This window comes from Manis javanica, chromosome 15 (genome assembly GCF_040802235.1).
Source record: "Manis javanica isolate MJ-LG chromosome 15, MJ_LKY, whole genome shotgun sequence".
NCBI lineage: Eukaryota > Metazoa > Chordata > Mammalia > Pholidota > Manidae > Manis > Manis javanica.
This window is the reverse complement of record NC_133170.1, coordinates 67,962,261-68,084,156: the sequence shown is the minus strand read 5'-3', so window position 1 is coordinate 68,084,156 and position 121,896 is coordinate 67,962,261. Positions and strand designations below refer to the sequence as shown.

At 47.1% G+C, this 121,896-nt stretch overlaps 1 protein-coding gene across 12 annotated transcripts; it reads right to left on the bottom strand.

Moving 5' to 3' along the window:
* Positions 1 to 528: 528 nt before the first annotated feature.
* On the bottom strand, positions 529 to 113,647 carry KDM2B (lysine demethylase 2B). Of its 12 annotated transcripts, none has more exons than XM_037014084.2 (24): positions 113,422 to 113,647; positions 112,214 to 112,358; positions 109,182 to 109,260; positions 107,894 to 107,940; positions 86,293 to 86,471; positions 85,983 to 86,089; positions 75,916 to 76,009; positions 74,754 to 74,907; positions 68,396 to 68,511; positions 62,791 to 62,917; positions 60,319 to 60,800; positions 43,590 to 43,676; positions 17,947 to 18,171; positions 12,596 to 12,739; positions 11,707 to 11,739; positions 11,371 to 11,457; positions 10,938 to 11,207; positions 10,635 to 10,748; positions 9,970 to 10,008; positions 9,169 to 9,848; positions 8,372 to 8,535; positions 8,124 to 8,285; positions 7,241 to 7,459; positions 529 to 1,821 (listed from the first exon to the last, which is right to left on the bottom strand). In XM_037014084.2, exons 1-24 carry the CDS (start codon positions 113,452 to 113,454, stop codon positions 1,640 to 1,642), a joined length of 3,969 nt encoding a protein of 1,322 aa, XP_036869979.1. In that variant the 5' UTR covers positions 113,455 to 113,647; the 3' UTR covers positions 529 to 1,639. The 12 variants fall into 12 exon arrangements, with proteins under 12 accessions (XP_036869979.1, XP_036869980.1, XP_036869981.1 ...); XM_037014085.2 differs by having other exon boundaries at positions 10,938 to 11,198; positions 113,422 to 113,641; XM_037014086.2 differs by lacking the exon at positions 113,422 to 113,647 and adding an exon at positions 113,018 to 113,409.
* Between the last annotated feature and the right edge of the window lie 8,249 nt (positions 113,648 to 121,896).

Below are 121,896 nucleotides of genomic sequence, written 5' to 3'. Positions count from 1 at the left end.
GAGTAAGAGGTTGCAGGGTCCTGCCCTTAAAGGAACTTCGGTCATTTAAATTTACTTCATTGGTTTGTGTCTGCCACCTGGGTAAGCTACCTCATAACTGTCTCCAGCCACTCTGGCCCAAAGTTACTGAGTGCAGGATGTGGCCGCCTTTAGTGGGAGGTTGAGGAAATGGACTCCTCCTCCCCTTCGGCAGTGGAAATGCCAGGCGGCCTATTAAGTTTTTTTATATAGGTGTGGTCAGAGACACCCAGATAAGCCACCCTGTCCCGCAAGGAACTCGGTACTGAGTTCCTGCACATGACTATTGGTGTAGTATAGGTTTTTTTCCTATTACTTTTATTAGCCATAAATAGCAAGCTTTCTCTGAAGATGGAAAAACCATGTACCAGAGGCTGCTGTATTTCTCAGATGAGTAAGAAATTAGTATACATTATTTTTAAGCCAAACAAGCTATAATATTGAGACTACTGCCTCTTAGACTTCCCAAATTAGTCCACTCCCAGAACAGAAACCCTCAAAGTCCAAGACTGTTTTTTGTACAATTGTTTATACAAATTCAACAAAGGTGAAACTGCATCAGGGGAGGTCTAAGAAAACAACACCTTACAACAATGGCACTTATGAATGTATAACTTTGCAACTAGGAAATAGCCATGTTCTAAACCTCAAATGAGAACTCAACACACACTTCAAAGAGAAAAAAGGAAAAGAAAGGCTATGCTGGATCATTTATTCTACTTCTTGACTCAGTGTATAAATTAGATCTATGCAGAGTACAAGAGCTCATGCTGGAGCAAAACCCTTCTGAGTGCAAAGGCTGAAGTCTGAATTTTAAAATTCTGAGAAAGGTGAATTCTATACAGAGGAAACTTGGCAAAGTGTCTTACTTTGACTATAATTTACATATATCCACAACATGCTTATGTAACTTCTTGACATACAGACCAGGCTGTCAGCTTCTAGTTAAACATGCTTTTAACAGGAAGGTCTTAGGCCTGCTTTGCCAGATCTGGGCACATGTGTAGATGGATTTGTGTCGATGAAGTACAGGTTAAGTTCTCTCCTACTTTAAGGAAACCAGGGAAGTTGGCAATCTCAAAACAATAAAAACACTGGTATGCATTCAAACCTTGCATAAATAACTTTTAAACAATTTGTACAAAAATAGTTCTGCATAATGTAAGATGTAACAAAACCAAACAAAAAAATGTTAAGAGGGCAGCAGATGTGTGTGGTCCACTTTATGTTGACACCAAAAACCCTGGAGTTGCAAGGAATGAGGTGTCTAAAACACCACCACCAACAAAAACTCCTAAGCTCATGCTTCGCTAAGAGAATTTCTCTAAAGTCCATCCTCCTCTCTGACAGGAATGTCTTCTTGGTAAAGGCCGCCTTAGAAATGGTCCAGAAAGCAGTGCAGTTACAATTCAGAAAGACCAAAGGAAAGCGTCTGGCTCACTCATTCCCACAACAGGTGGTGGAACGGCTTCTCCCTTGGCGAGACTTGGAACATGGAATCGTTCTGTGGTCTGTTGTTCCATGTTCCAAATTGAAAATAAAACCCTAGTTTTTGTAGTCTTGCCCTCCCCTGCCACAGCCCTCCCCACACCCGGCCCATATTTACAGACTTGTCCTTGAACTAACTCAGTTTTTGCAGGAGTTTTTCTTCCACTTGCCCGAACTGGACACTCACAGACATTTCAGCTATGAACTGCTCACAGCCTTCCTTGGTAACTTGCTTGCAGTACCTCAGGTCAATGTGACAGATATTTCCACAGCGTTTGAAGAAGGACAGGCACAGGTCAGTAACCTTATTACAGTCTGCAGGGAAGAGAAAACATGAAGTGGTGGAAACTCAGAGCCTGAAAGCCCCCCAAGCACCCAGCAATGGAAAAATGGGACCAAGCCCTTGAGCCCTAGGGTTAAATGGTACCTGCCTGAAAGCTCTCTTCAAATGGGGAACAGTCTTGTCTATAAGTTATGAAGGTTAATGTATGCTTGAAAAGCATTCAGACTGTTCTAAGTGAAATCTCTTATAGAGAGGTGGCTATATGGCAAATTCTACATACATATATTCTCATATAAATAGTCTCCTATTTATGTTGTTTTACAAACGTTGATAGCTTGCTTTTCCCATGTAACACTATTGACAAATACCTCTCTGTGCCCATTACTTGGCACTCATCTGCTTATTCTCTTCAGATAAATTCCAGGGGAAAAGCACTACATGCTTACCCCTTTACTGAAGACTTACCTGAAACCTATACAGAAGACCAATGTGCTAGAAAAGGCTGGAGCAATTTTGTGCATAGAGAACAAAACCAGAATTCCAAGGCCTCCCATCATGTGCTCACCACATGATGTTTTCACCTGCACTCTTACCATGTATTTCTATCAGTTCATAATTTGCTTTTATCATAGTTTTTTTTCTTTTAGAGCTGAATCCAGTCAACTGGCTTCAATGTTAACTTCCAAATGAGGCTCAGAGTCCCCACTTTGAGCCAGATGAATGAATCTTTCATCTTGGTGGTATTAAGTTTGAGACTTTTGTTTGTCAACACTATTATCTGCACTTTCATTTTTCTATTAAATTGAGTAGGAAATAAAAACAGTACAAACTGCAGTAATGCACAAGAGGCCCACATAGTTCCATATTATCAAAGTCTAAGGTTAGGAGGTAGCATAAACAAACTCAGCAAAGTTGAAGGATTCAAAGTAAGCACAAAAGTTAAGTTACATTCCTACACACTAACAATGAACGATTGGAAGAAAATTTTAAATTCCATTTACAAAAAAAAATTAGTAAAAAATGTAACCAAAGATGTGAAACAGACTTGTATACAGAAAACTAAAAAAATTACTAGAACAGATATAAATGGAAAGATGTCCCATGTTTGTGGCAGGACTTAATATTGTTAAAATGTCAACACCACCCAAACCAATTTACAGATGCAATGAAATTGCTATAAAATAGCAAGTCTCTTTTGCAGAAATAGAAAAAAAACCATCCTGAAATTCATGCAGAAGTGAATGGAACCCTGAATTGCCAAAGCAGTCTTGAAACAGAATGAAACTGGAGGACTCACACATCCTGATTTCAAAAGTTAGTACAAAACCACAGTGTTTGTTACTGGCATAAGGAGAGACATACAGACCAATGGAGTAGAATTGAGAGCACAAGACCATTTAGTTGGAGAAAAGACAAATTTCAACAAATGGTGCTGGGAAAACTGGATATCCACATGCAAAAGAATGAAGCTGGAGCCCCTATGTCACATCACATACAAAAACTAACTCAATGGTTTAAAGACCTCAACTGTAAAACTCTTTGAGAAATGGAAATCTTCATGACCTCTGATTTATCAATGGTTTCATAAACACACACCAAAAGCAGACAACAAAAGGAAATATAGGTCAAAAAATAAAAACTACTGTGCAAAGCACACGTTATATCAAGAGAGTGAAAAGACGACACACAGAATGGGAGAAATTGTTTGCAAATCACATATCTGATAAGGGATACATATCCAGAATATATAAAGTCCTACAACTCAAGGAAAAACAACCCAATTTAAAAATGCTCTTAAGGACATGAATAGACATTTCCCCAAAGAGAACATTCTCCATACAAATGGCAAGTAAATAAAAAGACACCCAACATCACTAATCATAAGGGAAATGCAAGTCAAAAACCACACTGAAGTATCACAAGGGTTAGCTAAGCTAAGATGTGGAGAAATTGGAACCCTGTGCACTATTTATTAGTGGGAATGTAAAATTGTGTAGCCTCTATGGAGAGCAATATGGTAGTTCCTCAAAAATATTAAACACAGAATAACCATAAGATCCAGCCAGTCCATTTCTGGTATATACTTAAAGCAGGGACTTGAACAGATATTTGTACACCTTGGTCACAGCAGCATTATTCGCAATAGCCAAAAGGTGAAAGCAACACAAGTGTCCACTTATAGATGAATGGACGAATTTATTATATATATGTAACAGATACTATTCAGCTTTAAAAAGGAGATCCTGACATGCTACAACATGGATGAACCTTGAAAACATTCTGCTCAGTAAAATAGTCACAGAAAACAACTAATGAATGAATCCATTTATATGAGGTACCTAGGAGTTAAATTCATAGAAGGCAGACTGGTGGCTGCCTAGAGAATGGGGAATTATTTAGTGGATACAGAGTTTCTGATGGGGTGAAGAAGTTTAAGAGATGGTTGGTAGTGGTTACACAATGTGAATGAATTTAATGATATAACTGTACACCTAAAAATTGTTAAAATGGTAAATTTTATGTATACTTTATCCCAATTTTTGTTTTTAATTTTACAAGCTGGAGAAGAGGTAACAATTTAATAGTCTTCAGAAAACTTAGCCCTAAACTGGCTGAAGAGAAAGCAAAGAAACAGAATTATTCTACAAAACACCCCAAGGTTCAGGGACTGGAAGCAGCATTGGAAGTGAGGCTGAAGATGGGGTTAGAAACAGGACTGGTTGAAAATCTGTTAAAGAAGTCCAGACTCCCTCCCCAGCTGAAGAGTAAAGTTCTAGTCTCAGGTAAGAGAGAATGTCTCTACACGGGGAGCCACCAGGCATTACGGAAAGTAGGGGCACCCAAGCAAAAACGGGGGCTATAGGGAAATTTACCTGCTGACTGTTGAGATTCCTAGCCTTCATCCCCTGCCAACCCCTAGAATGCTGACAGCCCAGCCAGCCTCACCCTCCAGTTGGGGGGTCAAGGAGAGTGCTTTTGGCAAGACTGACCAGCTTAAGAGGCAAGACGGAAAGATTCCATATCTGGGTTTCCCCAAACAACCGACCCATGCCAACCACATGACAACTGATGTCCACAGCAGACCAGCTCCAACCACATGCCCAGAGCCTCCAGCAGCCTAGTGGACAACCACACATCAACACTAAATCTGAGGGCCCCGTATGAGGACCACTGACAACATTTGAAGGAAACAGTCTACATAGAGAGAAGAAAATACTGATATCCTCAGGATGGACAATATCTGGATCCAAAAAACAGGAACTGGTCACTCTATAAAAGTTCACAAGACAATTTACTGAAAGGGTTTATGAGTGTGGTGGTGGAGTGGTGGATGGAGACAGATTCAGAACAAGGCTAATCATCAAAAATTGCAGAAAACTAGGGACAAAATGTCCTACAAACGGAGAGAAAGTAGATTTACTCAAGGATGGAAAATCATGGTTTTAAACTTCAACTCAAATGCAAAAGAAAGAGAAGCAATGTCTCCCACTTACTAAAACAACATAGTTCCCAAACTAGGATTCTATATCCAGCTAAACTATCAATTAAATGTGTGGGTATAATAAAACCATTTTTAGACACACATGGTCTAGAAGATGTCCTCCACCAAATCAGAGAGCCAAGAAAGAAGATATGGGATCCAGGTAAAAAAGGGCCCTACACAAGACACAGACCAACAAAATTCCCAGGATGGTGGTGGGAGAAAGTCCCAAGATGGTGGCCATGCAGTAGGCAGATGTGCTAAGGTGACAACAGAAGGGGAGGAAAATAAGTCCAGGAGGGATCTTATTTTTATCCTCAGGGCCTGAGGAGTTGATGTGTGCAAAGAACAGTGTTCAAGTCTGTTGCAGAGTATGCTTACAGGCTAAGCAAATGAAAATGAAGCAATTATTAACCCTAGGGAATAAAAAATTGTGCAAAAATGAAAATGTACTCCTAATACACTATTTGGCTCAAAAGTGGACAATACTTACGTGGCCATTGTAAGGTAAGTAATAATGACAATCAGGAGTTGGAAACACGGAGGGAGAAAAGGCGGGGGGGGGGGGAATGGCGGGGGCTGTGTGTGTAAGAAGATGTAAGTAGTAATCCTAGAGTCCTGTGTAGCAAGTTAATAAACACAGAAGGCCTGCATGGGGGGAAAAAATCAAGAACTAGCAACACAGTCTTGCTGTTTGGAAACATGGAGATAAAGAGTAGAAGATGCTTGGGAGATTTATACACATGCACATACACCATGGGCTGCAGTGCAGTGGAGGGAACTTAAATACTGATATTGCCACTACACACACACAAACACAGGATAACTAATTAGAATAAAGAGTTACTATGACACCAAGTGCTCAGAACAAGATGCTGCCCAGGCCCTTCACAGGACAGCTCCAGCATCAATTCAAGACCATGAGCTGCCTTGAGCTGGGGTCCTGGTGAAACCTGACCTCAGTATGGCTCTCTGTTCTCGACCTACACAGGGTGGGAGAAACTCTGCCACTGAAACTTCGAGGAGGAGGGATGGCTTCCTCAGCACCTAGGTACAGCAGAATTAGCTCGTACCACCAGACCTCCCCACTTCCCCTTGAAAGGGTCGTGGTTGACAGGAAAGTGTTTATCTTTCAGGCATTAACATGGGATAGAAAGAGTAACAAAAAAACAGATGTAAATCCTGATGAAGCAAAACATCTGATTGGATCATGTCAAAATGTAATTTAAGTGAGGTGGAAGTGTCCTTTACAAGTTCATAATATCTAGGAAAACACTTCTGTTTTTCTGTCTTGTCCAAATTCTACATACCCAATCTGACCATTCCAAGTGATCAGACCAGAACTGGGTTAGCTGGGCTGAGAACGGGTGGCACTGCCTCTGTCCACTTCACCATCAGTCCTTAAGAACAAGTCCAGCCCAATCAGCCTGCAGAGGAAGTGAGGATTCCCTAGCCTGTGTGACACACACAGAACAGTAATGGTACCAGCTAGAGGTTTTCTCCTCTCCAACAACAGGCCCCTTGACAGCAGGGTTAGGAACAGTAGATAAAAGTGATGACAACAATGGCAGAAACCAAGCTGCTTGCTCCATTGGTTAAACCCTAACCCCACCTTACTGCCCCTCACTCTCCCACACCCTCTGCTGCCAGGCGCCAGCTCATCCACACCACCCGAGGGAAGCTTGTCTAGCCCACACTTTGGGTCAGGATCCACTATGTGCTACTACATGCTCTCACTGCTACCAGCACTACAGCACAATTTTTGGGGTCAATGATTATAAATCCAATAATAACTTCTTTGTTTAATGTATGTTTCCCCTCTAGATAAAGCCTGCTGTCTGTCTGGTTCCTTGGTATGTCCTGGCCCACCTAACCCTGGACCCTGTAATACCAGGCACACAGACGTGAAATTTCCAGCCCATCCCATGGGATCCTGGGCAGACCCTTATGGGTGTCTAGACCTGACTGACCTGACAGGTTGATTTCAGTTAAGGAGTCCCGGGTAGTGGTGCCCACAGCAGTGAGCAAGTTGATGGACTGGTCAGTAACATGGTTACAGTAACTAAGGTGGAGCTTGGAGAGCAGGGGCATGTGGCGAATGATGAGCCGCAGGGAGGCATCTGTGATGTCCAGGCCCGCTAGACGCAACTCCACAATGTTCCGGAGCTTGCTCCGATTGTCCATCTGACCTGAGGGGACAGGAAGCAGAGAGGCAACATGTCACCCTGACTAGGGAGATCTGGTCACACCGACATACCACTAAAAGGCCTACCAGTTAGATGTAACACTGGGGTTTCATTTACATAAACATTCCAGAGTGTTTCCCCCAAAAAAGATCAGTTACAACATTTAAAAATCAGAAAACTCCACATCAAGTTTTATACTTCTAGATTCTTGAAAAATAAGAGTATCTAGAAACAGCCCACATCATTCCCAGCAGTATTCAGCCCACTGGAGCAACAACATGGCATCTGTGGATCACCAAGTTTTCTTCATTTAAGCTACTGGTAGGGATCAATGAACCTGGAAACCCAACCTAGGAAGACTCCATCCTATGAGCCCATGTCCAACCACACTGACCCACACACTCATGGAGGATTGAAGCCAGTGAAGGACAAGTTAAGAGAAGTAGTTAGATGCATGCAAAGCCCGTGGAGTGAAGTCTCAGGTGTGCAGAGGCTGCTACCCTCAGGACTCCTCTCTGTGGCCTCTGGAGAAGGGCTGAGGACAAGAGAAGGCTTGAGGCTGTGCACACCAGATGGGGTCTGTGGTGAGGACCAGATCCAACAGCACCACTTGGTCACACCACCTGCATGTGACTCCCCTGGGCATGACCTGAGCCTGGCCACTCACCTGGCCTGTTATCTGTGGGTGGGGACAGGAGATCCCGCATCTGGGCATCCTTTAGCCCTTCTACCCACTGGACATCCAGGGTCCGGAGCAACGGACAACTGGAACTACAGAGGGCTGAGACTGCGATCCACGAGCAGCCCGACAGCACCAAGTCTCGGAGCGCTGGAGGGTAAGAAAGTGGGTGGCAGGTCAGATGACACACCCTACCCCTGCTACTGCCCATTTGGAGTCCCTGGCCCAGTGCTCACCAGGCAACCGGTTGATAAGCCAGCTCAGCTGTTTCTTGGAGATATTTGTCCAGCTGAGGTCCAGGGAGACAGGCTGCCGCCGGATGATGCCACTCAGCATCAGAGGTGTGATGGACTTGCAGTGGTTTAGGTCGATGCAGGTCCATAACCGCTTATCACAGCACCTGGGGGCCAGGCCCAGCAAAGGGACCAGCATCAGAGCTGGGGGCTTGCTGGGGAAGCTCACAGGAGACTCCTTAATGCCACCCTCTGTGCCCTTCTCTGTTTAGCTCCTGTCTTGCCTGCATCTGGGCTGCTCTGCTCTGACTGCCACAGGCTCCCATGGAAGGAAGAGGCTGGCACCCACTCTCCATCAAGTGTTTGCTAGGCGCTTTCCTACACCCTCTACATGCCTTATCTCAGCATTGTCACAGATGAAGGTAAGCACCTTGGCCAAGACTAGGAAGCTAGGAAATATCAAAGCTGGTATTACGATCAGTAATCAGCACCCTTATTCTTAATTTGGGCTAACTCTGTAAGGACAAGGGCTCTACCTGATCCTTAGTTCTCCTTCCAAGGAGCTAAATCAGTCAAACAAGCAGAGTTACCCTCTTCTGACAAAACCAGATTGCTGTAGCCATCTGGAACATTCTGAGGAGGATTAAGTTGGACTGGGCTTAGAAGAAAAGAGCATCATAAATGACTATGTGGGGACACATGCTATGCAAATGCCATCCCTGGTCTAGTCTAAGCCTTAGCCCTGAGAACAGGGCCAGTCCCTCTGGCCTCCCGTCCCAGATCAGCCAGCGCCTCCTCACCAGCGGTTCCAGGTCCTGCAGACCTGCATGCAGACACACAGGTCTTGGTGGCTGAGGTAGCTGAAGACGGCCATCCACACCTCCCTGTGCATGACGTGGGCTGCACCATCGTCCAGGGGCAGTGAGTCAGGCGGGGGGCTTATAGGGGGTGGCCGGATCACATGTCGCTCCATCTGGATGCACTTGGGCGGAGACACGGAGGGAGGGGGCCGGGAGATGACACGGGGTGGGCTGCGCAGGCCGGGCCCCAGCTGGTGCCGCAGCTCCCGGGGGGTGCCGGTGAGCCCCTTGCTGAAGCGGTGGGGGCGGTCACAGAGCCCCAGGGGCCGCTTGGGCTCCTCACTCTCACTCTCAGGCTCTGACTTGATGGGCTGGTGGTTCTCATTGGCCAGGCTGTTCTCCGTCTTCTGGATCTCCTGGTTCAGCTCCTTGCTCAGCTCCTTGCTCAGCTCCTTGGTGGGGAGCCTCCGTTTCCTGCGCATCTTCACCTTCTTCTTCTCCTCAGGGCCCTCTGGCCCCTCTGTGCTGGGCCCCGCTGTTGGCGAGCTGGAGCGGGAGTGGTCGCTCTCCCGGGCCTTGGGGGGCGCCTCAGGCAGATCGTCCTCTGGTTCCTGCTTGAAGCGCCTAAGAGGCTTGTTGGTGAGAGCCATCCGGTCCTCGGCGTTCTTCCAGGACCGCCGCTGAGGGAGGAAGGGCCGGGTGTAAGCCCCCAGGCTCCTGGCAGCACCCACCCAGGCCTCCCTACCCTCTGTCCCAGGAACCATCACCCAGGAGGGAACCTGGGGGGAGGGGAGATGATACCTTTTTCCTGAAAAGCTTATCTTCTTTGCCAGGTTTTAGCTGTCAAAGGAAAGAAAGGATGCAGAGCTTGTTCCCTGGGTTCATGGGATGTGGTCCCCTCTACTCCCAACCCCACAAGTCCAGTCAGTCTCTAGAGGAGGGTCTGGGGGATTGCCTTCCCACCAGGCCCTTCTCTTCCACTCTGACCGAACGGTGGGCCTTGCCTGTTGGTTTTAATAAGCCAGAACTGAGGACTGTGATTTAAGTGTTCCCACCCAACTGATCTCCCACCCCGGAAAGACCCAGAGAGACAGGCTCGCCCCTCTGGTGGGACTGGGCTGTGGGAGCCAATCCTGGGGGTGGGGTCATGGGGTCATGGGGTCCCAGGGCTGGGGCTCGGCCGGCGAAGGCACCAGGCGCCACCTTGTGGCCGATGCTGGAAGGGCCGGCAGGGGGAACAGGCCCCGGGATCCTCTGAGGTTCCCAGATCCACAGGCTTCTCTGTGGCAGTTTCAGGTTCCCTGGCCCCAGGCCAGATCCAGGAGCCAGCGACCTGGGACTGAGGCCCGGGAAGCTGCGGTGAACACGTGCCAGGAGCGCAGGCAGGAATGAGCCCAGAGGGATGGTGGGGGGAAGCCCCGGGCTCGCAAGTCCCCAGGGCCTGGGGGCGGGCAATGTGGGAGCACCTGCTGCTGGAAGTAAGTGAGACTGGATCTCCACCAAGGGCTGAGGCTGCTGCCTAGAGGGGGCCTCGGCGAGAGGTGAGAGGAGGAACCGGGGGACGTTTGAAGCGTCGAGGCCTAAAGGGGTGGGAAGAGGAGTGACTTGTGACTTGCTGTTTTCCCCCTCCTTTCCTTTGGGCGGAGCTCTCAGGACTTCTGTGACCTGCTAAAGGCAGCCAGAGGCCGGCCCGAGTTCCCCGCTGCCCGGCCCACCCACCTGCACCCAGGACCAGCCAAGCCAACCCACACACCAGCCCAACCGCGTACTCGCTTGCGGCCACTCAGCTCCTGGGGCTTCTCGTATTTCCTTTTTCTCCTCAGGTGCACGTCGTCTGACTTTCGGCGCAGGATGCCGTCAGGGGGCACCTTCTTAGGGTGCTCGTCTGACCTGCGCCGGGGCACCTCCTCACACTCGCTCCTCCGCTTAGCAGGCTCCTGCCCTTCCTTGTTGTCCCGGTTCATCTTCTGCTCCTTGAGCAGGGAGCCAGGCAGGTTGGAGGCATACTTGAAGCCAGGGCCACGCTTTTGCTTGTAGGCCAAAAAGAGAGAAGGAACAAACAAACTGTATATCTTTGGACTAGCCCCCCTCCCTGAGCCCACATCTCCCCACCAGGTGACAACACGGGGACAGGCTGGGTCTGGCAAGGCCAAGGGCCACTCCTCCTGACTTGACCCCTGGGACTTGGAGCCCAGCACTCACTTTCCCGGTCTTGCCGGCATGGTTACACTTGGGACACTCCCAGCAATTTGGAAGCTCATCGTTGACCACGCCCTCCGATTCCTTAATCTGAAAGGACACAAGCCAGTCAGCAAGCAGGGACTGGCATAGCTGCCGGGAACACCAACACCCACCTCCCAAATGCCACATCTATCCCATCTTTGGCCAATAAACAAGGGTAGTTAAGACAAGTGGCTTTGGATTCAGGCCAGGGTTCAAATTCTGATTTTGCCTCTTACTTATTAGCTCAGTGATCCTGGGCAAATCACTCCACCTCTACAGGCCAGCACCCTCGTCCATGAGATGGAGGATACCTACCTCACCAGAGCTCTGAGAATTCAGTGAGATAACCTAGGTAAAGCAATGCACTCAGGGCCCGGCACCCAGAAAGGACGCAACAAACTGTCATTTAGCAGGACTGTACTAGCTGTTTTCCCTGTCCTGAAACTTCTGAGAGAGAAGTGACAGACCATTAAAAACATGGAGGTCTGACTTCCAAAACCAGGGAAAAATCAGAGCATCCCCTTCAGGGTGGGAGGTGTGTGTATGGGGGGAAGTTATGTCAAAACAAACTCCCACAACCACCACCAAAGGGAAGAAGACACTTCAGGCCGAGGTACCATTTGGGGCAGGCCCACCCTGATCTCTCTAAACCACACAGACACACACAGGCTGACAGCTGGGCTCCCGGAGAGGTGCCAGGTATGGCATTTTGTGACAGAAGGTATGCACCAGCCCAGAGCACTCTTCTTTTCAAAGGTGCAACTGGCTGCCAAAGACAGGCAGACACAGCATGGCAGTCCCTGGAAAAAGGCAGCCCTGCCCTGGGCACACCAGAGGAACAGTTTCCCAGCACACAAGAGCAGGAATGCAGCCACCTGTGTTACATGACGCGCCCTCCCCTGGGCTAGGCTTTGAACTCCCAGAAGCTTTGAGCCAGGATTCCAGCAAGCAGCCCAACCACCCAGGCTTTCCCTCTAGTGCAGGTGCAAGACTGGGAGCAATCCTGTTCTGAGGTCCCGGGAGGAGCTGAGCTATCCCAGACACCTTCTTGCTCTCTGCTCATCATCTGACACACAGAATGCTCCAAACTTGGAAGTCCTCCAGGAAAGAAACCTAAGCTCATCCTCTACACAGCATCTGCACTACCAGAGACCCTGGGTAGGGATGTCAAGCAGTACAGCCAGATCCACCTAAGGCCACTCACCTTAAGGCATCCAGGGTGGATGATTTCATTGCAGATAGAGCACTCCATGAGCATGAGGTTAAACTTGCCGTCCTCCTCTTCCACGGTGTCTTCCTTCCCCGCCTCGCCACACACTAGGCACACGGCAGTGTGGGGCAGCACTGGCTGCAGAGCCGGGAGGGCACAAGACAAGTCAGTCAGAAGGGCACAGGTCACAGGCTGCCAGGAGATGTCAGAGAACCGGTCCAGGCACTGCCCTGCCCTCCTTCCTTCAAATACTTGGCAGGCCTCCACCTCCATGTGCCAGGTACTAGTCTATGTGCTGGGGACAGCACTGGACAGGACAGATAGAAATTGATCTCTTCCATCCTGAGCATACATTTCAGTGGAGGGAGGCAGGCAAGATGAACAACAGAGTATGTTAGATGATGACGAGGGATATGGAGACAAGTACAGCAAGGAGGGCAGGTCAGGGGAGGGTGGAAGGGGGGTCACTTTGAACACAGGGGTCAGGGACAGGCTCGCATCTGAGATAGACCCAGAGGATAAGTCGGCATGAATGGAGCCCAGATCTGTGGGGGCTGAGGCTGCATCTCACCAGCAGGTAGCAAAGCCTAATCCATGGACTCCAGAGTTCCCAGACCTTTACAGGGAGGTTGTGAGGTCTTCAGAATACTACCAAGAAGCTATCTGCCTTTTCCCTATGTTGACATTTGCACTGATGGTGCAAAAGCACTGGTGGGTGGGGTGCTGGCACCAGTCAGAACAGGGGCTCCAAACTGCACTGGCAACTACTTGGCTAGTCCTGGCCGCATTCACTAATAAGATCACCACTTTCATTTAAGAATGTCTTTGATGAAGCAGTACAAATGATTAATTTTATTGAAATTTTGACCCTTGATTATCTATCCTTTCAACATTATTCATGACAAAATAATCTGCATAAAGTACCACTGCCGCACACCAAACGACAATGGTTTATCTAAAGGAAACACACTCGTGTGACTAGGCTGTGAGCTGATCTGGCCACTCTCACCACATCATTTTACTTGAATGACTGATGAACCAACCAACCAACCACAACAAAAAAACATGGATATTGGCATTTTTTCTCAAAGACAAAACAAGTGAGCCTGTCACTTCCCGAAAAACACCTGAGGACATTTGCTGCAAATGGTAAAGAGTCAAATTTTCAGACAAAAATTAGCATTTTGGAAAACTTTCATTAGCCACCATGAGTTGAACAGCTTCCCAGTACTTAAAGGACTTTTCTGATGAAGTTGGTGGTGGTGGTAATAAACGTATTTTTTTTTTTTTACATTGTATAATGCTGTGTGCCAATATTTGGAAAATCTGTGTTAAGTCAGTGAGCCAGTATATTCTAAATGAGCTATTTGAGGGGCAAGAAGACTAATGGATTTCAATGTAACAGCATGAAAAGTTCATTGATACAGTTTAGATTCCAAATTGCAACTAACCTTTAAGAAACTGACAGTTGTTAAGTTCTGGTGGAGTATCAGAATATCCACCATTATCTGAAAAGACTTAAAATACTCCTCCCTTTTCCAACTACACATCTGTGTGAGGCCAGATTTTCTTCATATAGTTCCTCCAAAACAACATACCACAACAGAATGAATATATACAAGTATACATGAAAACCTACATCTTTTCTAATGAAGCAGATATGAAACAGATTTACAAAAACATAAACATAATGCTATTCTTCCTACTAATCATTCCTGGAAGTTGCAGTTACTTCTCATAAAAAGGTTATTTATGGGTTTCTAATTAATTTTAAATGAATCAAAAATATTTTTAAAATTTACTAGTTTTAATTTTGAATGCAGTAATATTAATAAGTGACTCAATGAAAGCTCTTTGGGGGTCCTCATAATTTTTAAGAGGGTAATAAAGGAGGTCCTGAGACCACGAGGTTTGAGAACTGATGTACTAGAACTGGTATCTCCTTGTGGATGGGGCCAGAGCCTTCCCTCTCCCTCACACATGCCCATCTCCCAGCACCCAGAATCCAGAGCAAATATAGTCCATTGTTATTAAACTGAATTAGAAGATTTTCAAATAAACTGGGATATACACTTTGCTGATAAGTGAAAATGTCTACACAAAGGCACAAACATTTGAGTTCAAATAAACAGAACACTGCAGGCAAGAGTCATCATTCATTCAACAAATACCTATTAAGCATCTGCTAAAGCTCAAAGTAAGCAACCAAAAGGGGAACAGTAACAAGACAGCTGCTCACTCGAGGTGATAAAGACAGAACACGCAGAAATCCTAAGAAAACACAGAAAGTCATGCACGAGTGTTATCGGAAGCAGCAGACGCTGGTTTCTGGAGGACCAGACAGGGAATCTGGGCTCCTACCGGCAGCAGAGAAGTGGGCAGCAGGAAAAGCCAAAGGGACTGCTGAGCAGCAGAGACCAACGTGAACAAGGACAGAGAAGCAAGACTAGATGTGCTGGGCAGCATGGAGCAGGCCAGGCCACCCAGGCAGGGGAACGCAGTGAGACCCCAGCTTGGGGAGCTTGGTGGGGACCAGGGTGGCCAGAAGCTGGTCTGTGATGGGGCAGGGTGGAGGCTACAACCTGACCCTATGGGAGATGGTGCTGGGTGGGGAGGGGACAAAGTCTGGGAGAGGCAGCAAAAGGCAGGCTGGCTGTGGGAAGTCAGAGACTGCCACACTGAGAAGGGTCTGGAAGACAGGCAGAACTGTGATTGCCTAGTGGTGGCTGAAGTGTGGCATGAGGTACCCCAGCAAAGTGGAGAGGCTGAAGAGTTAGATGGACCCTGAGGGTCAGGACAAGGTTCCATCTGCTATCAGTTCCAGAAGCCACATAAGGTTGGAGAGAAAAGACACACAAACATGGGGTTTCTTTCAGCTGACACTCCTTGTGCCAGCACCAGGCTAGGCACCAGAGCTACAAAGCACAGGTCAGACAGGATTCCTATAACTGGGCCTATGACACTGGCAGGGCTGGGACAGGTGGTGGAGAGCATGTGCACGTAAGGCTAAAGAGAAGTCCTGGGTTGCTGCCAACATACCAAGTGTTAAGTGACACTGTTCTCAAAAGCAAGAGTCCCTATACACACAACCTCTCTTAAATCCTGACAGAATGCAATGGGTCATATGGACCCTCATGCCAGAAAAACACACATACACATGTGCACACAGATAAAAATCTGTATTTAGTTTCAAGAGGGCTCTTCAAATTCTCTGAAATCCATTCAAATGGTCTGGGTACAAATAACAAAAACCCACACAGTAGAATCTAAAAACTGCACAGCGAAGGAAACCATCAACAGATTAATATTCATTAATGTCAACAGGGATTAATGTCCAGAATATATGAAGAACTCCTACAGCTCAACAACACAAACAATCCAGTTAAAAAATGGGCAAAGGACTCGAACAGACATTTCTCCAAAGAAGCTACACATGGCCAACAAACATGAAAAGATGTTAAACACCACTTATCATCACGGAAATGCAAATCAAAGCCACAATGAGATAGCCACTGTCAAGAGTGTGTTGGCAAGGATGTGGAGAAACTAGAGCCCCTGTGCCCTGTTGGTGGGCATGAAAAATGGAGCAGCCCCAGTGGAGAACAGTGTGGAGGGTCCTCAAACAATTAAAAATAGGACTACCATGTGATCCAGCAAGCCCACGTCCAGGTTATACCAAAAAGAATAAAAAACTGAATCTTGAAAAGGTATCTGCACACCCATGTTTACGGGAGCAGACTCGCAGCAGCCAAGAGGCAGAAGCAACTTAAATCTCCATTAACAGGTGAATTGATAAAGAAAATGCAGCATATACAGTTCACTCTTGAACAACACAGGGGTTAGGAGCACCGAATCCCTGCATGGTTGAAAATCTATGTAAAACTTTGACTTCCCCAAAACTTAAGTACTAATATTCTACTGTTGCCCAGAAGAAGTGTTACTGATAACATAAACAGAAATGCAACACATATTTTATATATGTATTTTGTACTGTAGTCTTACAATAAAGTTAGAAAAATGTTTTCTCAAATTGTCACCAATCTTCAAAAATTTTTCCAATATATTTGTTATAATAAAAATCCACATACAGGTGGATCCACCAAGTTCAAACCTGTGTTGTTCAACAGTCAACTGCACATATGTTAGAATATCATTCAGCCTTAAAAAGGAGGAATCCTGTCACATGCTACAATGTGGATGAACCTTGAGAACATTATGCTAAGCAAAATAAGCCAGTCACAGGAGAAATACTGTGTGATTCCACTTACAGGAGGTGTCTAAAGTAGTTACACTTGGAAAGAGAAAGCAGGAAAGTGGTTGCCATGGACTGGGGGAAGGGGAAAGAGGATTGTTCACAGATATAGGGTTTCCATTGGCAAGATAGAGTTTGGCACAACAGTGAGCGTATAGGTGATGTGATATTGTACACACACATGAAAATGGTTAAGATGGTAATCTTAGGTGTTTTTGACCACAATTTAGAAAAAAAGAAAGAAAACACAAAAACAAAAACACAAGCAATATGTGTGCAGAGAGAGAAGGGGAAAGCGCCCCAGGCTTGAAGGGCATCAGCAGCCAGGGAGAAAGGCTCACCCTGCCAGGCCCGGCTGCAGAGCCTGCCCAGAGCCGAGGAATCCCATCACTGCTGCTGAGCCTGCTTTCCCACAGGGGCAGAGAGAGACGTCACTATCCCCACAGGAAGTACCTAGGACCCTGGGAGCAGTGCCCCAGGGAAGGCAGAGTGTATAGATGTGTGCTGGGGATGCCTGGGCAGACCCCAGATGGTGCCAAATTGCCAGAGTCTAGGTCCACTGCCTCGTCCTAGGGCAAGACTGGAGGTGAGGCCAGGCTGGCCAGCCCAGGTCCCAGGGGCCATAAATCAGTCCTCTTTATCTTGGACAGCCCCCTTAGGAGAGGCATTGACCTTCCACCCAGACCTTTGACTTTGAAGGCAGGACAGGAAGGAAGGGAGGTCCTAGAACAGTCATGAACTGGACCATAAATGTTGGCAGCAGGGTCACAGACAGGACAGGCTGACATCTTTAATAGCAGAGACTTCAAAGTACTCAGTCATCTGGGGAAGGGAGTTCTAAGACCATCAGACTATGAAGAAAAGTAGCCTGAGCACATGGCAGGATGGCCCCACATCCTGCAACATGGATTTGAACGAAGCATGAGTCTGAGCCCCCTTCCTTACCACCAGGGAGCACCTGTTAGGTTCCTGTAGCTGGAGCATTCTTGTCAAGCAGAGGGACTGGACAGATGATCTGTTGTGGGGGCAGGTTGGCTCCGGACTCAGAGGAGCCCAGGGTCCCTGAGACGGGGCTGTGAGCCGACACACTCACCGCGATGCACTGCCGCATGATGCAGCTCTGCTTCATCCGCCCAGGGCCCCCAAACTTCTTCATGTCCTTGCAGAAGTGGCACTCTCCACACTCGGTCCGCAGGCAGGCCTCGCACTTGCGGCATCGCGTCCGGCGCCGGCGAGCTCCCGCCGTGGTCCGGTTGGTGGCCAACTTCACGGCGGAGGCTGGGCCCAGCTTGCCCTTGGGCCGGCCAACTGCCCGGTTCTGCAGGAGAACACAATAGCACCATGAAAGGCGGCCAAGCGGCCAGGCATGGCGCAGGCAGTGGTATGGCAAGGACCTCGCCAGTGCAGTCCTCAGACACTGATCTTACTGGATCCTTCAGAGGTGGTAAGATTAAAATGAGGTCATTAGGTGGCCCTTAGTCCACTATGACTGGTATCCCAAGAGGGGGAAATCTGCATGCAGACACCCACACAGAACACATTTGACTGGAGTGTGTACAAGCCACCCAGCATCAAGGAAGCCAACAAAAGCCAGGAGCTGGAGGGGGCAGGAGGGACCCACCCTGGAGCCTTGGGAGGGAGTACAGCCCTGCCCACAGCTTGATTTCAGGCTTCTGGCCCCGAGAACTGTGAGAATAGGCTTCTGTTGTTTTAAGCCCCCAATTTTGGGTACTTTATTATGGCAGCCCCCAGAAACAGAGAGCACCTGCTTCCTACAGCATCATGTCCTGGCTCAAGAGCCCCCAGGGTCTCTAGGCCTCAGGGGAGGCTGTCCACCTCAGACCAGACTGCAACTGAGCTTCTCCAGAAGGACCACACAGTCAGCCTCTGTTTGCTCTGCCAGGAACACAAACCCAGTCCCCAGTTCACTTGGCTAATGCCTACTTATCCCACAGGCCCTGGTTTACGTGCTGCTTTCCCCTCACCGCAGCCCTCCCCGCCACCCTGTTCCAGCTGCAGGATGCCCCTGTGGGTTCCCATCCCAGCACGCGTCATCCTGACTGTCCGCTCTCAGGGCCTTGCCTTCGAGAGAGGGCATTCAGTCAGGAAGGCAGCACCAAGGGTGCCTTGTCAACACTGTCCCTGGACAAGATGGTCTGCACACAGAAAGTGCTCAATACACCAAACCAACCAGAGGAGAATGGGACAGTAACCCTAAGGAAAACTGACTTCTGAGACCTCCTTTAAACGGGCTCCAAATGCTTCTTCGCCTACAACTCAGAAGGAAATAGTAGGATGACCAGAGAGCAGTGCTAAACATTGAGCCAGTCACAGGCCCTGCTGTGAGGTCCTTATATCCTGGCCACCAGCCCAAGCCTCTTGCAAAGCAGAGCAGGTGGTGGCACTCCTGGGCCAGCCGCTGGAAAACAGTCTGCAGGTCCCCTGTGCGCCCAGGACCAGGAGTGGGAAGGACCAGCGTGGCAGAGTGTTTGCTGTCTGAAGCACCCTTCTGCATAGTGTGAGTTTCCTCGAAGCGTCATCCCTCTGTCAGGAGACGCTCTACTCTCCCCCAACCTACCTGGCCTACCTGCAGCTGATGCTTCTTGCAGCCTCTTCTTGGCCAATCCAACAAGTTTTCAGTCCAGTTCCAGCCTTTCCATTTTACTGCTTGTCATACTTGGATCCTTAAGCAAAATCCTATCCTCTTGTTAGCTCCCAGGCCCAGAGGTGCAGTTCTTATGTACCAATACAGTGAAGAGAACCCCCTCCATCCCAGCACAGCAGGGGCTGCCTAAAAATGTACAACCCCATCAGGAAGTAAAGTAAAATCCCCTTTAGCGTGAATACAGCCTTGCCATCTGCAGGAGAGTGATCCTGAGGAAGGCCGAAAACTGCCCCCCCCCCCACACACACATACACACGCTTCCTGGTAAGGACACCTTAGTGACCCCCCTCAGACTTATTTTCGTAACGGCCTGCGGCATTCCAAAAAACCACAAAATGTCTGCCGCTGCAGCTCCCCGCTCTGGATGCCCCACTCCTCTGGACCCTTATCCGGCTCAGCCTGCTCTGAACCCAGAAAGCAAAGGGAGGCACTGGGCTCAGCTCCACTGGGTCCTCACGACCCCACCGTTCCCACAAAGCCATCCCAGACTCACTCAGCCATGCCACCCTCAGCTCTGGGGCAGCCCAGCAGTGGCCCCGTCACCAGGGAAGACCCGTGGGCAAGCTTACACACCAACCAGCTGCCTGGGGAATGCGCTGCTCCAACTAAGTTGCTCTTCCTGCCAGCAGCAAAGGGTCTTGCTGTCTGAAGCACCCTTCTGCATAGTGTGAGTTTCCTCAAAGCGTCATCCCTCTGTCAGGAGACGCTCTACTCTCCCCCAACCTACCTGGCCTACCTGCAGCTGATGCTTCTTGCAGCCTCCCACCAGTCCTTACATAACACCCCAAGAGGCCTGGTGTGCCCACTCACTGTGTACATGAAGAGCTCCACAGCAATAACACCACAAGAGGTATAAATCTGTCTCCACTGGCATCTGACAATTCAGGTCAGGTCTTGCTGCCGGAGGAGTAAAAACCAGACCTGTTTTCAGAGCCTTTGGATTTGACAGCAGTGACCAAGTGGACCACTGCCATCATCTTACATAGGACATCACCTAATTTTCCCAGTAAGAACCCTATGAGGGATGCCATTCCTCAGATGAGGAAACGAGCTAGAGGTGAAGTGATTTCCCTAACGTGACCAGCTGGCAGAGACTGCACATACCCCCAAGCTGCACTCTTGAGCACCATGAACTACAGCAGATGCGCAGGTGGCACAGCATGAGAGCCCCCAAGGCTCCTGGCCTGAGCAGGCGCCCTAGAAGGGGTTCACAGCTGGTGCCTGGACACCCATGGAAGGTTGGAAGCCAACAGGACATGCAGAGAAGAAATACATCTACTTCCAGAGAAAGAGAAACCAGGAAGACTTCTCTCTTCAAAGCATGTTAAGAATCAGATTCTACCCCATAAAGAGTACATGTCCTGCTACCAGCTCACTCTTCAAATCCCTGAAACATGGGGAATGAGGTGGGCAACTCTAAGCCAGAAAGGGCAGCACGTGTCCAACATCCAAGGTCAAAACAAGAGGGGAAAGGATCAAACTCTGACCTCTGGACAGGAGATTCTAAGGACCAGCTTCTTTAGTGAAGGACTGAAAAAAAAATTCCAGGAGTCCAAACACGGCTCTCACCTCCCACTCAGGACCGCCGGGTATAAATGGCTGCTGGGTGCCTCTGGCCTCACTGGCTACAGGGACAGCGCCTCACAGAAGCAAAAAAGTGGGGTTGATCCAGCCTGAGTCCCAGAGCCCATATGTGACTGAGACGAGCCCACCTTCTGGTGCTTTCCAAAGTACTTTTCCAACCTATGGAAAAAACAAATTCGCCTGGATCTTGATGGCAACTGAGACATCCTGGAAAATGACAAAGCAGATGACAGACAACGCCTCAAAAGGAGCTGTAAGGAGCCACTGTTTCCGAAGACCTCTCTAGCTGGTTGCCAAGTCAAGCTAGAAAAGCTGCTGCTGCCTTCAGCCTCGGGGCCCAGCTTTTGTAGGAAGTGGGTGCCAGCTGGCTTGTCAGGAGTCAACTGAGTAACACTTGAAAGGCAGGATCCTAAAAAAGGACACTGAGAAAATCAACAGGTAAGAAAGACATCGAGGGTCTCTATTAAGGTAAACAAGCCAAAGCCCTCTCTTTCTGGCATGAAACTTCTGTCCTCATCTCTCTTGGGTGATACCTGAAGATTCAAAACTCTGCACCCCACACTATCCTACCCTTGCCTCTGTGTACTCAAGAAACTCCCTAATGCTTTTTGTTAATTTCAGCATGAAATGTTCTTCTCAGCTAAAGGGAATGATGGCATCTGCTGACTTTCCTGTACAAAAGCAGCCTCCCCGACCCCAAGGCCACTGGTGGATTTTATCAGCCCAGGATCCATATCCTCAGCTCCATCTGGTTAGGAAAATCTTACATGTCCTCACACATAAACTATAGTATTCCAACACCTTTTCTCCACCAGCAACTCCCAAGCATCTTCCTTAAAGGGAGTATTGTTAGGGTAGTTAATTCATTCCACAAATATTTACTGAGTGCCTCCTATCTTATCACATCCTCTTCCCTAGGATATTCACAGACAGACCTCTTCAACTCTTCATCCCTAAAATACTGAGTTTAAAAGTACTTGGATTAACCTAAACTAATGAAATGACATCTCGTGTGCATGGACTGGAAGACTTAATACTGTTAAGATGGCAAAACTCCCCAAAGTTATCTACAGATTCAGTGCAGGCCCTATCAAAGCCCCAAGCTGGCTTTTTTGCAGAAATTGACAAGCTAATCCTAAAATTCTTGTGGATATGCTAGGGACCTGTAAAAGCCAAAACAATCTTGAAAATGAACAAAGTTGGAAGACTCACACTTCCTGACTTCAAAACTTACTACAAAGCTACAGAAAACAAGACAGTGTGGTACTAGCACAAAAACAGACATATCGATCGTACGATAGAATTTATAGAGTCCAGAAACAAACTTTCACAATATTTATGACCAGTTGATTTTCAACAAGTGTATCAAGACAATTCAGTGGAAGAAAAGAACAGTCTTTTTAACAAATGGTGCAGGGACAAATGGATAGCCACATGCAAAAGAATGAAGCTGGATCCTCTACCTCACACTATATACAAAAATTAACTCAAAAATGAATAAAAAACCTAAATATATGAGCTAAAACTATAAAACTGAAAATAAAACATAGGGGACAATTTTCATGGCCTTGGATTAGGCAATTATTTTTGGATAGGACCCCAAAAGCACAGGCAACAAAGGGAAAAAAAGAACCTGGACTTCAAAATTAAAACCTTTTGTGCTGCAAAGGGCACTGTCAAGTGAGAAAGCTCACAGAATGGGAGAAAGTATTTGCAAATCATACATCTGGTAAGGGGCTAGGATCCAGAATATGTTAAGAAGTCTAACAACTCAACAATTAATAAGCAAATATCCCAATTTTAAAAGGGTAGGTATTTCTCCAAAAAACATATACAAATGGGCAATAAGCACATGAAAAGATCCTCCACATCACTAGTCAACAAAGTATGTAATCTGCACTGGAGTCTCATTAACCTCTCACACATTCCCACCTACCCACCCACCCAAGTGTTTTCTGGTCTTTAGTTATGTACCAGATTCAATGCTGAGAGCTGGGACTACAGGTATGAGTAAGATGTATTCCCTACTCTCAGAGGCACTATAGTCTAGGAAAAAAAAGACATGTAACCATTTGAGCACAATGCAACATGATGGTGATGATGATATTAAAAGCTAACATTTGTTAATCACTCAATACTTGTATCAATAATGTATGAAATAGGAATTATCATCTCCAGTTAGAAATGAGGAAAGAGGCACAGCAGTTAAGTAACCTGCCCAGTGTCATACTGCCAGTAAATGAAAAGCTGAGATATGAAACCCTGGTGTGCTGACCCAGGAGCAATGCCTCATCACACTGGTTAAGGAGGTTGGAAAAAGTGTCAAAGACACAGGAGGTGGTGATTAAGGTGAGACTCAGAGGAAAAATAGGACTCTGCAGGCCAGGAGTAGGGGTGGAGCTAGGGAGTGAATGTTTAGGCAGAAGGAAGAGTAAGATAGAGATACACTACACGACACATTCAAGGGACAGCTGATAGGGCTGCTGGAGAACAGCCCTGAGATGGCACGAGCCTAATCCTGCAGGGCCTCGGGTGCCACCTTAGAGAAACAGTGGCCCCTGTGGAGCAGTTAAAAGACTTTACATGCAGGAGCAACATGATCGTATTCTGGCAACAGTGTGAGGAACAATTATCTTTAAAGCAGTGAGCAAGGTGAAAGGCCAGGAGATGAGCTGAGGATACTACAGGAGTCCAGGCTGAAGATCATGAAGGCTTGAAGCCACAGAAGGGATGACAAGGAATAGAGGACTCAGATGGTTCAGAAGGTGACACAGTTTTGGAAGGCATAGGAGGCTGACTGAACCTGGGAGAGGCAAAAAGGAAGAGTCCTGCAAGACTGAGGTTTCTGACTTGAACAACAGGAGAACACGGGACTTAGGACAGGGGAGAGAACAATGACTCCACCATGGAGACGTGGAATCAGTGACCCACAGGACATCCAAGGAAGGCAGGTGGCCAGCAGGCAGGAGGGACCAGAGCAAAGTTGCCCATCCAGGCATCAGCATGACAGAGTGTTAAACTAGTTCATCTGTGAGGCTGTCCGGGAAAAGGGGCAGAGTGAAAAACGGGTCCTCAACAGTACCTTCAAGACTAAAAACATTCAAAGACCAGGTGAGAAAGAGCAATCTGCTGCAGAAAGAGGGCAGAAAGGCCAGAAGAGCAGTGGGAGGTTGTGACTTCCCCAGCCAGGGAAGAGTTTCAAGAAGGGAGTAGGCCAGGGTTTCAACTCTCAAGAGTAGTCAGCGAGAAAAATAGTAAAACATGGTTGTACGTTTTTATAATTAAGACAGTTCCATGGGTTCCACCAAACTAAACCCTATTAGCAGCACAGTGACAGTGAACCCCACAAAGAGTAGCCATAGCCCAGCAAACAGCGAAGAATTCTTTGGTCATACTAGCTAGTTGCTTTCTACTGCCTAACACAGATTTATTTCAATGTTGTCTGTTCCCAAATCTTCACATATAATGGACATCCCAGGAAAAGCATTGTGGGCTCCTTAACACACACCTGTAGACTCCAGGGAGGGTTCTGGTTTGTTTATAAACTGAGGGTAAGAACCAAAACAATAAAAACACAAGAGCTGTCAGAAACCCAGGGGATGGGAGCACCTCTGGAGAATCTGAAGAAAGCTAAGAACCTTTTCCCAGGAAAATGCACACAGGCACAAAGTCAAAAAACTTTTGCATATAATTTCAGGAAGATTCAGGGACCCCCTGAATAACAGTGGTTATAACAGTGGTTAACAGCTGCATACATTTCTACGAGATTTTCTTCTTCAAAATTTCCTATTATTATTTATTATTTTAAACACAAAATAATCATTTTATAGTTTTTCTTAAAAAAGGAAAAGTTATTTTCACTTTAGAGATTTAAAAAAAAATAACCAAAATGGCACAAGAATTCTAACAGCCTTTCTTTAACGAGCATATCCTCAAACTGAAAAGCACAGCTAAAGAATTTTCCACCACATTCTGCACTGGAGAAGCAAATGAAGCCCACGAGGGAAGGTGCACTGGCAAAATGCATGCAAGGGGTCTCTTCTCATCCACCATCATCCCCTCGCTCCAACCCATAGGAGCGAGGCTGCAACATCAGGATCAGAGGAAACCCAGGGGAAGGTATGAGGTATGGGGCAGACAGGCCAGCCCAGCAGAACAGGCCTAAGGTAGCCTGATGCCACCACAACAGGTGACCAGCCTTGCGTAGGGAAGAGATTACAGCAAGACTTTTAAGGTGCAGTGGGTGAAACTCTGATGGGGTGGGAGTAAGGGGTTCAGTGCAGTCACAGGGATAGACTGGGCAACACTGACTTCCCAACAGGGCCTCCACTGAGTTCTTCCACACAGTAGGTTGGTGAGTATATCTGCATGCCCACACTCCAGACATCCACCCCTCCTTGAAGACTTCAAGAACAGTGAGGTCTAAAGCCTGCAAGCTGGAGACTCAGAAACTCTGACTCTCTTTTGGAAGACACAAATGCCTCTGTAGTCTTTCAAGGAAGCCACTCTTCTCAGGTCCAAGAAATCCCAAGGCTGAGAAAACTAGTGAGGAGAAGGTGAGGGGCTCAGGCAGCAGTGAGATGCAGTATGAGTGTTGGCAAATGCAGGGCCCTTAGTTGACAACCATCCTCTCTGTTGGGACTATTAGGAAAACCTACTTGTGCCTTGACCTGGCTTAAAGGTCCTCTCCCTCAAAACACCTGTGGGGGAAAAAAAATCATCTTAAAGAGAAAGCTGCGACCTCGAGAATTTCTGTTGCTTACAACTTTAGAAGTTCCACAACCAGGCTCACTGACTGGAGGAGGAGGAAAAACATGTAGGCACCGGGAGTACAGGAAGTCTCTTGATGGAAGTCTCTCTCAGGAGTGTCAGGTCCTGAAAATGTGTTTTTAAGCCCAGGGACATAAGAAGTTTTGTCTTACACACTGTCAACGATTATATCGACCATAGGCCATAGGTGTGGCCAAATTAAAAAACCAAAACAAAACAGGTAACAGAAACCTCAATCCTTAAACATCAAAGCACAGTCAACACTGAATACACGTGTCTTATAGATGACCAGTTGCAGAAAGGGTAACTGTGGGCTGGGGTTAGGCAGATCCAAACTGAACTGAAAATTTTAAACCAAGAGTTGAGGTGTGAATCAAGAAGCAACAACTGAGAACCATAATCCTGAGATGCTACTGATTTGATAAAAGTTCCAAGCCAAAACCACCTGGGTCGTCTCTGAGTTTATCCATTCCGTAAGACCTTATAAGACCTCACACATGTGCCTAAAAAATATCCGGCGAAAGAAGACAGTAATTTCGTCTGTTAGATAAATTGTACCACACATATTAAGCGGCTTTAAGTGCGTACAGTGCTTCCTCAATCACCCCTTACGGAAAGGAAAAGGCGTTCATACATTTCGGCCTTAACATTCCGAAACATCTTTATTACACTGATGAAATGCACCCAGGATTATGAATAAGCATCTTATCCACCTAGTCCAATGCCCACATAATTCAACCCCCCCCCCCAATGCTTAATTCCTTGGGCAAAAGTCTACCTAGCCTGCGTCCTATTTCAAATATTATACTTCGCAAAACCTCAACTTTCTGCCCCACTTCCTAAACACTAGAATCTTCCGGAGTAGATTGACGCCGTAAACACACCCTGGGCTTTGTTTTATACAGATTCCAACCCCCACCCCGGTCCCAAGAGAGGTTGCTTTTCCTTCTAAATCCAAGCGAGGCCGAGCACTGCCATCTGGGGTCACGGCTTCCTCTGCCCGCCGCTCGCGGACTCGCCGGGTTCCGGATTCCCCGCGCCGCCGGGCCGAGCTCGAGCCCTTCCTGTCTCCGGGTGCCCACGGTAGCCGGCGGGCGCACGGCGCCCAGACAAAAGCTCGGGCTGCGGGCCCACGGGCAGCGCCGCCCTCCAGCCCCGAAGCCGCGGTCCCGGTGCAACTTTGCAAACAGAAAGGAGGGAGGCGCCGGCGCCCGCAGGTCAGGGTGCGCCCGGGAGGCCGGCACGCGCGTGGGCCGCGGGCGAGGGCTCGAGGGAGGGAGAGACGCGCCCCGACCGCCTGCTCTGGCGCCCGCAACTTGCTCCAGGCTGTGGCCAGCGCCCGGCAGGGCCCTCCCGACGGCGAGGCCCACATTGTCCCCGCGCGCGGCCCGCGACCGTCGCGCACGGCCGCTCGCACACGCCCCCTGCACGGCCGGCTGAGGGCCCGCCGCCTCCCGGCGGCCGCCGGCCTGCAGCGCTCCTCCACGCCCCGCTCGGGCCCGGCCCTGGCGGCCCCACCGGCGGCGACTGCAAAACTTTCTCATCACGGCGGCAGCACCGTTGCGGCCGCCCCGGGCGCGTCAGTCTGTCGGCCGGGAGGTCGGGCTGGAGGGTCCCTCCCTCAGCCCCACCCCGGGCCACCGACCTGGTCCGGCTCCGATTCATAGTCGTCGTCCTCGGCGCTCACGGACATGGCCATGGCTCATGGTGGGCCCAGGCTCGCGCGCGCTGACATGGCTGGAGGAGCAGCAGCGCCGCCGCCGCCGCCGCCGCCGCCCGCCCGGAGCAGGCTCGGTTCTCCCTGGCTAGGGCTCGGGCCCCGCTGCCGCGAGGAGGGCGCCGCGCTGCGCGCCTTGCACACCCGCACGGGAGGGGGCGGGGAGGGGCCGACGCGGGGAAGGCCAGGGTGCTCATGCATATGCATGAGGCGAGCCAGGAAGGGGCTGGCCCCCCGGGCCGGCGGGCCAATGACGCAGCCGCGGCGCTCCGGCCGCACACAAAGGGAGCCGGGCCTGCGGTGACACGGGGGCGGGCCCGCCAAGGGCGGCCCTTCGCGGCCGGAGCGCGGGGACTGGGACTGCGTGGGGGCGTGCCCGCGCCCCGCCCGGCCCGCGCGCCGAGGGATGCACATGGGTGGCTGCACGCCGCTGCCGCTCTAACAGGAAATGCACGCCAGACCTGGGGTGGGGTCTTTTGTGTGGTCCTGCGGAGCGACTCGCGGAAGACCCGGGGCGCACGGGCCAAGAGGGGCGGTCCTGAAAGCGACGTCGGGCAGCGGTACCTGAGCCCCCGGCAGCGGGCTCACGGGCTCTCGGGTTTGCACACGTTCTAGGACCAGGACCTGATGCCCACGAACGCGGGTGTCCAGTACTCGGAGCTTGCAGGCCGGCTGCCTGGATACGTTTTGGGGGCCCAATTCCCCGGACGCGGGCATTTGGGCAGGGCTGGTCCCCTGATGATGCCCTCTTTGTCCTGCGCTTTGCCTTCCCAGGTGAAGGGAGAGTCAGGGTGAAACGTAGGCTGGTGCAAGCGGGAGTTCGGATCCAGCCGCCTGACTTGGAGGCTGCCCGAGGGCGCCCTGAATGCACTCTGCTCCGAGGCAGGCTCCCGTACCACCCTCTTGGACGGGAAGCCCTCTCTTCCTGCGGTGCCCAGGAGCCAGTCTTAGAGGGGGTGAGGGCGCTGGGGCATTTATGTCAGCAGCCCTTCCTCTGAAGGAGAAGTTCTGACCGTTAGCTAGAGTGATCAATGCTGGTATAAGCACCAAAACCATAGGTAAACTCAAGCTAATGAGATGGATGACCTTAACTGGGCAGCTGGCATACTTATCACCTGACTAGGAGTCCAAGGTGGACCTAGACATGCATACCTGTACCTGCTCAGGTTCTTCATCTGTAAAATGGAAGGTTTGCCTAATAGAGGCATGGGTAACCCCCTGTAAAGAGATCAGAGTCTTTCCCAAGAAAAAGCCCATTAATTGTGAAATCTGGTGATCAACTCTGCAATTCTCTCCAACTATTCATGTGCAGGCCACCAGCCACAAAATCTACCGTGAGAACAGAGGGGACCCACAGGCAGGTCACGGCCTCGGCTTTCAAGGAAGGCAGAATGTGTGGCAGACAGCTTGTATATAAGACTTCTAGTAGGGAGTCAGCAGGTGAGAATAAACAGGGATGTGAGTTTAACTGAGTGGATTTTAAAGTCTGTCTGAAACAAGGTACCTCGTTACCACAGTAGGTAGCACATCAGTCTCATAAAGTCTGTCTGAAACTATACACCCACTGACAACTATGGGAAAAAGTTCTAGCAGACTGGCTCTTTACTGAAACATATCTATCCTGAGTTTCCTTCTTCCCCTCTTAGGTTTTTCACAATTCACTCACAGTTAACAACCAAAACAAAAAGCAAAAAATAAATCACCACCACCACCACCACCACCACCACATCACTCCACCCCAAAGGTCTCAGCTTTTAAAGAGCTACCTTAATGGACCGAAATTTATGTCTACTGATCTCTTCTAAGGGGCTACTCCACCCAGCAGGAAGCCTTTAAAAGAAAGGAGAGGTTGATAAAATGCACATCATGCTTTCACTCATTGTAATTGGTCAAAACTGCAAGGGTACAGAGATAACCCAAACAACACAATAAACCCCTAAAGATATGGAAGCAGCACTCTTTCTCAAAGATCTCTACTGTTACATAGCAGGGGTGGGAGATTATTTAGGCTTGTCTTTGGGCTGATTTATTTTGGGAACTCTCAAAAGCTCACTTCTTTATTTAAGGAAGTAAAAAGACACAGTTCTCATTTATATGGCTTAAGAAGAGAGGGAAAGTATAGATAAAAAGAAGCTGTTGCTAACACAAACTTCCTTCCGTAACCATTTTTGAGCTCACCAGACCCCCTAACTTCACAAGTGAAGAAATGAAGGCCCCAAGAAAATTAGGAAGTAGCTCTCAGGCCCAGGGTCCCTTATGTAACATCATCCAGAGTTCCTCTCTACGGGTCCAGGCAATAAGAGCAGCTAATATTTACTAAGCATGGTTGAAGGGCTAGAAGCCCCGTGAGATACGCACTGTTGTTTACCCATTTTACAGATGAGGAGACTAAGGCACACAGCAGCTAAGAAATGAACAGAACTGGATGTGAACCCACAGACAGTTGGAGCTCAGAGCCTGGGCTATTAATCACATCACTCCAATGCCTCATGCCAGAAACAAGAGAGGAGGATGCCAATTATATGGGTATAATAATCCAAGTGATAAACTCAGATTTATGGAGAAAAAACTGTCCCTTATTAAATATTGCAAATTCTGTATTCTTGGTTCAAATCCAATTTCAAGGTAGGTTTTGGTAACCAAACTGCTTTCTGACTGATCTGCCAGGAGCCAACTGTGGACGCAGGAAACCAGGATCAAGATATGATGTGGCCACAGGTTCTCTCCAAATGCCAAGATGGCACCTGCCAGCCACTTTTCTAACACTTCTTAAAAATTCCTCTTCTGACACTTGCAAAGAACTTCTTACTGGTCCACTTCCTTAGATCAAGTTTCCTTTAGCTAACTGATACACACTATTATCCAACACTTGTTTTTATTAACAGTGTGCTGGACTGTATATAAAATACATTATGCCAGCTCTTGCTCAGTAAAACTGCCACCTTAACACTTGGTGTTTACAGTGATCCTAAGGACAGAACACTCTCTTGGTTCCACCTACCCAAGGCTTACATGCTGAGAAAGAGCTCCCCAAAGCTCATCCCCTCAGGACAGGTGGTGCTTGCCCTGAGCCAGGAGGATCCAGAACTTTCACCAAGTGGTGAAGAAATAAACAAAAACAAGTTGGAAAAAAACAAAAACAAGTGGAAGACAAGTCCACATGGGCCACAGTTGGCACCCACTCCCCTGCTTTCTGAGTGTCATTTAATTTTCTGGTTGGTCTGCCTATCACAGATCATGAGACACATCAGGAATGAACCCCTATGTGCTGAGAGATTCTGCCCAGACTTAGCCACCTTAGGGTACTGTCAATTGCGCCAGGACAAGTTAGGCAGTGAGCTAACGTATAAGGAGTGCTAAGGTTCTCTCTATTCCCACTTCCAGGAACAGGAGGGACCAACTGGGCAAGTGTCCCCTGAACTCTAGTCTTCCCTAGGGTGCAGGTCCCTCCCGCATGTGGCCCCTTTCCTTGTGCCCATATTACAAAAGGCATGGCTAAAGCTTGGAAGTGTTATTTTCCAGAGAGTCAGGGCAGAGAAAGTGAATGGATTCTGTGTCCAGACTAGTAACTGGCTGGCATGCTCTTGAGACAATGTACACCATTTGTAAACGTGCCCCTACGGAGGGAACAGAAATGACAGAGCAGGCATGCAAAGGGCCGCTTCCTAATGCAAGTAATAATTTATGCTTAATGGTACGATTCTTTTACCATTTGTCTCTCTGTTCTTCAATAGGTTTTTCCTCTTTAATGCAAAAGGAGGTCTTTGGGGCAGTTATTTTTCCAATAAAATGTAAATAAGAGGAATTTTTGCATCGCGCCACATAGCAACTTAGGACTGATTCCAGGGTTGCCTGGATAAAACTATGGTTCAAAGAGTGACTGTATGACAAGGGCTGCAATGATTTCTGTTAAGGAAATTACTGCTGTTATTTAATTGTTTTTGATTTTCTCCCTGGAGAGTCATTCCACAGGCATTTAAAACCACATATATTCATCATATGGGCCCTTTAAACAGACTGAGCTTTCTAGTAAATGGGTTCCTTGCCTTACATTGTCTCCTTACATCACCAAAATCAACCAATAAATATGTACCTTCACTGGAAGATTTGTGGCTGTGCACAGGATTTTTTTTAATTGACTAATTTAACAGGTGACTGATTGGCATTGATCTGAGAAATGTTCCCCCACCATCCACACCATTTCCAACTCATTCGCTGACCTTGGAAGTAACTTTTCCTCTCTATTCATTTCCCTACAAAAATCCAGGCTAAATCTGAGCAGCGCAGACAATTCAGAAGCAGCAAATGGGTTCTTTATCAGCCTGCACCCCAGCTCCAGGAAATATGTGGGGCTAAAAATACATAAAATGCCAGCAAAATTCCAGCCTACAATCAGGACTTTTGTCATTTAAGAAGGTTTTTCTTAACAAGACCAAATCTCCCCCTAGGTTTCCTTCCTAAGCAGAGCACCATCACATTATCTATCTGCCACCTTCCCAAGAAAGACCTCGGACATAAAGAAAGAAACAGGGCATAAACTTCTGTGGAACTCAGAATCAAAAGGAAAGACCAAATCCAAAGATTGGGGATAATAAAGCAGACAGTAAAGAGGCAAAAAATGAGCAAATTATATTTACCATTAATAGCAGCTCTGTTCATAGTAGCCAAAATGTGGAAACAACGCAAATCCCATTCATTGGTGAATGGGTAAACAGACTGTGGCATATCCAGAGAGAGAGAGAGAGAGAGAGAGAGAAAGTGTGTGTGTGTGTCCCATATCCCCACCCCCACCACCTCTGACCATTGGCCATCACTTAAAAATGATCTCATCTCAGTTACTATTCTTGAAAGGTAACCTGGTTAGGAAATGTAAACTCTGGGGCATGTTAAAACTAACCAAACTCAAGAGATAGTTGAATCACCTCTTAAAGAGCTGCTAAGTCACTGCGGAGGTCTGAGGGGTTCTGACAGTACTTTAATGCTTTTCCCTCTGGGATGCTTGACAAATGCAAATGTGCACTAGCCAGTGTGGCTGGGAGGAGGGCTGGGAAAACACACACATACACATATACATACACACTTTGACTGCTGCCATGCACCTCTCTTCATCTACCATTCTCACTTTTCTTTAAAAATGACTCCTCTCCAGCAGGCCAATTTGCCTCTAAAAAGCCCTATGGATCTATGAAAATCCATGCATTTATCATGACACTCAAAACAGAAAAGGCCTGACAAAACTCTGTCACCATCTGAAGCTGTCATTAAACCAACTCTTCATTTTGAAAATCGGTATTTAAACAGAAAGAATTGAGTGCCTATGTTGCCTTTTCAGGAGAGACTTCATTTAAGAGTAGCCCCAATGGATGAGCGAAAGTTCTGCAAAATAAAATAATACCAGCTCAGTGATGTATGTCAACTATTTCTCAACAAAAGGGCAGAGGGGTGAGGGTTGGAAATCCTAGTTAATTCACATGGGGGAGATGACATACTTCCAAATCTCATTTTCATCTCCTGATAAAATTATTGATATAGGAAAGAATGACCAACTAGTACTGAAACCATCAGTGAATGGTGGAAGGAAGCAAGGAGGCAAGGGTCCAACATATCCCCTTCCAGATTATTCTTTGGAGGAAAGAGAGATGCACATAACTGAATAATGGGGGAATCAGACCACTGTCACCTGAATCCATAACCTATAACATATAACTCTAATCTAACCAAGCCTTTAGATCAAATTTCTAATTATAGAAATTATAAGAGAGGGGGAGAAAAAGCTGAATGACACCACAAGGAAGCAATCAAATACATAAAGTGTGATATTCTGCAGGACACACAGTTCTACTTTCTCTACAAATCAATGTCCTAAGAATGCCCTGAGAAAGAGAAAATTAAGAACAGATTCAATGTGTAGTCCTGGAGGCTGGTTTGGACAAAGCAGCTATAACAGATGATTTGGAAAATCTGAACATGATCAGGCATTAGGTGGTATTAAGGAATTGTAAATTTTGTTAGGTATAAGACTTATTTTGGTTGTGTGGAAAAGAATCTTCTTTTTCAGAGATGTAAACCTAAGTATTTAGGGGTAGAATATCACAATGTCCATAATTTACTAAAGAATATTTCAGCATAAAAAATAAAGTGAATTAAAAAGGAATAGCACCCACCACTTTACACCCAAAAGGATGGCTATGATCAAAAAAAAACAAAAAACAGAAAATAACAAGTGTTGGCAAGGATGTGGAGAAACTGGAGCCCTTGTGTACTGTTGCTGGGAATGTAAAATGGTACAGCCACTATGAAAAATAGTATGGCAGTTCCTCACAAAATTAAACATATAATTACCATATGCAATTCCATTGCTCAGTATACAACTGAATAGGAAGTAAGGATTTGAAAGATGTTTGTTTATACACCCATGTTCACGGCAGCATTACTCAAAATAGTTAAAGGTGGAAGCAACCCAAGCATCCATTGACAGATGAATGGATAAACAAAATGTGGTGTACACATACAATGAATGGAATATTATTGAGCCTTAAAAAGGAAGGAAATCCTGTCACATGCTACAATGTGGATGTTATGCTAAGTGAAATAAGGACATTATGCTAAGTGAAATAAGCCCATCACAAAAAGACAAATACTGTGTGATTCCACTTATATGACATACTTAGGGTGGTCAGAATCAGAGAGACAGAAAGTAGAACAGTGGTTCCCAGGGGCTGGGTGGAGAGGGAGCAATGGAGAGTTAGTGTTCAAAGGGCACAATCTCAGTTTCAGATGATTAAAAAGTTCTGGAGATGGATGGTGATGATGTTTGCATAACAATGTCAATGTACTTAATGCCACTTAATCGTACACCTAAAAATAGTTGAAGTAGTCAATTTTATGTTATGTTTCCCACACTTTAACAAAATGTGATGAAAATAAATAAAATATAAAGAAATAAACAGTACCCTTCCCCAGAAGAATCAATCCAATAATCAGAAACATTCAAACCAAGTTTCCTCACTTCCTCACCCAGCCTCCTCCTGCCATCTTGTCGCATAAACATTAATGAAGAGAGAAATGAATCTAAATAGCCAAAAAAAAATCGTAATAATAATACTTTTCTTCATAAGTGAGATTACCTCTGAACTCCTGCCAAGTGCTTTGCTGTTTGGTCATTTACATTCACTGGTGGAGAAGGTCAGTGGTTTAGAGCAGGTTTTACTATAGTTTCACTTCCCACCTACTTTCTTGTGTATAATTAAGGTTCCCTTTGTCCCAACAAATACACTTGTCCTTCCCACCTTTATAACAAGAAGCAAAGTTAAACAATGCAAATATTTCACCTGTATGCACCTCATCATACCTCTTTTTTCTCTAGATCACCTAAATTTGAAGAACAGAATTATCTGACAACATCATTTGGTTGCACACACATCTATCTTTCTAACAAAGCCAAATTATACCGGGGCAATGTCAATGATCAAGTGTCCTTCTTTAAAATGGGAAATATATTATAACATTTGACAAAAAGAGAAGTCTGAAGGATAGGCCATTGTTCCAGAAATAAAACCATGATAATGGCAAGTAATCACTTACACTGCCTGCCTGGCTCTCCAATTACCAAAGGCAAGAGCGGGTAATATCTCAATTGCTTTCCAAGAATTTGTCTGTGGCATTATTAACACAGACAGCTGAGCAGGTTATCAGTCTAAGAAAGAAATTCTGGGTTGCAGACTTTAATTAGAGGTTATTTCAGCTGAATACTGTCTTCAAGCTCCAACAAAGTGTCTAAAATGATGCAGATGATGGCTGAAAAATTCTAGGTGAGATAAGGTCTTTCTACGTCCAGGGGGATAAAGGTGCAATGCTGAAACTGGAGGGACAAAAGAGTCTGGAGAGGGAGTATCAAGGAGCCCTTCTTAGTGCTCTTCTACTAGCCTTCTTTCAACAGTTGGCCAAAACTGGACACAAAAGTTAAAGGACAAAACCTCATTCTCACCAAAGAGGACTCAGAGTCATTTGGAGAGCAGAGACTCTCTTTGGAATACAGTGTCATCTTTTAGAAGCTCTGGGAAAATCTTGCTACTGATCATTCAACAAACATTTTCTGGGCCTTGCTCTCTGGGAGTGATCTTGCAGGACAAGAAAAAAAAAAAAACAGACAAGGAAGAAATCAGTTAAGATGAGTTCCAGTCTCAAGAAGCTAGTGGAAGCTTAGGACTGATATGCAACAAAATGCAGGATAGCCGGTGGACATCCAGTGGAAAGAGAAATCAGGGGAGAAATCAATTGGGATCTTGGCAGGAAATGAACGGTACCCTGGCACCTTCATACCAGGTCATGGAAGAGTTTAACAGAGACTAGATTTACAGAGCCTAAGTAGGGTTAGGGAAACCAACAGGCCACAGTGATACACCCCAGGCCCAGACTGGGATAACCCATCACCTCCCTCTGGCCAAATGGGCTAGGGAAGGTAATGGTTACCAAAAAGTGAGGAAAGTTGGGGAGAAGGCACAAAATAGGAGCCATGGTCTTCAAAGGAAGGAAACAGCCAACTTGCATTGATCACATGGGGTGGAAGCTGGGGCATAAATATCTCCACCTATCTCTCCTCCCAACTTCCCATCTCCAGATGGCACCTCACATTGGCTGAGCACAACAAGAAGCCAGAGAGGCAAGGAAGCCCTTTGGTGCACCCAGAGTGGCTGGGAAAGGCTGGTACAACCTCCAGAGGGCTCCAGAGGTACAACTAGAAAATAACCAGCTCAGGAAGCTTCCAGGTGAAGAAGGAGTTAGGTTGGGCCTGGAGGCAGAGAATTTGTATGGGGGAAATAAGACGGGCATTCCCAAAAGGGGAAGACTAGGAGCAAAGGCCAAGGCTGGCAAATAAATGGAAATTACGGAGTAATTCAGCTCCCCTGAAATGTAGAAAAGATGAGAAGAAGTCCTAGATTCTGCAGCACAGCTACCACCAAGGGCTTGGGCACTTAAGGTCAGGTTGAGGACTTGGGAGATGACTTAAAGAAGGTGGGATGTCACTGAAATCTTGATAAGTTTACAGATTGAATTGTATTTGCCCAAAAATGCTCTACGTGCCAGTACCTCAGAATGTGATCATATTTGGACACATTAGAGGTGGTTAAGTTAAAATAAAATAATTAGTGCCCTAATCATATGCTGGTATCCTTAGAGACAGGAAATTCGGACACAGACATGTACAGATTATGTGAAGACATGGGGGAGAACACAGCTAGAGGCTTACCTGCAAAAAGCTAGTGGAGAAAGCTACTGATTTCACTTGTGGTGTGACTCTAGAAACTTCTGCTTCCTGGCTTCAGTTCAATCCGCCAAACATCAGATGTTCTTATGGGAACCTTATCATCTGGCTCACCAGCAAGTACAGAATCAGAGGGGTTCAGCCACTAACAATTCAGAGCCCAGTTTCACATGAACAGGCTAAAGACCTGGGTCTGAGCTTCCCCTGAACCACTAACAATCTTCTTCCAACTGGATCTTTGAATATGACCCTGTTCAGAACAAACACAACAATCGCCCCTGGTATTCCTTTATTGTAGGCTTTTGTTGCACCCCCGGGGCATCTGCCGGATTCAACTCCACAAATGACTTAGTGGTCACCTAGGAAAACCCTGGGAATTCCAGACAAGGGTCCCAGATTGATTTTTCCCCTGGTTCCCTTCAGTGCGTCCTCCCTGCCATCCACCTGCTTCTCTGGCCTTTCCTTGCTCTCCTGGCCCCGGGGTTCCCACGGCCCACCCCGTTCCCTGTTTGCCAAGCATCACACATGCCTGCTCTTGGAGGCTACTCTCCCCTGATGCCCCCACCAGGCCACTTCCTGCTCTCAGGAGGCTGGAAGGACTGGACACCCTCTCCTCCTACCCTGATCCAGAGGTGGAGCTGGTGACCTCAGCGGCCTCAAAGTCGCAGGAGCACTCACTTTCTAAGATTTGCAGGGCCCAGGACTTCTCCCTTTAAGGGTCTGAGGAAGGGACAGAGGAGCACTGCCTTAAGCCAGCCCCCTTGTAGGAAATGCCAACCATTTCACCACACCTGTGACAACTTCAGGGAAATTAAACCACATGGGCCCTTTCTTGAGATTGAGTTTTTTGCACCAGCCAGCAATAATCCAAGGAGGGAGACGTCTCTGAACTGTTCACCCCTCCTGCTGCCCCTGGTCTCTGCGTGTCCTCTGTTCCTTTTGACAGCACCACCAGCCTTCTGGGAGGCAGATTCAGGGTTACCATTAACTTATAAGCCATAATTATGACCAATTACGAAAGCACCACTGATGGGTGGCCTGCCGGAGAGGTATAAGACAGCATCTCCCAGCACCCCTGCTGGAAAGGTGCTATCAGCCCTTGTTACAGATGAGCTGACTGGAACACACCCATGACCACGCACTAGTGGGTGGCAGAGCCAGGATCTGATCCGCAGGCGCATCTGACCCCAGGTTCACCCTAGTCGTGCATGAGATATACCTTCAAAGTGTTAAGAAAGTGCAGATTTTCAGGTCCTGCCCCCAAACCAACCACATCTCAGAAAGGGGGGTTGCAAGGGGGCAGGAAGCTGTATGTTTTTAGACAAATTCCCCGGGTAAAGCTGAGAACGCCAGCCTGACGACTGGTCCTCATTAGACCATGCTGCCTTTCTAGGAAAATAGCTGGCCCTGAGCAGGCAACAATAACTGGCAGCCATCGTCCTCCTCCAACTGTACATCATCAACTTAATTACCAGGGGTGACAGCCATCAGAGTAGGACAGAGCAGGAACAGGAAGTACGCAGGACCTCCTGCCGAACGGCGTGCCTCTCCTTCAGGGAGAGGTTGTGGGTCTCTCCCTGAGGATCCCAGGCTTTTCAGAACCCCCAGACTTAAAGGACCAACTACAAGGAAGGGGCAGAGAAACTAAGCCAACCCCAGGGCAACACCAACATGAGGTGTGTGCAACACTTTCCCGCGGCTCCCGTGAGGCCCCTAACAGCCCTGTGAGCGAGCTGACCCCAGCGACCCCAGGACCCTGCCGGGGTTCTTGTCCCTACCACTCCAGCCTCTCTGCTCCTGCCACTCCAGAAAACTTACCAATACTGAAATTCAAGTGGCCGCCTGCTTGACTGCTAGAGAGAATGGATTGAGAGGCAAAATGCTTTGACAGGTTCCCTTCCCAGAGGGAGCCTCAGCTCAGGCCTCCCACCTTCCTCAGTTTCCTTCTGTGGTAAGTGAGCTGCCTAGAAGAGGCTGGCTGGTGAACTTGCCAATAAGGCTGAGGTCAGAGGCCGGCCCCAAAGAAGCCCAAACCCTGTGACCTGGTCATCAAAGGAGGCAGCCAGAGTGTAGACGGATCAAAACAAATCCATCACCACCGGGGGAAACTACCAATCGGGTGAATGGTGACAGATGGTGATTCAGTAGCATCTTTGATTTGAAAGACACCACATCAGAAATGACCTCCTGTTACCTAATCATTTCCAGAAAAGGACTTTGTTCTCCAGGAGGCAAGGTGGGAGATCAAAGCATTTCTTGCTAATCATCATTTAGCATTAATTACTTGTGAAGTAACCTGGCCCAGACATGCAGCTCCCTGCCCCACACCCTGACAGCCTCAAAGAGCAGCCTTGATCTTTCAACCCAGCCTGCATCAAATTGGGAGGAAGCCGACTGCAAACCTGGGAACTGAGAGACCCCAGGCAGCCCAGGCAGTCAGTCGTTCACTTACTTCTTCTTTTCCTGTTAACTTTTTAACCCCATCAGCCAGGAAATGCATAAACATACTACTGGGCCTTCTCTCCCCCACCCTCTGCCACATTTCACTGAGTTCCTAACAGCTCAGGGATAGAACTGGGGACTCATACCTGACTATTCACAGGCTGTGTGGCCCAAGGCAGACCAGTGGACCTCTCTGAATCCCTAGTTTCAGCTGCACCACAGAGATACCATCCACCTCCTAGCCTCATTATAAGGACTAAATAAGATCTAAAATCTGCATCTAAAAACTGGTGTATACACTGAGGAGCAATAGCCAGGTGGTTTTGGCTATACTGGCAATAATTTATTTCTAGAGCTGAGTAGGGGGCCATGGCAATCATTGGCTCCAAAATAATTTATAATTAATCTCTGGGCTGAATTGTGTCCCCCAAAATTCATATGTTGAAGTCCAGACTGCCAGTACCTCAGAATGTGACTGTATCTGGAGATAAGGTCTTTCAAGAAGTAAGTTAAAATGGGAGTGTTACGGTGGGCCCTAATTCAGTGTGACTGGTGTCCTTATTAAGATGAGGAGATTAGGACACAGACATGCACAGAGGGGAGACCATGTGAGGACACAGGGAGATAAGTCATCTACAAGCTAGGGAAAGAGACCTCAGAAGAAATCCATCCTACCCAACAAGACCTTGATCTCAGACTTCTGGCCTCTGAGATTAATTTCTGTCACTGAAGCCATAGAGTTTGTGGTACCTTGTTATGGCAGCCCTTGCACACTCATACAATGAACTTCAAATAAATAATGGAAAACATAAACTAAATTGAAAAGAAAAAGACCGTGCATGCATGGCTCTTATCAAAAAGACATTATAAGTGTTGACAAAGATGTGGAGAACATGGAGCACTCGTCCACTGCTATGGGAATGGAAAATACTGCAGCTGCTTTGGCAGTCTGGCAGGTCCCCCCAAAAATTAAACATAGCAGGGTGATCTGAACAGTCAATTCCACTCCTAGGTACTACCCAAGAGAAATGAAAACATATGTCCTCCTAAGAACTTGTACACAAATGTTCAGCACTAGAAACAATAGCCAAAAGGTAGGAACAGTCCAAATGCCCATCAATAGATGAATGGATAAACAGAATGTGGTCTATTCCACAGTGGAATAGGATTCAGCCATAAAAAGGAATGCAGCACCAGAATGTGGATGAGGCTTAAAAACATGAGTGAAAGCTGCCAGACACAAAAGGCCACACATTGTATGACTCCATTTATATGAATCATCCAGAATAGGCGATCCATAGACACAGAAAGGAGATTAAGGGTGGCCAGGAGTTGCAGGGAGGATAAGACTTATTCGGGGGTGGGGGGAGCTGCCCGCTGATGGGGTTTTGTTCAGGGGGTATGAGAATGTTCTAAAATTAGATTGTTGTGAGAGTTGCACAGCTCTGAATATTCTGAATATACTCAAAATACTAAATTGTATACTTTAAGGGGGAGAAGTATATGGCATGCAAACTGTATCTGTTTTATTATAAGGTGCTTGAAAAAAAAAAAAAGACTGGTATTCCGTAAGAGTTGTTAAACAGTGAAAGTTCTTTCTCCTCTTTCCCACCCACTCTGGCCAGCCCAAGGGCTCCAATGTCTGCCAACAGTGTTACTATCAGCCACACCGAACCTGTGTACAGACCAGGGCTTATAAACTGATCTTGCACAGGAACCTTAGATAAGGGCTACTCCCCACAAGGGAGTAAAAAGAAGGAAAGGGGGCAGAGGTTTGATTACAGGACAAAAAAAAAAACAAAAACACCTATAAGCCCCTCAGGAGTGGGCTGAGGGTCTCAGGCAGGAAGACAGGACACATTTGTGGTCCTGAAGTGATTTCCTCCCAGAGGCTCATACGGATCCCATCATTAACTCTGAAATTACAGTGGGTAGTGGCAGGTTTGTTTTTCTAAAAGCCCATGTTCCCTGGGCAAACCCCAATCCCTCCCTGGAGCAATTCCTCAACAAGAAGGGAAGCGGGCAGTGAAGCAAGGCCACAGCTTCCTCTTCACCTTCAGGTTCACAGCAGCCATGGGGCCTGGCTGGGTGCTATGTCCGTGAGCACTGTTTGTGAAGTGCTAAATGGCACTTATATTTACTGCTCATGTAAAGTCAATGTTAAAACCACACACACGTGCACGGATTAGGGAACTAAAGGCAGAACATATGGAAGCAAATCCTTTCTCATTTCTGTTGCCACCTTAATTCCCCTAAGCTTCAAAGAAAGTGAGAATTCAATATCCCCAAGTAGTGAGTACCCTTTCCCCCAACAATTCCACATTTAGGAATATACCCTAAGAAGATGATCAACCCAAGGCAAAAAAAGTAACTTAGAATAGCACTATCCAATAGAAATACAATGGGAGCCACATAACATATTTTTAAATTTTTTTGTAGCCGTGTTAAAAAAGGTAAAAAGAAACAGGTAGAATTAATATTAATAATCCATTTTGTTTAACCAATATATCCAAAATATACCATTTCAACTAGAATATCCAGATTTAGCAAGTAATAATACAGTGTACCCAAATAGACTTACCATTTGACCCAGGAATTCCACTTCTAGGAATTTACCCTAAGGATGCAGCACTCCAGTTTGAAAAAGACAGATGCACCCCTATGTTTATCGCAGCACTATTTACAATAGCCAAGAAATGGAAGCAACCTAAGTGTCCATCAGTAGATGAATGGATAAAGAAGATGTGGTACACAGACACAGTGGAATATTATTCAGCCATAAGAAGAAAACAAATCCTACCATTTGCAACAACATGGCTGGAGCTAGAGGGTATTATGCTCAGTGAAATAAGCCAAGTGGAGAAAGACAAATACCAAATATTTCACTCATCTGTGAAGTATAAGAACAAAAGAAAAACTGAAGGAACAAAACAGCAGCAGAATCACAGAACCCAAGAATGGACTAACAGTTACCAAAGGGAAAGAGACTGGGGAGAATGGGAGGGTAGGGAGGGATAAGGGCGAGGAAGAAGAAAGGGGGTATTATGATTAGCGTGTATAATGTGGGGGGGTGGGGGAAAGGGGAGGGCTTTGCAACACAGAGAAGACAAGTAGTGATTCTACAACATCTTACTATGCTAATGGACAGTGACTGTAATGGGGTTTGTGGGGGGGACTTGGGGTAGGGTAGAGCCTAGTAAACATAATGTTCTTCATGCAATTGTAGATTAATGGTAACAAAATTTTAAAAAATGCTTTAGCCAAAAAAAAAAAAATACAGTGTATCCAATTACTTCAGATGAACAATGAATAATCTTTTCTAGCATAAATATATCCTATGTAATGTGTGGGATATAATTATGCTAAAAGTTTTTATTTGTTGAAATTCAAGCTTAAATAGGCATCCTTTGTAATATCTGTCAACCCTAATTTCAACATGCACTTAATATACAAAATGAGGTATTCTACATTGTTCTTTTTTGCACTGTCTCTGAAATCCATTGTATATTTTACACTTAAAGCATACCTCAAATTGGGCCATATTTCAAGAACTCAGTAGCCACCTACAGCTAGTGGCTATCATTTTGGACAGCACAGATATAGACTGTTCCTCTGAGTGTTTTTTATAATAGGAAAAAAAAATCAGAAATCATCAAAATAACAGCAATGAGGAGGCTGCTTAAATTACAACTAACATTTACGGAGTACTAACCACCAGTCAATCCTTGTCCAAAGGACTTTTGTATGCATTACTTCATTTTTTTTTATGGTTGAGCTGAAGCATGTTTATTTAAAAGATAAACTCAAGAATGTATTATCTCATTTAGTATTCCTAACAACCATTCAAGTAGGGACTGGTATAACTCCTTTTTATAAACAAGGAGAGTAAGGTTCAGGGAGCTTATAAAACTTGCTTTATAGAATTACAAAGAGAAAAAAAGGTACTTTCAGAAGGGAGTAAAACTAACCATGAAGCAGCTGAAAGAAAAAGAGAAGAAAGGAGGGAGGGAAGGCAAGAAAGAAAATTTGCCTGACAGGGAGGGAAAAAGGTGAGGCATCCTTCCTGGTAGTTTTCTGAGTGACCACCAGGGGGCACTGCCTACAGTTTCCACAGCTAGGGAAACCCACCCCTTTCATAAAATAAAAACTTGCAATGAACAAATCATAAAAACAGAGTATTTTAGCTGCGGTGCCCTCTCCCAGAAGTGCCCCCAAAAAAGCTGTCGACATTCTTACAGGAGATGAGAAGGGCTGAGGAAATGGTCTCCCAGCTACAGGCGATCTGTATCTTACCTTTGGAGTCTTCTTTGGCCAAGTGACTATGGGGACCCCAGTGATGGCCAGACTGGGGTCGTCGTCTGCGTGCTCCTTCAGCACATTCTGTGACCAAAAAAAGGAGCCATATTAGCCAGAGTAGGGGGGTGGTCTCCGAAAGGGCCAGAGGCCAAACCTAACCCAGCAGAAGAGGGGGAGCTCTTTGCAGAGTCAACACCACCACCACCCACCCCCTCAATAAAAGCCAAGTCACCAGGGTCCCCCAGGGCCCACAAAACACGAACATTTCCCTCTCCAAAAAAATGTTTGAAAATCAAATCGCATGCCTCCCTATGACCTCCACGCACGCATCGCTCACTGATCATACTTAAAGAAATCAAACATTTGTCCAGAGCGCCAAACGACCCTTATGCACACAAGCTCATTTAATCCTTACCAAGTACCCGGGAGGGGACTGGGAAGCAGCAGTACAAGTTCAACTATGCACTCAGAGAAACAAACAAACCCAACCCCAAGGTTGTGACCCCTGTGAGCCCTGTGCTTCCACCAGTCAGCAAACCATATGCCTCCTAGTCCTGCTGTGCAAAGACATGGCGTTGTTTTTTTGAAACATGGGTTTTAAACACAAGTAGGTCTGACCAAGGATGGAGTTATCTAGCCAAATGCTGGCAGAAAAATGGACTGTGATGGGCATCCTGCCAGGCTGCGTGAGGGTCTCCCACACAGCACACTGTTCAATCCTTTGTGGGTGGTTTGAAGGCCTTTCAAGGGCAATTCTGACTCTATCAGATCTTGATCTTGTGTGTGGCTGATTTTAGAACCTCATCCAGGTGTAAGATCCCATTCCCCTGAATTATCCTTAATTTATAGGTAAGGTAACCAAAGCTAGGAAAGGCTCAAAGGATTTGGGGGCTGCCCCAGACCAGGAAGCCAGAGCCCTGAGCCCCAGTCTCTGCCCCCAGACTTCCTGCAATGACCACTGCACACATGGGTTTTGGGCTGCCTCCACAGCATGCCATGAGAAAAGTGATTAGGGATGGGCACAGATCTGTCACTGGCCCATTCTGAATGCAACCATTCATTTTTGGATTGTACAAAACCATTTCCACAGGGACATTTAAGAACAGAGAAAGCTGCACAGCAGCCCTTAACATCCAGAGCAGAAGAGCTCAAGCGGTAAATTTAGATGAAGATTATTTTAACTCACTTTCCCTGGTCTCTGTCTCCAGAAATGACTGCAATTCACTTCTAATTCACTCTATTGTCCTACTTTTCAGATAATCATTTGGTTGCTGGATTTTTCCAAGCATGCCAATTATCTCAAACTGCCTTCCTCTTCGGGGGTGGCAGCGCAGTGGTTATGGGTTTAGGCTCCAGGCAGCTCAGGTTCAGCCCTTGGCCCTCCAGCTTTTTTGAACTCTCAGAGTCAATGTCACTGATCTGTAAATGCTGTTTATAAAGTGTCTTGGTTCACAGTTACATCCCTGGGCTCATACAATGATTAACCTGCAGTAGGCCTCCAGTAAACAACTTAAAAAAAAATAAAGCCACAAATCCCCAAAGAGGGACTTTCTACAAAATCCCTGACCAGTACTCAAAACTGTCAAGGTTAACAAAAACAAGCAAAGTCTGAGAAACTATCACAGCCAGGAGGAGCCTAAGGAGGGCTGACCACTGAATGTGATGTGCAGCCTGGGGACCCTGAAACAAGGGACAGCGGGTGAAATCCAAGGAAGTGTGACTATAGACTTTCACTAATAATCATATATCAATGTTGGTTAATTGTTAACAAATGTTACTACACTGATGTAAGATGTTCTAAATAGGGGAAACTGGGTATGGGTCATACATGGAAACCCCCCTGTACTATCTGCTGGATTTTTCTGTAAATCTAAAACAGCAAGTCTATTAATAAATTTTTAAATGCCACTCAGACAGTATTAACAGCTACAGTAAAGGAATACAGGATTCTTTTAGGCTGCCAATTTTTCTAACACGTGTGTAGCACATAGAAAAAGAAACCCAACCAAAAGGAACCAAGAACAGAGACATGATTCACCTCAGGGGTGGACTTCACATGGGGCATAGAAGAGGCTACCACTTCACATGGGGCAGAAGGAGCGATCCATGCCTGCGGGGAGGAGCACTCCATCGCTGATATTTACAATTATGTTTGCGATGATGATAAAAAGCAAACCAGCTTTCCATCAGTTCCATGTTAATTACTGTATTTAGATACTATGTAGACTTTGTAGGCCTTGGTACCTGACCCCGAGTGGGTCATTCCGGCTGCCCTCTCCCCCCACCTTGGTCCACTGCTCGGGAAAGATGGGACTGGCAAGATGAGGGATGAGGATATCAGCGCCAGGAGGGCAGGCCCCACACATTTTGTTGAATGAATGTATGAGGGTAAGACATTCTATGTGCTTGCTCTGTGCAGGCACCATATTAGTATTTCATAGCTACTCTCATTCAATCCTCCTGACCACTCTATGAAATGGACTACCATCATTTCCACCTTGCAGACAGGAAAGCCAGGGCTTAGGTGGTGAAAGGAGCTGTCTGAGACCACTCAGCCAGTCAGGGCAGGGACCCTCCACTCCATGAGCTATGCTCTCTACCCGAGGTCTCACTCAGGGCGCCCACGTTCCCAGCAGCATGGCTCGCAACAGCCAAAATGTGGAGACAACCCAGTGTCTGTAAACAGATGAATGGATAAATAATACGTGGTCCATCCATACAATGGAGTATCAGCCTGAAAAACAAAGGGAATTTCAACACACGCCCCATCACAGATGTTCCTGAGGAAGTTGTGCTAAGTGAAACAAGCCAGTCACAGCAGGACAAGTACTGCATGACACCAACTTGTATGAGGTGCCTAAAGCAGTCAAATTCATATACAAGCAGAAAGCAGAGTGACGGGTACCAGGGGCTGGGGAAGGAGCATGGGGAGTTAGTGTTTAATGGGTATGGAGTCTCAGTTTGGGGAGATGAAAAAGTCCTGGAGATGGATGGTGGTGATGGTTGCACAACAATGTGAATATGTCACTGAGCTTGTACACTTTAAAAATGGTAAAAATGGTAAATTTTGTTACATACACTGTACCACAATTTTTTAAAAAGGGAGGAAAGAGTGGGGCAAAGCAGCCCCTCCCTGAGGAGTGGATTCAGAGGTTCTCCAAAGTACAGGTGGGAGACTGAGTAGCTCACTAGTTAAAACTGTTATGCTATGCCTGGGACAACACTAGTTCTAGCATTAGAAGACCTGAGTTCAAGTTCTACAACTTACATACTGTGACCCTGAGAGAGCCGTAGTTTCCCATTGCCCCACCAAGGGGTAGAACAGTGCTTTCTACTTTCATTTTACACTAATCCTGGATGTCATTTTACTGCCATTCTTCGGAGCATTTGTTGAGTGCTTGCTCTGGACATTAAAATAATCCTATTGGTGGGGTAAGGCTGATTCTCCCCATTTCACAAAAGCAGAAAGTTTAGACAGGTTAAGTAACTTGTCCAAGGTCACACAACTGGAAGGTGGTGGAACCAGGCATTGAACCTGGCACTTACTACAAGCCTCAGTAGTAACACAGGGTAATAAAGCCTTAGTAAACCACTTCAGTAACCCCCAGAGCTGATCTATAGCCCATTATTGAAAAAATACTGATACCTAGGAGACATTCTGGGCTCATATTCACCTTTTGATTAACAAATACAGAAGTAAGTCATCATCACCTATTCCTTGCACATAAGAGAGAACTAATTTGACCACCAACTCCTTTATAAAGCATTTCTCAAACTTTCCCCAGTCACAGAAGAGGCACCCACACCCCAAGCAGGCCTCTGTGAGCTCGAAATTTCGTTGACGTTGGTTCTTAATAATCCATATGAATTTCACATCCTCCTCCACAATACATGAGGGTTTGTTTTTTCTAAAAATAATGTTTCCTGTTCCTCCCCAAAAAAAGTCGTTAAAAAAAAAAGGGCTTTCCAGGAAGATGCTCCAAGTTTAGTTAAAGCACTCATATATATCTCACCATGTAGTTGGGGCAGGGAGCCCAATACTTCTACAGAACTTTCTGCTCCCTTATCTCCATTTTTAACTCAAATGCCTCCAGGAACCAGGCAGGTAAAGCAAAAAGTGTAAAACACCGGGGTGTGCAGCCTATGGCAAACTAGAAGCCACATGACCCCTTTAAAGGCAAATGCTACTCAATTCCAACTTACTAACCTCCGGTGGGAACGAAAGCCCAACCAAATCTCTGATTTTTCAGACAAATCAAAGATCCAGGATTTTATCTGGAATCTCTCCAATTTTAAATGTTGACAACTGATAGAAAAAATTTGTTAAAAAAAAAACAACACTGTGAGCCAAACATATCTGTGGGCTGGTTTGGGCCACGGGCCACCAATTTATAAACACTACTCTGCATATGACTGAAAATAAAGCCCACTTGCCTTGGTTTTCTTTCAGTTTCCTTCTGAATTGTCTCAAGATTTCCTGTCCTTTTAATATCAGAGCTGGAGTCAGTAATTCACAAGCAATGACATAGGACTTCTTTAGAGAATGTCTGGTTGCAAAAAGGTATTACGGAAGGTGTAAGTATTATTAAGAATTAATACATTAACAGTGATAAATGATCATTTAAATTTAATAAAGAGACTTCCCTGAGTGCCCCTGAGTTGGGGATCTTGTCCACATACTCCCTGCAGGAAGCCAAGTCCCCCTTCACATGGTCTCAGTGGCCACCAGGGGGAGCTCTGGGTTCTGTCCCTGAAGAAAGTATTTTCTTTCATTTGTATGTGACAGGCTGCAGGAAGAGGCTATTCTAATTGGTCGTTTTCTCTCTGAGAAATAGACAGTGCTGAAGGGAATCATGTAACTGGCTTCCCCAGGCTCTGCCAGAATTTACACTCTCCCTGGGGCTCTCAGACGCAGGGACTATTCAGCTTGAGAGCCTGTACCAGCCCAGTGCCCTTCAGGTTAACACCCTGTGTCTTCGGAGTAGGGAAGCCTAGGGCAAGCTTTCTAAAAAAGACTGAGGCCACCATGCCTTTCCTACTGGAAACTGCCCTGCTTTGGACCTAAGATAACCACAGACAATGAATGTGCTCCCCCCTTCTGCCAACTTCTCTCAAATAGCTTAATTAGTTAACAGTGGATACAGGCCCTGCTCCCTGGGGTGCGGCATTAATAACTGGAAACTCCATCTGTACTGTGGCTAAAAATGCCACCACTGTGACAACAAAGCAGAGGCAAGCATCAGGGAAGAGTTACCAGCCACCAACCACACCAACTGGTATAGAGCAGCCCAGACTGCTGGCTCCAGGAAGCCCAGCAGCCTCAGCAGTGCCCCCTTGCCACAGGTAAGGGCCCCTGCAACTGGGCATCAAAACACCTTGGGTCTCCCAAGGTCCCTCCCCTCCACGCCAGCCCAACCATCTTGGGCCTGCCTGTAAAAACCCATCTGTACTTGGTTGAATTGTATCACTCAAACAGACAGGTTCAAGTCCTAACCCGGATACATGTGGAAGTGAACTCTCTGGGTCCTTTCAGATGTCACCACTTAAGGATCTTGAGATGAAATAATCATCTTAAGGATGGGCCCTAAATCCAATATTTATAGAAGGAGAGGGAGCTTTGAACAGAGACACGAGGAAGGTGTCCATGGGAAGACAGAGGCAGAGACGGGAGGGAGGCATGACAAGCCAAAGAACACCCAGAGCCACCAGAAAGTGGAGCAGCAAGGATTCTCCCCTAGGGCCTTCCCAGGAATCACAGCCTTGCCAACACCTGGGTTTCACACTTCTGGCCTCTGGGACTATAAGAGAATAAGTTTCTGTTGTTTTAAGTTTGTGGTCATTTGTTACAGAATCACAGGAAACTAACACACCACACTTGCCTTCACAGGTACATCGTAGTTAAAAGCTTATCAGCCACATGATTTGGGTGAGTCAACACATCTTCCTGTGTCTTAGTTTCCTGTTTCAGAAATGGGATAATAACAGTCTCCACCATGGCAGGTTGTGGTGACGATCAGAATGCATGGAAGATACTTGGCTCAACACGTTTTGGCTTATACCATATTTCTTCTTGGAACACATTGCCCCATCCTCTGCAGAATTCATCCTTAACAAGTTCTAGTACAAGGAAGAGTTGATTTAGCTGCATAATCAGCAGGGATAATAATGTGATTCAGGGGCCCAGAAATTAATTTTAGGCCCCAAAAAGCCCCAAATGGCATGGATCAACCTAACCATTTTTCAGGTCTAGAGTTTGTGGGATGTCCAGGACACAGATCTCTGGCCCCTTGCTGCTCTCCTTCCTGCTCCTGAGGTGGGTCAGGCAGAGAACTTGGAGTACACATGGCTCGTAGTCACACGGGTGCTCCTTAGGTGAGAGGCCTACTCAGTCATTCCTGCATCCACCTTCTATCCCCTCACTGCCCAACAGAAACACCAAACACAGGGCTCTGTTTTACACCCAGACCCGAGCAGGAGAGCCTCAGCAGCTAATGGAGGCCTGACCACTGGGCTGAATCTGGCTGTGCCCTGTTGTCCACAGGTCATCTTTGGGGTATGAGCAAGCCAGGCTGCAGCCCTCCCACTGACTTCCCACGTTGCGGCTCCTCTGAAGCAGGCAAGGGGTGTGATGGCTTAGAAAGGAGAGAGTGCTAGGGGTCTGGGCTCCGTACCTCACTGTCTCACAAAGACACCAAGAGCCAGGAGGGTCAGTGTAAGGGAGCAGGTGTGTTCCCGGTCAGGCTCTGATGACCCTGAGAGAGAAAAGATGTGCACATCTTCCACGGTCATGGGTTTCACAGACTCTCGCACTTGACCCTCAATGGGCCTACTTTCACTGGGCCTGAAATAATAATAATAATCAGCCCTAGCTTCCTGAGCACTTAAAGGCCCTGTACTAAGGCTTTGCATGGGTCACTGCGCTGAATTCAATGAGGAACAGATTCTTTGTATCCCTATTCTATCGTGTTCCCCAAGAGCACTCCACTGGTTGGCACAGGGGATTCAGCCTGACTCCAGAACCTCTGGTCTTAAAAGAGAACACCTGTTTGGGTACTGTACTCTCAATCTAGGATTATTTTCTTCCATATTACATTTGGGTTTTGATGAAAGAACAATGCAATTGATCTCTTTTTTTAGTGTTAAAAAAAAACCCTGAAAACAATGTACCCTCACTGGCTCCTTCAGCCCCTTGATTCCATGTGGCCCCACAATTCCACAGGATCCCATAATTCCATGCAATCCTACGATTCTGTGTGGCCCCATAATTCCATGCAACCCCACAATTCAATGCGGTCCCACAATTCCACATGGCTCCATAATTCCAGGCAGCCCCATAATTCCATGCACTAAGAAAGGTGGTTGGTTATCTGAAGTGAGATGGCATTTCCATCCCCAGTTGACACTCTGGCAGCCAGGGGAACATGGTATTGTGGGGAAGAGAGCCTGGAATTATCTAAACAATGACAGTTGCCAAATGATCTTGCAAAGGTATATCTGACAAAGAACCTCCCATCTCCCACCTTGGTGCTCAGTATCTACTGAGGCCCAAGCCCTTCACAACCTTGCAGTGCACCTGGTTATTTTCAAGTTATTTACAATTGATTTGAGGACTAGACCTGCCCCTAAATAGCTACATGTCCTCCTTCCCTCCCATCAGGAGCCACAGCTCTCTCCTTGAGTTCTAGTGGAAAGTATAGATCTTCTAGGAGAGACAGCACACAGAGCAACTCCCATCTGACAGTGAACTGCTCTGTCCACAGATTAACGGTTGCCAATCCAAGAGGGAAGAGGGAGAAGATGAGGTATCAGGTTGCACAGCGCGCCCCTCAAAAGTCATCTGCATCCAAAACCTCAGAATGTGACCTTGTTGGGAGATGGGGTCTCTACAGATGGTCTCATGTTAAGAGGAGATCAGACTGGATCAGGGTGGGCCCTAATGCAATGACTGATGTCCTTATCAGAGAAGGAGAGGACACAGAGACACAGAGATACAGAGATGACAGCCATGTGAAGATCGGGGCGGAATGGGAGGGATGTTGCTACAATCAAAGGAATGTCCAAGACTGCTGGCTGCCACGAGGAGCTGGAAGAGACAAGGAAGGGTCCTCTCTCCACTACAGCTGTCAGAGTGAGCAGTGCCTGGATTTCAGACTTCTGGCCCCCAGAACTGTGAGAGACTAAATGTGTTGTTTTAGGCCAGTTTGTGGTTCTTTGCTATGGCAGTGCTGGGAGCTAATCCAGATGGCACTCATTAACCTGAAGAGGGATGGTCAGCCAGCCAAAGCCAGTCACACTTTCCTTGGATTGTTACCTAGAATACCTAATTTTTCTCCATGGGCTCACTAGGAGCATTAGGTGTTCATTACTTCATGTGCCTCAAAGTAATTCAGTGACATTGGTCCCTGTTGTTACCCTTATTTCACAGGGAGGACACTAGGTTTCAATCCGTTAAACACTTGAGAGTGGCCAAGGAACTAAAGGATCTGGTCCTCAGCAGGACAAAGCACGTCTTGTCCAATATCCTTGTTTTACATACAGGTAAACAGAAAGGGGGAGAGACTTGCCCAACGCGACACGGCAAGCAGCTTAACTCAAGGGTCTCTGTCCTAGTATGTTGTTCTTTCCATTGCATACAAACCAGTGTCCTGCACTTCCAGCAGAATTAATGTCCTCAAAGACAGGAGTCACTGAAAGCACCTCAATGCCAAATTACAAAGGATTTCACAAAGGTGGGGAAGGAAATAGCTTTCTCAGATTTTTACAGGGTGCTGGTATCTCCTTTCGTGTCACAGAACAAATTAAGTAGGATGGTCATTTTGGTTTGACTTTAAATCCACACTCCTCAAAGCAAGTTTTCAGGTGCAAATGGGCTCTCAGACCTGCTGAAACTTTAGAATTACAGAGGCACTCTTGTCAGCAAGGCTAGAAGGACAAACTCAACTTTCACAATTTCTCCCCACAAAAAAAGTAAGTTTTTTTTGAAGTAATCTTTAAAGGACAAAAGAAAGCTATAAGGACTGTTCCTTGCAGAACAGTGTGATCCAATTTTTTTTTTAGTGATGTATAGTATACATTGCTGAGGGGAAAATTCCAGAAGTATACTCACCAGATGATTAAAAGGCGTTACCTCCAGATTGTGAGAATTGAGAAGGGGATGTTATTCTCTACTTTAACCTATAAATGCTTAATTTCTTTTACATTGTTTATGTAACACTATTACACTTAAAACTTGGTAAATCCAGCATAGGTAAATCCACAAACACAGAAAGCAGGTTGGGTACAGGGTTCTGTTTGGTGTGATGAAAAACTTCTAAACTAGACAGAAGGGGGTGGTTGCACAACACTGTAAATGTACTTCATGCCAATGAACTCTATACACTTTTAAATAGTTAAAAAATGTTTCTCTCAAGCTGAAAGCATTTCCACTGAGATCGGGAACCAGACAGGGATGCCCACTCTCCCCACTGTTATTTAACATAGTACTGGAGGTCCTAGCCACGGCAATCAGACAAAACAAAGAAATACAAGGAATCCAGATTGGTAAAGAAGAAGTTAAACTGTCACTATTTGCAGATGATATGATACTGTACATAAAAAACCCTAAAGACTCCACTCCAAAACTACTAGAACTGATATCGGAATACAGCAAAGTTGCAGGATACAAAATTAACACACAGAAATCTGTAGCTTTCCTATACACTAACAACGAATCAATAGAAAGAGAAATCAGGAAAACAATTCCATTCACCATTGCATCAAAAAGAATAAAATACCTAGGAATAAACCTAACCAAAGAAGTGAAAGACTTATACTCTGAAAACTACAAGTCACTCTTGAGAGAAATTAAAGGGGACACTAATAAATGGAAACTCATCCCATGCTCATGGCTAGGAAGAATTAATATCGTCAAAATGGCCATCCTGCCCAAAGCAATATACAGATTTGATGCAATCCCTCTCAAATTACCAGCAACATTCTTCAATGAATTGGAACAAATAATTCAAAAATTCATATGGAAACACCAAAGACCCCGAATAGCCAAAGCAATCCTGAAAAAGAAGAATAAAGTAGGGGGGATCTCACTCCCCAACTTCAAGCTCTACTACAAAGCCATAGTAATCAAGACAATTTGGTACTGGCACAAGAACAGAGCCACAGACCAGTGGAACAGATTAGAGACCCCAGAAATTAACCCAAACATATATGGTCAATTAATATTTGATAAAGGAGCCATGGACATACAATGGCAAAATGACAGTCTCTTCAACAGATGGTGCTGGCAAAACTGGACAGCTACATGTAGGAGAATGAAACTGGACCATTGTCTAACCCCATATACAAAGGTAAACTCAAAATGGATCAAAGACCTGAATGTAAGTCATGAAACCATTAAACTCTTGGAAAAAAACATAGGCAAAAACCTCTTAGACATAAACATGAGTGACCTCTTCTTGAACATATCTCCCCGGGCAAGGAAAACAACAGCAAAAATGAGCAAGTGGGACTACATTAAGCTGAAAAGCTTCTGTACAGCGAAAGACACCATCAATAGAACAAAAAGGAACCCTACAGTATGGGAGAATATATTTGAAAATGACAGATCCGATAAAGGCTTGACGTCCAGAATATATAAAGAGCTCACACGCCTCAACAAACAAAAAACAAATAACCCAATTAAAAAATGGGCAGAGGAACTGAACAGACAGTTCTCCAAAAAAGAAATACAGATGGCCAAGAGACACATGAAAAGATGCTCCACATCGCTAATTATCAGAGAAATGCAAATTAAAACTACAATGAGGTATCACCTCACACCAGTAAGGATAGCTGCCATCCAAAAGACAAACAACAACAAATGTTGGCGAGGCTGTGGAGAAAGGGGAAACCTCCTACACTGCTGGTGGGAATGTAAATTAGTTCAACCATTGTGGAAAGCAGTATGGAGGTGCATCAAAATGCTCAAAACAGACCTACCATTTGACCCAGGAATTCCACTCCTAGGAATTTACCCTAAGAACGCAGCAATCAAGTTTGAGAAAGACAGATGCACTCCTATGTTTATCGCAGCACTATTTACAATAGCCAAGAATTGGAAGCAACCTAAATGTCCATCGGTAGATGAATGGATAAAGAAGATGTGGTACATATACACAATGGATTACTACTCAGCCATAAGAAGTGGAAAAATCCAACCATTTGCAGCAACATGGATGGAGCTGGAGAGTATTATGCTCAGTGAAATAAGCCAAGCGGAGAAAGAGAAATACCAAATGATTTCACTCATCTGAGGAGTATAGGAACAAAGGAAAAACTGAAGGAACAAAACAGCAGCAGAATTACAGAACCCAAAAATGGACTAACAGGTACCAAAGGGAAAGGAACTGGGGAGGATGGGTGGGCAGGAAGGGATAAGGGGGGGGTTAGAAGAAGGGGGGTATTAAGATTAGCATGCATGGGGGGGAGGGAGCAAGGGGAGGGTGGGCTGCACAACACAGAGAGGACAAGTAGTGACTCTACAACATTTTGCTAAGCTGATGGACAGTAACCGTAATGTGGTTGTTAGGGGGGACCTGATATAGGGGAGAGCATAGTAAACATAGTATTCTTCATGTAAGTGTAGATTAAAAATTTTAAAAAAAAGAAAGAAAGAAAGAAAAGGGGGATTACTCCTTAACAGGATAAAACTATTGGTAAATCAAAGATCAACGCATGCTTTAAATATCCTTAATGTTGATCACTTAAAGGGTGTCAGATGATCAGCTATGGAGGTACTCTTTTCTGATAATATTCCTTTCTCTTAATTAAAAAAAAAAAAAAAAGCAGTTACTGTGTGCTGACCTCCAATGAGTTCTGCACAGTGGTATAGAGGGCATGTCAAAGTGTGGGCAAAGGGTCTGTTTGTTTCTACGCAGAAGATCAAGGCCTAGCTTGGATACCCAGAAAATGAACTAAGATACGATATGAGGAGGAGCTTCCGGCATCAGCACTCTCTGGAGGACTTGTGCCAGGGGATGATCATCAAAAAGCCTCCACAGGGATCCGGACGATGCTGCGGTTGTGGCTGCATCCAGCCCACCGTCTCCTGGACTTGCCATAAGAATGAGGAGGGAGATGTCTAGGCTGGCATGTGCATACAGTGAGACAACGAATTTGACCGGATCTGTACTGTTGGAACTCAACCAGGAGTTGGGAGGGGTGCAAGTTGTAGCACTCCAAAATCTCATGACTATAGACTATCTATGGTTAAAAGAACATATGGGATGTGAACAGATCCCAGAAATGGGCTGCTTTAATTTGTCTGATGGTTCAAGTACAGTTGGACAATATCCATCATATCATAGATAAATTTTCACAAATGCCTAGGGTGCCTAAATGGTTTTCTTGGCTTCACTGGAGATGGATGGTAATTATAGATTTGCTTTGTTTGTGTCACCGTATTCCTATTATGTTAATGTGTGTGCAAATTAGTTAGTAGTTTAAAACCTATACATACTTAAGGTACTATACAAGAAGATATGTCAAAGAAATAATCAATCCTCCCAAGTTTCCTTCATATGCTACATCTATAGCTTTTCTTCTTCCTTCCTAATTACAACCCTTAAATAGAATTCGTGCCTCATATCGAATTTACCGAGTATCATAATTCCTCCAGGTGGTAAAGATACCTCGAGACAAGTGCTGGGCATAGAAGCCACAGGGCATAAATCTGCAAAGAAGTAAAAAGCTAACCTTTGCAAACAATATGGCTTCTCTCTCACTTACCAACTTTACATTTCCCTGTATGGCCCCGGAAGATGACTGGTTAGCCAGAGACGGGTAAGATTCCTCAAGGGAGGAACAACCTAAGACAGGCACAGTCGCAGGGGGGCCATCAGGTGAGAATTTGGGGATCAACAGAGGTGAGGCTCAGAACCTCACCCCCCCTGCTTTGAGAGAAATCTTCTGCATCCGTGGATGTCTTGCTGCCCTTGTCTAGCCTGAATTAATACTTAGTCCATAGGCACACACCTGATCATCTGATCATCTACATTTGCCTTCTTACAGCACTAAACTATGTTTTCTACCTTTATCTTGCATCTACCTACCACTTCAGCATTTTATTAAAAATAAAAATAATAATAATAATAGGAGAAATGTGGGATCAACATATAAATCAAGTACAAAAATCAAACCTGATTGTTTATAGGTCATATTGCATGATCAAAACCAAAAGTTTCTGTGATGACTGCCCTTGTACTGTTCACCATGTAAGAATTTATTCACTATGTAAGAATTCGTTCACCATGTAAGAACTTGTTCTTTATGCTTCAGAAGATTGGAGACTGACGAGAATTAGGCTTGAGATGGATTAATGATTGTACATTGAGCGTTGACCCCCCTATAGTGAATTTTATTGTTGTTAACAACCATTTGATCAATAAATATGAGAGATGCCCTCTCAAAAAAAAAAAAAAAATGTTTCTCTCTTCAAGATTCTAAACTGGAGGAGGAAACATCACTGGCCAGAAACAGTAATCACTCAGTGGCAGTGGGAGCAGGGAGCATTGGCTAAAAATTATATTGGACCCATAGTCCTAACCTGTTTTTTATTTCTCAGCCAGTGTAAACAAAACCCCAATATCTGAACAAATGGACCTAGGTGTGCAGCCAAGAAGTAGCTGCACTCAGAGAGTCAATCCTGGGTTCAAAATCTTCTTGGGGTGTCCAAGGACTCTGAGGGGGTTGATGGCCTGGCTGGACAACCAGGAACTCCCCTTTTCCAGAAGAGACACGTGGTCCATTTCCCCCACACAGGCTCCTGGCCACATGGCAGTTAGAGATGCTATCAGAGGCCCCAGTTTCCCTGGGGCTCTAAGACCTGCCTATCCAATTTATAAGCTCTTTAACCTGTAAAGGGCCTCCTCAGATGAGTCTCAGGAACATAAATATCTCTAAAGACAGTCAAGTTCAGTAAATGACCTAAGTGGCCAGATTATAAAAAAAAAAAAAAAAGATGTGTGAGCCTAATGGTAAATACACACGCAGGGAGACAGCAGGAAAAGGTGGGGACTGGAGTGTATGAGGTCAGCTGCTACTCACCTCCCACTGCTTATAGCCAAACAGGAACACAGACCAGGATGACCAACATATTTTTTATGACCCTTCTGATTTTTTAATTTTTTTTAACAGCAACTGATTACAAAAATATGTTTAATACCATGCATGCCAAGCACAATGCCTACAGGCTGGTTTTGGCCCAGGACCACTGATTTGCAACTCTGTTCCAGGACCAAATCCATTGCTTGGTCTGTGAAGAAAGCCCAAGCAACCCCCTTACTACTTTCCCCCTAAATGTGGAATGGCCTCTGAGATGGGAGAAATCACGTTCCCCACAGAGGCCAAACGAAGCAGCACGGTAAGGCAGGTGCACACAGGCACGCCTCCACTGAGCACCATGTGTGGCCTTGGGAAGTTACTTATCTGTACCTGATTTTCTCATCTGCAAAATGGGAGAGCAAAAGTATCATAGAGGGTTGTTGAGAGGCTTAAATGAGTTTATATGCAAAAACACAACGGCACAGAGTAACTGAGATGCATTACTACACATACCATGAGATACCACTGAACCCTGGTGGGCACAAAGCAAGAGAACCAGGCTCCTCGAAATGTGTCTAAGCCCCCACCTAAGGCCTCCCCCACAGCAGCCTCGGAGGCCTATCAGTGGGTGCAGGTGAGAGACAGGGGGGACCAAGTCCCAGCCCCAGAAAGACATCCAGCCAACCAGGAAGCAGGAACACTGCCCATTCACAGATCAGAGACACAAAGATGCTTTAAAATAAAAAAGGCTTTCCACAAGCACAGAACAAGCTCTTAAGCCGAATGTGCTTTAAACTCATTTACAACATTTTGGGACCCTAACAGTATTAATGGTTTTATTATTGATGACAATACTTTGTTTTTATTTTACAATACCTCAGAATAAAAAAGTAGCCACATGACAGAATTCTAAGGTTTTCTTTAGGAAACTCAATATACAAAAATCCATGTCACAAGATTAGGGGCTCTTAACCTGGGGTCCAGGAACAGACTAAGGAGTCCAGGAACACTGCATGCAAGACGTTTTGTGTATAAGTGTGTTTTCATAAAACTCTCAAGAGGTCAACAACCTCTAAAAAAGTCTGGAATCAGTGAAAAAGACTCATAGCAAGTAAAGATTTGCTTTATGGGAATATCCACCACAGAGTTCTTTCATCTGGCAATTTCCCCATTATAAGATTTTTGTTTCACAGCACCTGGAGGGGACACACCTACTATGAAAGGTGAAATATATCTGGATTAATGATTTTGTACACTGGTTCCCTCTGCTGGTGGTACCAGTCAGGCTACCCAAAGTGGGCCCAGGTCTCACCTCTGACAGACCCCAAGTTCAGCCCCTTTGCTGAGCACCTTGAGAGCAGGACACTCTTAACACTTCTATATCCCAAGGGCCAGACACCATGTGTCCTAAATGAATAAATGAACACACGAACGAATTAACAAGTCCTATGCAGAGTTTGCAGCCAAAGAAGAGACTTAAATTCAGTTTCCAGCCCAGCAGGCAACTGGATATAGCTGGTAATCAGACATTAGAGAAGGAAGCCCAAATACCTCTGAAGCCTCACACCAAAAAGCCTACTTATGCTGAGACAGGAAGCAGCTCTGGAGCCACTCCTAGGTCCTCATCCCAGCACCCACTATTTACCTGCTCTGTTCCCTCAGGCTTGTCCCCTTCAACCTCTCTGAACCTACTTCATTATCAGGTAAGTGCAGATAATTAGGACACCTTCCCTAGCACTGGTACCTGGCAGGGAGTAAATTTTCAACAGATGTTATGATTACGATTGCTACAGAAGAAGGCCTCACAGTGTATTTCCTGGGAAATAGATACACTGCACATTTACACTGTGCCTATAACAGCCTTCCCCCATCTGGAGAACTCCTATGCAGCCTCTAAGGCCTGGGTCAAATACCCTTTGCAAAACTCAAGAGCCCTGGTTCCTGGTATGACTGATGAGCGTCCCCTCATCCCACTTCCATGCCCGGGGAAGATGTGCCCTATTGCACACTACATATTAGGCATTGGTTCCCCGTCCCCTAACCTTCATCTGCCTGCTTTCCTGCTAACTGTTGAGCTACCCAAGGGCAGTAACTGTGCCTCTCTGCCTTCTGTTCCCCCAGAGGGCAGCATAGCTGGTGCTCAGTGAGTGTGTGCTCAATGAATTGGTTCTACTTAGAGACCTCTGAACCTCAGGATAACCACAGGGCCCACCTTAGCTTGCAATTCAGAGGGTCCAAATGTATAACCTGCTCATATGAAACAGATGCAGGCTCCAGGGAAACCCAGAACAGCAAGTCTTCCTGATCAGGATGGAGAAGTCTGTCCCCAAACCCAACAATGGCACCGTTAGCACACCCATAATGCCTAATGCCAGTAAAGCCTCAGATTTTCAACAAGTGCTAAGGAAGAGTTCATCGTCAACAGAGCCAGCTTCCACCAAGAGATCCCACACAGCTCTCAATGGTGGCCTTTGCTCAGAAACCCCAGATGAGCTCTCTTGGACCAGAGGCCCCCTCTCCACATATGGATGAACCCCCAGGACAATCTGCACCAAGTCACCTGAGCTGAGCTACCCTTGGGAGCCTGCATAATGAACAGACCTGCCTGGTCCTCCTCAGCTGCCCAGCCCCAGACGCGACCCCTGCCCACCTTCACGCCCTCCAGGAGTGCCTGGGGGTCCTCGATGCCGTCGGGGACACACTTCTTGTTTTCCGGGAGGGATTCCAGTTTCTCCACCAGAGCCTTCAGGCCCTTCAGTTCAAACTCAGTGAGGTGGGTCCATTTGGCAGAGACCTCTGTGGCAGGGGAGCCGGTGGGTGTCTTGGGGTAGTCTACGGGCACAGCCGAAGACTTCACGCTGTCCTCCGACTCATTAGACAAAGTCCTTTTGAGGAACCGCATGGCAGGTGCTTTGGGCTTCTTCCCAGAGGCCTCCTGGTCCTCGGAGGGTGTGCTGGTGGGTGAGACAGGGCCATCAGCAAGTGGCTTGGGTGCCTTATCTGCACCTTCCTCCTCTTCCTCTTCTTCTTCCTCCTTCTCCTCCTCCTGGGGCTGCTGCTCACAGGACTCCTCCTCCATCTCCAGCCAGGAATCAGATGAGAAGCCGTCTATGCTGGGCTTTCTTGGGGCATCTACAGGAGGCAGGGGATCACAATAAAGGCTGAGATGAACACTCAAATTCCCTGGAGGACGTCCCTGGGTCCGTCACTCTCTGGCCCCAGAGATCCCTGTACTCTGCAGATGGAGCTACTTTTGACAGTTTTAATGATCTATGACTCCCTCAGCCTATAGGAAGAGTGGGGTCAGGCAGACACAGGTTCAAATCCCAGCTCTGCTTCTTTCCAGCTATGCATACCCAGGCAGGTTGCTTCACCTCTCTGAACACACCTGGCATTTTTGCAATGTATAAAACTAAGGCAAAAAGATCATATATCCTGTGTGATTCCATTCATATGAAATTTCCAGAACAGGGGGAAATCTATAGAGATTCAATTAGTGTTGGGGGAGGAGTAGGGACATAAGGAGATGATAACTTAAGGGTACAGGTTTCTTTTTGGGGGGAAAGAAGATGACTCCAAAGTTGACTGTGCTGATGGGTGCACAACTCTGGGAATACAGTAGAAACCACTGACCTCTACACATTAAATGGGTGAATTGTGTGATATGTGGATTACTTCCCAATAATGCTGCTTAAAAATTATAAGGCAAAAACTGCTTTCTCAGACGGCTTGTTGTAAGGATTAAATAAGGACTCACCCAGCACAGTTCCTGGTACACAACTAGCATTTAACATGCGGTGTTTCCCCCTGACTTCTCTCCATTTTTGACCAATGGACCAGAGAGGTGGGGGTAAATGGAGACAAGAAAATTAAAGAAAGCGGGTGCCAATGCCCCAAACACTGCCTCAAGGTTTCCTCTCGTGCCTGAGAACAAAATCACGAATGTTCTCCTACGGCTCTAAATATCCAAAATGAGATAAGGGACCTTCTATTTCCTGGTCCTGCCACCCACTGGTCCCCACAAGGTGTAGCTACTGCAACCATGGAGGTTGTCACACTATCTTGGAGCCAGTTCGCACCCCCTGCAGGCTGGGAGCAGGTTGTGGGGTCCTGGTATTTTTTAACACCTGAATATCCCAACATCTCACAGGAAGGAGACTCATGACAGACAATCGAAATCCCAGGAGGCAAATGAGCACTCCCAGTGAAGACCCCAGCAGACACAACTCGATCCCCGTTGTATGTCCGGCTCAAAACCCCTACACGCCACTAAAGATAAGAACCAAGGGAAGGAAGAAGGCCGACAGAAAACAAAATCTAAAAATCCTAGAGTCTGCAGCAGGAATTGATGGGCCCCAAAGGAGACAGCCCAGTGGTGTTTTTCTTTCCGGGGCTGTGGACTCGCATCCAGGAAAGCCCTCGGCAGGGACAGCTCAGAGGCAGAGGGGAGGAAGCGCATCCCTCCTACAGATCGCTGCTCCTCAGGACTCACTGTCACAGCCAGAGGCAACTTCTGGGCAGGCGGCTGTGAGTCAAGATTAAGGGCTGAGCCATTTTGGAGGGATGAGGTCCCTTTAAGTGATGGCTGCAGCTGTGGCTATAGACGCTCTCCCTATCTCTATCAGAGCCACCCACTGCTCTGCCAAGCTTGTGCCTCCAGCCCTGGTCATCCCTCCCTCTTACTCAGAGCTAGTCTGGGATTTGGGGGACAGGTTGCATCTCATGGGCCAGCTCCTCCATAGATAAAAACCCAACCCCAGGGGGCAGAGGGGTAAAAATCAGCTGGTGACCAGGGAGGAATGAAAAGTAGAATTTTTTGTTCCATGGGGGCCTGTTTCAGCAACCATGCAAGGGCCTGGCCCCTCCCACATCTCATAGACCCCAGCAAGACCTGGAGGCCACCAACGTCACTGCGTTGGGGTCAGGATTTCACTTTCTTGACACTGCATTCCAAATGGAAGCTGACTCGGATGGCGCCCCCTCCTAGGGGGTCTACAGCAATCTGCCCGATACTCCGGCTGAAAGGAAGTCCGGGAACCCAGGGATTCTGGCAGGCCCCACTGCAAACATTATTTCTGCCCCAGCTGAGTAGCTGAGGTGGTGGGCAGGGCCGTTTACTCACCAATAACCATTGATTCTCTCTGGTATTCCTGTGTGAGGTGGGACCTCTGGGTCACACAGTACACGTATCTCTCCAAGACATACCAGCACATCTCATAGTAGAAGGGGTAACGGAATTTGGGTTGCACCTGAAAGCAAAGACCCAGGGCAGAGGTCAATTTCTGGAAGGTGAAGGGGAAAGGAAGGAGAGAATGGTGGGGGACGTTAGGGGGAGAGGCAGGAGGTATTCTCATCATCTTATAAAGAGCACAAATGGTGTGAGGGAAAAAATGAGGGGACGGGAGGGGTGGGCTGGAAGGCAGGGAGACGCTGGAAGGGCAAGATACCAGTAGCATGCACAAATGGAGAGGAGGAAGAGGCCTAGGTGAGAGCATCATTTCAAAGCTCCCTGGGCTGCTGGCCAGTGGGGAAGGCAGATGGGGTCCGCTTTGTGCTTCCAAGAGATGTGAAGAACAGAGGTGTCCCCTGACCTGCTGATGGAGGACCTCATATGCGAGTCACTGCCTGATTCTAGTTAGAACAGACAAGGGCTCCTCCTTGTTCTCAAAAATTCTTGCACAGACTCCACTATGCCTCCCTTCCCCTTAGAAGCAGAAATCACTCCCTCAAACCTTACCCATGTAGACACGCGAACACAATCTGCGCTCTGGGAAGACATCAGGTGAACCAATGAGGATGGAGGGGTGTGGCCTCTCTTGCCTCCAGGGCCGGGGCCTCAACAGGCCCCACCTCCTGCTCCTACCAACCTTGCACTGTCCAATCCACTCTGTATTCCCAGAGGACTTCCTCCGACACAAGTACCCCATGTGTGATCTGGGGCCAACTTAACACAGGGGGCACATGCCCAAGTCTGAGCAGGGCAGATGGAGATCCCCTTTTGGTTGTTCTTATAGGGGAGAAGGTATAAGTGCAGATAGCTTTGTGTATCACAATTGCAGAAAGGCTTGGGCCCAGGATGGGGGGTGCTGAGGGCAGAGGGGGGGTTCCAATGGGTGGCAGCGTGGGGTCTATACAGATGAGATGGCAGTGAAAGATGGGAAGGAAGCAATACTGTTGACGGCCCTGACACAGATGGATTCCCCCAGAAACTCCATCCCGAGGGGGCAAGGGAGAACGAGGGTGGTCCCTGTCTTCCCATGCCAGGCCTCTTCTCCAAGGCTGCACACACACCTTGCACACCCACACGCCCACCTGGCCTGCTCTCTTGCCAAGGGTATGTCTGCCCTGAGGGATGTTTACAGGGGCCAAAGACCCCTCTTCACCTCTCCCATTTTCCAGGAATTCAGTGAGTTAAATGTGAAGCAAGCAGACTATCCTACCCTCACTGATGACAATCAGCAGGTGCCCTACATGTGGACAAAGACCTAGGTCCTCCATTTGCCCCAAAACACTCTGCCTGCCTCACACCGAGCCCACCCGGAGAAAGCCCCACTCTGCTCCCGTTGAGCGCCCTGGCTCTCAGTTCCCTGTCCACCCCAGCCCCTGCTGACTCAGTTTCCAGCTGCAAGGCCCTCTTCCCACGTTGGGGGCCTCACTTTCCCTATCTGTATACTGGATCCATCCGACTGCCTGCCTCTGGTGGTTGGTGTGCTTTGGAATGGAATCCTGGCCGCCACATGCTTTTTGAGCTCCTGGGAGGATGCATGGAGTTGAGAACATCATCTAGCGGTTTCCTTGGCTCCAGCTACTTTCCCCAAGAAGCCCATTTTTACTACTGGGATAGTGTTCATCTTTTTTCACAGTCACTGGACTGGTGCCCTCTGGAGTTTAAAAAGGAGAGGGCACTTCAGCCAGAGGCAGTCCTTGACCTCCTGTGAAGAAGGGTTTGGGGCTCTCAGCCCTGCCCCCTCTCCAGAGTAAGGGCCAAGTGCTTTTGAAGCAAATGGCCAGTACCCACAGAGCAGGATATCCTCAGACCCTCACACACATCTCCTGACTTTAGATTCAATTGGTAAAACTCTGAAGTTGCTTTTGACTTTTTAAATTTTGGGAAACCGTCCAAGCTACTCTGTATCGATGGGCACCATGGCACCCAAGAATCCTTCCAGATTGGAGGGGAAAAATTTTTTTTGGCTGTATTTCAGGAGAGGAAGATAAGTCTCCCCTAATTGTTGCTGAACCCAAGGGAAACCAGCTGGGTGAGAACAAATGCTGATGAAGGAATTCAAATTTTTTCTTTTTCTTTTTTTATTTTTTTTTTCCAAGAGAGCAGGAAACAAAATTTGCAAAGAATTGACTTACAAACGGGTTGTCGCCTTCCACCCTTCGCCTTCAAAAGGTTTCAGCCACATGCCTGGGAACATTAAACACACGATTGCTCAACATTATTTGTTGACAAATTCGGAGCCTCACCAAAATTGAGTTGTTCCCCGAAAGGCGAGGCAGTCAGAAAGCATGCAATGCTCCCAGTCTGGGGGGTAATCAATCTATCAGCAGGTCTCAAGGGGTCAGTTTGAGTTCCCAAAGGTCCATTAGAGTGGCACCTGGCCTTAACCCAACCTCTTAGAGCTAGGTGACCTCAAGAGATCAGAACCAAAGTCATTTCAATGCATCTAGCCCTCTGAGTCTCAAGGACTTGGAAAAAATGAAATATGAGGGTGGGTGGAAGTGTCTTAAAATTTGTTTTTCTCCTGGAAAAAAAAAAAAGTCAATGGAAAAAAAAATCCAATGGCAGGGGAAGTGAGAGGGAGGGAAAATTATTTGCAATTTCCAAATAGATTCACTGGCTGAGAGGGGATGGGGCGTGCTGGTATTACCTTTCCTGAGAAGGCTGCTTTCACTAGAGCCATCAAGGGGAAAAAAAGATAAGTGTAAGAGAGACGGCAGTTAAATGAACGATCCACTGAACCTTCCCTAGCCCTTACCAACCTAAATAGATAGTGATAGTCATTGAGATGTTATCTTCCATAATAAACATGCAACACCATCCATTCTTTGGTGGAGTTCTTCCACCCTTCTGTTTCTAGCGGGGAAAGATTTCATCTACAGGAGGGGGCAGGAAATAGAAACCCACCCATCCCAGAACACTTGCGCCTGCTTGCCCTTGCCATGTGAGCAAACAGGGCCAAGTCACTCGCCACCCTATCCCCAAAAAGTCGAAACTGTCAGAGCAAGACATACTACCTAACACAGGAAAGCCTGAGGGCTCCCCTAAGTCTGGATGCAGGGGCCCCCACCTTGAGCCACAAAGGTAAATTCTTTATCTCAAACACATACCATGTGGCTTAGAGAATAACGGTTTCCCCTGTCCCACTACCTGCATTTGGTTTCCAAGAAAAGGCATGTTTTAGGATTCTTGAAAACTATTTTTATACGGCCATAACCTTCTTTAAGAAAGCTCACGGGAACGTAAGTAAAGAATGAGGCCAGAGCAGGCTGACCAAGAACCTGGCATTTTATCAGGCTCCCAGTGCTCTTTCTCTGGCATCTTTTGTCTGCTGTGGCTCCGAAGACATAAACTGGACCTGGTAGCCAATCCCTCTCCAAAGACCAGAAATCAAAACAAATTAAAGATTTTGCTGCTGGTTCCAGCCCAGCCTGCCTGCCACCCCTCTCTCCCATCAACCTGCTTCACAGAGACCAGATGGGGTGTGCACTCAGAATGTAGGAACAGGGCCTTAGGGGAGGGCACCTTGCCACGCTTGTCTCGATGTGAGAGCAATATTCCACAGGAGCTCAGAGCACCTCTCTCCATTACCTATTACCTCCTTCCTGCTGCTGACGGAGGCAGGTGAGGAGCTGGGCTCCAATGGAATGATGGGGCCCAAATCCACTGAGATACCTGTCCAGATGCCCTGGGGGAGGGGAACGGCTACCAAGCAAGTGGCTGAAGCCTTTAGAAGTCTGGAAAGTCATGGGCCTTCTTCTACATCTCTCCTTCTCTATCCCACACCTCCTAGTCTGCTCACAAACAAACTGGTCCATTCTTCAGGGCTGGCCAAAGAACAGCTGGCCAGAGCCCCAGAAAGCACTTGACCCAGACTATGAGATGACCACTCATACTCAAATGGTGCCTCTCTCCAGAACACCATGGGGCAGCGTCTGCCAAGCCAGGGCTGGGACTGGACAGGGAAAGGGATGGTGGATGGGTGACAGAGAAGACAGGCACGAAATACACAAAATGAGGCCCAGTCTCTGCAGATTTGGGCCTCCCAGCAGCAACTCCACTGATCTGAAGATGCCCATTTGCCCTCATAGCACACCTGACCACTGAACATGGCTCAAACTGGTGCCCAGGAAACTCCTGGGTGAGGTCCCTCAATAATGGGACTGTTAAAAAGGTCAGATAGACACATGCTGGCTAAGACTACGACTCATGTGTGTGGTTCCATACAGACCAAGGCCTGAAAAACAGACCAAGGGAGGCAAGGACCCCAGGCGCAGGGCACCTGCCACTAAGAGGCACTTCTTTAGAGTCTGGGCATGACAACACCTCTCTGAGGGAAAAGAAAGTCACCTCAGAGGTAAAGCCCAAACAGAGTGGAATATGAGTCAGCCATAAAAAGGAACAAAGCACTGACACGTGCCACAATATGGATGAACCTTGAAATTATCATGCTAAGTGAAAGAAGCCAGAAACAGAAGGACATACATTATATGATTGCATTTATATGAAGTATCCAGAAGTGGCAAATCCAGAGACAGAAACCAGGTAAGTGGTTGCCAAAGACTGGCGGAGGGGGTGGGGGAGTGACTGCTAAGGAGTAGAGGATTGCTTTTGGAGGGATGAAAATGTCCTGGAATTAGACATGGTGGCTTCACAGCATGTGGATGTGCTAAATGTCACTGAACTGGACACCTTGAATGGTGAGTTTTATAGTATGTGGATTATATCTCAATAAAAAAAAGAAAAGAGTAACTTAAGAATAAAGAAGAAATGGACCCTGTTGGCCCCAGTTTTTCACCCTCAGACCTGAAATGCCTGCGGGTCCCCTGGTCAAGTTCTGGCATGGGAAAGAGGGGGGCAAATTCCAAGCAGCCAGTGGTTTTCAGAGGAATCTCATGGAGCGGAGCAGAGGGCACAGGTCAGGTGCCTGAGCTTCGGCCCTGGGTCCTGGGGCATGGGGGAGGGCAGACTCAATGAGAAACCATTACCATCAGTCAAGGAGAAAAGGGCCCCCCCCAAACAGACAGAGACAGAGCTCGGAGCCAATACCTGGGGACTCACACACACCGACTCCCTCAGGGCCTACATCATACTTGGCGCCCCTGGGGAACACATGGCCAAGAACTGACCTCCTCTCCAGGGCGCCAACCCCTCCTAAACACAGCGACAGCCGCCATGAAATTCCCCCCATGCCCTCCAATCCCTTTCCACATGTGAGAAGGAAAAAGAGGCAGGGCTTTCCAGGGTTCCTGACGTCTCACGGTGCTTTCTCAAGAGATACTTCCTCTTCAATAAGGGAATTTTGGCTGCCACTGGCCTGGAGGTGAAGAGAAACTCCCGGGCCTCTGAGTAGGGCTCTGCGGAACCGGGACCAAGGCCCTGCTTGAGGCAGGGAGCAGGAGGGAGGAGGATCACGTAGGACTTGGGAATGATGCACCTGGAGCACCAGGCAGAGCTCAGGGGCCAGCACGCTGGCAAGGAGAGAAGGAAGCCGCCTTACCCGAGTTCTGTCCTCTATCTCGTAGATCCGCAGTTGCATGGGCACGTTGAAGCTGTGCAGGATGTTTCCACCGAATACCAGAGAGTCTACCGGGGTGTAGACGGCATGGATCCAACCTGGGGGGAAGGGCACAGGGAGGGTGAGCCACTGGCCCCCTTGGGGTCCCTCACCTATGCCGGCGTGCAGGAGGGTACAGGAGGCCCAGGTGAGCACCAGGCCGGGAGTGAGGAGGCTCAGGCTGCCCTACGCAGGGGGCTGAGGCCCAGTTGGCCTAGAGGACTCGGCCTGCAGCCCTGGTGGACTGAAGCGGGCAATGACACCTGTAGTGCGAGTCGTGGGCAGCAGCAGACCAGCACCACCTCAAGGGCCCTGATGACAAAGGCCTCATGTTGCTGAGGACATGGCTACAGCAAACCACAGAGAGGCAGGCCCTGACCCATCCCATGCTGGCCAGGGAGCTAGAAGCCCCTCACTCAGGCTGCTCATATGTCTTGAGTCTTTTGCTTGTCATCCCAGCAACCACCAGTCTCAGGAGGGGGGCACAGAGGATTACTCAGGGCCACAGCTAAGGAGTGACATCTTGCCAGAAATGAGGACCCAGATGCTTTCCTGCCTGAGGCCACCTCTTGCCATCAAAATCCTCCAAGTCCTATTTCCAGGGGGTCTCCATGGCCACCCAACACCTGCAACCCCCAATCTGCTTCTGTTCTGCCCTCCAGTTGCTGAAAAGTCTCCCTCTTGCCGACTGCAGCTTCTCAACAGCTCGGGGCCCTACTTTTTCATCTCCTTGAGCTCCCAGCACCAAACCTGGCCCAATAATCATCAGAGTAATCATCAAGGGCTTTCCTTGTGCCAGGCACTGATCTAAGGGCTTATCTCATTTAATTCTCACAAAACTCCTGAAAGGTATATACTTATCCCCAATTTACAGATAGGGAGACTAAGGCCCAGGAAAATGAAGTCACTTACGAGGTTTGGAACCTGGGGAGTCGACCTCTCTTGGTCCATGAAGGCAAAGCAAGCCATCAAATTCCTCAATAAGTCATGAGCACATCTCGGACTGGCTACTTCAAACACTCAATAATCTACCTGCGGCTCCTGGCTCCCAACAGACAGTGTGGAGCTAAGGGACGGGTATCATGACCCACCACCATTTCTGGATGCTGAAGCCCAGACTAAGAGAAGGTAAGTCACTCAACTGAATGAAGTCACAGCTGGTAAGTGACAGTGTTAACCACTATACTGCACTGCCACCGCATCAGAGGCATACTTAGCACAGGACTGCAAGTCCCAGGAGACAGGTCTGCAACCATGAAGGATACAAAAAGAGAAAATGCAGAGAGAAACAAGAGACTTGGTGGCAAAGACACGGACAGATGGAGGCACAGAATCACAGTGAAAGAGCATTAGCAGAGGGAAAGGGGGCACAGATGGGAGCAACCTAAACCCCAAAATCCAAGCTTGGTGATGGCCTGCCCTCTTCTCCCTCCTGTGCACCTAATTCTTCTCCCTCCTGTGCACCTAATTTGTTCACTCAGAGCAAATCAGAGAGCCCTCTGCCCCCAGCCTGAGCCAGCCTCTTTGCTCCAGTGAGGGGCAATAGGCCACACCACGAGCAAAGGAGCCACCTGGGAAGAGAGCTGGGAGGCTGGGAGGCCACTGCTGGCATCTGTGCCACTCTGATGACTGGCTGTCCCTCTGCTGGGGACAGTGGGAGGGACAAGCTGGCAGTCCTCAGGAAAGGGAACGGGAAACCACCAGCCAAGAGCACAGGCACGAAGGCTTAATGGAAGCTGGTTCTGAGTTCGCCCCCATATCTCTGCTGGCCAGGTGTGCCTTTGCTGAGTTACCTGGGAGCCTCCCCTACCAACTTCAGCAGCCCTGTGCAGGACGAGGATGGCTGCACTATTAAAATCTTGGTTTCCACTCTGCTCAGCTTCTCTGCCTCAGCTGTGTACCAGCTGATTTCTCAACTGTACGTTTTTGTATTTCTACCAAGCCTTCTGTTATTATGCTGTTACCACCATCAGGGTTACATAAGCAACATCTCCCGAGACTGGGACCTAGCCCACCCTGTGCAGGCAGATGTGTGTGGTGGGTGAAGCCGTAATGGGGCAAGTATTCCTGTTCCTATGTTCCTCGCATGCTCACCTGCTGAAAAACAGAAAACCCAGTCTGGGGCCCTGGGTCTAAGATGGTCCCCACAGTGCTGGCTCACCATGTGACAGGGCACTTGACTACCCTCCATCCTGGCCTCCACTTGCCTGTGTGAAATGGGGAGACCACTGCCTGCCTTGTGGGGAACTTGGTGAGCGAAAACTCAAGTCCACATAAGCAACTGCAACTGATACTTGTAGTGGTCTCGTCCATCACGAGGGCTTTGGAGAGAACGGTGCCCACGTACATCCACGTTTATCAGCCTTGTACACTCCCTTCTCGCCTACAAGTGGAAATGCAGACACACCTGACTTAACACCTGTTACCCTGATGTGTGAGCAAAGGAAACAAGGGAGGTGCTGCTGCAAGTAGCAGGGCTGACAACCTGTACACCCAGGCACTCAAGGAGTTCTAGAAGCTTTAACCCACTGTCCTCTCTCCCACAAGCCAAAGTTTCGCAGGTGGGTCAAGCAGCCTCCCCTGAACCCTGCCCCCAGCCCTCCTCACATCTGCTCCATTATTTAAACACTTCCCTCAGGAAGAACCAGGGAGGGGAACTAGTGTTCACATGGGCCCATCCATACCCACCCTCCCGATGGTGTCTCATGGGCCACACTACAGCTGCCAAGCAGCAGCAAGGATGGCCTCTCTCTCTAGTACCGCAGAGCTGGTACCAGGGGCCCCAAGTGGCAGGACATGGGCTACAGTGGACCCAGGAGCATGTTAGTTTGATCCACCTGTGTTACAAAAATAGGGAAATGTCATAAGACAATCTTAATTTGTTCCTTCCCTAGAAAAACGGGAAGATGGACTCACCAGGCCCAGTCCAGCCTGGCCCTAACTGGTTGGAGTTGAGCAGCAATTGTCCAGTTTCCCGAAGCCCCTCCACCCTCTGCCTCATGTCCATCCTGCTTCACTGCCACCCTGTCCCTGCTCTGTACCCATTTTACAGATGTGTCATCTGAGGTCCAAGCCATATTACACTATTAAGTAACTAGAGGTTACTATTTCCCGGAGTTGCCCAACTTGAAGAAATACCTAGAGCTACTATGAATTTGGGGTCTTGGGTAGTCTTACTACAAGGCAAGGATGGGAAATATTTCCAGGTCAGCCCAAGCCACTGACCCCAGGTCCTTCCCAGATCCCTATACTTGACTCCACCATCCTGGCTGCTACTTAGCTGGACATGCATTCAAGATGGCGGGAGTCAGTCTTACATACTCCCCAGCACCTTCCAAACTGCCAAATGGACCCTTAAGAAAGTTTGGTAAATGAGTAAATAATTCTCTCAAAGTCATATGGTCAAGAAGGAGGCCTTGATCCCAGGCCTGCTGACTCCCAGGCTAACAGGGAAGGAGGCGGGCTCTGAAACTAGACACATCTGGGTTCTCACCCCCTCGTGTTGCTTATTAACTTTCTGACCTTGGTCAACTCTGCTTACCTATCTGGACCTTGGGAACCTTCTTTATTAAAAGAAAGAAAAAAAAGGCAGGAAAAGGTAGGGGAGTAAGTTTTTAATAAGTTTTTCCTTACATGCTCACAAGGAAGATAAGTAATTATGTAAAACATTTGTTGCTCAGTAATGGGAGTTGTTATTACTACTAGCTATAGTTCACCTGGGCTGGTGCAGAGCCCAAGAATACAGTCAGGGCACTGGCCATAGGTCAGGTCAGGTGAAGGAAACATACGCCACCAGGCCATCTAACGTCCCAGTCCTTGGGAATGACTTTCAAGTAAAGTAAGCTTTCCTTAATCCTCATGGTTAGGCTGAATCTTGGTGACTCCCTGGCTACTCCGGAACCTGTGTGGCCTGGCAAGGCCTCAGTATTCCCACCGCCTCTGCCTTGTTGAGGGCTCAGCAAGACAAACCCGAGCTCTTTCTCTAGGTCATCCCACTCCTCAGTCACCCTCAACAGTCTTCCTCCTCCAGGCAGCTTTCCTGGACTTGCCAGGAAGGTCTGAAGAACCACCATCCCTGAAGCCCAGCCAGTACCCACCCCCTTCACCCTCAGACACAAGAAGAAAAAAACTGCATCTCACCAAGATATTATGACATTTAAAATCTTACTGTCCCATTAACATCCTATGAGCTTTCAGAGCTGAAAATAACTTGCCAAATGACCCATGGGGACACTTGAAGACAGCATGAGGTAGGACACATGTCTAAGGTCACACTGTGAGGATGAAAACCCAAGTCGGGAGGTGGGAAATTCCAGAATTAGGTTTTCCACCTCCAACTCAGAAAAACTCACAAGCAGGGGTCTGTATACTCGAGGTTACTATTTCTCGGAGTTGCCCAACTTGAAGAAATTGCCCTCCACCCAAAGCCATGCCCCAGCTACCAAAAATCTGGGCTCTGTGTCTGTCCACAGCTCTGGGAGTGGATGCTGGAAAGAATCCCCAGGCCTGCATGAGGATCCCAGATGCCCAACTAGCCCAGTGACTCCAAAATTCTTCAGTTTTCACTGGTTGGCAACAAAGTGAGAAAAATGAACATGGTATAGATTTTTGAGATGCCAAACTTTGAAATTTCAAATATTATCTTGTAATCTGAAATTAGTACTTCCAACTTTTTTAGTGTCTAATCATCTTCTTTCATGAAACATCATCAATAGGAGATGCCAGGTTGTTCTTTTAAATTAATCCCCATCTTTAACAAAACGACAAGTTACTAACCCTGTAGCAGTTACCAACTTATAAAAAAATTTCACTGGTCCCTGAAACCAGTGCCTGGGAACTACATGTACCCCCTGCCTCTGAGAAGGTGACAAATCTTAACAGTTCCTTTTCACCTCCCAAAAATCCTGAAAAAAATCCTGGTATCTCACCAATGACCCATTGGGCTACTGGGGTCTAACTCAACTGCTTGCTGCAATTCATATCCTCTCTCTGCCCCCAGCAGACAGTCACACCCCTACAGCTCAGATGCTGCTTCTCAAGACCTTTTCCAACTTCCATAAGTCACCAAAATGAACACCCCTCCCAGCCCAGGCTGGGCAAAGCAATGAGCCACTCCTGGTTCTGCATAAGGCCCTCGTTAGAAGGCCCATCCTCCCAGAGAGGTTAGGAGGCCTGAGCTTAGGGGCTCCAGTTGGGAGAGATCTTGAGGATCCCACAGCCCTTATGCCACCCCCATTGCAGAGATGGGATAGTTGAGGCACAGAGAGGGAAAGAAACCAGCTCCACCTCACAAAGAGAGTCAGCAGCAAGGCCAAGATCATTCCAGAATTACTTTAAATCCACCAGGGCCAATCCTCCCACACCCACAGTGTACCTCCTTTATACATGTGGCTTGTCCCCCTTAGCCCCCCAACTGATTGTCACCTCCTAGGTGAAATACTGCCTTTAATGCAGCCTAAGACCATACTCACTAACGTCTGGGTCATCTGTCATACCCACCAGTGACTCAGCCTGTAACCAGCCAAAAGTCCTCAGTCCATTACCAAAGTGCTGGAGGCAAGCAGGTCTTAGCTCACTCTGTCCTCACAAACACTCTGGGAAGTCTTACTCCCATTTTACAGATGAGAACACTGAGACACAGAGCAATTAAGTCACTTCTGTGAAGTCACAGTTTATATAAACAGCAGAGCTAGAATTCAAACTAAGGCAGGACAGTCTGGCTCTGGGGCCAGTATTTCTAATTGCTTTCTGCTGTAGTTGTGAATTTTTGTTGTTGTTTTTTGGAAGGGGGAGTCCAAGTGCATGAGATGAAGATGAGCCCAATTACATTTCCTCTGGTTCTGCAGGAAGGAAGCTGCCGTGTTGAGCCCTTCCCCAACATTCCCCTCTGCCCGGCCCCAGGCTTTCAGGCACCCTTGACAAACTCCAACCCCTGGGGTCTTCCCCTCTCATAGACCTGCCTCCCAAGTCCTCCAGATAAACCTACCCCACCCCTCCCCACAAGAGGCCGTCAAATCTCCACAGGAAGTCCTGGAAAGGCATTCAAACTTCACCTGAGGAAGGCTTTTTCCCAGGCGAGAATTCTAGCCCACAGGCAGGGAGAGGGAAAGTAGGCTGTTCTTCCCTACAGCTCAAGGCCTGCTCCTTCCTCTCAAGGACTGCCGATGGCCAGGAAACCCAGGGAGACCCTGTCCCGTTGCCAAAACCCAGGCAGAGGCCACCGGGACACAGGGGACTGGTCCCAGGGCTTGGAGAGCTGCTGGCCGAGTGCAAGCCTAGCGGCAGCCCCACCAAAACCTACCAGAAGGGATGAAAAATGTGTACCCCTGTTTCAGCTCAATTCTTTGGCATCGCTCCACACGGTCTCCCAGGAAGATGTCGCTCTGTTTGCCTGACAGCACCCACTCCTCATACAGTGCCAAATTGTGCAGGGTTGGAGGAATCAGCCAAAAGATCTGGGGAGAAAAAGGAAACAATCAGCTGAAGATCCAGGCCAAAGACTCCAATTTCTTCCAGGCTGCTGGATGACCCAAGGAGACAGCCCCACCTGCCTGGGAGCAGGGAGTCTGAGGGAGGAGCCATCCCTGGGGAACCCCTCCAGGACTGGGCCCAAAGGGACTCTGCCAGGGAGGGCTATGTCACCCTTCTGGGATGCCCCCTGCCCGCTTTTAGGGTATCTCCATTCCAGCTGAAACACGAGGGTGGGAAGACTTCCTGGACTAGGTAAAACATTCTTTCTCCTGAGCCACGGATTTGTCTGGGAGGTGGGGGAAGGAGAGGAAGGGGAATTTCCTAAGTTGTATGATAAAATGGTCCAATAAATAAACCCAGCTTGTGCTTACTCTGGAGGAGGAAAAACATCTGGAACCAAGCGGGATGACCTCTTACCCAGAATTTCTTCCAAGACGCTTGGTTAAAACAAACACAGATCCAGATGAGCAGGGCGGCACACACGTATTGTCAAGGGGCACCCACACAGTGCGGGGACCCCTCCACCCCCCAAGAACATCCATGCAGAGGCAAACGCAGCAGGGGCATCCTGAATGCACACCTCACCTCCTTCCTCTGGATGAAGTCTGTTCCTAATGTAAAATGTTCCTGGAGACAGGTGGTGCTGGCAACTAGACTTTTAAGTTAGAAGGTCTCAGGGCTGGTGCTGAAACTACAGCCAGGAAAATGAATGCTAATGGCTCTGGGAGCCAAATCTGGACTTTTAATCTTGCCTAAGGTGCTTAGAACATTGCACTGGAGGAGCAGGTGTGATGCAAAAGAGCTGACCTTGATCTTTCCCTCCAGAAGAAGACAGAGAGTGAGGAGCTGGCCCCAGGGGGACCAAGTGGCCCTGAGAGTACTCGCAGGGCAGGGTCTGGCTGGAGGAGGTGGGGAAGGAAGGGGAAAGGTGAGCAGGCCTCTCCAGGCACCAACAGCTGGAGACCTATGGAGGGTTGAAAGACTCAACTCACCTTCCCACCACGGAAAACATGGTACCAAACGGAAGTGCCTCCGAAGTCAATGTGGAAGTCAGTGAAACAACCCTTCACGCTCATCAGACAGTACCTGCCACACAGAAGCAGGGAAGCAGAAAACAGTTCAAATGCCTGAATCACAGGAGGTGAGCAAACGCTTCAGAGATGCTTGACCTGCTGTGCTTTTTAAAACGCTGACATTGGGGCATTTTCCTTTCTTTTAAACTCAAATCAAATCGGAGTTCCCCAAGGGGGAAGCCCCTATGATCAGGTGACGAATCGGCCACCTGCCCCCACAGCTGGGGGAAGCATTTTTGTTTTCAGGTTCCTGCGACAGAGCTCGCTGCCCACGGGCCACTTGGTTCCTCCCTCCAGACTGTTTCTACCCTTGCCCACCCCAGCTCTTACCCAAGTCAGAGGTTTCTTTTCTGCCCCTTCAGGGCTCCTATACCTGCAGCTCTCCCAAGCTCTCAGCCCCCTTTGCAGAAGCTGGGTCCCCTGTAATTCAGTTGTAAATCACCTGCAAAGCTTGCCAATTACCAGTCCCTATTCATCTCCTTTCATTCATTCAACAAATCATTTACTGAGAGCCAACCAGTGGTCCAGCCCAGAGCTAGGCAGAGCACTTAGAGAAATGCATAAGAATACTTAAGACCCCTGCCCTAAGGATGGGGCACTCTTAATGGAGCACCGCCCAGGAAGTTATTGCAATTGTTGCAATTGTCAGCTAAGTAAACAATACAGCTGAAAGTACTGGGGTACCAGCCACAAAAGACCACATATATGAACCACTCAGAGTAAGCAAAGCTACAGACAGGGAAGGGATTAGTGCGAGCTAGGGGGGGAGGTTGGAAGAAAATGGGGAGTGACTGCTAATGGGTACAGGGTTTTGTTTGGGGGTGATGAAAATGTTCCAAAATTGATTGTGGTTGCACAACTCTAAACATACTAAAAGCCACTGAATTATACACTTCAAGCAGATGACTGATACGTGAAATATATCTCAGTAAAGCAGGCAGGGGGGCGCAGTTAAGGGATTAAGATAAATCCCTGAGGATAGGGTGACGGACAGAAAGAGGGAAGGAGGGAGGAAGGGAGAGCCTGGGCCTTAGAGATGAGTGGAGTGCGTGTGGGAGAAGGAGTAAGCCAGCAGCACCCCCTTCTGACACCTCTAGCACAGGCCAGATAATCCACCCTTCCTTACAGGAACTCACCAACCTCCTCCCTCCTTTCTCAACATTCTGCCCTCCTAGGGGGGGCAGAGATTAAGGAGGGGAGACAGAGCAGGCTTCCAAGTCTAGGCCTGACAGAGAGCAGTATCAGGGACCCCTCCCTGAGACATATCCCTTCCCACAGGAGCCAACAGCAGCTCGGGTGTGTGGGGGTGGGCACCCCACGGCTCATGCTCATGCACCTTGGCACCTCCAGCGGCCCGCACACACATGCTTACCCCACTGACCTCTTTTCCCCGCTGCACTTTGCTTTTCCTTGGTTTGGGGAAGAGGGGAGGGATGGGGCAGGACAGGCAGGGAAGAACCAGCAGCAAGCCCGGGTGGAGATAATGGGGGGCGTAGGGCTGAGCTGGTTAGGAAGCTGGAGGGCTCCAGGTGCCCCCTCCCTCTAGCTGCTTTTTGCACCTCACATTCAGGTGGACCCAGGGCTCGGCAGTATGCAGGCAGCGTGCCCCGCGTCCCTCCTCCGGATAGGCTGGAAGGAGCTTTAACCATGTGTCTGCAGGAGGCTGACAAATCAGAAGGCCTTCCCGCACATCAGAGCCCGGCTGCCTAGCAACCCCATCGGAGGGGTGTAGTTGACAGCACAGGACGAGCCCTGTCACGAAGACAGGCGCGGGCTGCGGTGCTGGCGCTGGGGTGGTTGAAGTCCCAGCTCCGCTGGCTCCGCACCGCCTAAGCCTCTGCCTCCGCCTCCGCCCGACTGCCCAGCAGGGTCTCCACTCCGAAGGCCGGGGTTATCCTCCGCTCTCCAAGGAACTGCGTTGCGAGGGGCGGGGTGGGGGGGGGAGCCTGAGGCGTAACCCACCCCACCCCCACGGGCCACACCGGCCTCTTCTCTCCAAGCGCCACTTCAAAATATTAGTCCTCATTTTCCTAAAACCACCTCTTCGTCTGGGTTTTTTTCTTTTCTTTTTTTAATCTAACCTTGGCTTCCACCCCCTCCAGGCCTCGACAGAACATTCTCTAGGGAAAACAATTTAAGTGTTTGTGGGGTGGAGGGAGGAGACAGCTACCCAGGTGCCCACGGCGAAGGAAAGAGGGCCAGCGTGGCCCTTGTGCTCCAGGCCCCAGGCCACCCTGGGAAAACTGCCCCCCACACCTGCCATGAACCTCCCTGCCCCAGCCCCAACCTCCCCAGCACGTGGGAAACACAGCATCCCCGCGAGCTGCGGCTGCTGTGTGCAAGCAAAGTTCTCCAAGTTGAACTTGGGTCTCGGCTGCCCTCGCAGTCACCCTCCAGCATCCTCTGAGGCCTCTCGGAGGTTGGGGGTGCCACTTCCAGACCCGCCTCTCCCGAGAGGCCCCTCCTCCCACGTCCCTCATTTCCTGGCCTTAAGGCCTGGCCGCCCGTCCGGCCAGGCAATTGCCTGTGTTGGGGCAGCCTGGGGGCCTGTGACAGCGCAGCTTTGTCCGGGGCCCTTGCAGTCGCCACCTTGCCCGCCTTCCCGGCCGCCCTGCGCGCGCGCTCCGGTCTCCCCCCTCACTCCTGCCCTCGCTCTGGCGTGACGCCTTTGCACTGACCTCTACAGCTTCCTCTTCCAAAGCACACCGCAGTCACATGGGCACCCCGGCTCGGTGCCACAGCCGCTAAGCTCTCCCCGCGGCCCGCCAGCCACCCGGCTTCCGCCACGGCCGCCCCCTGCCCGGAAAGCCTGGCTGCACTGCGCCCCCACCCCCACGGGCCCGGGTGGCTTCTGTGCAGGAGGGCACCCTCCAAGTTGGGGGCTGAAAATCCCGAGCCCCAGAGCTGAGCCTGTGGGGTGTTCCCGCCTCCCAAGGCCGGGGCGGGCGAGGGAGGAGCGTGGAAGGAAGGGGCGCTGCACCTGCAGCACCAACTTTAGGGCGCTGCCTGGGGTCTGGGGAGGCGGGGCGGTCCGACCCCGCCCTTTTCCCTCCAACTTAGCGAAACTCCCCAGCAGCCCAGGCGGCGTCCCCTCAGGCGAAGGGCTGGCGGGAGGACCAGAAAGCTGGCACCCGGTGACGAGGCTGGAGGCGCCGGGCGCGCACGCACACTCCACACTTACACGCAGCCCCGGGAGACACAAAGAGCGGCTCCGCGACGCCTGCCGTGTAGCCCGCAGGCGTGAGGCGACTCCCACCCCGCCCCGAGGAGCACGGACACCGGGCAGCCCCGGGCCGCGAGCGCAGCTCCGGGACACCTCCCAGGCCCGCCCGGCGCGCCCGCGGTTACCCTCAGCGGCGGCCCGGCTCCCGGGCGTCCCCTTCCGCGCGGCAGAGGTTCGACGCGCGCCCGGCCCCTGCAGCCGGAGCCGAGCTCCCTCCAAGGCGCGGCCAGGCCCCAGCCGAGGACCATGGAGCACTTGCTCGCTTCCTTCCTTCCTCGGGGAGCCGGGCGCAGCGTGCGCTCATCCCTGCGCTGAAACTGAATACCAGCGCGGCGCGGCGGCCGCCAGGGAGGCGGAGGGAGGCCACGGCAGCAACAGGGTAGAGCAACCGCCAGCGCCCGAGGACGCCGCCGCCGCCCACGGCCTCTCCCTCGCCCCAGCTGGGTGGGAGCACGAGGGTTGCCCTCCGCAACCCCGTTCTATGAACACGCGCTCAGCTACCCCCATGTCCCCGTTTTCAGGGAGCGTGCACGCCGTCCTGCTGCTGGAGGTGACGACCCAGCAAAGCCACCTTCCTTAAATGTGCCCATCGGAGTACAGCTAAAGAAAGGACGGGTGCTAGGGGTTAGAGGGAGTGTCAGATACGGTGTGTGGCGACTCAGAGACCAGGGATGCGTGCGGCTCAACCCTAAAATAGGCTAACCGTGTGACTTTGGGCAACTTACTTCCCCTCTCTGAGCCGGTTTTCCCGTCCTACTGGCAGGGCAGGTGGCCTGAACTTCAATTCTGCATTCTACAATGCTCCTTTACTGCCCTATACCTTCCGTCCCTCTTAGTAGCTGTGTGACCTACAACACAGAATTGTGGGAATTCCCTGAGATAAATACATGTTAACATAGTACCCAACACTATGATACTTCGATTACTTAATCCAATTTTCACAACCAACCTATGAGGTCATTTCCAGGACTGTCCCCATTTTACAGATGAGAAAGCAGTGGTTCAGAGGTAATGACTCACCCTGGTCACTACCCTAGTCAGAGGTGATGTGCACCCAAGCAGCCCATCTGGGAGATTCTCAGCCCTTCTTCCCAAGTCTACCTGGAAAATGCTGCGACTCAAGAAGCAGAGTCTACAGGTTACGGCCAAATGTCCACCAACAGCTTCCAGCTGCTGGAGTCCGTCCAGCTCAAATCAGAAGTACAACACCCTTCCGGGCAATTTCCGCTGAGCCACGCCCTCTTCTTATTCCGTTCCCATACCCTTCCCTACAAACCACAAGGGTGCAGGAGACCATGGTATAGCCTCTGCAGGGGTAGAAATCAAGCTTCTCCATTCTTTGGCCAAACCCTCTTCACTGGGGCTACCACCAATAATAACTAAGGTGTTCTAATTATCAAGTGCTAGTAATAAAACAACCCTATAATCTCCATTTTAGGGAAAAAAACAATGAAGCCATTTCTAAATGGCCAATGCCTTGGGCCCAGGTATTGCTTTTTGGTCTGGTTAATGGGATGGCCTGACCATTAGTACCTCCCAAATGTCCTGTCATGAAGTAGGCTGTGAACTCTTCGAAACTGGTTAAATTTGTTACAATATGTATGTTTTGCTTATTCACAAGAAAAAATATTAAAAGAAATATTGGATTTGGGCACAAGTCTTTGACAGGAGGTCCTTGAGCAAGGGCTTTGATACACACAAAACAGAGGTTAAGTTAAATTATCTAAGAGAGATGAAAGGCCCTGACACCTAACCAGGCTGTCTACATGGGAGAATTATTACATTTTTATTACAAATGCCTCAGCACCTGGATGGCAGACCACATCAGATTCATCTATGCAAGTGAAGCACCCAATGACAGCCTATAATTATTCTCATCAGCTGTGTGACCCTGGACTAAATCTACCTACTAGAATTCAGTATCCCCATTTGTAGAACTAGTCAGGGCCTCTAACTGGTGGCCCTCATGATAAATAAAGGTGCTTAATTTGACCAGCACTGTTTAAAAAAATAAATAATTTTTGAAGGCCTACCTCTCCAGTTATCCACAAGCCACACCAGCCCCTACTGTATTACACCCAGCTACTACAGCCATTACCTGCATGGAAGTACTATGAACTTTAGTTTCCTTGTTTGCAAAATGGAGACATAACCACTGCTTCCAGCAGTGTTGAGATATGTGCGCTTAAGTGTCTAAAACAGCACCTAGTTCCATACAAAGTCTGGCTTTCTTTGTTCCTCTTTTAAAAGTAAAGAGGAAAAGCCAGGAATCCAGAGGCCTGGGGCCTGGTGCATGACCCACAGCTTCCTACCTGTGTGACTCTAGAAGCCCCTCTAGGTCAGTTCACTGTACCTAAGAATGATCACTTATGATGCCAGCAAACACGGTTGATGATAGCTTAAAGGTAAATGTGGGTTGTACAGACAAAAACCCTGTGCCAATGTGAAGGATGCCAGGGTTCCAATTGCAACTGGAGCCTCTGTGTGTATACCAAGGCCACATGGACAACCATCTTGTCCCATCCACATTCTAATCCATCGTAGGCTCCATCTTCCCCACACAGCATGAGAGGGAGGCAGGGCAGGGATAACAGGACCGCCACTTTGTAGAAGTAGAAACTGAGTCACAAAGAGAGATTTGCCATGGCCACTAGAGTGACAGAGGCAGCCTGCCAAAACTTGCTCATCCCAGTGCCCGTGTTCATCATCTCTGAGTTTGTTTTGTACCCCCAAATTCTCCCCCAGTTCTTCCTGCCACCCCCAGAAAATACATGAGGAGAAAAATGCTATCAACTCTCAATTATGCAGGCCAAGCATGTTTTTTTCTGGGCTTTTGAGCTCTTTCACTGTTTGTCAGTATATAGCCTATCTCTATTAAGCTGCAGACCTTATTTCTGCAAGCCCTGTGTGCCACAGGAGCACATAAGGAGGGAAAAGACCTGCTAATTCCTTTCTGGAATGCATTATAATACCCAATGATTCTAAGTGAAAAAGGTACCACCGTGTAATAAACCTAGGAGATTATAGAGGCTTGAGAATGTCCAAAGTCTTTGAGGCATAAGCAGAGCCAAATTCCCTTCCCCTTCAGTATGAGCTAGACTTAGTGACTCGCTTATAATTAACAGAATACGGCAGAAGTAAACAGTATGTGACTTCCAAAATTAGGTCATAAAAAGCACTGTGATTCCTCCTTGCTCTTTCTCAAACCACTTGCACAAGGGTACAGGCTGCCATGTCATGAGGACACTCAAGCAGCCTGTGGAGAGGCCCACATGGTGAAACACGGGGCCTCCAGTCACCAGCCGTGTGAGGGTGCCACCTTGAAAGTGGCTCCTCCAGTGCCTTTCCAGGCTTCAGATGGTTGCAGCCCAGTCCTGTCTTGATACCGGCTCATGAGGGACCCTAAGCCAGAAAGCCCAGCTAAGCCACTCCTAGATTCCTGAGCTACAGAACTGTGAGGTAATTGTGGTTTTAAGTTGCTAAGATTTTTTTTTTTAAGTTGTGACGTTTTAGGGTAAGCTTTAGATTACGTATCAATAAACTAATAAAGGGATACCTCCAAATAATTACCACTGTTTATATGATAATACAGTATTTTCCAAGACAAATAATTCTGTATAGCCAAAATCTCTACAAGGTAAAAATGGAAGGGAAGGCAATGGTAGAAATGCACAGAATGGTTGATATCACTCAGCCCACCCTGTCATCCCATTTTCCTTCTATCCTGCCTTCTGTTTCTTCACAACACTTACCACCACCTAAATTGTATTATTCACAAGTTTGCTTGCCTGCCTCTTCTCCCCACCAGAGAGTGGAGACTTACTTTATTCACTGTAATCTACCAACTACTTAGAATAGCGTCTTGTACATAATAGGCACTCAGTAAATGCAGCAGTGAATAACTAATACACCAACATACTGTTTATAAATCCTTTGTCTCTCACAAACTTGTGGCTACCCCCTTGCCAACTGTCAGCACCCCTTGCCTGAAGCAGCTCAGCCAAAACCCATGAAGATGCCTAACCTCCCTCACCATTACCAAATGCCATACCTCCTGGAGCCTGGGAGGAGGCAGTAATGGGTCTGTAACACTTCCCTCTTCCCTCCCGCAAACCTTCAGTTCAGGTGGACCGTTAGCTGTCTCCACTCTCAAGGCACCTCCAGCATGGAAGCTACAGGAGTTCTAGAAACAGTGTCATTTTAATTAAATTCCACAAAACCAGCCAATGGTCCCAGAGGACGTCATCATCATGGGATTTTTTTTACCTTGCTTATTAACTGAAACCAACATTCTCTTCAGCCCAACAATTTCCAAGGTGACAGTCTCCTTCCTAACAAAGTTCAAACCCTGTAAACAAGTCCTTACGACCACTGGCAGGGTGTGTAAACCTATCTGCCACATGATCCAACCAGTATGTCAAAGACATGTGGTCCCAGAAAGCTGTGTGCAAGCCTTTTTTTGGTAATTAAAGAGGTTTCTTAGTGTATTAATAGAGCTTACTATTTAGAGGAACCTTTCATTAAATGAAGAATATACTGAATATCTAAGGTAGACCTCAATTTATCTAAGGTAGACCTCAAGTAACAGAAGTCTGTGTCAGAGAAGGCTGTTTTACCTTCCTAAATCCATGTCCACTTGCCTTCTGCTCTCCCCTCCCTGCCCCATCATTCGCCCTCACGGGACTATGCCCCATCTCCTTCAGTCCACATGGCAGCAGGAGAATTTGGAGAATGCAAATCTGAACACATCCCTTTTTGCATTAATTCTTAGAGAGGTTTCTGACTGCCCTTAGGAGAAATATAGACCCCCTCATTATGGCGTCAGGCCTGCTTAGCCTGGCCCCCCATCCCACCCCACCCCACCCCTGCTGCACCCACCACCCCTCCCTGACTCTGCTCCAGCCCACTGGCCTTCCTTCCACAGGTCCTCCTGCCCCCCTCCCCACTATCCCGGGCTCTCTGCCCTCTGCACACAGCCAGGAAACCTCTTCCCAGGCCTCTTCACCTAAGTAACCCTCTCTCCTTCACCCCGCAGCTCAGGGACACCTGCCCTGCCCTCCCTGACCTGGCAAGTTTCCTGGTACATACTTCCATAACACATGGGTCTATCTTGTGGCCTCATTACAGTTGCAAATTTCCATCTGTTTCTCTGATTATTGGATTAATATCTGTCTCCTAAACAGACTGTAAGCTCTGAGAGCAAGGAGCTCAACTAGCTTTCTCCCCACTGTATTTTCAGTGCCCAGCACCAATCAGATGTTCAATACAAATGCTGAACCCATCAACCAATCAATCAATCAATCAGTGAGAGCCATGGTCTTCGTCCAACTAATCTCTGTGTCCCACACTCTTTCCTTGAGCTCTGCCCTCATGATTTCTTCAAAGCCATTGGTACTTCCCTACCTCGATCCTTCCCTAATCCCCAGCCCATCTCCTCTGACCTTTAAAGTCAGGTCCAATGTCCTCTTCCAGAGGATTTCCTGGATGTCACCAGTCAAGGATTCCTCCCCTCCCCTACACCTGTTTCCCTCTGCCCAGGATGAGAGGGGGGCACCTTCTGCATCATGTCATATGGCACGATCTCCAGAGAGTAGGGGCAGAACAGATCTGAATTGAATACCCTTCTACCCTCCCCACCTTGACCCCAGTCTTTGCCACTGATGCAGCCCCCAGATCCAAGGGGTATAAGGAGTTCCAGTTTTGAGGCAGGGGAAATGCTTAATTAAAGAGAGACCCTGAAAGCAAAACCTTGAGAAGCCTAGGGCCAGTGTGCTGGCGACCCTTACAAAGCTTGGCAGAGTCTGCATTCACTACACCCTGAATGAAGAGCTGAGTGAATGAAAAGCTCACGGCCTTTAAGCTCCTGGTGGCACTCCTGGCAGCAGGGCTGAGCAGAGAGATCCTAATGGATCCAGAGCTGGTAGCGGAAACTCTTCTAGGAAGCCCAGAGCAATAGTCCTGCCTGGGACAGCCAGCAATTCCTTCCCATTTGGAAGATGGAAACATAGATAGCCTGAGCTGGGGAGAGCCCCAAGCTGACTTCCTCCTCCCAGGGGTCTGTTACCCAAATTCTAGAACAGAATGGTTTCACAGGTGCCTCTGCCAGTATTAAACAATTGGTCTCGGAACATGCTGGTCCCATTGCATGCAGTGGTGTCCCTGCAATTAGAAGTGACCACCTTCCCAGCCCAGTGCCAGCCTCCAGCTTACAGTGTCACTATCTAAGGAACAGCTGGCAAGTAAGTAGCCCTGGGCTTTGTTCACGAAAGATTCTCCTGGATCAGAGGCCCCGGGTCTTAACAGCAAAGATCAAAAGAACACAAAACCTCTCCCCATCCCTCAGCAAAAGCAAAATGCGCATGGTGAGAGGGACGCCCCTGACAACACCCACTCCCAGGACACACCATCACTTGGAGGAAACAGAAGCAGGTTGAACAAGTACACACACACACACACACACACACACACACACACACACACACACACACAGATGCACAGAGATGGTTCCCTCTGCTCTTTCTTCTCCCTCAGATCACGTCCCCCAGGGAGGTGGGGCAGGGAGGCCAGAGGCCCATCTGGATGGAGACTGCAGCCCCAGAGCAGAGAGCCCCTGCATCCCAGGGAAGCAAGACACGAACCTGCCCGTAGCAAGCCCCCCCTCACATCCCAGCAGGGCCCCTGCGGGGCTGTGGCCTCACTCCCAGCCCCCACCAAGGCTGGGCGACACTCCCTCCCAAGCCCCCCACCAGCCACACAGTCTTACTTCTTCACTTTTGGATACTTCATCTCTGCAATGGCATTGGTCGCTTCCGTCTGCTTCTCCTTCAAGTGCTGGGGCCACATGTTGTCCACCCAGTCCACCAGGTCTACCTGAAAGTCAGCCACCATCAGCACCGCCTGCCTTGGTGCTGCCCTAAAGCCAACCCCTCACTACCTCCACCCTTCCCCTGTTCCCAGTATCCCTCCCACCCTCCCCTGGGGCTGCCACAGGCGGGCCTTGAGCCTGGGCAGCAAGGGAGACAGGGCAAGGAGACTAGGGGGAAGGTGTCAGGCAGGGACAGGCCAGGGCCTACCACAGTCGGACGCTTGACCAAGTGCTCCAGCTTGGTGTGGCTGAACTCAAGGCTGATGACATTGTACAGCTTGTCCCGCTGAGCCTCAGGCGTCTCGTAGTACCGCACAAACTGGGACATGCTCATCTCTGTGCCCTTCTGGGTGTTCACATCCATCACGTCCACCAGCCGCCGGCTACCTGGGGGCAGAATCCACATGCTGGTGGCTCTTGCTGGCTCGGGGTCCAGATCCTACTTGGGAGCCCCCACAAAGCAAAAGCCGCCTTACCTGTAGGGGTCCCCATCTGCCTAACCCCACACCACACCTGCTCAGCTACCACACTGGTCGGCTTTTCTTACCAAATCTCTCTCCAACCCACCTGCTTCTAGTGCAGCCACCATTACTGTCCTCCAAGGTGACCTCAAGAGCTTCCTAAGCGGTCTCCAGATTGCTCCCTACCCACCCTCCAGACTGCTGCCAGTGCAAGCTTTCCAAAACAGAGACCTGACCATGGACACTCCTCTCTCTGCTTAAAACCTTCCATGGCTCCCCACTGCCAACCGAAGAACCTCTTAGTTCTTTCTGTTTATACACAGCATTAGTATAGATTAAGTTTGGATAGATAGATAGATAGATAGATAGATAGATAGATAGATAGATAGATAGATAGATAGATAGACAGACAGATGACTAGTTGTTTAACAGTCTCCCTCCCTAGTCTGTGAGGCCAGGAGAGTTACCTGACATCTCTGAACCTGTGTCTTCATCTTGTCACCTTCTCACAGGCAAGTTGTAAGGACTGAAACCAATGATTACAGAAGCACTGGACACAGCATCTGGTTCATGAATGCAGGCCTCCACCCCAACTACTCCCTGGCACTGAGCACTATTCCTAAATAGGTTTGTCTACTTGGTCATCCTTCTTCCCTGCGACTCTGTAATCATCGCCAGGGCAGAAGTCTAGTCTGTCTTGCCCATTACTTGTACCCCAAGTATCTAGAACAGAGCCTGGAACATTGTGGGAGCTCAGCAAATATTTATGGAACAAATAAATGATGAATGTTGGCTGTCCTCAATAGCATGTGACATGTAACTTCTCATATGATGTCTGCTGAACTAAAGAGAGTGAGCACCCCTCTACAGAAATGCCTGGATCTCATCTCAGCAGCACACTCACACCTCTCGTAGCTTCCAGAGAGACAAGATGCAGAGGGGTCAGGGAGGCAGGAACCTCTAGGGATGGTTACCAAGCTCTCAAGGAAATCAGGCTGTAAATGGGAATAGTAATGCCCCAGAAGTTCAGCCAAGGTGGACGAAGCAACGAGAACTTTCAAAGGGAAGAAACCAGACACAAAGCATATTGCCAAATTCACAGGGATTTACAATGGAAGCTGGTTACCCGCATCTGCTAAGACTCAAAATAAGCATCATGACTGGAACGAGAAGCCCACCAGCTGGTAAGGAAAGACCCCAATTCCCCATAAGCTCAGTGACAAATACATGGTCCACGAAACTTAGAAAAGTGTAAACCAGAAAAAAGGAAAGCAGCAGGTGATCATCTTGTTCAAGGCCACCCCAAGAATGAAGAGGAAACTAAACAGAGGCCAGCAGATGGCAGCCCCAGGGCCACGTCAGGCCCACTGTCTGCCTTTGCCTGGCCCATGAACCAAGGATGGTTTTTATATTTTTAAATGGGGATGGGAGGATCAAAAGAAAAATATTTTGTGATGTGAAAATAACATGAAACTCAAATTCCAGGTCCATAAAGTTTATGAGCATACAGCCACACTCACTGCTTCACATATACTCTCTGGCTGCTTCCGGGCTACTACGGCCAAGCTGAGTAGCTCACAGAGACTGAACATCCAGAAAAGCCTGAAATATTGACTCTCTAGATCTTTACAGAGAAAGTCTAGTCTGCTGTCCCTTGAACTAGACCAAACCCTCACGGCACTTACACCTGATGTGAGTGACAATCCCATTCCATTCACTGCTACATGCCCAGCTCTGTGTACAGAGCCTGCCAAATATTATTGTGAATAAATACAGAGTGCCTTTCACAAAGTAGGACCTCAACAGTAAGAGCTATCCCTTAAGTGCGCAAAAGGACTTGGGTGTCACAATCTTTGGGGTTCAGTATTTAATTTCCACAACCACCCCAAAACCTAGGTAAGATTGTTCCCATCTTACAAAGGAGAAGACCAATATCTAGAGATGATGTGATTGGCTCAAGTCCTCTGGAACATACTCTGTGCCAATTCGAATAGTTTTAAAAAAAATTTTTTCCAGGAGTCTTACAGAAGACCCCTAGTCTTACATAGGCTGGTGAATTTCCTATCTTACTGGCATTGGCTTTTTAATGGAAATGCAATCAAAGGAGAAACTAGTTGAGATGGATGTGACAGGATGTGCATGAATGGTGTCATCTCACCAGTCCCAGTAAAAGGGCAGCGTTAGAATGCAGCAGCCCAGTTTGAAAAAGACATATGCACCCCTATGTTTATCGTAGCACTGTTTACAATAACCAAGAAATGGAAGCAACCTAAGTGTCCATCAGTAGATGAATGGATAAAGAAGATGTGGTACATATACACAATGGAATACTACTCAGCCATAAGAAGAAAACAAATCCTACCATTTGCAACAACATGGATGGAGCTAGAGGGTATTATGCTCAGTGAAATAAGCCAGGCAGAGAAAGACAAGTATCAAATGATTTCACTCATCTGTGGAGTATAAGAACAAAGAAAAAACTGAAGGAGCGAAATAACAGCGGACTCACAGAACCCAAGAATGTACTAACAGTAACCAAAGGGAAAGGGACTGGGGAGGATGGGTGGGAAGGAAGGGATAAGGGGCGGGGGAGAAAGGGGGCATTACGATTAGCATGTATAATGTGGGGGGGTGGCACGGGGAGGGCTGTACAACACAGAGAAGACAGGTAGTGATTCTACAGCATCTTACTACGCTGATGGACAGTGACTGTAATGGGGTATGTGGCGGGTACTTGGTGATGGGGGAAGTCTCATAAACATAATGTTCCTCATGTAAAAAAAAAGAGTGTCTTTCACAGGGCAGTTTTTAATTTTAATGAAATACACTTTAACAATTTTTTCTTTCATAAGAAAAAAAAGGGCAGCATTAAACTCTCCGAGCCCTGGGATGCCTGAGGAGAGCTTTGTAGTGTAGGAAGTGAGTTTTGATTCTTGCATTCTTCCTATACCTTATTAGAAATCACTTTGATGAGGGATATGTGTTTACTACTGGGGGCATTTATTTTATTTACTTAATTTAGTTTTTACTAAAGTATCATTGATAATACAGTCGTATGGTTTCACATACATAAAACAGTGGTTCAACATTCACCTATATTCTCAAGACCTCACCCCCTCCATTGCAGTCACTGTCTATAGCGTAGTAAGATGCTGTTGAGTCAGAACACTTAACATTTACTAAGCAGTTCAGCACAAGCAAACATTCTACACAGGCTATCTTAAATTAATTGTAACAATTCAATGTGGTAGAACTTCAATTACATCCCCAGTTGATGGATGAGAAACTAAGACTTGGACAACTAACCTGCCCCAAAACGCCCAGTGAGTGCCAGAGCTGGGATATAAAGCCTATTCAGTCTAATGACAGAGCCCAGGCTCTTATCCCACACCCCCGCCTGAAGTGACACTGAATCTGGATCAGAGGCTAAGGTTCAGAAATGATGCCCACCTCCAGTGGTGGCTCCTAACCGCAAGGAGCCTGGGGAGCCTGGGAAACAGCTTGTTTTTGCATCAGGACTGCAGATCCACCAGGGGGCATCCCTGAACTTTGCTGGAAATTCTGGCCTCCTCTCACCAGTGCTGGGCTCCTTCCTTACCAGGGCTCCTGGAACAGGTGGGCTCAGCTCTGCTTTTTTGGGAATCCCATTTGGCAGAGAAGCTGCTATTACAGTGGGGAAGATGGGAAGAGAACAGGACCCCCTCTCTGCCAGCCTCCTACCTCCCCTTGCTCAAGGTTACTTCTGCTCAGTCCCCTGTGGAAGGGGGTTTGCTGGGCAGGTACGAGATGGAATCTCAGCCCTAGATCTAGAGCAAGTCAGGAGGAGAGGCCTGGAGCACAGCAGCCCGTTAGCACAACTTATTGGTTAAGCTAAGACTTCATGGGTTCAAATCCCAGCTGGGCCGCAGGCCTCTTAACTTCTCTATCAGTGTCCTATCTGTAACATGGGGACAAAAATGGTAGTCAGCCCATGGGGTATCCTGAGACTTAAGATAATGCACATGCAACACTTCTGTAAAATGCCTGCAGGTAGGTAGTGTTACCTGATTAACTAATTTAATCTACAATTAATTTCATCTACAATTATCCATGGAGAAAGTGAGGCGGTAGAAGTCAGAGCCAGTTAAATCTCTGCCAGTCAGTCCAATGGTCTGACAGCTTTAACATCCTAAAAGGTAATCAGGACAGCTACTGGGTGTGGGGTTTTTATGGGGCAGAGGGGTGAAAAAGTTCTATGACTGTGGTGATGATTACACACCTCTGTGAACAGACAAAAGCACTGAACTGTACACTTTAAATGGGGGAACTCTTCGGTGAGTGAATTCTATTTCAATAAGCTGGTGTTTAAAAAAAGCCTTCAAGCACTAAGTGACTAGAAAGTTGGTTTTCCTAAAACCATTTTTTTCTTTCCAAAGTCTTCTATCAAACTTAAAAAACACTTAAAAAGAAATGTTATTCAACTATAAGAATCTATATTCTAAAAAGCTGGAAAACCTAGAAGAAATGGACAACTTTCTAGAAAAATACAACCTTCCAAGGCTAACCAAGGAAGAAACAGAAAATCCAAACAGACCAATTACCAGCAATGAAATTGAATCAGTAATCAGAAAACTACCCAAGAACAAAACCGCCGGGCTGCATGGATTCACTGCTGAATTTTATCAGACATATAGAGAAGACATAATACCCAATCCTCCTTAAAGTATTCCAAAAAATAGAAGAGGAGGGAATACTTCCAAACTCATTCTATGAAGCCAGCATCACTCTAATACCATGTGGGAATTCACATATAAAGTATAAAAATTTAAGTATAAAAATCATATGTATACTCATATTTGCCTTGATTGTTTATAGTTCATGATTGGTAGTCAAGACAGAAACAGTAGTCACAACAGAAACAGTTTCTGTGATACGAGTGCTCTTGCATTGTTTCCTATGTAAGAACTTGTTCACCATGAGAACTTGTTCATTATGTTTCAGAAGGTTGGAAACTGTTGAAGAGTTGGACTTGATCAGTGATCGTGCATGGAGTCCCCTATACAGAATCTTATTGTTGTTAACAACCATTTAATTAATAAATATGAGAGGTGCCCTCTCAGCACCACTCACACTGTCACGCCTTGGGTCCCCTGGCTGGTCCTTTCAGGTCTTCGACGACTCATCAGGTCTCTTCCCTCATCTGCAGGTCAGAGACAAGGAAGGGACCGACATACCAAAACCAGGAAAAGAGACCACAAAAAAAGAAAATTACAGACCAATATCCCTGATGAACATAGATGCAAAAATACTCAACAAAATATTAGCAAACCGAATTCAAAAATACATCAAGAGGATCATACACTATAATCAAGTGGGATTCATCTCAGGAATGTAAGGATGGTACAACATTCAAAAATCCATCAACATCATCCACCACATCAACAAAAAGAAGGACAAAAACATGATCATCTCCATAGACGCTGAAAAAGCATTCGACAAAATTCAACAGGGCAAGTACCTCAACATAATAAAGGCCATATATGAGAAACCCACAGCCAACACCATACTTAACAGGAAGAAGCTGAAAGCTTTTCCTCTAATATCGGGAACCAGACAGGGATGCCCACTCTCCCCACTGTTATTTAACATAGTACTGGAGGTCCTAGCCACAGCAATCAGACAAAACAAAGAAATACAAAGCATCCAGATAGGTAAAGAAGAAGTCAAACTGTCATTATTTGCAGATGACATGATATTGTACATAAAAAACCCTAAAGACTCCACTCCAAAACCACTAGAACAAATATCTGAATTCAGCAAAGTTGCAGGATACAAAATTAACACACAGAAATCTGTTGCTTTCCTATACACTAACGATGAACTAGGAGAAAGAAAAATCAGGAAAACAATTCCATTCACAATTGCATCAAAAAGAATAAAATACCTAGGAATACCCTTAACCAAGGAAGTGAAAGACCTATACTCTGAAAACTACAAGACACTCTTAAGAGAAATTAAAGAGGACACTAACAAATGGAAACTCATCCCATGCTCTTGGCTAGGAAGAATTAATATTGTCAAAATGGCCATCCTGCCCAAAGCAATCTACAGATTCAATGGAATCCCTATTAAAATACCAACAGCATTCTTCAACGAACTGGAACAAATAGTTCTAAAATTCATATGGAACCACTGAAGACCCCGAATAGCCAAAGCAATCCTGAGAAGGAAGAATAAAGCGGGGGGGATCTCGCTTCCCAACTTCAAGCTCTACTACAAAGCCATAGTAATTAAGACAATTTGGTACTAGCACAAGAACAGAGTCACAGACCAGTGAAACAGAATAGAGACTCCAGACATTAACCCAAACATATCCGGTCAATTAATATACGATAAAGAAGCCATGGTCGTACAATGGGGAAATGACAGCCTCTTCAACAGCTGGTGTTGGCAAAACTGGACAGCTACATGTAAGAGAATGAAACTGGATCATTGTCTAACCCCATACACAAAAGTAAATTTGAAATGGATTAAAGACCTGAATGTAAGTCATGAAATCATAAAACTCTTAGAAAAAAACATAGGCAAAAAACTCATGGACATAAACATGAGTGACTTCTTCATGAACATATCTCCCCGGCAAGGGAAACAAAAGCAAAAATGAACAAGTGGGACTATATCAAGCTAAAAAGCTTCTGTACAGCAAAGGACAGCATCAGTAGAACAAAAAGGCATCCTACAGTATGGGAAAATATATACATAAATGACAGATCCAATAAAGGGCTGACATCCAAAATATATAAAGAGCTCACACACCTCAACAAACAAAAAGCAAATAATCCAATTAAAATATGGGCAGAGGAGCTGAAAAGACAGTTCTCTAAAGAAGAAATCCAGATGGCCAACAGACACATGAAAAGATGCTCCACATCACTTGTCATCAGAGAAATGCAAATTAAAACCACAATGAGATATCACCTCACACCAGGAAGGATCGCCATCATGGAAAAGACAATCAACAACAAATGTTGGCGAGATTGTGGAGAAAGGGGAACCCTCCTACACTGCTGGTGGGAATGTAAATTAGTTCAACCATTGTGGAAAGCAGTACGGAGGTTCCTCAAAATGCTCAAAATAGAAATACCATTTGACCCAGGAATTCCACTTCTAGGAATTTACCCCAAGAATGCAGCACTCCAGTTTGAAAAAGACAGATGCACCCCTATGTTTATCGCTGCACTATTTACAATAGCCAAGATATGGAAGCAACCTAGATGTCCATCAGTAGATGAATGGATAAAGAAGATGTGGTACATATACACAATGGAATATTACTCAGCCATAAGAAAAAAACATCCTACCATTTGCAACAATGTGGATGGAGCTAGAAGGTATTATGCTCAGTGAAATAAGCCAGGCGGAGAAAGACAAGTACCAAATGATTTCACTCATATGTGGAGTATAAGAACAAAGGAAAACTGAAGGAACAAAACAGCAGCAGAATCACAGAACCCAAGAATGGACTAACAGTTACCAAAGGGAAAGGGGATGGGGAGGATGGGTGGGAAGGGAGGGATAAGGGCGGGGAAAAAGAAAGAGGGCATTACGATTAGCATGTATAGTGTTGAGGGGGCACGGGGAGGGCTGTGCAACACAGAGAAGACAAGTAGTGATTTTACAGCATCTTACTACGCAGATGGACAGTGACTGTAAAGGGGTATTTGGGGGGACTTGGTGAAGGGGGGAGCCTAGTAAACATAATGTTCTTCATGTAATTGTAGATTAATGACACCAAAATAAAATAATAAAAATAAATAAAAAATAAACAAACACACACAAAAAAAAGCAGTGTAAGAAATTATTTTAAATCTCACTCCACAATGATAAGAACAAGAACTTCCTTCTGATCTCTTATCTTACCTAGTTGTTCTTGCTATGAGTCTCTCCCCTCCTTGGGGCTCAAGAACCTGGCCCAGGGACCCTTCAGTTGTCTGTTCACGGAGCCTGCACAAACTAGCCGCGGTGCCCTCCCCAGCACCTCCCCAGAAGCATGTGCTTGGGCTCCATTTTTCACAACTTACCTTAGGGCTTGGGGATGCGGGTACAGGTAAGAAAAACTAAAGAAAGCCAGGAAATGATCAACACAGTTCAGGACCAAAGTGGAATGGAAGTGTGGCATGGTGACCTCCCAAAAGATTTATCTAGCCAGGACCTACAAACAGGACCTTATTTGGAAAGAGTTTTTGCAGAGATAATTAGCATAAAGCTCCTGGAGGATGAGATCATCCTGGATTTAGGGTGGGCCCTAAATTAAAAGACTAGTGGTGTCCTTATAAGAAGGTCATGTGAAGACAGAGGCAGAGATCTGAGCAACATATCTGTCTACAAGCCAAGGAATATGCCTCGGGTTGCCAACAGCTGGAAGAAGCAAGGAAGGATTCTCTCTCAGAGACTCCAGAATGAGCCAGTGCTGCCAACACCTTGAATTTGGACTTCTGGCCTCCAAACTATGAGAGAATTCATTTCTCTGAGGCACTCAGTTTGTGGCACTTTGCTATGGCAGCCCCAGGAAATGTTTCCCAGACAGTGGTCACCTGTAGGCAAGGGAAGGTCACATGAGAGCTTCTAAGGAGTTTGGAGCTTCCTCACCTGGGTGGCAGGTATTCATTTTATAACTTCTCTTTAAAATTTTTAGCATATATAATACATTTCACATATACCCTCCCCCCTTGGCCCAAAAATGGGGCCAAGAACTGAGATGTTTCAAGCTCTGGTCTTCACAGCATAAATTTTTAGGCAAGGTACCAAGTGACCGCATCTGCCACATGGAAATAAGACCACCTACCTCAAAACACAGTTGTGAAAAAAAACTTTTTTAATCCAGATAATTAATACAGGAGGCAAGTGAAAGGCCTTTTAGTGTACCAAACATGCCATAGCATCTCACTGCATAGAAGTTAAAGATTTGTATGCAAGCCATAGCTTCCTGTCCCTGCTAATCTAAAACAGGGTTGTATAACAAACCCCTTCCCTTTCAGTACTTCTGCCTCACCAACTTGCTTCCCAAACTTGCACAATAAAACTAATACACAATAAATATACAATTCTGCCAACCCCAAATGGTACATCATCATTTCAGTGTATGATGCCAACCTACATGCACCCCAAATCAAAGACTATAATAAAAATATTTCCAAAAAAATGACAGCCAAAATCTAATTCTAAAATGTCCTCCTAAAACTGAGTAATATCTATATCTAATAGATATATAGATAGATATCTACACACATATACATGATATATAATGTATGTGTGTAAAAATATCATAAACATTAACATAGATGTACGTGCATATACACATTCAGAAAAACTCTTTAAAATAAATTAGAATATCCTCAATTAGATTACATTTAATCTAATTTATAAATTGAAATATATTCAAAGTACTACATCCAATTATTCATGCTTGGTACATAGCAGTGTACAAATGACTGATATGTTGGATACAAATGTTTTCAAATATGTATATACCTTGCATATATCATGATACTTGCCTCTTGTAAGGTATTTTATGCAACACATGTAAACTTTCTTTTAATCCCTTGTATATATACCACCCCACACAGGCTCACATATATTAATCTATCAATCATCACCTTCATTCTTAGTCCAAATGTGTACAAAATAAAGAGCATCTTGGATTCGTTATCATTTGGCAAATGCAAGAATGAATGACAAATCTTATTCTGTGAAAAAGAGACACTGCTTCATAATAATCTAGTTTAATAGTGTCATTTAATTAGTCAGATGCATTAATCTGCAAAATGGTACCTTAACTCCCTGAAAATGTTATTTACCTTGCATGTTTCAAGGTACTTAATAAAATAAAACCTATCTTGGGAATAAAATGTAAGAACAATTTTAAAAACAAATAAATAAAATTTTTTATTTAAATTTTAAAACAGTTGTGGGATTAACTGAGATGACCCATATAAGACATATAACCCAGAAGTTAGCTCCCTCCTCTCCTGGGCCTAACCTCGGTTCCCCCATCCTGCTCAGAGACTTACCTTAAGGGTTACTGTAGTTGAATTGCATGCCCCAAAAAAGAGACAATCAAGTCCTAACCCCTGATACCTGTGAATGTGACCTTATTTGGAAACAGGGTCTTTGTAGATGTGATCAAACTAAAATGAAATCATACTGGATTAGGGTGTGGCCTTAGCCTAGCCTATGACTGACATCCCTGTAAGACAAGAGAAATTGGACAGAGACTCACAGAGGGAACACAGCCATGATTGGTGTAAGATGGGGGCAGAGATAGGAGTAATGCAGCCACAAGCCGAGGAAGCCAGCACCCACCAGAATTCTGTGGAGTGGGCACAGAATTCTCCACACCTTTGGAGAGTGCACAGCTCTGCTAACACCTTCATTTTGGTCATTTGGCCTCCAGAACTGTGAAATAATAAACTTCTGTGGTTTTAAGCTCCCCAGTTTGTGGTACTTTTTGTGCCCAGGAAACTCTTACAAGAGCCAATGAGAAAATTACTAGGTAAACCTACATGGCTCTATAAATATCAAACACGAAGGAAGCAGGGGCGCTCTTCTGCCTGGTACAAGGTGTCACAGGACAAGCACACTGTGTACCTACACTGTGGTTTAATTAATAGAGTTGCAAAGCAAAAAATGTCAGCTGTGGAAGATATCCTACCATTTCATCCTAAATATTACTTCTTTGCCCACTTGCTTCTTGTCTTTCTCCCCCACTACTCTGCAAGTGTCATGAGAACCAGTCTTATCTGTCTTACTCACTATTCTACCCCAAATATCTAGAATAGAGAACCTGGTACATAGCAGGAGCTCAATAAACACTGGTGGGATGAATAAATAAATGCTGGGTGTTATTTGCTTTTTTGTCCTAACGAGCACATAACCCAAGATTTTACATATAAATGACAGCTGAGCTGAAGAAATGACCTAGGACTTCTTAGAGGTGGGTAGGTATAACCCTACCACACCAGAAAAGAGGACCGCAACCCCAACCTGGAAAACATGTATAAGTCCTGAGCAATGAGGAGCCCAACCTTGGGACACCCATCAATGAACACAGAGGGATATAAGTGGGAAAGGCCTGCGTTTCCTTTTTTGAGCACTAACCAGGCCTCCAGTCCCCTTCCCATCATAATCCCCAGGGTTCCCTATGCACCCTCACTTCCCTCAGCTCTTGGCCAGATGCAGGCCCTGGTTGACCCCTCGGGCAGCCTGCTCCACTCTTGCACAAAAAGGGAAGTCAGGACTTGCAGTAGTCAGGGCGGTGAGGAGCAACTGGGGCTCAGAGAGGAGAGAGGTGTGCAGGGAAGAGGCCTAGGGTGGGAGAAGCCACATGACTAGTCATCTGGGGCAGAAGGCTGGGACACTTGCTTCTAAGAATAGCTCCCCTTGTGTGTAGGGAGCTCTATCCAGCTCCCCAGGTGTCCTGGAAGCCACAGTCTGCAGGTGGGGCCAGAGTGGCAACAGAGGAGGAGGATGAGAAGTCAGTTCTCTAGGTGCATGGGCTCCATAATCATAAACCCTCAGGGAAACACAAATGCACCACTGACTGGGAAATTCAACCCTGCTGGGTTCCAGTCCCCAGTGGGCAGCAAGAAGTAGGGAGATGACAGCACCCTTCCTGGGGAGGCAGAATGATACTGGTAGAAGTGGCCATAGGTATAAGACTCTGATGCATCTGAGATATGCCAGAGATATGCCAACTCTGACCCAAATAGCAGGTGGGGAAATTTCTCTCCACAGATGTATTCCAGCCAATAAATGACAAAGGATGATAGAATTGGTCCATCACCACTTTGCAGCATCTAATAAAATAGTGGAGTTGACGTCAGACTTCAGTGGCTGCTAACATCATAAAGAGAGAGAGAGAGAGAGAGGTGACTTGACAGTATGGCCTCCTGGTAGAAGAATAGAACACCATCTATGAAGTAGTCTTGCCAGAAAAAATGAATGAATGGATCAGTGTATGTTTTTGTGTGGAGTGACAGACTACCAATTTTCAGGAACTACAGAGGATGGAGAAGCATGTTAAATTACCCCAAGGGGATGCTATCACAAAATCCAGATAACAGAAAACTCTACAGGGGACACACTCCAACTTCTTTAGACTGGAGGGAACTGGAGAGAGCGCCCAAAGATTGGAGAGATTAAAAGGCATCTCAACCAATCACAATGTAAGGACCTTATTTACATTCAGATTCGTTCAGCTGTCCAAAAAAAAAAGACAGTAACATATATGCTATCAATGAAACAACCGGAAATTTGAACAATGAACCTGGGTATTTACTCAGCTTAAGGAATTAATGTTTTTAAAAGATTAGGTGTGATAATGCACCGTGATTTTTTTTTTTTAAAATCCCTTCTCATTCAGAACTCTATACCGAAAGCTTTATGAAGAGGAATGATGTCCAGATACGCCTCAAATGCTGTACAGGCAAAAGGACAAAGCGGATGGAGGGGTGGAAGGGGCAGAACCACAGACTGGGTAACAGTCACATGGGAGTTCATTATTCTGTCTACTCTTGCTTTTTAAAATTCTCTCCAATAAAAAGTGTTTGTATAAATCCCAGCTCTGTTACTTCCTCTGTGGCTTCAGGGGACTCGCTTACCCTTCCTAGCTTGGAGGGTCTTAATTTGTAAAATGCACCCATTGGTCTGAGAGAGCCTAACATGATGTCTGGCACATGGCCCTGAACATGAAATGAGGAGGTGTCCCCTTGAGACAGAAAGGGAAAGGGAGCTCTGTGGACCTGTCAGGCACCTGATTTTAGCCCTGAAGCCACAGCCCTCTGCAGGCTCTTTTATTCTCACTTGAAGAACCTCACTGGAGGCACAGGTGCCTGACTTGTTTGCACCTCAGTCGGAAGGGCCCCAGGAGGTTATGGGATGAGCAGCAGGGGCCCCAAGGGCCCTGGGCTGAGCTCTGGTCCCAGCAGCCCTGACCAAGCCTGCCCTACGTGTCAGCTGCCTCAGGGTAAAGACAGGAAGTTGACCTTTATACTCTTCTTTTTCCGTTGCCACATAACTCTCTTCAAACAGAAGCTTTTACAAAAGCCAAATGCATAAATAAAAACAAGCAGCTCAGGCTGAAATGGGAGGGTTGGGGTGCTCAGAATTCAGACACAGATTCCTGGGAATTCCCTTTGAAAACCACTGCATTAGGTCATTTTTAGGTCCTCTTCCAAGATCAATACACTTGTTTTTAGCCTCATTCTTAGATACTCAGATCAAATCCCTTAAACGTTAACTGGAGGGGTAAAAGGGGGGACAGCCCCAGACCCAGATGCCCACCTGAGGAGTCACTGGGGATTCTTGGGACCTGTCAGTCCCTTTCAGCCTGAGCTGGGAGATTAAGAATTACCCTCCATCTTCCCAGATCCCCAGGTGGTCTGCCACTGGTGGCAAAGGAGAGCCAGCGTCAGGCCCCTGAGCAGGAAGCTCAGCACGGGGAGGGGGCCAGGGCCCAATGGGGCAGAAGGGACCAGTGCTACAAATGCAATGTGGTCCTCTAAGCTTCAGGCACAAACTGCCCTTTGAAGCCTGCAAGGGACACAAAGGGCTGGAACTCTCAGGCCCCTGGAGTCAATGGGTTACAGGAGAAATTTTCCACATTGGACCAGGGCCTGGTGTTCCTAAGTAGGCCGGGAGCTCAGCCCCCTCCCTTCCTCTCTCTCCTCCCCCTACCCCCCCAGTTTCAATGGTTCTCTGGGCTCACAGGCTACACACACATCCAGCAAATTCCAGCTGCAGAAATTAATCCATGGCCCCATGGCCCTTGCTTTGAAGTTCCATCAGTCAGCTCCACAGGCTCAGAGCCAGGAAGAGGCTGCTGAAAGTCACCTTGGACACTAATATAGAGCATACAAGGGCACTGACCCCAAGTTTCCTCTAGGCCCGCTCTTCAGAGAGTATACACAACCATCCTGCCCCATCATTCTGGAGCCTTCTCCATCATCCTCAACTTTCTGGACTAGCTTTTTATTCTGTTCCTTGGGAGTATCTCCTCATCCATCTTACAGAGACCATTTATTAGCAAGAGCACTGGCCACATTGCAAATCCCACTCTGCTATTGCCAGGCAGAGAGACCTCAGGTATACCCCTGAACCTCTCTGGGCCTCAGTTTCCTCACCCATAAAGTTAGGATAATAGGACCTGCCTGGTTACCTGACACAATTATTGAGAGCACTTTGAAGCTTAGAAGCAGAGGTCCTATTGAGGACGCTGTCCCCAAGTGATGCAGGGTGTAGAAAAGGAAAGGGCATGGGACTGGGAGTCTCAGCACAACTTGAGACAAACCTCTTCCCAGATCTAGGCCTGAGTTTTCTCACTGTTCAATAAGAGGATGCTTGCAACGGTCCCCAGGTTTCCCTAAACACTAATATCTTCGGGCTCCTCACCTTTGCACCTTTTAAAAATTATCCCAGGACAGATCCTGTGGCAGGCTGTCCCCTGTGCCGTGGGCTCAAGACCCTGAGTCTCACAGACACATGGGCATAAGACAGATACCCAGGCTACAAAACAGGGCTAAACCCGATCAGCCAAGAAAATCCAAAAAGACACTCAAGTCAATGACAAGAAAGACCTCTGGATTACAAGCCAGGAGACCCAGCTGCCGCATGCGCAGAAGTTAAACAGCCCTGCGGTTGGACAGAGATGAGCAGAGATGTCACCTCTTCCACACCCTACCTATTTGACCGTGGACAAGTCACTCTAAGCCTCAGTTTTGACACCTATAAAATAGGGATAGTAAAAATACAGTATTATGTGGATCAGACAAAATAGTATAGGAGAGGTCCCTGCTTATAATAAAAACTCAATGGCTAATGCTATTATTTCTATTCTAAGGAGTTACCCCAGAGGCAAGCAATTCCTGTTAGGTAAACAGTGGGCAGAAGCAAGTACAGTTCCCCTAGGCCCCTAGAGTGATCTGGGTTTTGATTTCAGAACTCTAGCTTTCCAGGAAAAGGGAAACAAATCAGTGAGGTGGATGTTCATCTTAAACAGAAAACATACATGAAAATGTTAAGAGAACCCCTCCAAAACCCTCCTCCCTCGGGGCCCAGGTCCTCGGCTCGCCTGACTTCCCTCCTTGCCCTTCCACCTATTCTGCCAGCTGCGTGCCTCCCCCTCCTGTCTGTCCAACCCTGATTTCTCTCCTGAGCTCAAATTCACTGTGGCCAGCTCATCTACACCCCAGACACAAGTCTACTTTTGTTCTGGGTTCTGTAACAAGCACCATCTTCTCCCAATCATTGAAATTCAAACCTACATTTGAATCTGGCGTGCCACCTACTATTTGGGCAACTTGCAGGTCACTTCTCTCCAAACCTCAGTTTTCCCCCCTGTGAAATGGGAAAGCAAGACTAGAAGAGTTCACACAACTCTTCCAGAGTGTAAAATACTTAAAGTCTACAATTTTAAGGCAACTTGAAAAAGGTCTGGGGAGAAAGCTACCTGTGATTTCTAAGGAGTAAGAATCTAGTCTTTTCCATAAGCACAGCCTGTCAAGGGCAGAGCTCATGTCTTATGAGCCTCCTTACCCAGATATAACACAGACACCAGTAAACTGGTGAGAGAAGAATGAACAGAAAGAGAGGAAGTCGTACAGCAAAAGCAAGGGAAAGCCCCAGATGGGGCTCAGGTCCTGACTCCACTGCCCACTAGGCATGTGGCTGTTCCTGCTGAGCTTCAGACCCCCAAATAACAATGACAATTTACATGATTTTCGGTGAGATCGAAAGGAGGTCATACAGTAAACATGCAGTAAAAGATAGATGATTATTACTATAATTAGATGAATAAATACACTGATTGAGGTGATTTGTCATGAAGATTTGTCAAGAAAAGGGCCCAAAGAAAGCAATTGTTTACTTGAGTATCCTCACTAGAGAGAAACAGAACAAAGACATAATATGCAGGACCCCATAGACCATCCCCAATCTGTGACAGGAGTAGATAAGAGTGGGTAGGGACCGAGAACTATGGGCAGTTTCTCAGAGGATTCAAAGTACCTTAGGAGGCAGCTAGGATGATCTCTTCCCCAGTCCTCCTATCCCCTCAACTCCCAACCCCACAGCTGTGAAAATATCCATCTTCTTACATGAACTGTCTGGGATAGAGATCCTTGATTGGGGGTGTGGGCCTTGGGGGCACACAGATTAAAGCATCCAGAAACAGACCCACACAAATACATTCACCTCATTTATGACAAAGACAACACGTCAATGCTGTGGGGAGAGGGAGTTTTTCAATAATGGTACAGGAACAAATGGATATCCATACAGGAAAAAGAAAGGATCTGGACCCCTACCTTGTATCAAACAGAGTAATCAATTCCAAATGAACTATGGATCTAAATGTGAGAGTTCAAAAAAATTAAGTTTTTTGAGAAAAATGTATGGACATCTTCACAACCTTGGAGTATGCAAAAATTTCTTTAGACACAAAAAGGAGTAATGGACCAAGAAGATCTAAATGGTCTATGTGGGAACTAAGAATATCAGTTCATTCAAATATACCTCTGAGAGTGAAAAGGCAGCCCACAAAGTAGAATGTGATCATGGAATATGTACTCATATCCAGAATATAGCTAGAACATTTATGTTATGGACTGAATTATACATCCCCAAAATTTATATGTTGAAGTCCTAACCTCAGAACCTCAAAATGTAGCCACATTTGGGGATAAGCCTGTATAAAGATTTAAGTTAAAATGAAGTCTTTAGGGTGCTCCTTATCTAGTAAGACTGGTGTCCTTTTAAGATGACAAGATTAGCAGGACACAGACACATGCAGAGGGAAGAACATGTAAGACACAAGAAGACAGCCATCTCCAAACCGAGAGAGATTCCATAAAAAAAACAACCTCTAGACACCTTGATCTTCAACTTCTAGCTCCAGAATTATGGGAAAACAGATTTCTGTTATTTAAGTCACCCCGTCTGTGGTTCTTTGTTATGGTGGCCCTAGCAAACGAATACACCTTACAGTCAGTAAAATTATAGTATGTCAACTCTTTCAAATATGGGGAAAGAATTGTTCCAACATTTCACAGAAGAGGATATCCAAATACCAAATACACATATGAAATGGAACTCAATTCATTAAGTAATTGGAGAAATGCAACACAGTGAGATATAACCACACTCCTACCGGCATGAAAGCATGAGTAATATGGAAAGGATGAAAACACCAATCCTTGGTGAGGATGTAGAGCAATCGGAATTAGAACAAGCCCTCTGGACAATTACTTGACAGCATCTACTAAAACCAAACATGTATGCATAGGATCCAGAATATAGCTAGAACATTTATGTTATGGACTGAATTGTACATCCTCTAATGATACAAGTAACTCCACTCTTACATATATGCCCAACAGAAATGATCCACCTGTTCACCACAAGTCATGTTCTAGAATGTTCACAGCACATACTTAAACTGGCAGGTACTCAAGTACCCATTAGTGGTAGAATGAAAAAATAAATAATGAAATTGTTGTGCAATGGAAAACTACACAGCAATGAAAAAACCCATCTATAACTACATGCAACAACATGGATGAGACCCATAAACAAATAGTTGAGCGAAAGAAGCTGAAACCTAGAGCACATCCCATGACTCCACTGACATAAAGTATGAACACAGGCACAATTCATCCACATTACCAGAAGTTAGGATGACAATAGAGGATGGGGACACAGACGGCTAGTTCCAGGGTGCTAGTTACCCTGCTGTGTCCAATTTCTTAAAAACCATCGAGCTATATAATTACCACACAGGGACTGTTCTGTATGTATATTGTACTTTAAGAACAAGTTTTTATTTTAAGTGTAAAGTATCCTAAATTAGAAAATGACTTTTTTTTTTTTAAAGGTGAGGAGCTAGGGACAGAGGCTAGGTGCCTATCTTATCAGCCTAGGGCTGATAAAGAAAGGCCCGATTTCAGGATTAGAGAAGAAGCTGCAGCCGTGAGCAGTGTCCTCGGTAGATGGCCATGCACCAGCCCCCTTCTGGAGCAGTCGTGTCCCAGGACACAGGGCCTGAAGAGGGGGCAAAGGGTTGGAAAACAGAGGCTGGGATCCCACCTTGACTAGAAAGGTTGTCCAGCCTCTCCATACACTGTACTACAAGGCAGCACTCCCCTTTATGTTAGGGATACATTTATGTTACCCAGCAACCCTGGAGAATCATGCCCAGCGCGGAGGGTGGGGTTTGCTAAGCCTTTCAGAGCCAATCCAGAGACATCTGGTGGGATAACTGTGGGGATGGGAAGGGCCCTGAGCTGGTGAGTTGGAGGCCTGGAGCTGCCGGCTCCCCATTTCTGCCATATGGGAAGGAGCTCATCCAAGAATGATACAGAAAGGAGAAGCAATAGGCAGAAGCAGAAAGCAAAAACAATAGCCAGCTGCTTGGGATCTTGAGGCACCTAAATTGGTGTGCCTGGAGGTCACATCCCAAACTTACCATGTAAGCCAATGAATCTCATTTTGCTGAAGCCAGCTTGAGTTACACCTGTCACTTATATCACTATGTAATATGTGCCCTATCACCACTCTCCGGAAGCGTGTGCGCATTCTCAAGAGACCAAAATAGTCATAATAGCCCATGCTAACTGCAATCACAGGCATGCCTCACAACATCAGAGCACACTTCACCTTTACAAAGCTCTTCACTAGTCTTCAATCCATTTGATCATCACAGAAATGTCAAGAAAGATAGACTGCAGGCATTATTCTTCCACTTTCTCTGCCATCCTAGACTTTTCAAGAGCTGGCAAAGACACTGGCACCATCTAACTGGATCCTCTTGCTTTGACAATAAGGCTCAAGGAAAGGACAGCCTGGACACAAGCAGGGTGCAGTAAAATTGCAAAGGGCTAAAAAATTCCCCAAAAGGGACAAAGCAACATTATTGAGACTGTGAAAGTTGCCTGAACCCCAGATCTTGGAATCTGGCTTTAATCCTTGCTCATTAGGAGAATCTCTTCAGACCCATGTCCTGCTGTTCTAATAAATAATGATGGAGGCCAGCAGGTTACTAAGTACTCATTCGTTTTCTTATAGAATTCTTCTGTGAGGCAGATTCTTCTATTAGCTCCATTTTGCAGATGAGGAAATTGAGGCTCATTCAGGTTAAGTAGCATGCCCAAAAAGCATTCAGTCAACTAGCAGAATTAGGCCTCCAACTAGGGTTGTTGTATAACAAAGGCAGGGGCTGGTTGAGGCATCAGAGTGGCCTGTGCCAAGACTTAACTAATGGGGTCCAATGTCCCATCTTCTGCCCACTCTTGGAATGTTTGCCTCCTTCTGCTCTGACATTCCCTTCCTTAAGCATTTCTAGAATCAGCTTAAAAATAAAAACTCTATCCTCTGAGCAAGCCCTCACCAGTTATCTGAGATCCTTCCACCCATCATTCAGAACCACCTCCTCATAGCCAGTGGGTCCTCCCTTCTGAGTATCTGTTAACACACTTCTGGGTCAGTTATTTAAACTGGATTATCAGACCCACCCACTGGCTAGCTGTCTTCATCCACAGAACCACCAGAATTGGCCTTTATAAAACTTAGATCCCACCACTTCACACCTACTCAGATGGCTACCATCGGAAAGACAGTAACAAGTGTTGGTGAAAATGTGGAGGAAACGGAACCTCACGCATCACTCAAGGGAATGTAAAATGGTGCAGCTGCTTTGAAAAACAGTCTGGCAATTCCTCAGGAGGTGAAATATAGTTACCGTAAAACCCAGTTACCTACGTATAGACCCAAGAGAAATGAATGTGTATGTTCACACAAAACCTTGTACACGAATATTCATAGCACCATTATTATCAATAAGTAAAGTAGAAACGATCAAAAGGTCATCAGTTGACAAACGGATAAACAAAGTGTGGTCTATCCACACAGGGACTCTTAATCAGCCATAACAAGGAATGAAGCACTGACACATGCTCCAAAACGGATGACCCCCAAATATGTGATGCTCCGTGAAAGAAGCCAGACACAGAAGGCTACATATTATGATTCCACTTATATAAAATGTCCAGAACAAACAAACCCACAGAGGCGGAAGGCAGGTCAGTGGTTGCCAAGGAGGAGGGAGAGGAAAACTGGGAGGTACGGCATTGACTGTAGATGATAGAAATGTTCTGAATTAGCGGTGATAGTTGCACAACATTGTGAGTACTCCAAAAACCACTGAATTGTACACTCTAAAATGGTTAAGTGGTGAATTTTATGGAGTATGAATTTTATCTCAAATAAAAAAAGAAATCTTTACCCCCACTCCAAAAAAATAATCAAATCACATAGCTACCCCTTCACCAACTTTAAAACTCTCCAGTGGCCTCCCACTGCACTAATGCCAAATTCCCTACCAGGCCCTATAAGGCCCTACATGAGTCTCACCCCAACCTCTCCCCTCTCCTACCTTCCCCCTCACTCATTCCATTACTCCCCAAACCTCCTCACCTTTGACCTGGCTCATCCCTCAGTCTGGAATGTTCTTTCCCACAGCTGGCTTCTCATCAGTCAGGTCTCTGTCCCAGGGTCCTCACTTGCCACCCTCAGGCCCTCCCTGACCATCCCACCTAAAACACAGCTCAATCACGCCCCATCCCATCACCCTGCTTCATTTCTCCACAGCCTTTATCACCCTCCAAAAAGACACATATTTTTAAATACGGTTTGCTTCCTTGTTGCCTGTGGCTCAAAACAAGCTGCCATGTTCACAGCTCTGAACTTGCCTGCCCTGTAGGAGCTACCTGAGAAACACTTCAGGAAAGAACAATTTATGAAGAACTTCCTATAAAATTGGAAATGCCACTTGCTACCCGGTCAAGAGTCCAGAGCACCTAGTGGTCAACCACACTCTGCAGGTGCTCAGGGAGTTAAGTTCTGCCCTGGGCCTCTCTAGAACTCTGAGGAAGCAAGGAGAATCATTCCTGCCCCCTAGAAAATCGGTAAATCTTTCAGGGGTCACAAAGAACCCAGTGTTTACCAACCAACCCACAAACAAACTCAAAGGAAAGATCTGAGATTGTGTGGCTGACACCCAAACTGGAGGCTAGGGTCCAAATCGGCCTCATAAAACTGTGCACCGGCAAACCCCCTCCAGGACAACTTGTATGACTTTGCAACCTGACCTGTTCTCCAGAATGAGACGGTTGAGGCTCACACCTGCTCCTGCCACCTCCCATGGGGACTTTCTTTCCAGAGGCAGTTAAAAATCCAAACAGGCAGGTGGGGAAGGCTTCCTTCCCCTCCCTCTCCTCCCACTTCAGCATCTCTGAGCTGCACACACAGCAAGCAACTTACCCACTAGGAGTTTGACATCTCGGACTGTGAAATCAGGGTCAGGCATTCTGGGAAAAAAGGAGCACAGACATTTGGTGAGAATCCAGAAACAACTGACTTAGACCAAACTCTGCAGGTAAGGGGAGGCCATTTTTCCAAGAAGGTTCCCTCACTCTCACTTTGAGAACCCAAAATGAGATGACCCAGAGGGTGATAGACCAGTTGGTGCCTCAAGGGAGGGTCACCCCTGAAGCACTGAGCCCCTTCCTCACCCCAATAGGCAAACCAAACCCTTTCACTCTCCCCAACATCGGAACTCAGCACTCCTATAAAAGGATGGAACCTCCACCGTCCACCCCAGTACCCAGGATGGACTGAAACGTGGCATTAAGAGTAAGGACCAGGGCATTCCAACACCCGTTTCCTTCCAGAGTGGGTAGCCCTCTCTGTAACTCTTGCTCTAGCAGATACTCTCCATTAAGAGCTGTACTGAGGGTGGGAGGGACCCCTTAAGTACAAAGGCAAAAAAAGCCATACATCAAATCAATTCCAGGGACTGGTAACGTTAGCTAGAAGGACTGTGGTGACACTTGCTATTAATTAACAATGGTGAAAAAGGCTTAACTTCTACCCATAGGAATGATACTCTAAAGCAAGTCTGCTAGTAGATACTGGAGAGGAAGGCACCCTGGCCTCCTCTCACCCCTGCCAGAGGGGTGGAAACCTGTTATTCCAGCCTGCCTGGCAGATCTCTCCCCAACCCCACCTGGAGCTCTGACAGATCTCTAAGAGAAGGTAGACCAAAAAGGACACAGTGAAGAAGCAGGTGATGGGGCAGGCAGGGGAGGGGAGGCATGGGCCTACATCCCAGGTAACACTTCCTCCACGGAAAAGGACCAATCTCCCACACAGTGGGAGTCTGAGTAGGAAATACGTACTTAGGCGCCCTGCCTCTGGACTCAGACGCTGGCCAAGCCCTTCACAGCTCAGGCCCTGCCTCAGTTTCCTAACTTTGGGAGGGAGTACAATTCTCTATAGGAAGTCCCTGCACGTAACTGGGATGGATTAGGGAAAAAAGTAAAAAATTTAAGTACCCCATGTCCTTTCTGCCCAAATTCTCTGAAAAAGACAGATCTTTGGAGAGTTTTTCCCCTTTGTCAAGACTTGAACAAGGAGAAACTATACCCAGGTAATGAAGAAAGCTCCTTCTCTGTGATGAGAGGTGGAAAAAGGGCAAAGGAAATTCATCCCAAGCTATCAACTGTGTTAAGGAGGGGGAGGGAAGAGACAATTACTTTCAACAACTTACTTAATACCAAGTCCATCCTTTTCTCGAAATATCAGGGGAACCCTGAGAGCTTCTCTCTGCACATACTCATAGTTGAAATCTGTTTGGATATTGGAATTAAAACAAGTTGGTTAAGTCATGAAGGAGCAAATAAACATTGATCAATCAGTTAGGGGAAAAATGATGGAGGAAGGGAAAGGGGTCACCCTAGAGGCAGACACGAAGAGGAAAGCTCCTTGGAAAATGCCAAGGAAATGGATTAGGCAAAGCCCAAGAGAAGCCATGCCAACTATCAGCTCCTCTGCCTACTCAGTCATTCCCCGCATGCCCCACGGGTCAGAACTTGTCACTGAACAGCCCAAGGCCAGAGAGGGTTGGGGAGGGAGATGCCAGAAAGAGCCCTACATAGAAAGAGCTCTAGCTATCACTGAGAAAGGACAGAATCACATCCCAAGCTGAGCTCAGAAAGTAAAGGGGCTGCAAAATTGAAAAATGCCACCTGGGAGGATCTGAAGCCCCAGAGAGGAGGCTGGGAGGAGGGTTCTCATTGTAGCTGAGCATCAGGGAAGATCTTATTGTAATATCCTGCATAGTGAAGGGGAGGGGGGAAAGCTGGTTTCCCTGGAAACTGTGTATTTGGTGCCAAAATAACTAGGGAACTGGGCACAGCTTTGTTGTCTTAATAGTGAAATTCTGCAGCAGCCACCACAATATTTGCTCGGACTGAGTCCCTAGAGGGCTGTTCCCCAGGTGGAGGCTGCCCAAAGGGGGCAGAGAGAGACCCCCAAGAATTCACAAGGTAGATTCCATCTGGGACTGGTCTATTGTAGACTCCAAAATCCTTACTGGAAACCCTGGAGAATGGAAGAGGCTTTAGTTTCAATCTTCCTCATTTCTAAAACCAGGGTATTTGACCCTACCACACCCCTAAATGTGGGAGGGAGGGGGGCTGAGATAAATCCTCACATCCCCAAATCCTCAGGGAACTAAAGCAATCCCCAAAGGCACAGGCCACCCTGGCTGGTCAGAAGGGAGATGGAAAAGCTCTCAACCACCGAAGGCCCTGCTCGGGGGAACAGCTCAACAGGGCAGCTTGAGGGGGAGGCAGCCACAGCAACTCCTCTCAGAGGAGAGTGAGAGAACAAAACCAGCACTGGGGAAAGCCCTGACCTTAGCAGCTCAGATCCCCAGGGGCTCACAGTGAATGGGGATTCCTAAGGATTTAAAGGCAGAGAAGTTTAAGAAGCTTCTATTTTGAATCCAAGCTAAGGGCTCCTTCTGTTTCTCAGCTCCTCCCTCGAGTTTTGGGGCCAGGTCTGAATTAACTACCAAAACCCTAGGGCCCTCTCCTTTGAAAGGAGCCTGGGCAGCAGACTTAAGGAATCTCCTCTGCTGGAATCCCACTCCTCCCCCCTTAACACACACACCTCTTAAAGCCCACCCCCGGGGTCAGCTCCGACTTCCTCAAATGAGCTTGAGAAAACACCCAGAGATCCTGGACTGAGAATTCCTCACAAATGACTGGGAAGACTTTGCATATTGTTTTCTCCTAAGATCCACCAAACAACTCAGTAAACTCTTAACTGGGAAGAAAAGAGCAGAATTAAAATCTCACTGGTGCCAAGGACATTAAATGCAGTTGAGACCAGCCCCCTGGACTGTCCACCTCTTAAGACCTAGCAGGCTGGAAGAAATTTCTTCTTACCTTCCCTGACAACTACCCTCTGCCATTTACAACCATCCACTACAGAGGGAGCTGAGTGCCCCAGGTAGCAGTGGGCACAAAATAGAAACTTCAAAAATGCAAAGCCCAGGAGAGTGTCTTCCAGGAGCTAACCCCACAGCCACTAAACCAGAACCTGGAGGGGGAGGCGCTTCCTGTTATCAGTGCACTGAGGATAGGAGGGTTTTCCAAGGGGTTGGGGAGTCAACAAAATGGAAACGGAGTAATATAAAGGAAACTATCTGAGGAGAAAAAAAAACTTACAAACCCCAGAGGGACTCAGGGAGATATGGCTAGGTAGGGCATCTCCAAAAGCCCAACCCCCTCAGGTGGAACCAGGGGCCAGCGAGGCCTTTGGAGGCCTCAGATCAGAGCTTCACCGGAAGTGGGGAGGAGGACCCCTCCCTTGTACCAAGGTCAGAAAGAAACTCAGGCCCTGAAGGCCTCAGGGGGAGCAGTATCCCAAAACCCCAGAAGCATCCCCAACTCCTGCTCTAAAATGACAGGGCCCACAAAAGAGTCAGAGCTGGCAAGGTCTCAGGCCTGGGGAGAGACCAATGCCCAGAAGGGTGTCCCAACTTTTCATTTCAAACTGCAAGGGACAGGGATCTCAGCCTTAAGCGAAAGAGGGTAAAACCTTACCCTTGTCCCCACTTCAGCTGCCAAAGTTTCAGGGCTACAGGCCGCAGGCTTAAGTAGGGGCTCGCTCCAACAAACTAGAAGCCACCCACCCTGCTACAATATGGCAGAGACCGCCAGATGTTGGGATTCCTAAGACCCCAGGCCTGAGGTGTCACTCAGTGAGAGGGGCATCCCCAGTTTCAGCTCCTGTCATGGCCCAAAATGGCACGGGGTTTGGAAGGTTTCAAGAATGGGAGGGAGCCCCTCATCCTAATACCCCAGGGACACCACAGCCCATCCCACCCCCTCAACCGCTCTCTGTCTCTCTCTGTCTCTCTCGCTCTCCAGGCAGCCGCTGCACCACAAGGAGCTGGGCCAGCTCCTGGAGGGGTAGAATGCAGCGCACCCGCCCTCCTCTGGTCCACCCGTCTGTCCCCAGGTCCCTCTGGCCGCTGGTCCCCTGGCTCTGCCCACCCTGAGGCTGGTGGTGGGCGCGGACCAGGTCGAGTCCCATGCCCGGCCCCCGTTCCCGCCTGCCCTCCTCCCTCGCCACCCCACCCCACCCCCCCAGTGCTCAGCCATGTTTCGTCACCGGATCCCCTGGAATGGGGGACGCGGGCGCGAAATACAAACCCAGCCACTGGCAGTTCCCTCCCCACGTGCGCTCGACCCGCGGCACAGAAGGCGGCCCGAAGAGGGGGCGCCTCACCTTTGCCCTCCATGGCGCGCACAAAGTCTCCCTGGTATAGCTGACTGCGCAGCTTCTCCTCCAGGCTGAAGCCGCGGACGCTGACAATCTCCTCCACGTCCGACAAGTCCTCGTTCTCGTCGTATCTCTGGCGGTCAATCGGGCGCTGTGGGGACCCAAACCAAAGAGCCCAGGACATTATTGGGGGAACTGGGGTCACCTCTCACTCTGGGCCCAGCTCGAACAGGTGCAGGAGCCGCGCGCCCCCTGTACCCCACCTCTGCGACCTGAGCAAGTTTGCGCAAACGCCAAAGATGCTGAAAATCAGTATATCAAGAGGGGCCCGCACCCCCAGGGTCTGGCTGTGCCCTATACAGGGCGCTTCCCTCCTGCATTTTTGGAGGCCGTGAAAGGGACATCTGGGGGTCTCTCCCTTACCCCTCACCCCCGAGAGGTGTTTAGTTTTGCCCAGTCGGCCGGGACCCAGATTATGTAACCCGCCAAGGGGGCTCCGCGCACGGGCTGGCGGGGCATTTGTAGGCCCCGGGAGAAGCCGCCGCCGCGCCCGGCTCGGCGCTAACAGCAGCCCAGGCGGCGCGGCGGCAGAGCCGGAAAGCCGGAACCGGGGGCCGGCGGCGTTTCTAACACTGGAGCCGCCCCCGAGCTACCGGGGAAGCTGGAAAGCGAAATGGAAGGGCCGAGACCCCAGACGCCCCCGCCGCCCAACCACCAGTGCAAGAAGAAGGGAGGGGGAGGTTCGGGGCTTGGGAGGGGTAGAGGCAGACGGCCCGCCACAAAGCTCCCATCGGAGACCCCAAAACGCACCAGCAGCTGCCTCATCTCCCCACAAGCGCGCGCGCACACTCACTTCCTAAGGAGACTCCCCCACCACTCCCCGCATCCCCTGCCTCCTCCCTCCACCGCCAGCGCCGGGGCCCGCAGACCCCCAGATTCTAGGCGAACCCCGAGCCCGCTCAGCCCCTCTCCATGCCTTTCCCCGCTACCACCTCCCCACTTCAGTGTCTGAGACTCAGAGCCTCACAAGGGACTGGAGGAGTAAGCTGCTTGCTTCCTTTTGCATGCAATTTATTATATTTTTTTCCGGTCCTCTTGCAAAATACAGAAAAGGAAAGAAAAGGCAGCAAGAAACAACAACAACCAAAAAAAAATAAAAATAAATCTATCATATACCAGATACAGATTTGGAAAAAAAAAAAAAAGCTACACACCAATCTTCTTCCAGAGTCTTTCTCTGCCTCCATTTTTTTAGGAGAGTTCACCAATTAACTGTCAACACTCCTGCCCCCTGCATTTTGGCGGAGGGGGGAAGGAGGGGAGACCAAAGAAAACAAACCAAAAAATAAATAAATAAAACAAGCCAGAGCCGAGATCTACAAAGTTTTGCACCAACACTTAAGCAGATCCGTTTGCAAAGTCCTAGGAAACCATTTTCAGCAGTTGTGGGGGGGGAGGCGTCGACGTCATAATCCCCGGAACGTAAACATTGTTGCTGATCGCGCTCAGAGCCCGCGGCCCGGCTAGTGGAGGGGGCACTCGGCCCGGGACAGGGCGGGAGCGGGGGCGGCGGCCCGAGGAGGTGTAGGGCGGGGAGGGCGCCCGGGAGGCACCGGGCGCCGTTAGCGCCCTGGCATCGCTGTTTTGTTGTTGGGTCACGAGTACGCCTCTGCACGCAGGCGCCGCCGCCGCCCGGGAGTTGTATGCAGAGCTGACTTTTGGAGGGCTGAGTTGCAGGCGGCGGGCGCATCCCGGAGATGGCGGGGCAGGGAGGGAGGGAAGGAGGGGGTGGGGAGGGAGGTGCAGATTTGCACGGCTGGCCTCAGCGGGAGGCGCGGAAATGCAAGCCGCGCTTGCTGGCATGAAAGCCCCCGGGGCCTGGCACCCCCAAAAACAACCCCCCCACCTCAATCCCTGCCCCCAAGCCCCCGGCCCCCACTTCCTCTTCCTTCATCCACCTCACCCTATTACCTACGTGGCCGACCCAAATTCAAATCATTTTGTACATATAATTTTTTTTCTGAGGCATGCCTTTTTTTTTTTTGGTAGGGGAGGAGTCTTTTACAGACCCCCATTTGCGGACCTGATATTTGAAGCATTTGGGGCTCAGGGAGAAATTAGCGCAGCTCCATATCTGTACGGACTGCGTAACTTTAAAACTCCAGGACTCAAAGATACGGACCTACACACACGCACACAGGTATAGGCAAAAAGCCGATGCAGACCCAAGCTGACTGGAGGATGTTGCCTTTCATTCATTCATTCTGCCCGCGTCTGTGGAGTACTTTACTAGGCGACGAGCTCCGGAATAGAAGTTGGACATCTTTTTGAAGGTCCCTGCGCTCACCAAGAGGAGGAAATAGAAGCTCGGGAGTGAATACTGAGAAAATTGGATCTGGCGCCTCCTAACGCAGCTGGCAAACAGGCGAAGGGTAAGCCCTTGTTGGCCATTTATAGGAGAAAAGTCGGGGGAAAGGTACAAGGAGCTCCGGGATGGAGCGCGGGGAACTTTGGGCGCCCCAGTGGTTAATCCTGTAGGGTTTCTTGGCGGAGGTATTAGCACTCTGTGTAGAGATATACGAAGTATAATTAAATCTGACTATGCGGCCCTGACCACATACCTAGTTGGCTGTGACCACCCCCAAAACTGGAATTCTAAATGTATTGTCCTGTAATTACATCACGAACAAGTCAGGTAGACTTTCGTTGTGAGAAAAGCTGGCCCTAACCGTCTCTGCAGCCCAACTAGGCCTGATCTTAGGGGTAAAGATCATGGTGAGATGTCATGCACCAAGGCTACAATAAAGGAACGTTATACATGCTCATAGCTTTCCCAAAAAACACCATTTTTTTATTTCTGCCATTAACCCTGTGGGATAGTTTAAGCAGGAAATTTTGCAAATTATGAAACAAACTGGGAGAAGTTATGAATCTGGATGATTGCTGTGCCCTCATCTGATCCCCATGTCAACACCCGGACCAAACATAGGTGGAGAGGAAGTGGCTTCCACATCAGATCAGAGATCGAATGTGGACCATCAGTCACGTATTGATCACACCAAGAGACAGCTTCTCCCTCACCGTAAAGTTTCCTGTCCTATCATTCTGCATTCTTTTCCACCCACCCTCCAAACACTACTCTTTGATGTTTGTTTTAATCGGAGTCTACTAGCTGGCAAACATCAGAATTTGTTTCCAGGCTGAAACTGCCCACCTTAGTTTAGTGGGAGTGAGAAGGACTTCTGCCGTCAGCCTCTGTAACTAGGGACTATTTTATGTGTTTCTCTCTTTCACAAAAACCCTTTAAGGGAAATAGTCTAGTTATTCTTTATTTTGCAAATGAGGAAACTGCTACTCAGAAAAGCAAAGCCACTCACCCAAGATCACACAGCTTGCAAGTGGGATTTCTAGGGCTCAAACTGGAGCCTGACTGCTCCCACATGCTTTTGGGTATTGACTGTCGTCACTGCTCCCACTTAATGAAATAAACATGTTCGAATAGGGGCATCTGGGCTAGAGGGTCATGAAATGTGAGTTGAGTGAAATAAAGCAAAACTATGAAACAGCACACTTGGTCCTAATTCTCCTTTCCTTCCAGAGACTCTCTCTCTGTGGCCTCATGGTGTCCCCAGAAGCTGGTATCAGGAAAAGATCCAATGGCAGTTATCTTAGTGTAAAAACACAAGTCCGTATATCACCCCAATGGAGAGTTCCTGGCCTGTCAGAGTGGGAAGGGGTTGAACAGTCACCTAATTTAATCCCCTCCCTTTACAAACCACGAGGAAACCACAGACCAGAAAGAAGAACGGGCCAGCCAAGGGTTTGTTCCCCTTGGACTCTCCCAGAATGCCTACCCTGCGGCCTGATCCTCAGTGGTCACTCAGTAACTGTTGGGCCCTTGATGGATCACCTTCGCCAGCATATTTGCATTTTCCCTTTATCAGTAATTGGCAGATGAAAGGCTTTGTCCTCCAGTTGAAAGAATTCCAGGCATTTGCTCCAAGTGGGGGAGGAGGCTACTTTGGGCCAAAGGGGGAAGGGCGAAGACCCTTGTGCTTCTGGTGTTGACTAATTATCCCAGAGGAGGCAGTAGGTGAGATTGACAAGGAAGATTAAGGTGCTTCTCCAACAAAGTTACTTCTTGAGGGAAAAAAAAAAGACCAGGTCAGTTATATTTGAAACATAATAATGACTTCCTGGATCCTCCTGCTCATTCTTGCAAAAGGCCCAGTCAAATACTGGCTGTGTTGGCCCTATTCAATAATTTCTTCATTCTTCAAAGGTTGATTAAGCATCTCCGTGCTTTAAGACAGAGGGGATAGAAGAACCAGCTCTGATTGTAGACATACTCCAAGACTGGACCAAGAAAATTAGAAAGGATGACACAGCATCGAACACTCGGCATCCAGAATCCTCGATTTTCGAACTGTTAGGAACCGAAGCTGTTCTCATATTTATACATAATTATAATTACAATAGCTCCTGATTTTTAATAACTTGCTAGGTCTTTGAGCAAAACCATTCACATTTGCTCTCTCTTTGAATCCTCACCAAAGCTAGAGGAAGGATCTGTAATTCCCCGCTTTTATAAACTGATGCTCCGAGAGGTCAAGTTACTTCCCCAAAATTTACAGCATTTCCTTAACACAGGATTTGAATCCAGAGCTCACAGGCTGTGCCCTGATTCCTCCCTAGAGGGCTGTCCTGCAGAACTTGATGGAAATGTTCAGTGTGTGCACTGCGTATAATGGAGGAAGTAGCCTCTAGCCACGTGTATCCATTGAGCACTTGAATAAGTGGGTAGTGAGATTAAGGAATTGAATGTTGAATTTTATTTAATCTTAATTACATTTAAATAGCTATATGTAGTTAGTTTCTACCTTATTAGACAGTGCAACCTTAGTGTTTTCCAGAAATTGTCTTAATTCATCTGCCAGGCTATATATACCACACAGTTTGATTTGGCATTGATTTGGGTCCTCATAATCAACCTTATGGAAACATCTGTGAAATGATTGAAGGGTACCAGTGAAAATGAAGCATTGTAGTGATGAGTGGGGGAAGGGGGCCAAGTCTCCTGCAGAGGTTCTAGAAGGGGCCATCTGGTGCAATGTGAATATTCAGAGGGTTAGCCCTTAAACCACTCACTCTTGAGTGCCTGCCAAGAATATGGGGCACGGTCATGGGCACCTGGATACACCAGTTGGATAGAAGATTGTCCCACCTGCCCAGATCTGACAGAACTTCCCAAGGACAGATAATTGGTGGTAGGGCAGGAAGCCTTAGAAATGGATGGCCACTTGCTGATACATATTCTGCTCATAGCCTCAAACACAAAGATTGCAATCCTTTGTGCTAAGTAAGCCCTGTTTGCAATTGAAAACAATCTAAAAGTTGGGGAACTGATTAAATAATTCTTAGACCATTTGTGTGCCTAATGTAGTACTATCAAATCATTAAAAAATATAGGGTAATTCTATATTAACTGATGTGGAATGATTTAATGGTATCCTTAAATCGAAAGAAAAGGTATGGAATTACACTAAATTGTGCTGACTGCTTACATAGACGAAAGGGGACATATCTATTTCTACATATATTCCTTTATATGTACAAAATTTTCTTTGGTAAGAAATTCAATACCAAAATGGGGAAAATTAGGAAAAGAGAAGAAAACATTCTTCAGTACAGTGTGACTTTTTGCCAAGATGAATGCATTGGTGTTGCCTGACTTTGGACCTTATAGTTTAAATTTTATTTTTTATGCTTTAGTACCTTTTGAATTTTATCCTGTGTACACCTATTACCTACTCAAACATGAATTCATTTTAATCATCTTTTTTGAGAGTAAGTTTCAAAATCAAACCTAAATCAAATATTGTTTAGGTATAGATACGTAAGTGGTACAGCATAAACACAAAATGTAAGAAAACACTGAATTCAGGCAGGGAATATGAACAGCAAGAGGTACTGGTGATTTTCTGATGCTTAATATACATGGTGGGCGCCTGAGTGTAATTCTTTAAGATGCACTTAAAATTTTTACAAATTCTATTGTATTTATGAAATATTCCACAACTTTTAAATTGCTGGTGGGTCTTTCTTCCCCCATCCCCTCCCACCTAGTTTCTTCCCTCCACACTGCCATCCCCAAAAATCTTGTTAGCAAGGCACTTGGTATTCCTCTCAGAAAGTTTATGCATTTTCAAACATCTACATATATTTTCTTTTATTATTTTGTCACACAAATACATACATTGTCCTATTCCTTCCTTCTTTACTTAACATGATCTTAGAGATCTTGGCATATACTTTCTGTAGAACTGCCTCATTCTAAAATATTACTTAAGGATAAGGTAAATCTGAATGTCATGATACAGAAAAAGTTCAAGATCAGTTTAGAAACAAAGAAGTCACAGAATAATGTGTAGGTTACCACCCTATTTTTTTCCCAAAACTTGAATAGAGCAGCAAACCATTGTTTGATCACTTCTGAGGGGAGAAGAATTTGAGGGGTTATATAGAGACTGTATTTGTATATTATTTGCATTTTAAACAACCATTGTGCCCTTTTAAATTTATCAAATATTTCAAACATAAAGGAAGGCATGGAAAAGAAATATAACAAATAAATATAGCAAGAACGAAGATGTGGTACATATACACAATGGAATACTATTCAGTCATAAGAAAGAAACAAATCCTACCATTTGCAAAACATGGATGGAGCTGGAGGATATTATGCTCAGTGAAATAAGCCAGGCAGAGAAAGACAAGTGCCAAATGATTTCCCTTATTTGTGGAGTATAACAACAAAGCAAAACTGAAGGAACAAAATAACAGCAGACTCAGAGACTCCAAGAAGGAACTAGTGGTTACCAAAGGGGAGGGTGGATGGGGAAGGAGGGAGAAGGGGATTGAGGGGTATTCTGTCTAGTACACATGGTGTGGGGGATCATGGGAAGAACAGTATAGCACAGAGAAGACAAATAATGAATCTGTGGCATCTTCCTACACTGATGGACAGTGACTGCATTGGGATGTGGATGGGGACTTGATAATATGGGTAAATGTAGTAACCACTTTGTTTTTTCATGTGAAACCTTCGTAAGAGTGTATTTCAATAATACCTTAATTAAAAAAAACTAAATATAGCAAGGACTTTTGCATCCAGCAGTTAGATTTGCCAGACCCTAGAGTTTTGCCATGTTTTGTGTTACTTTGGCACTTTAAAAAATACTTTGGGTGTCAACAGACCAACTTTCTGTTAAAGTGACTGGAGTTCCCAAGACCTTTTGTTATTGTTTGTTTTTTTTTACCTCTCAGTTCCTTGTAGATTGTAGCATCAGAGTAAGAAAAAGCAGAATTACATACATGTCAGGCTTTGGAAGATTTAAGTTCACATGCATTTTCTAATAGCTCTCATCCTCTAAGCGGATGGGAAGGAATCTTGAAAATAACAGGTGAGTTAATTAAGGGGTTAACGTCAGGAAGAGAGTCATGAAAGTTCAAAGATACTTTCAAAACTTGCATCTTCGGACTGATGGACAAGTGTGTTAGCCAGTGAAAACTAAGATACAAGCATTACTTCATCGTGCTAAACTGTTATTGGTTGCCAATCCTACAGTACCGGGTAGCCGGGCTGGCAGTTAACCCTTTCACTGACGATGATGCACTTTAATTTTATTTTGAAATATGAAGTAGGGATGGATGAAAAACCTAGAAAATCCCCAGACTTTCAAGTTCCACCTTTGGGTCTCACCCCAGAAGGCAGTTTCGCCCCACAAAAGAAGACCCGGGGAAGAATTTGCTGGAGAAAAGTTTTGAACTTTTCAAACGGGGAATCAGCTAACCTTGCTTTAGTAAGATGAGAGGGGAGGAGAGAAGTTTGATTCACTTTTTGTGCTGTCAGAACAGAAACCAGGGTTGGAACGATTCCATTAATCTTGCAGAGCGATCAGTCACTGAGAGGATTGAATTGCATTTCCTGCCCATAGATGTAGAGACAGATGACCTTTGCAGCGGCCCGCAAACCCCCAGTTCACAGCTGGAGAGAGGATGTGTCAGCATTTACTTTCGGGTCTCACCCTGCTCTTTGTTCAAAACTCTCGAATTCTTTGTGTTCAGGCTGCTGCAGGGGTTTTTGTAGTTGTTGATGCTGCTGAATTTTTTTTAACCTCCCACATCTTGCAACTTCTGGGAAACAAACTATTTGGCAGAAGATAATATCTGGAGGTGCCCCAGAGAGGGAACCAGAATAGATAAGGGGGAATTTTAAGAAAGGCCATTGGGCCTAAGTGGCTTTCATTACTGCCCCTTCCTGGGCTCGCCAAGTGCTGTAGGCTGATGTAGGTGGAGCCCGAAGTCGGGCAAAACTACTAATAATGCCTCATGTTTACATGGCTCTGTTACAAAAAAGCTTTTACATGCATTACCTAATGTAAAAAAAATTTACATAAAGGAACATTCTAAATCCCCAAATATAATGTACTATGTACAGAACTTTAGACAAGGTGGCCAAGCTGAACCTCAGTTATCCCATCTGTAAAGTGGGGTGGGATGTATGAGTTATATGAGGATCGAATCAATGTTCTATAACAAGGTAGGCAGTAAATGGCGTGTCTTCATTCAAATGAAATAGGCCTCCTGGACTTCAAGACCCTAACTAGTTATAGATTGGGGAAATTTAGTTTTCCCCTGAGGGGAAGGTAATGTGGAAAAGCTGCCTGGGAGGGGTGGAGTGGAACAGCCCTGCTTTTCTCTCCAACAGCCTTTCTGCCCCCATCAGGTCTCTTTCAAAGCTTGAACAAACTGACCTATTTTGAGTTCTTCTAGTAAACCTTTTTTCTCTCCTCCAGACCTTTGCACAGGTTGATCCCTCCACACAGGGCAGTCTCCGACCAGCCCTCCTCCTCTCCATAGCTCACTCTTACCCGCCTCAAAATGCTTGTCACCTTACCTTATTGTTACCTATGCCCTCACCACTGTGTAAGGCCCGGGACAGTAGGGACCTTGTCTGTCTCATTCATCGATGTATCTTCTTGAAAACATGTAAATCTCGTAAGTCCAGCAGCCCTGTCATGCTACCCCTAGTCCCCAAATCCCTCAACCTTCCAGAAATGTAGGATAACAGTACTGAGATTTTCTTTTCCTAGCTAGCCATGTTATAACACCCTTTGCAGATGGAGTCAGAGGCTTTTTAACCCTCCTTGAAATGACATTTATTAATTCACCAATTATTTATTGCCTCCTACATTCATAGGCTGAACAGCCTTTATAGTAAATACTCCTCTGCAACACAAAGAACCGATTCATGCAAAAGAGCAAACGTTTCATCCAGGTGAAGCTAAGATGCTCTGAAAAGAGATGAACAGTTGGCTCCTGTCGGCAGCCTCAAGATAAAAATCCCTGAGACCACCCCTAGCACAGAGAGAGCAGGTGAGTTTGCCCCAGCACAAAACCCTTACCCAATCAGAAAACTTCTTGGAATCATATTAAAATACTCCTGTGTTGACTATCTAAAAAGTCTTTCTCATTAAAAGGAACAGTCCCCGAGGAGACTGACCTTCATCTTGTTCACCCTTTATCTTCAGCCCCTAGGGCCCGGCTCATAAAATACACTCAACAACTTTTTATGAATAAATTCCTCAAACTCCAAAATATGCCTGTTTTCAACTTGATCAACTAAG

Coding starts and splice junctions, on each gene's coding strand:
- KDM2B (XM_037014084.2), bottom strand. CDS start 113,454: ATGGAGGCAGAGAAAGACTCTGGAAGAAGATTG. Junction 74,908..75,915: donor ATGTTTTCCGTGGTGGGAAG/GTGAGTTGAGTC, acceptor TTTTCTCCCCAG/ATCTTTTGGCTGATTCCTCC. Junction 8,286..8,371: donor GCTTATCAACCGGTTGCCTG/GTGAGCACTGGG, acceptor CTTACCCTCCAG/CGCTCCGAGACTTGGTGCTG.